The sequence below is a fragment of the Brachypodium distachyon genome, chromosome 2 (assembly GCF_000005505.3).
Source record: "Brachypodium distachyon strain Bd21 chromosome 2, Brachypodium_distachyon_v3.0, whole genome shotgun sequence".
Lineage (NCBI taxonomy): Eukaryota > Viridiplantae > Streptophyta > Magnoliopsida > Poales > Poaceae > Brachypodium > Brachypodium distachyon.
Genome location: NC_016132.3, coordinates 42147064 through 42263434, shown reverse-complemented (window position 1 = coordinate 42263434; position 116371 = coordinate 42147064). Strand labels below are relative to the sequence as shown.

At 46.0% G+C, this 116371-nt stretch overlaps 8 protein-coding genes, 1 long non-coding RNA gene and 1 other non-coding gene across 13 annotated transcripts; 3 read left to right on the top strand and 7 right to left on the bottom strand.

Moving 5' to 3' along the window:
* Positions 1-4248: 4248 nt before the first annotated feature.
* On the bottom strand, positions 4249-5472 carry LOC100842740. The gene has a single exon (XM_003566767.1). It carries the CDS (start codon positions 5470-5472, stop codon positions 4249-4251), a length of 1224 nt encoding a protein of 407 aa, XP_003566815.1.
* A 14870-nt stretch (positions 5473-20342) lies between these two features.
* Positions 20343-21479, bottom strand: LOC100842125. Its single transcript, XM_003566766.1, has one exon. The coding sequence runs from the start codon at positions 21477-21479 to the stop codon at positions 20343-20345; it is 1137 nt and encodes a 378-aa protein (XP_003566814.1).
* A 5249-nt stretch (positions 21480-26728) lies between these two features.
* Positions 26729-27917, bottom strand: LOC100841522. Its single transcript, XM_003566765.3, has one exon. The coding sequence runs from the start codon at positions 27915-27917 to the stop codon at positions 26982-26984; it is 936 nt and encodes a 311-aa protein (XP_003566813.1). The 3' UTR covers positions 26729-26981.
* A 6653-nt stretch (positions 27918-34570) lies between these two features.
* LOC100825413 (myosin-17) lies at positions 34571-55604 on the top strand. The gene is made up of 57 exons (XM_024458842.1): positions 34571-34986; positions 36986-37114; positions 37596-37739; positions 37951-38096; positions 38195-38351; positions 38448-38506; positions 38619-38778; positions 38887-39036; positions 39153-39289; positions 39390-39536; positions 39640-39741; positions 39827-39884; positions 39970-40071; positions 40590-40624; positions 40758-40884; positions 40973-41143; positions 42150-42281; positions 42349-42458; positions 42579-42639; positions 43240-43417; positions 43668-43873; positions 44054-44173; positions 44260-44358; positions 44450-44671; positions 45443-45582; positions 45740-45854; positions 45948-46001; positions 46093-46173; positions 46352-46522; positions 46782-46934; positions 47027-47233; positions 47322-47462; positions 47545-47615; positions 47695-47794; positions 47859-47915; positions 48005-48061; positions 48155-48235; positions 48357-48439; positions 48528-48648; positions 50642-50915; positions 51035-51276; positions 51385-51504; positions 51603-51824; positions 51983-52122; positions 52215-52332; positions 52408-52485; positions 52570-52626; positions 52753-52914; positions 53059-53202; positions 53278-53502; positions 53756-53893; positions 53987-54057; positions 54390-54489; positions 54558-54671; positions 54773-54853; positions 54952-55046; positions 55131-55604. Exons 1-57 carry the CDS (start codon positions 34984-34986, stop codon positions 55240-55242), a joined length of 7080 nt encoding a protein of 2359 aa, XP_024314610.1. The 5' UTR covers positions 34571-34983; the 3' UTR covers positions 55243-55604.
* On the top strand, positions 43475-43564 carry MIR5201 (microRNA MIR5201). The gene has a single exon (NR_126952.1). It is a non-coding gene; the product is annotated as a microRNA MIR5201 (primary transcript).
* Positions 55605-59503: 3899 nt separating the features above from the next.
* On the bottom strand, positions 59504-62448 carry LOC100841216 (pollen-specific leucine-rich repeat extensin-like protein 1). The gene has a single exon (XM_003566764.4). It carries the CDS (start codon positions 62020-62022, stop codon positions 59920-59922), a length of 2103 nt encoding a protein of 700 aa, XP_003566812.1. The 5' UTR covers positions 62023-62448; the 3' UTR covers positions 59504-59919.
* A 3919-nt stretch (positions 62449-66367) lies between these two features.
* On the bottom strand, positions 66368-84408 carry LOC100840613 (eukaryotic translation initiation factor 5B). Of its 3 annotated transcripts, none has more exons than XM_014898975.2 (7): positions 82660-84408; positions 82455-82562; positions 82269-82372; positions 82100-82190; positions 81833-81943; positions 81685-81750; positions 66368-66701 (listed from the first exon to the last, which is right to left on the bottom strand). In XM_014898975.2, exons 1-7 carry the CDS (start codon positions 84280-84282, stop codon positions 66582-66584), a joined length of 2223 nt encoding a protein of 740 aa, XP_014754461.1. In that variant the 5' UTR covers positions 84283-84408; the 3' UTR covers positions 66368-66581. The 3 variants fall into 3 exon arrangements, with proteins under 3 accessions (XP_014754461.1, XP_010231952.2, XP_024315381.1); XM_010233650.3 differs by lacking the exon at positions 66368-66701 and adding an exon at positions 74393-74671; XM_024459613.1 differs by lacking the exon at positions 66368-66701 and adding an exon at positions 80179-80707.
* On the top strand, positions 84342-85169 carry LOC112270934. Its single transcript, XR_002963595.1, has 2 exons — positions 84342-84477; positions 84579-85169. It is a non-coding gene; the product is annotated as an uncharacterized LOC112270934 (long non-coding RNA).
* Positions 85170-85575: 406 nt separating this feature from the next.
* On the bottom strand, positions 85576-88993 carry LOC100824078 (UBP1-associated proteins 1C). 2 transcript variants are annotated; one of them, XM_024459614.1, is made up of 7 exons: positions 88744-88766; positions 88539-88635; positions 88402-88447; positions 87064-87191; positions 86188-86626; positions 85976-86089; positions 85576-85852 (listed from the first exon to the last, which is right to left on the bottom strand). In XM_024459614.1, exons 1-7 carry the CDS (start codon positions 88757-88759, stop codon positions 85781-85783), a joined length of 912 nt encoding a protein of 303 aa, XP_024315382.1. In that variant the 5' UTR covers positions 88760-88766; the 3' UTR covers positions 85576-85780. The 2 variants fall into 2 exon arrangements, with proteins under 2 accessions (XP_024315382.1, XP_003569264.1); XM_003569216.4 differs by lacking the exon at positions 88402-88447 and having other exon boundaries at positions 88561-88635; positions 88744-88993.
* Positions 88994-96037: 7044 nt separating this feature from the next.
* LOC100823766 (probable protein phosphatase 2C 6) lies at positions 96038-102198 on the bottom strand. Its single transcript, XM_010233649.3, has 4 exons — positions 101087-102198; positions 100575-100946; positions 100360-100465; positions 96038-96763 (listed from the first exon to the last, which is right to left on the bottom strand). The coding sequence occupies exons 1-4, from the start codon at positions 101708-101710 to the stop codon at positions 96423-96425; spliced, it is 1443 nt and encodes a 480-aa protein (XP_010231951.1). The 5' UTR covers positions 101711-102198; the 3' UTR covers positions 96038-96422.
* Positions 102199-116371: the final 14173 nt, after the last annotated feature.

Sequence of the window (116371 nt, the reverse complement as noted above, 5' to 3'; positions counted from 1 at the left end):
CATTGATGAGGACATCCCTAACTTTTTATTATCTATGCCTAGTGATGATATTGCTGTTCAAGATAAACCCAATGATCTACGCATTGGACCAATTACATGAGCACGTGCCAAGTTATTAGAACAACAGGTGAACTCACTCCTAGCTGCACCTAATGTTTATCTTGATGAGAATTTTATATTGCCTAAGTCTTTGCATCTTTGTGTGATCAGGTTTGAAGCTGAGACAAGCATAGTGCGTGGAAGAGAGAAGGCCGAGTGCGAGGATCATCAAGTGCTGATATCCAACATCAAGATATGCACGAGGGAGGAGATAGAGCCAGGCGCACCACAAATGAAGATGGATGATGCAAGTTAGAAAAACAACTTGTGTGCAAGGGGCAGCCAACGACAAGAATGATATGGCCAGGTTGCACCACAAGTTGAGTACGGATATGAGGCGCACCAGGACAACCTACGACGATTCTGACACGTCTAAGGAGCGTACGGACCTGCGAGTCCTTGTTTGCCGCAAAATCCTAATAAGGATTGGTTGTATCAGTTTGAGTCGAACCATGTTTGGGTTCAAGTCGACGTAGGGTTGCTGGCCACCTCTCACATATATATAAAAGGGGTGCGCCTAGGGTTAGGGTTAGACCACGTTTTAGTTATTTTCAAAACTCTGTTGAATTGCCAGAAGCATTCATCTGAAATCCTATACACCATATTCGTTTCGATATGGTGTTTTATCTACTGAAATTTCGAGCGTTATCTGTCGTTCCGCTGGGAATTGGGAGATTGTGAAACCGCTTGTGGTCGGCGGACTACTTCACAAGTGTGTGGTATTGCGAATTTCCATGGGTTGCAAGTTTGTTGCATCGGCGACGGGTGAACAGCCGGAAGATTTGTAGAATCATACAAGTTATCCACGTTGCTCTCTGCGAAGATCGGGACGTCCCTTATCACACATTCATCAGGTCTCTGCAAAACAAAAAAATCAATATGATGTATCATCATTTTTTAGTATCGGCTTGGTGACCCACCGGTGTTCTTAGCTACCTGACATATGCGGTTCTATCTTCTCATAGCACATACTCCCTCCGTCCCATATTAAGTGACTCAGATTTAACTAAATATGAATGTATCTATGACTAAAAAGCGTTTAGATACATGTAATAGAAAGTCACTTAATATGAGACGGAGGGAGTACTTAGCACCGGTTTCGACCAACATTGCTCATGCTCTTATCCCCGAGACAAATTGCACGCACTTATCAATTGAAATCTACTCCCTCCGATCATAAATTGTTGTCGAAATATTACATATTGGTAGACACTTTTTAAAAATATAGCTACATCCATATTTAGTCTAATTTGAGTCAAGAATCTAGGATCAGAGTGTGTTTGGTGGGTTGCATGGTACTTGGCTTGCAGTCGAGGTTGTTGTCTTTGCACCTCTCATCCTTGTAACCCTCCCGTTCTGTCTCCCGTCTATCGCTTGAGGTGGTCTGGCGGTCTGGCCTAACCAACGAACAAAGTGGATGCAGCTAAAATATGGTAGGTCTAGATACAACGCGTTTGCATAAATCTCACTTCATAATAAAGGGAGTAGTGTTTCCGTCGTCTGTCATCATCTGTTGTACTTTGGGCCATCGTTTCGTCCGTCGTACCTTTGCTGGGCTTCGGCCTTTTCTGGCCCAGGCCGTCAACCCCCTTCTCGTACCTAAGGTTTCCAGTTCGACCCTGTTTCGTCAATTCAATTCTTTCTAGAACACTCGCCTCCCTTCGCCCGCAGCCCCGACACCTCCCTACCAAGTGTCGCCCCCGCACCCCACGCACATGCCGCCCAGAAGCCCCGGCGGATCCCTACCTTGCCGGGGTCTCCTCGAATCCCCGCAGTCGTCGTCGCCTACTTCCGGCCTCACAACGTCATCGCCGGTCGTCAGCAGCGTGACCGGCTGCTGCTTCTGTTCCTTATGGCCGGGAGTGGTCGGCACCCGTTTACAGATCCTGCAGCCCCATAGCATCCCGGCCATCGCGCGCAGGGACGAACCCGACGCTAGCAGTCCGGGTGCGCGACCGGCGAGGCTCGAAGGTTCACGAGTCTTTGCAGAGCTGGAGTGCGTGCATCGTCCAGATGAGCAGCTCCAGTTGCCGCCGCAGCATCCAGTATGTTTTGCTGTGCAACCTTGTCTATCCTGCTTGCCACTCTTCATGCTTTCATGCCCGACCATCATAGATTGATTCCCGTGCTATTGTTTGGTTGGCAGGATCACGTCAGGGTGCTAAGGAGAATGCAGAGGACGGAGGATGCTACGTTGAGGAGGCATGATTGATGTCAGCCACAAAAGCTAATGGTCAACAGGAGAATAAGTAACTAACAATCTGTTGTGGTAAAAAATATTGGGGGATCGAGAAGTTCAGGAGTGCATTATAATCCACATCCATATTGAAAACAAGGCCGGTATGTTTACAATTTTAAGATGGTGCTAGAGCATTATTCTTCTTTCCCAATACAATTTGCATTGGCAAGTCTCCATGCAGAACAGCTAGAGAAAGAGCTGACAAAGTGGCACAACCAGCTAGAAGCGACAACAAAGTTAGACGCGGACGACACCTCCTTTTTATGTCCACCGATTTTTTTAAGTGAAGTTGAACCACTCCAGACCCAGAATATAATTTTGCATTTTCAGATTTTCTGCATTGAAAGTTATTATCCTTTTTCAGATTTTCAGGTTTGTGGAACACTTACATAAATTATAAGAATTTGTACGGATTTATCATTTGACAATTCCCTCCTAAAAATAATAATATCGTTCGGCAATTTGATTGGGGGCAATTAAAATTTTGCGGGGAGAAAAGACGACGAGTTGTTGACCTTTTACTGTATGCAATAAGATAATGACCATGGTACCATGTTTAGTTTTGGTGGCGAGGTGGTTAGATCAGCCTAACTCTAAATCTTAACTCTATTCTCAATGTTCATCATTATATCGAACCATTGCATTTAGTATACCCTGTTGCACGGGTACACTGACTACATGCATAAAAAGTCAAATTTTGAGTTATCAAAATTCATTTTGATTGAATGTCAAATTGTGTGTTTTTTTTCAATATACGTGAATTTTTCTTTTTTTGCGGTTACAAAAACGTGAATTTTTGCATGTATTATGTTTAATGTCAAAGTGAAATGATTTTAGAGAACGTGACAACGCACGGGCACTCTACTAGTGCGACATACAATTTTAAATGAGGTAAGCACTATCATAAATTTACAAACAAAGGATCAAAAGTGAAATTCACTAGTACTCCCTCTGATCCTAAATTCTTAACTCAAATTTTCCCAAATATGAACGTAGCTATTCTTAAAAAGCGTCTAGATACATGTAATATTTCGACAACAATTTAGCATCGGAGAGAGTAGTATATTTTTATTCAAAGGGCATCCTGATTTGTTTTATTTCGTATGAAAAACGGCATGCCTGACAGGAGCACCAAAAAGCACAAAAGAGCTCGTGGAAGCATGCACAGCACCAATGTCTTGAGTAGTGATTTTGAGTTCAGATACCTACTCGTACCGACAACATTTTTTTTTAAACGGAGTACCAATAACATTACACCGCGCATCAAAATTCTAAACCAAGAAATACAGCGACAGAACTGTCATTTCCTAACAGCAGGCAGTATGAAATCTAACAATAGATAAGAGTACCAGAAAAAAAATGAATGGATTTTTCCAGTTGCAACCAAAATCTGCAATGCATACTGGTGCTACTGAAGCACGACAGCATCATCATATTTGTATACTACTCCCTCCGATTCTAAATTGTTGTCGAAATATGACATGTATCTAGATGTTTTTTTAAGAATAGATACATTCATATTTGGACAAATTTGAGTCAAGAATTTAGAATTATAGGGAGTACTATACTAAGTAAACTGGTAACAACTCAAGATCAAGGAGCCAAATGGCACATCAATTATCTGGCAGCCAGTACTACAAGATGCATTAGGAAGTCCTCAATTGCAGGACCTGAGCTGAAAGTGTCTTGGGTATATGTAGGAGATCGTATATCCCGCTATGCCCTGCTAGTGCTACCATCTCATGACATCAATGCAATTAACATTGGCAAATACAATGTCAGCACCACTAATCAAGTTCGAGGAAGAAACAACGGCACAGCACAGTACGTACACAGCATGCATGCAATGGATGCAAAGTATCATTAAGCTTGAAGAGTAAGCACAATCACCAGCCGGCCGCATGGTCGTGTCAAAGGAACCACCAAATGGGTGGAGCGTTGTCCGACCTCGCCGGGCGACGATCCAGCGGAGGCCAGGGCTGCCAGGGCTCGAATAAGCTGTCGATGCCCACGGAGTACTTGCCCATATCGGTGAAGGAGTAGTACCTCCTGTCCACCGTCTTCTCGAGTATGAAGCGGTCGTCCGGGAAGTAGATGATGGAATCCTCGAACCCATCGAACTGCGCGGCCTCGAAGGATCTGGAACAGCCTCGCCCCAGGAGCAGCATCCGGCCATCCAAACTGTAGAGATTCACCCAGGCAGCACGGGGGGGCAGGCCCCTGGCCGCCGGCGGCATGATGTTGAGCAAGAAGACCCGGAAGTATTCCGTCCCGCCGTTGTCGAAGATGTACCTCACGGCCATGTACACGGAATCCCTGGACTCCACGAGGTAGTACTTCATCAAGCCATCGCCTCGCACGTAGCCCAGATCCATTTGGTAGTCATCGCGCTCATACATGTCGTAGTCGAGGCGGTTCATCTCCAACTCCCCGGACGGGGAGCACCGCGGCCAGTACACGACGACGTCCTCGCCCATGGTGATGAAATAGAAGCAGCCGCGATAGTACATGACGTCCAGCGGCTGCCGACCCCACCCGATGGGTCCGGGCGTGATCCAGCTCTGTGACCCGTGGAACCAGAACGCGGGGCACCACCTCGCGTCGACGAGGGCGATGGCGCCGACGATGTATGGCTTGGAGTCCGATGGCGGTGAGGAGAGCGCGGCGGCTCGGACGACCAAGGGGAGATTCCTGGCCGCAGAGTTGTTCGGCCGCCGAGGGATGTTGATCCCCGAAGGGAGTGGGATGCGGGCCCCGGAGTTGAGGTTGTAGAGAGCGTGCCTGTGGCTCCTGTCGAGAGAGAGGAGGAGCCAGCCTTCATCGTAGGAGCCGCAGAAGCGCGCCGTGCGGACGTCGGGCGGGAGCGGGAGGGGGTGGCTCACGCGGTCGGTGTCGCAGAAGAAGGAGGGCGCCTCGGTGCTGGGGAAGATGATCCACGGGAGCTGGAGCGGCATCGTCATCGGCGGAAGTTGCGAGGGGCGCCCTTCCCCATGCCCAAGCAGAGCGCGGCGCCAGTGCTTGTTGACGGAGGACAAGCGGACACGGTCGCGGCGGCAGGGGAGGTAGGCGGCGACGCGGAGGAGGATGTTGTCGGGGATGTCCTGCCACACCGACGGCGGCTCCGTATCCTCCATGGCGGAGACCCACGGAAGGGAGTTCGCTCGCCTCACCGTTTGGTTACGCCGACGCCGATGGGCTCTCTCTCTCTCCTCTCGTCTCGTGTTTTGAACGTTCGGAAGGATCTTGCAGTGGCGTCCCGGAAAGGATTTCGTTGTGGCTGCGCTGCGTTCAATGGAGCGCCTCAATCCCGAATCGGCCCGTGCCTTTAAGATGCAACGGCGGCGCGGCTCTGCTTCGAGAGAACACTGGGCCCAGGCTGCCGGCCAGGCGTTCGGCGAAATGGCGGCCCAAAACTTCTGCGTCCGCCTGTTTCGTAAACAAAGCATGTATGCTGCGTGCTTATATTTTACATTTTCTTTGCTGCCATCTGAGCCAGCTTCTAGGTTCCAAACAGTTGAAACTGAAAAGAAGGCAAAATTTCTCATGGGCTGCGGCGAGAAGCCCAAATGAGCTTCTGCGGGAAACTGGTCTCGACCATTTTCTCGGACTTCTCCGCGCGATCAGTTTGGGACTTGCCCCCACGGCGAACTGATTTTACGGTGAAATTGCCACCACCAAGTTTCCGACGAAAAAAACGCCCAAGCAGGAACCCCCCGTGCAGTCCACGCCTCCCAATCGCCCAGCCCTAGCAGGACGGCTCCTCTCCACTGCCGCCGCCGCTCCTCCTCCTCCTCCCCACCTCCTCTCCACCTCCGGCCGCCCCGCCTTCGTCCCCACGGTCGGCGGTCTTCCCCATCCCCCCTGCAACCAGCCCAAGCACCATCTCCCTGGGATCTGTCGTCGGCTCCCCCATCTCCCCCGCAGCCGCCACCCTTGTGGGGAACGCCGCCGCCGCCCTCGTCGCCGGCCCTTGCTGCTTCCGGTCGCCGGCGCCCACCTCATCCATCCCGGCCGACGCCCTCCCCATCTTCCCCAGACCCGACGCCCTCCCCATCTTCCCCATACTCGACGCCCTCACCATCTCCCCGCAACCGCCACCCTCACCCTCTCTCCCGGATCCGCCGCCGCCTTCCCTAACGAGGAGCTCATCGCCGGCCGGCAAGGATCTCGTCGACGACGGTCCAGTAGTCCTTCCCGCCACCTTGGCTCGTACCTCTCAGGAACCGCCGGCCGCTACTTCCCACGCCCCCACATCAGGAGCAAGTCCAGGATCCGATTTCCCATCCACAGGCACTGGCAAGTTCAATCTGGAGTTCAGATGGTTGATTCAAGTTCTATGAATATCCAAGTTCAATCTGTTGTTGTTGATCATTGATAGTTTGTGCCAAAAAATCTGATTATGGATTGAATTTTGTTCAGAGAATTGGGAATTGGAATTTTCTTGCTGTTAAATGAAATTTTTTGTTGTTGTGCCATGTTCTGAATTTCATATAGATGGATGTTATATCAATTAATATGATAATATCAATTCTTTTTGTTGTGAAACTGAGATTTTATAGTAAAAAATAATGATATTATCAGTTAATATGACACATATGAAATCAAAGGGCATTGCTGACCTTCCCTACACAAACAAGATAACAAGCTGAAATTGTAGAAGCCGAAAAGAAGGCAACAAACCAGTTTCTGAGAGCTTTCCCAAACATCAGCTTCTCTGAGAAATTTAGCTCAAGCCGGCTTCTAGAGAAGCTCCAGCCGAAAAGAAGGAGGCCTTAGTACTCCTTGGCCCCTTCCTTGATGGTGATATCTACTCCGTAGTAGTCTATCAGATTGAGCTATAGCTTATTAGCATTGGATTCTTACATCTCCAAATCACAGGTTCTTTTAGGTGATGTGGCACGGTTCTCGAGCGTAATTCTGAAATCGGATGGGTTGTTAAGCAGGAGTGCAGGACATCCGCCGTAAAATCTTTCTTGATGTCATAGCAGGATCAACTAACACTATTAGGAGCTCCTTGGATGGGCTTCCTATCACATGAATGTATTGTTGTTGTAATCCAGCTACTGTTATTTGCAACTTCATTGATCTTGAATGTGCAGAAGGAAGTAAAGAAAAATTCACCTCCCTGATGGCGCGAGGTGATTTCATTTTGCCTTTTTTGGCCTACTCTTAATTTTCAAAAAAATAGCTTTTAATTTTTTTTGACTGAAAACAATATGAGAGGCTCCTATTGTGCTATATATAACTTTAAAAGAGTTCGAATTACATATTTACATTCAGGGGCATACCCCTGCAATTATTAGAAAAGATCTACTCCGTCCGATCCTAAATTGTTGTCAAAATATTACATGTATCTAGACGTTTTTTAAGAATAGATACATCCATATTTGGGTAAATTTGAGTCAATAATTTAGGATCAGAGGGAGTATCAAAATTGAATGAAAAGGTGTTAGGGAAGGAGGCACCCTAGAGCCAAGTAAAGCTAAGTCCGATCTAAATTTAAGAAGCCAGACCTTAAAGGTAGCCCTTTCCCCCTCAAAAATTAATTTATTCCTAATCTTCCAGATATTCCAAGCTGCAACTGAGAGGATCTCAAAGAAAAGAGGGTTGTTGATTTGGCGTTTGATCTCCGATGGGGCTTCCGTACAGGTGATATTCTCTGGCCGGGAGATGTTCAAATGTTTCCAACACCTAATGCTGAATGGGCATTCCAAGAAAAGATGAACTAGTGTTTCCTCACTATTAGTGCTGCACACCATTCATCAAATCTGTTAGTAGCAATATCCAAACAGTTGACCATTCATCACTATTGGTGCTCCTCACTATTAGTGCTCCTCACTATTAGTGCTGCACATCATAGATTTTCTTTGCAGAGAAAGTAGAGCCCCAAACAGTTGACCATTCATCAAATCTGTTAGTAGCAATATCAGCCTCCATGATTACTTCATGTAATTCATGCATTTCAGCCAAAGCTTCTGGAGAGATTGGGGAATAGAATCCAGCATTGACTGAGCCAAGATTGCAATAATTTTCAATAGAAATATCTTCATCTCTAGCAAAGGAGAACAGACAGGCAAATTTAGAAGCCATGTTTACATTGGCCCAAGAGTCTTTCCAGAGTAAAACTGTACCTCCCATTCCAGGCTTGCAAGAACTGATCCCTCTAAAGATAGGAGTTAATTTCATAATAAATCTCCACCAAAAGGAACCTCTTGGAGACACAGCATGAGGCACACCCTGTTGATAATATGTTTCCCATAATAAATTCACTCAGGGAATGTCTTGTTTATTATAGAACTTAAAAAGATGCTTTAACAATAAGCCTTGGTTCTGAACTCTGAGATTGATTACACCAAGACCACCATTTTTCTTAGGGCGACAGACTTTATCTCAAGCAATTAGAGCATTGCAAGAATCACCATTGGCACTTCTTTTACTCCGAAGACACCTTCTGATTTTGTCAATTTGATCCACAATCGTAATCGGTAATTGAAGAGAGCACATTGAGTAGGTAGCTAAAGAGGAGAGAACTGAATTAACAATGGTGAGCTTACCACCATAAGCGAGCCAAGCAGTGGTACTTGACATTCTCCTCTCAACTCTATCAACCAAATGGAGGAAATCAGTAACTGACGGTTGTGTGGTTCCCAAAGGCAGCCCAAGATAAGTAAAAGGCATAGCTCCAATAGCACAACCAAAGATATCAGCCAATTCCTTTGCTCTATCAGCTTCAACAGTAATAGGAATCAAGTTGGATTTACGGAAATTAATTTTGAGCCCTTTGAAGAGGCATAGTTATGCAAAACCTCCTTCAAGTGCACCAACTGTCCCTCCTCAGCAGGCAATACAAGAATGGTGTCATCAACATACTGAATGATAGGGAATGGGCCATCTCTTGGAATTGGTAAACTCAGATTTCCAAGTTCATGTTCTTTATCGATTATAGCTTGAAGAAGATCAGCAGCAAGCACAAAAAGAAGATGTGATAAAGGATCCCCTTGTCTGACACCTCTAAGGCATTTAAAATTCTTCCCAAGAACTCCATTCAAAAGCACAGCAGATTGCTCAGAAGAAAGGATAGTCTTAATCCACATTATCCACTTTTCATCAAAACCCATATAGTAAAGCATCTTTAAGATGATATCATGCTCTATCATATCAAAAGCTTTCTCAAAATCCAATTTAAGGACTCGAATAGATCTGCCTGAAGCTTGACATTGATGCAAATACTCAAAGGACCAGGCTAAGCAATCCTGTATAGATCTGCCTTTAATAAAACCATACTGGTTAGAGTGAACAATTTGCAAGATCCATTTATGAAGCCTATCAGCCAGCCGCTTAGTTAATAGCTTTAAGCAACAATTGAGCAGAGAAATTGGTCTATAATCATTAGCAGTCAAAGGATTAAGTTTCTTAGGAATCAAAGTGATCAATGAATTATTCAAACTGAGTAAGTCAATTTTCCCATCTTGGAAGTCTTTAAAAACTCTGTAAAAATCAGTAGCAATAATATCCCAACAAGATTTCAAGAAACAGCCATTAAAACCATCAGGTCCAGGGAATTTGTCAATTGGGATTTTCCTCAAAGCATCATCTATTTCTTTCTGAGAAGGGGGGTGGGGTAGAAAGGGCCTCCAAACCCTCAACCTTTAAATTAAAAGGGCCAGATCAAAGATCATCATGTGAGTAGCTGATTCCCCCAAACGTTGTTTATAAGTAGTAAATAAAGCTTCAGCTTTTTCCTCATGTTGCTCCAGACACTGGCCATCAGGCATTTGAAGGGAAGCAATATTATTTCTTCTATGTCGTTCCGTTGCCATTCTATGGAAAAACTTTGTATTTTCATCACCAAACTTAGTCCATCTTTAGTGCATCTTTTCCTCCAATATTGATTTTGCAAAGAATGAAGTTTAATTATGTGCTTCTTCAGAATGACTCTAAAATTTCTCTCCGGCGTAGAAAGAAATCTTCGCTCTTCAATGGCATCCACATAAGTCAGAACCTTATTACAGTTGCCAATCAAAAGAGGAAAGTTTAGAAAGGGCCCAGCTCCATCTCTTCAAAGCTCTTCTAACATTCTTTAGCTTTTAATTTTTCCAACCTTTACTTTTCATTTTCTGATTCGAAGATTTTATTTTTTCAACTTTAATTTTTATCTTTTAGTTTTAAGCTGCAGAAGACATGCTTCCACAAAATAAGGTAAGGATTCTCTTTTGAAAAAACACAGAAAGAATTGTGTGCATCAGCTCAAACCTAGGAATCTGGATTCTCCTTTCTGGAAGACTGTGCTGAAAGTCAAGGAGATATACATGCAGGGAAGAAGAATGGTTGTGGGGAATGGTTGTAAGACTGACTTTTGGTATGATTGGTGGATTGGGAAAGGCCCTGTAAAGGATGTTTTGAGCTCTTTACTGTGTGCAATGATCTGGAGGTTACTGTGGATGAGATGTTTAGAAGGGACTGGCAGTTAAGCTTCAGAAGGTGTTTGGAGTTAGATCTACTCATTCAAAGAGATATGTTGGAGGGGTTTGTCAGGACATGGTCCCCTAATATTGAATGTGATAAACCAAGATGGCTATGGACGAAATCAGGCATATTCACTGTTAAAAGTCTGTATTCTCATCTGTCTACTAGGGGTCCAGATAAGTCGTTTAAGCACTTACGGAAAGAAAAGTTGCCTTTGAAAATTAATATATGGATGTGGTTGATCTGGCACAATGCAATTGCAACAAAGGATAACATGAAAAAAGAAAATGGGAAGGGGATTTCAGATGTCATTTCTGTCCAATGGATGAGACCATTGGTCATCTCTTTTTTGAATGTGTGGCGGCTGGATATGTTTGGAGGGTAATTGGCCACCTGTTAGGAGCTAGCTTGAGACCAAACTTCTTTTCTGAATACTTTAGGTTGTTGCCGGATCTAGTAAAGCTATTTACTAATGTGCAAATTGTTGGGCTAGTGGGTGTGTGCTGGGCCATTTGGAAGTGTCGTAATACCGCTTGCTTTGAACATAAATTGATCAAAGACCATGTGGAATCAATCTGCCGCACATGTGTTTTTCTAAACTATTGGGCAAGGCTACAAAAGGATGGTGACAAGGATGTTTTGCTTGCCGGAGCCTCGAAACATCAAGAGATGGGGCTGGAGCTGCGAGATGGGGCGAAGGGAAGAAAACGCCGGCTACAGATTGAGGAAGCGTGAAGCAGGTTTCAGTGACCGCCTGGAGGCGCAACGAAGATATAAGAAGAGGATGTGCTCGAACTGAGAGATCTAATATGTTTCTTTTGGGGGGGTTTGTTCCCTCTGTAATGCTCAAAAGTTGCCGTCAGCCTGGCCGGGGCGCCCGTTGTTCTGCCGTTCTTTTCATTTTGCTTTAGATTCCTTTTCGCTTTAATTTTGTTTGAACCAGCTTGGCACTGTATGAACTTATGGCTCCGTTCTGCTTTTTAATAGAGTGCGGCCGCATTTCTTGTGGGCGGATGGATAAAAAAAGTGCACGTGAATCCACAGAAGACACCTCCATCTGCCTTTTCTCGTCAAGTTGTAAAATTATCCAAATTAATGAAATTAGTGCACGTGGAGGTATTGGATCATACAGTAACTCAACATAATTTGGATGCATGGTACGTACGTATTTTCTCTTTGAATGTACTCAAAATACGGTAAGGAATGGAGTACTTGACATGGCGCTGGGGTAGATGAAGTTTGCTTGTGATGGCCTGATGGGTGGAGGCAGAGGGAAAGAAGGCCTGCAGCCGAGCAAACAAGGGCGCGTGTTTGTGTGGTGGTGCTATGCCAACATATATCATGACGGATTTAATAAAATTTATTTAAAGTTAGCGTTGTTGTTAGATTTTCTGATAAATTTGATCAAACCTGTCAAAATGAAGAAACTGCATGTATAATAATCCGATCAGTCGAGTGAGCCATGGTGACTCTCTAGCCGGCCATGCCGCCCCTGGTCATGGAATCCCTCATCCAATGGGACTTCTCGTTCGGGCTCTGTCTAGCCGCACAGGTGCGTCGTCGTTTTCACTCCTCGGTGAACAATCTCTCCGGGTCGCCGGGCTCCCCTTTTTTCTTGGTGGCTTCCCTCTCGAAGTTTTCTTTCGAGTTGGATGTGGACTCAGTGGGCTTGGCCCTTCAAAGTTGTATTGGCGGTTTTGCTGAAGCATTCAACGTTCAATCTATCAATTATCATTGTTACAAATTTATGGTCGCATCAAACCGTATTGGGCATTTCATTCATGGACAGCGTTCCTTCTCATGCCCGGATTTCACCTGCCACTTTGGAATTTTTCATGGCAAAGTTCGTGCCTCGGTTTTCACTCGGATTGGCTCTGGGCAACTGGATTGGTCTCCTGGTAAAACACGAAACAGAGTTCCCCAACTCTCCCAAACCCAGGACCTCATCAGAAAGGCTCTTCTTATCAGTATGGCCATTTCTCCCAATTTGGAGGCCCTTCAAAAATCTTGGCAGGCAAGTTCTTTAGAAATTGACAAGGAAATGGTCTCTCCAGCTGATCATCTGAGTTTAGGTTCTTTCTCGTTCCCGATCAATGCTTCGCCGCCGGCGACCATCTCGCTGGCCAATCCTTTGCGTTTTGGGGGAAGAGGATCCACTTTTGGAAATCTCAATCGACCATATCCGTGACTTCAGGGACGCGGGACTTTCCCCTTTTCAAATTCAACGCGTAATCAGCAAGTTTGACTCTTTTTGCGGAAGGTGCCTCAGTTTGGGCCATAATAAACGGGACTGCAATAATCTGACTTGTTGCCTTGTGTGTTTTCAATTGGGCCACGGAGTCCTAAAATGCAGAGCCCGCAAGGCCCAGCATCAGTCGGCCCAAAGCGACAAATCGTCTCTTCCTGGAGCAATCCCGGTTTCCAAGGAAGGCGTCTCAGCTTCCTCATCCGGCTCCTCTCACCAGGCTACTCCTTGCCCTAGGTGCCTGACATGGGGGCATGCTTATGTGGACTGCAATCGGACCCCACGCTGTCATGAGTGCTTACGTTATGGGAACTCCGTGGTTGGTTGCCGCTCTTTACACTTTGGTAAGACAACGGTTTGGAGGGAGAAAAATCTTGACATGACAATACACTGCCATCTCTCCCCCAAAACCCCTTCCTTCCAAGCTACCACCTCGAGCTCATCTCTGGCGACAATTGAAAGGGCATTTCGATCCCCAAGTGTTTCGGTGTTAATGACAACATGACTCATGGACTAACCGTGTGCTCGAGTGTTTCAGATTTGAGATCATATGGCACAAGACGGTTTGTTGCTCTCAAAAAGGAAAGAAGCGTAGCGGTGTTTAGCGGCCTTTTATTTATATTGAGTCGTAGGAACTCCGTTCTATTAAGAGGGAGTCCACATGGGAAGGTAATGGGTGAATCAACTTCACGTACACAAACTACCATATTTGCACCCACATAAAGCCTACCCGTGCGAGAGAGAGCCACTCAAAGTCTAACTGTATTGCCAGGTCTGTTTCAGGCCCGAAACTTCCGGCCTACCTCCGATAGGGCGGAACTTCCACCCAACGTCCGGCCCACCTCCGTGATGCTACTGGAATTCATTTGTGTTTGGCGGAGGTTGGACCGGAACAAGGGCGGAAGTTCCGGGATATGACCGGAACTTCCTCCCCTGGCAGACTTAGTGCATAACGGTTAGATTTCGGGACCCCCATAAATAGTCATCCCCTACCTCGGGATGAACTAATCCGAAGCCCAACTCTCTCCACACCATTTCTAAAACTTCAAAGTGCTATATCTCCCTCCATAGAGCTCCCCCCTTGTTGATTCTTTGAGGATTGGAGGAGGAGATCTAGATCTAGGGTTTCACCAAAGCAAAAAATTGATTCCCTTGTTTCCTTCGTGGATTTTGTTACTCTTGGGATTTTAGGTTCTCTAGCCAGAAGGTGTCTCTTCAAGGCCTCCAATCTGGTGAGGAGGTGCTTGAGAATTCGGGAAGGAGCCTCCAATTAAGTTGTGGAGTTGTGCACTTCTCCTTGTTTGTAAGGGTTCGGCGTTCGCGCTCAAGGAAGCCACTAGTGGAACTCACCTCACCTTTGTGGTGTTGTGAGAGCTCATCCCACCTTTGTGGTGTGGTGAGTTGGAGAATAGAGTGAGCCTTTGTGGCACCTCTACCTTTGTGGTAGAGCACTCCTCCAAACAAAAACGTACACCGACCCCAATAGGTGGAACTCCGGTGAAATCTTCGTCTCCCCGTGTGGTATCATTCTTGCCCCTTTACTTACTCGCAAAGCTTAATTGTTTATCTTGTGCTTCGGCTATCAAGCAAGTTTCAATTGATTATCTATTGCTTGTGCTCGTGCTTCAGCTATTGCATCATACTAGGGGTGTTCATCATTTAGACGTTTTAGTGAACCCATGTATTGATGCTTGTATCCTTAAAAGTGAAAAGAAAAAGTAAAATTTGTTAGTCGCCTATTCATCCCCCCCCTCTAGTCGACCATACCGATCTTTCAACAACGGCGAACTTCCCCACCAACCCGCTCCCGTTCGTTCCGTAAGGTTTCGCCATCAACCATGGCCCGGTAAACCGCGTTGTGCGGGTGGAACTAGCCCTGGGAGGATCCCCACCTCTAGACCACAGCAGCTACGCCATCGCCGAGACGAACATCCAGGTTCTTGAGCACCAGCGCGACCAACTTCGCCGAGCCACCAAGACTGCTCTTCAAGCTAATGGTTTTGAGGTGTGTGAGGTCTTTGATAGTCCGTTGGGTCTTGGTATGTTCAAGTTTGGTAACGTGTTCCAGAAGGATGATGCTAGTGGTCATGAATGGCCTGTTGATAATAGTCCCATCCGGATTAATTTTGTGAACCACGATGCGGCTAGAAATATGCGTGAACCTGTTCTTGGTAGAGACACCTTGATACTCATGCTTGCTTTTCCGCTTGATTACCAAACCAACTTCTGGGTTGACAAATCTGTTTCTTCGTTTGGTAAGATGTTACTGTGGTCAAATCAGCAAGGAAACATCTCTAATGTCCTGGCTAAAGTTTGGATTAAGAATATGAGGAATGTGCCTAGGAGAATAGTCATGACACAAATGGGGGGAAGAAGAAAATCTTGGACTGTACCTGTGTACATCTTAAGATCGGATGACTGGAACATGCAAGTTCATGAAGGAATTTCTGAAAATCCTGAAGATCCTCCACCACCAAATGGTGAACCCCACCCTTGGAATGGCCCATATGTCACTGCCCTCCAGAGATTTCGCCATAGAGCCCAGCTTTGGCTTCAGCAGCATGGGCTAGGACACATGGGAGGAGGAAATGGCAATGGTGCTGGGGCTGTCAATGCTAGAGCTGCCCAACAAGGCATGCCAGTCCATGGACAAGTGAACTTTCAGGCCTGGCTTCAAGAAATGGGCCTTCAAGTCTCTGATGGGGTGGTGCCTGAGAATAACATCACTGATAGCCCCGTCTCAGCTTGGAATGACATGTTGAGTGACTCCAGCTCTGACTCTTCAGACATGTTTATTCAGGCAGATGGTCCTATTGAAACTTTGGAGATGGTCCCCTTTGAGCAGGTGGCTCAATCTACCAGTGCTCAGGAGGCCTTCCAGGTAGCTTTTAGTGTTTTCAAAGCATGGTTCACGCCTGATCCTTTCTAGGGATCCAAGCTTCTCAGATTTGTTCCCAATATTCCCCTTGATTGTGTTCAGTTTATCACTCAGCTGACTGTTGACCTTCGGATGATAGTGATGTTCAGAAATGTGGCCCGGAATCTTGCTCTTGATGGCAGTCCAACTTCCTCCATCTTCAGCTTGCAAGCCCCTTCCTCTGTGGTCATTACTGAGATTGAAAATGATGATCATGTTCCTTCTGTCCCTGTTACTCCCAGGAAAAGAGGTCGGCCTTGCAAGGCAAGCATCAACTTGGACCTTGCCTGTCTGCGTCGAAGCCCATGTGCAAACAAGTTTGATGGCTTTAAAGCCCATGTCCAGGGAGCTGCTAGGGTACGTGCCTCTCACACCAAGCCTCGGCAGGATTTCCAAGCCCTGCCGCCCCCCACTCCAGTTGATGTGCTTCAGAACATTGCTGTCAATCTCTGTGGAGTGCCAGCAGAGGAAGTGACCGTGGACAAGCTGGAGGCTGAAGGTTTGGCTGGACCTAGCACCTCGGCGGAGACTTGAAGACACCGCCTCTCCAGTGTCTCTGTCTCGTTTATCAACAATTCTTTTGCCTGTTTATTTTCATGTTTAAGACTTGGAATATTTTGAACTGGAATATCCGTGGACTTAATTCGGATCCTAAATGCTCGTCATTGCGTACTCATATTGATGCAAGTAACTGTGCTATCGTGTGTTTACAGGAAACTAAGTGCATTTCTTTCGATCATTCTCTCATTCGGTCTTTTTGCCCAAAGAGGCTAGATAAGTTTGATTTTATCCCTTCTGATGGGGCTTCGGGGGGCTTGATCACCATATGGAATAGCAGCTTTTTCTCGAGGAAAATCATCTTTGAGGAGATTTTTGGACTTGTTATTCTTTTCACTTCAACACAGTGTGGAACTTCCTTTTACTTGGCTAATATCTATGGGCCGTGTCAAGGAGATGACCGGATAAATTTTGTGGCCTGGTTATATGGCTTGGACATCCCTCGCAATAGCCTTTGGATGCTCGTAGGGGACTTCAACTTCATTCGCTCACCAAAAAACAGAAACTGCACTGGAGGGGACGCTAATGATATGCTTTTATTCAATGACATTATCCGTGCGCAGCTTCTTACTGAAATCCCAATCAAAGGTAGATCCTTCACATGAAGTAATATGCATGCATCACCTTTGTTAGAGCACCTGGATTGGATCTTCACTTCCGTTGACTGGATCTCCTCGTTCCCAAATACCTCGGCCATTCCACTCGCCAAACCAGTATCTGACCACACACCGATTTTGATACAAATTCAGTCACACATCCCTAAGAGTACCATTTTTTGATTTGAATTTTTTTGGCCATCACATCCAGGGTTTATGGAAGTGGTTATGGCCTGCTGGAGCATCCACGTCCCGAACCGCGACACCGCGTCAGTAGTGGTTGCAAAACTGAAGAATGTCCGTAAAGGTCTGAAGAAATAGAGCAAATCGTTGTCCAAACTATCGCTGCTCATCCACAACTGCAACAAAGCGATCTTCCTTATGGATGAACTGGAGGACAAAAGACCTCTTACCAGGCCGGAAAGCAATTTTCGGAGCGTCATCAAGTTGCAGCTGATAAGACTAACCTCCTATCGACAAACTTTCTGGCGCAAAAGATGCACAATCAGATGGACCTAGTTGGGTGATGAAAACACCAAGTACTTCCATGCGGTGGCCACTGAACGCTTCCGACAGAATAACATTGCTCAAACAAAGCTCTCGGATGGCACTGTGGCTGTCTCCCACGCTGAAAAAGAAGCTGCTTTCTTCCAAGTTTTTAAGAGCCGTCTTGGAGAAACTTGCCAGCCCACCATGCTCTTTGATCTTGAAAATCTTATTCATAAAGCCGATAACCTGCAGGCCCTATCTGAACCTGTGACTAGGGAGGAAATTGACATGATCGTCTGCTCTCTTCCAGTAGATAAAGTTCCTGGTCCGGATGGTTTTAACGGTCTGTTTTTTAAGCTGTGTTGGCACATCATTAAAGAAGATATCTATGCCCTCTGTGAAGACTTCTTTGCCGGAAAGATTGGGCTCAAAGCACTTAATGATTCTTTCATCACCCTGATATCGAAGAAGCTTGATCCTGAAAAAACTAATGATTTTAGGCCCATATCACTTCTTAACAGTTGCCTCAAGCTAATAACTAAAATTCTTGCAAATCATCTGCAAAAGCGTGTATTGGGACTTCTTCATCAGAACCAGTATGGCTTCCTCAAGAGCAGATCAATTCAGGATTGTCTAGCCTGGGCGTTTGAATACATATATCAATGCCAATCCTCTGGCAAAGAGCTCCTCATTCTGAAACTTGACTTCGACAAAGCCTGTGACACCATCGAGCACTCGGTTATCCTTGAGATTTTACGGCATAAAGGTTTCGATGCCAAGTGGTGTGCATGGATCAAGGAAATCTTCTCGTCTAGAAAGTCTGCAGTTCTTCTCAATGGAGTGCCTGGGCGCCAATTCTTATGCAGACGAGGCGTGCAGCAAGGTGACCCTTTGTCGCCCCTGCTGTTTGTTCTTGCGGCCGACCTTCTTCAAGCTATTGTTAACAATGCTCATCAGAGCGGTCACCTAGACCTGCCAATTCCTGCAGCAGGAACTCCCGATTATCCCATCATTCAATGTGCGGACGACACAATTCTTATCGTGCCTGCATGTGACCTGGAGCTCATGCACCTTAAGTACATACTCAATGAGTTTGCGACCTCCACTGGTCTGAAGGTGAACTTCCACAAGTCCCAGCTCATCCCTCTTAACGTGTCAGCAGCAAAGACAGGGCGTCTGGCCTCAATCCTTGGATGTGTTATTGGTTCCATGCCATTCATCTATCTTGGACTTCCTCTTGGCACCACTAAGCCATCTGTCACCGATTTCCTTCCCCTTGTCGATAGAATCGAACGGTGTATGTCCAACACTTCAGCCATGCTTTCCTATGGTGGCAGAGTAACTATCCTGAACACAGTAATCTCCTCACTGGCCACATACTCTATGTGCTCGCTTGAAATCCCCTCTAAGATCATAGAGCACATCAACAAGGCTAGAAGACACCTCCTATGGAGTAAGCAAACTGATTTAGGCGAGAAGTGCCAGTCTCTGGCTGCATGGGAACTTGTTTGTAGGCTGAAGAACAAGGGTGGTCTTGGGGTCCTGAATTTAAAAATCCAGAACAAAGCCCTCCTTATTAAGCACCTTGATAGATTCTACAACAAGAAAAATTTGCCCTGGGTTCATCTACTCTGGAACACACATTATAGACATGCAATTCCCCATGCGACCCCCCCTTGCGGCTCTTTTTGGTGGAAGGATATTTTTAAGCTCAGCCCCATATTCAGAGGCATGGCGAACTGTGAGATTAGAACTGGTAATACCTGCTTACTGTGGAAAGACAAATGGAACGACAGAATTCTTGGGGAAGAGTTCCCAAGGGTGTTCTCCTTCTCCATTCAAGACGACATCTCGGTTCAGGATTTCTTCGCTCATCTGCCGGCAGCGCCATCCTTGCAAGCGCCCCTTTCGCCACAAGTTTTCTAGGAATTCCAAGCCCTCAGCCGCGATTGTGCGCATGTTACACTGTGGGAGGATGAGCCAGACATCTTGTGTTATCCATGGAACACGGATTTCTCAGCAGGCAGATTCTACAAACACTACTTCGATCTACTGCCGGATCATCCTGTCTTGAAAAAGTTCTGGAAATCAAAGTGCACAATGAAGCACAAAGTCTTTGTCTAGTTGTTAGCGGTCGATCATCTCAACACTCGAAACATGTTCCGGCGCAGGCAGTATACTATTAACTCGAGCTGGGATTGTGTGCTCTGCCCGGATGGCAAAGAGGAAACTCTTGATCATCTCTTTTTCGACTGTCTTTTCAGCCGACACTGCTGGACCTCCCTTGGCATTGCTTGGGACATGAATCTGCCATTGTTTGATCGGCTACGCCAGGTTTCCACATCGTGGCGTGGAGGCCTTTTCTGGGAAACTTTCATCTTGGCAGCCTGGTCCCTCTGGCAGACGCGCAATGCCAAAATTTTCGAGAACAAAGCGCCTGCCTTAGGACACTGGAAGGCCAGGCTCAAAACTGATCTTGCCCTACTAGCGTTCAGGTCACAGAAGGAAGAATTCAAATCTAAATTAGCTATCATCCTTGCTGCCCTGTAATCTAAATAATCTCAGCTCTTGGTTCCTTTGTTTCTTTTTCTTCCTTCTCCCTTGTTTCTTTTTCTTCCTTCTCCCTACTTGTACGTATGTAACTTTTTTTTGTGGCTTTAATATAATACAGAAGGAGCCTCTCCTGCTGTTTGACCCCGGTCAAAAATTTGATCAAACCTAGAGTAGTTTGACTTAGGACAAAACTAGTACGGAGGTAGCACTATCGAAATCAAGCCATATGCTATAATTCAGTTTCTCTGTCCACCAAAACTCCGTGGCATTTTCATTCTGTCCCAATTCGTACGAGCACATCATGGCGCCAAAGGTATGGTCACCATCTTTCACCGTGGCATCTACACATCCAGACTTGGGCACAAAGGCGAATTCGCCACCTCGTTCAACCAGGTTGACATGTATTGTCTCAGGCCATTCGTAGAGCCTCGGCAGGAAGACTTTGTTGTGCATCCACTTGACGTCCGTCTTCTTGATCATCGTGGCGAGGGTGCCAGTGAAGAGGGTTCTTCCCTCTAGGCTCTCCACCTTGTCCCACTCCATGGTCTGCTCATTGAGCTTGACGACATGGACAGGCGTCCCGTGACGGCCTACGAGGATGGCCATGAGCTCGCCTTGGTCAGAGTCGAGCAGATAGCTGTTTTCAAAATCGAGCCCCGCCCCGAAGCTCATGGGGCTGTCGAGGATTTCAAATCCCTTGTCGTGGCAGCGCTCGTCGTACACCGCCAACCTCCCATCTTCTCCCAATACGTAGAGCAAGCCCCGGTGGAAGACCGGGTTGCGCACCGGCGAAGCGAAAAACCCTCTGTAGCTGTCGGTGTCCCAGAACTCCCGGTGCCCCCACTTGCCGTCACCGTGTTGGATGCAGCGGGTGATTTCCAGCATGCCCAACGTGTTCTTGAGGCCCAACACCTTGCGGCGGTCACGGACAACGAAGTGGAAGCGTCTGACAAAGAACCGCGGCAGCTTGTGGATGTGGCCGGTGTGGAGCTGGGCGTCCATTATGAGGTGGTCCACGCAGACGGTCAGGCGGTGGCCGGTGGAGCAGCAGATCTTGGCGCCCGGCGCGTCGAGCGTGCAGTCGATCTCGAAGTTCTTGTGGAAGTAGGGGCTGTAGAACCTGAGGTTGGTGGTTCCGACGTGGGCGGTGTTGAGCAGCACCGGGGTGACCCACGCCCTGTAGAAGGGGGGCACGGCGGAGCGCCAGGCCCTACACGTCGACGCGAAGCTCGGGTGGCTCGACCACCGGAGCCGCCTCAGGATCTCGTCCAAAAGGTCCTCCGGGAGGGAAGACCAATCCCGTTGTTCCGCCTCCATCGTTCCTGGTCAACGTGCTGGCTGCATGCAGCTTCTTATGCAGCGCTGCTTGCTTTGGACTCGATCGGTCCTGGTCGTGGTGTTGGATTCGGATTCGATCGACCGTGTCTCCGCCGGAATCTGATCGAAGCACGACATATACATGGACTCGTACGTCGTTATATAATAAGCCAGCAACCGCCCAGGCAAACACGTCCAGCTATATACTGTAGAGATCTCTATACCGTATGTACGCAGCAGAATACATTTAAATTTTGACAAACTTGAGACATCTTTTGATGGACGGAAGGAGTATATCATTTTCATCTTTTCTTCTTTTCATATACAGAGTCTTACGGAGATAAACAAAAACCAAGGTGCGGCTCCACTGGCGGACCCTAAATTTTCACCGCTGTTAATGTTTGATTACAATTATTGTGAGCCCGGGGAGTAAAATGAAGATGACGAGGAGGACGAGGAAGAAGATGCGACCGAGGAAGAAAATGACGACGACACATTGTTCTTATACAGTATATCCAGGAGACAGTTACAAAGCAGCACTCTACTAAATGATTTAAAAGACCACTTCTACTGGGTAACACCACAAGGCTGGCTACTCATGCTGCACCGTGGCTCACGCCAGACCTTCCTGTGGGATCTATACACCCAACAGAGAATTAGCCTACCCTCCGACCAAGATAATTTCCTTGCCAAGAGCATGACCAGGTGCTTGCTATCACACAAGCCCGGCACGACCACTGACTCAACAAGCCGCAGCTGTGTCGTCGTGCTCGTAGTAGATCTCAATGCCACTGTGCTCTGGGTACTGCCGCCCTGGAGGAGATCGGTGGTTTGAGCACAAGTACCAGTCCACCATGCTTGCCGAAGATCATCATGATAATGTCATCATAAATATGAGGTTTCTAACAGCTGTGGGGGACAAGTTCTGCTCATGTTTGATAGGTATTCCCGGCTTTGTGGACTATGTGGTGACGCTTGAGTTCTCGCCTTATCCGACAGTTAGAAGAACTCTGGCCGTTGAAAGAAAGTCGAGTTATTTCTATGACTACGTGGGACATCGCCTGTTGGAATCATGTGGGGAGTTGTTCATCGTGCGGTTCTACCACCCATGTCGACAAGACAAGGTTGTGCATATTGATGTTCATAGGCTGGACATGGCGGAGAGAGCTTGGGTCAAAGTGGAAACGCTCGGTGGTAGAGTGTTCTTCCTCGATTCGGCCTACTCTGGAGCATCTCTTAGTGCAGAAGAAGCTGGTCTAAAAGGAAACTGCATTTATTTCCTGAGGTGCGATGACAAGGGATTGTACGTTTACGACATGGAACGAGGAACTACTGCTATACACAATCCAGGGTTGGACCTACTAGATGATGTGACGCCTGTGATTGTAATGCCTCTGTCTTGTATCTTAATTACGGGGCATAGCTCCTGTTAACAATCCCCAGTCCTTTTTTTTTTCGGAGAGCAATCTTCGGTATACCTTCAATTGTTAATCCACTTGGCACCCAATTTATTTGTGCTCTCCCAAGTATACTATCTATTTTACAATACCTCGGAATTAAGTTGGGCCGTGCATTTCTAGATCCAAGGACTCAAATTAGTTGATACTCTCTAATAGTCCATGCTCTGATGGAGTATTTTGAAGTAATGCCAAAAATAATCCAACTAACAGAGAAATAATCGATAAAGAAGACGATTTTCGTCTCCACCCAGTGCGGCACTAATTTCTACTTGGCAAACATTTACGGTCCATGCCAAGGGATTGAGAGGGAGAACTTTGTGGCTTGACTTACAGTTTGGACATTCAACCCAATAGCGTTTGAATTCTCTTAGGCGATTTCAATTTTATTTCGCTCGTCTGAAGATAGAAGCATGCCAGGTTGTGATTTAAATGATATGTTTTTTTCTGACCGAAAACTGTAGGAGAGGTTCCGACAGTATATGATTTAAATGATATGTTACTACTTAATGACATCATTCGATCACTCTTTGCTTTCTGAAATTCCCATTAAAGGTAGATCTTTTACATGGAGTAACATGGAATCTACTCCTCTGTTGGAACATCTTGACCGGGGTTTACATCCGTGGACCGGGTCTCTAAATTTCCAAACACCGCCCGCAGTTCCACTTGCTAAACCCGATTCGGATCGTACTCCTGTGCATGTTCAAATCCAATCTCATATCCCTAAGAGCCCAACTTTCCGTTATGAGAATTTTTGGTCAGCGTATCCTGGCTTCCTCCAAGTGGTCAGCTGCTCTCTGGTCAACCCCGGTCTGTGCTTATTCTTTGGCTGCTTAAGCATCGGAGCAAATCTCTCTCCAAGCCCTCTGTTTTGATTGCAAACTGTAACCGCGTCATACTGGGCATCGATGATATTGAAGACTAAAGAATTCTCACCACCCAGAAAGAAACTTCAGAAACATCATCAAATCGCACCTAATTCGACTCAACTCTTACAGTCAGAAGTTCTGGCAAAAAAGATGCACTATAAGATGGACCCAACTCGGCGATGCTAACACCAAATATTTTCATGATGTGGCTCCTGAACGGTACCAAAAAAATAGCATTGCGCAGATCACTGGAGAAGATGGATCAATTCTAATTGATCATGCTTCAAAAGAAGCGGCATTTTACCAGGCTTTCAAGGAAAGACTTGGTCAGTCTTGCCACCCAATCATGAGTTTTGATTTTTCCTCGCTCATACATAATTAAAGTCCTGGGTCTTCAGGCTCTGTCTGCGCCGGTGTCTCAAGAAGAAATTGATATTGTGATTAGATTCCTGCCCATTGATAAAGCACCTGAGCCTAATGGTTTTAATGGGCTATTCTTCAAAACTTGCTGGCATATCATCAAGGAAGACATTTGCACGCTCTGCAATGATGACCTGCAAGCTCTCGATGATTCTTTCATCACTCTTGTCCCAAAAAAACTTAACCCCGAAACGGCCAATGATTTTAGGCCCATATCTCCTCTTAACAGCTGCCTCAAACTTGGGACCAGATTTTGGCAAATCGTCTGCAAAGCTGGATTTTCAAGCTGATTCATGAAAATCAATATGGTTTCCTAAAAGGGTGATTCATTCAAGACTGTCTCGCGTGGGCTTTTGAATATGTCCACCAATTAATGTCAAGCGTCGGGTAGGGAACTTATCATTCTCAAGCTAGATTTTGAAAAAGCTAGGTGTACAGTGTTACTATTCTTGTACTGGTTCTGAATTTATCTCTATGCACGAGGCTGAATCCCTCGTGCCATTAATAATTCACATTTCAAGTATTCATTATTTTAACCATCCTCGGCAATTCCATTTGTGATTCTTCTGAATGCCCTATAAGAGTACTCCGTAAAGAATGGAATTGTCAGCACAATCAAAATCAGTGCAGCTGTGCATGTGCGTTAATTTTTTTATTGTGATATTGCAGGTGCATGATGCGCTGATATATCAGGGCTCTCATTGCTGTTAAAACACCGAAGAATTACATGGAAGATTTATTTATCTCTCATTCCATTCCTATTTACAGTTCAATCTTTTGTAAGTTGTAACACTGACATTTCTTCTTGAAATATCTTCTGCTACGTGCTGGTGAGCAGAGTTATCTCATTTTCTCTCATGTATCAAAGTAGCATAGTACATCCAGCTCATGGTGCTCGAGAATTGCTGCTGTTGAGCTTCTGTAGTCCTCTATCCTGTCCAGCTTGATGGATCTGAAAACACTATATTGAACCCTATTTCCACTTTTTGTGTCAATCAGGATTCATGGCGTTTGTGATCCCAGGCCTAAGTATCTTTTTAATCAAAGAAACAAATCATACATTCGGAAAAAAGACTTGAAATTGTGTTCGGGTTAACGGGTCAGGTCGGGTTTGCGTCTGACGTGGCAACTTACAGTGGGCCCACATGTAAGGAAAACTGTCAAAACGGTTTAAACATTAGTTTTGTTTAAGTTGAAACAATTACCCTCAAGATGTGTGGTTTTGCGAGCAAATTACAAAAAAGTATGGTTCCGTGAGAAGTCTGCCCCAAGAACCGTGGTTTCTTGAAATTTACTCTATGGAATGAGATGTTCCAAAATATAAGTTAACCCAGCATTTCTTTTGTTCATCAATTATAGCAGGAGATGTGTCACGTGGAATACCATATCAACTAATCTTAGCCAGGCACTGTTAGCGAGACAAGCTTGGCGTCTGATCCAGTTCCCAGAGAGCTTGTGCGCCCGTGTGCTTAAGGCAAAGTATTACCCTAATGGGAACTTGGTCGACACCGTTTTCACAGGCAATCCTTTGTCCTCCTGGACGGCGATCGCCTTTGGTCTGGAACTGCTGAAGTCGGGCATTGTGTGGAGACTGGAGAGTGGGCAATGGTAGGAACATTCGCATTTGGCGGGACAATTGACTTCCCCGCTACTATGCCCTAAAACCAATTGCTAATCCGAGGAGAAGTAGGCCGGTTGAGGTGGGTGGCTGACTTGCTTGATGAGAATGTTGCTTGGCGGCAGGACCTTGTACGCCAGATCTTTCTGCCGGCGGACTGTGAGTCCATTTTGCGCATTCAGGCGTCGCCTAGAGCTGAGCCGGATTTTCTCGTGTGGCAGACGGAAAAGCTTGGTGTTTTCTTTGTTAGATCTGCGTACAAGTTGGGAGTTGACCTTTCACACCTGGACTCCAATCGGCAAGTGTTCCCAGCTGGATGGTGCTGACCCATGTTGGGACAAAGTTTGGAAGTGCCTTGCTCCGCCAAAGGTCAAAGTTTTCGCCTGGAAAGCTTCTTATGATGGCTTAGCCACCGAAGAGAACAAACGTCGTCGTGGTATGAATGTCACTGGTATCTGCAATATTTTGTGGGCAGGAGATCGAGGATGTGGTGCATGCACTGATGCTCTGTCCACTTGCCAAACGACTGTGGGACGAAATGAGGACGGTCTGAAAACTCCCGACCGAAGAGGATCTTTGCCAGCCGCGTTCTTGCAGGCTGCGCGCATGCCTGGACAGACTCGAGAAAGATGCTTGCTCTTTCTTCCTCAATTTGTAAAACATGAGATAGTCAATTATCTCATTATCTGTATATTTAAAATCTACTTTCACATGCCTCCTGAAAAGAAAATTTGAACTATAAAAATGGTGGAGTCAGCAGTCACAGGATATAAGCCCCTTCAAAGAGGTGAACATATATAAAATTCTGCTCAAATGTACAGAAGATAGGCAAATCTGGCCTGATTTTCTATTTTGTAGAAACTATTTTACATGAATTTTCTCCACACCTACTTGAGTTTACAACATAAGAATTTTCTCCCCTTCACAGAAACTATTTTAGAAAAGGACAAAAAGAATCAAAGAACATAAGAATGTTACCCCTATTTTAATTGATTCTATGTTTACAACACCTACATGACAAAATCTCAGCACATCCTCAAGATTGACAAGTAGCATGCCACAGAAGCAACCAAGAAAACCGCCATATTTGTCCTTGAAGATAGCAAGAAATAAGTTGAATGTACAAAGCTAAGAGTCATATGATAATAGTATGACTTGCTTGCATCTCAACATGCTCTTGATCTGCTATAGCAAAGGTATCAGCAACCGGAAAGTACACCAGAATCACAATACCAACCGTGGCAGCAAGCATTAATATCATGAAGGAGATAAACACGAGAGATTCATGTGCTATTTCACCTGGCCATGGAACAATAGAAAGCCCAAGAAGTATAACCCGAGGAAGCAGTATTGTTGTGGCAAATATTAGCATATATATTCTCTGTCGAAGCCCTTTGTTGATCACCAAAGATAACATCTGATTTCCAACAGATATCATATAAATTGTTAAGGTGATATAAAATGCCCCAAGAAATATACTGCTCAGCAATGGGTATGTGCATGCGATATTTCCATTGCGGACTGCCGAGGCCGAAAACCAGTAGTTTGCGAGCTTCGATGTCTGGTCATTATTTGAAGCAACATGAGGACCGATGAATACCACACAAGCTTCCCAAACAAGGGAAGGAATACAAATAAGAAACATGGCACGAATAGTCTTTTGATTCCATTTCTGATTTAATGTACCAAGCTCTTGCTTTTGCAAAGCTGCATTGAGAAGAAAAGCAAGTAACAAGAACAAGCCTGGCTCTGCGAACCCCAAATTTGAGATGATATAGAATTTGCATATATTCTCTTGCCATGACAAATTAGAAGTGAATCTTCCCTCTCCATTCACAAAAGTGAGCCGAAGTACCTCTCCAATACCCCACCAAAATGCAACCAATATTAATGTTATCCGTGTCAGCCACGGTCCGTTGAAGTAGCTAAGCCGTTGATAACCACTCCTCTTGATCCACAACTGAAAATATGTCGATCGGCTCAGGCAAATCAGGCCCAAAATGGAAACTATAGAGAGAAGACCAATGGTCACCACACCAATGATATTGGTGAAAAATGTGACCAAGTGCATTACATTAAGCGTAACAACTCAAGGCCTCCACGCATTCTCACTTTATTATGAACTCAGACACAGTTCTCACATACTAAAGAGCAAGACAAAGTCGCAAGACAGAAACCTGCAAGAAGAAGAGCAGCAAGAAATATGATCAATAAATAGGATACATGCATAGATAGTCACCAACAGTTCAATATTTAAAAATAATAATGGACGAAAATTTTGACTTATAGTTTAATTTGCTTATATTTATTGGGTTTCATTCTCCAAACTTTGGACATGTTCAAAGTTACTTGCTCTATTCTCTTCTTTCCTATGTACTTTATATCCTTGTTGGAATTGCATAACAAAATCTATGGAAGTTTCCTCTACATTGACTTAGATTAGTTTACTCCCTAATTTAATTATGAGTATAGTTCTCTCGAAATTTACCTACTGCATCGTTCTGATTAGGATCACACACTGTCTAACTATTATAACTCCATCAGGGTGGAGTAGTATATGACATATACTTCCACACACAAATTTCCCCAAAAACAAATAGATGGACACACAGAAAATTCAGAAAATTAATTTACAACCCACCAAAACAATATCAAAATACTACAAAGTCACGAAAGGTGAAGAAACAAAATTCATAGCTGATCCATATAGGAGTGAGATGGAAAAAAGATGCCCATACCTCACAAATAAAGTTGTAGATGGGATTGAGACAGTAGGGGACTTAGAACGGGAACGGCAAGGACAACATGAGGCGTGAGAGGCGAGAGGCGTGGGGATGATGAGCATGCACTATTTAACTAATTGTCTCCTTGTGCCTGCATGTTGTTCTACTTCCTTTTGCATATTGATTTCAACAAGTTTGTTAATCATCGACAAGAAACGATCATGCACTACAGCTGTCTGTTTGCTTGGCATGAACAAACCACAAACAGTTTTTTCTTAAGACAAAAGAAAAGTGTAGTGAAGACAAATCATGCCAACAAGCTTCTGTGTTCTGGCTGCTACAGCATTTTTCTTATGGTTCTCAATTCCTTGAGATGTCGTGTTGATAGAATTCACATTAATACTGCGTGTTTCGAAAAGTAAATCTGAAGCTAATGTTGTCTTGATAGAATTAGAAACTAAATCTGAAGCTAATGTTATGTTGATGGAATTTATCGAATCCCCAAACTAGAATAGATATTCATTGTTATCCATAATTAGCTTGGGTATGATGAAAGTGTATAACAGTAATTCCGGGATGCTCTTGAATATTGGGTTGGTGTACCGGACAATTGTAACATAAATGATGAAAGTGTATAACAGTAATTCCCATATGCCTAATATTGCAATGTTTGTAACTGTCCTAATGTCATTTATATTAGTTGTTTACATATATCATTCTCAGGAGGTTAAGCATTTTAAAGCATTAGCAACCATTCTTTTGGACCTTTTGGTTGTTTACTTGCGAAATGATCTCCTGTCTAACTGTCTTTGTGTCACTATGAATTATTATGTGTTAATATTACTATTCTTCTACTTGCATAACACGGGAAGTTGTTGCTAATTGTACTTCTATCCTGATTAAAACAGCACATATCTATTTAATTCCTGATAATTAGCTTATTTTCCTGTGTAGCCTAAAAAACAGTTCAAGTGTAATATGTGTAGAACAACCCTCTCTTGATTCCAGAAAATGTTGTTTCTGACTTTTCATAGTGCAGTTTTCAGGATCAATCTTGATTTTTTTAAAAAAATTGGAATGATTTTATTCTGTTGTTTGCTCTCCAATTATGTCGGCCACGGGGACAACGTGGCTGTTAAGGTGGCACGGGCACGTAGGATCTCCTTGATGCGGTGCAAGCCGGTCACCAACATGGGGCCATACTACGTCACCGCCAAGTGCCCCGCTCCGCGGGAGCTCTGCCTCAACCGGTGCCTCAGGATCACTGATATGGGGGTCCAGCTCCTCGCCCTCAGTTGCAAGGAAATCAGGAATCTGCATCTCTCCTCTACGATGGTGAGCCATACATGTTTCTTATTGATATCCGATATTTCCCTTTCGTTTCACTCCGTTCTATTTCTTTTATATAGAAAGAATCCTGTTCGATTTCTTATCATAATTCTATTAAGCAATTTGCAAGACCCTTGGTAGATGCAGATGATTCTGTTATTCATGAAAAGACAAAAAAATTCCAATAATATGTGTACAAAAATTGAGTTTTCAGTTCAGATTGAGTGACTATAATATCACATGTGGCTACTAAGACTACACTGTTTACAGAATAAATTCCATGGAATCTAGAAAGGCACTAGATTTGGAAGCCCCTGCTCTCAGATTTTAATTCCAGCGTCTTTTTAATACAGATTGATAAATATATGCAATAGGCATTGCTTGGATGCCCATACAGATTGATAAATCTTTAATTTTTTGTGTAACTCTTATCTTTTACCGAAGCCGTATTATTTTTTGGTTTGCAACCGAAGGTTACCGAAGCCGTATTATTTTTAGAGATTGATAAATCTCTAAACAATGTTTTTATCTGTTAGTCTAATTACTCGATACCGCAGGACCAAACTGTCCCGCGTACGCTAAGATTTTTTTTTCTTTTTGAGGAACCGCTAAGAAAATATTGGAGGCTTGGTGAAGCTTAAGGTCGCTTATTTTTAAATGTCAAAGGTCACGGCAGGGAAGATGAATAATCTTTGCAGACGAACCAGTGATATACTTTCTCAGTAAGTGACATTTTATTACATGTATCTAGATACTTTTTGAGTATAGATGCACCCTTTTGGGTATAGATACACCCATATTTGGGTAAATTTGAGTCACTTAATATGGTACGGAGTATTCGTCGGTGTGTATTCTCCTACTTACATCGCACGGATTCCACCATTATAGCATACAGTTTTCAAAGAGGACAGTAATCACTTGAGTTTTGGGTCGTGCCAGTTTTTAAAAAAAAATTTGGCTCGTGCCAGTTAAAAACAAAAACAAAAGGTTTTGGCTCGTGCCCGCAAAGCTGGTGTGCTGAGTCCGACCTGCCAGCCTGGAATTAGCGAACCTGACCTCGAAAGCATGTCCTGGTCGGTCACTCGGTCGGTCTTCGCCACACCATGTGCCACACGATCCGCGGAGGGGTAATCCGGTCATCAGGAGAAACCAACACAAGCACGCAGCCGCAACGGCAGCCGCTGAGCTGGTGACCGAAAGGGTGCCGTCCTCATGCGGGCAAGTGACTGAAATACATTTAGCACTCGCTGCTTTTTTCGAAGCTGATCATAAAATTTCAACTTTAGTCCCTTTGCTTTGGCTGCTGACCTTTGGATGTCAATCTGACAGCTTCGTAGATGGGACCATATAGAGCCGTCCTATCTCTAAACCAACGGGAGTTATATTGTTTATTGCTTTATTTTATCTTCCTTTAAGAGTGATCTTCTTGTAGAAATATTTTTTAACTAGAGTCTAAACGAATCGAACTCAAAGACGCTGGTGAATTCTAAAAGCCTGTTTGGGAGGGTTTCACTCCACCTAAACTTCACTTCACCTCTAAACTCCATTCCACCTCAGTTTCACTTCACCTGATAAATGTGTTTGGCACACAAACCAGTTCCAACTACCATTTCCCTTGTTTGCTGGTATTTTTTTTCCGTTTCTTTCCATTATGGATCAATACCACACGAGATTACTTCACCTGTTGGTATACGATCATCGCAAGTATTTACAAATTGATGAACGTGGCCGATTAACACATCTGCTAATCGATTGATACAAACTGATGAACGTGACCGATTAACTCACAGCTGTTGATAGATTGATGCATTTACTTCTTTTGTGTTTCGCGTGTCGTATACATACATCAAACACACAACTTGCTTGCTTTAGAAAATTAACACACAACCCGCGATCCGTCAGAGGAGGTGGCGACGGCTTGGCGGCGGTGCAGTCCGGAGGAGCAGCGGCGAACCCCCGTGGTAGCGGAGAATCCTGTTAGTAGCCGCGGCGGATCGCGGGAGATCGAGGGAAGCGCAGCGGGCGAGCCGGCGGATCGCGGGAGATCGAGGGAATCCCGGCGGGCGAGTCGGCGGATCGCGGGGGGACAGCGGACTCGCCGGATATGGCGCGCGTGGGCTCGCCTAGGGTAGAGATGTGCCGCCATGGCCCATGGGGACTTCGGGGTCAAGGAATAGGAGCAGTCACAAGGCTGAGGTTTGGGGATAACGGTTCGAGCTCATAATGGCATTGGTGGGTAAATTATCTCAACTTTAGGTGAAGTGGAGCAGGTGAAGCATCTCTTTTTTAACTCCACTAAAATGAACTAGAGAGATATACCGCTCCACTTCACCTAATACGTGGAGTTTAGAGCGTTTGGGGCAACTTCACCTCCTTCACTGGTGAAGCTATGAAGTGGAGCTGTACCAAACAGGCCGAGACATGAAACGCGAAGGCAAATTCATCATTTTGCTGATCGTGTGATCACAAATAGGGTTGCAACCGCTGAAATCTAGGCCCTAAATGTATAAAAATCTCTACCCCTTTCGTCCAACAAAAGATGTCTCAAGTTTGTCAAAATTTGGATGTATCTAGACATGACTTAGTGTATAGATGCATTCAAATTTAGTCAAAGTTGAGACATCCTTTGTTGGACGGAGGAGTATTTTTTTTTAACCATTGCAGTAGTACTATCAGGTTTCAAAGTATTTTATCTTGCTAAAAAGTAAACCTTGATATCTTGATACTAACACACTCTTCCTTCCCTGATTATCAGGTGCTCCTTCTTGCACTAAATTATTATGGCCGTCTATTTGCTAATCCTTCAATTTCAATTAGATGGATGCATCGGTGTTTGTTAGGGCAATATTTGTTTCCAGGCAGTGTGCGGCAACTGATCTACGACGGTATAGCACAACAGACATGAATTTAGACATGTTCAGTCCCTCACGATCAAGGTAACACCCTACTCATGTGTTTGGTGGATGTATTGATCTTGCCTTAAGATGCTAGAGCGATACAAGAGAGCTGATCTCTCGTGGTCGCTTTGATCTTTGTCTACAAGTAAGTTGTGTTCTAAAGGTTGCTGTCGAAAAAAAAAGTTGTGTTCTAAAGGTTAGAACCTCTAAGATTTAAAGTAGTTCTCCTCCCGGGTTTTTTCCCTCACACGGCTTATATAGTGCAGTCGGGTTAAGGTTACAAGTCCCTACTCGGTTACAGGGAAAGATTGGATGCCCCCAAAATATCGGTGAGCTTCCTTGGTTCCAACTCCAAGTTGGTGTGGAACCCCCCCCCCCCCCCCTAGTGGAGGTCTGATCCCTCTGCAGTGTTCGCCTATTCTTTGTGTGTTCGGTCAGTTTGGACCTACTCGAGTCCCATGAAAGCGAACAAAGAGCATACACCGAAAGTGTTTTGAAGAGATAAACATGGACGATACCCACGGGAATCTTGTCGGGAGGCAAATAGACCTAACAAATTTGGGACAGAGAGCAGACAGAAATTAACGCCCTGTAGAAGAGATAAAGGGAGTTTCTATTAGCTGAACCGTGCCTCTGTTCTAGCATTTGCTAACATGAAATCTTCAACTAAATCTTAATAAGCCAACTAATACTTTCTATGTCTAGGAAACCGTAGAAAAATAGAATGACAGTCGAATGGTAAGACAGAACAATAAAATTATGGTACTTCATCTTCTCGGAAATATTTATCTTTAAGAATTCGTGTTCGTTTTTAACTTTTTAATGTTGGCTACTAGTTTAGAAAGAAATATCAATATTGCCATCGTCAAATTGATACAAATAAATCTACCATAAAATATTTTTCTTGATGCATAATAACTTCTGTTTAAAGAATCATATTTTTAATAAAAAGTTTGATGGCCAAAAGGATCACACCGCTAAACGTGTCAATGAGACAACTAACATTAATGTGTGAGGGAGCATGTGCTGGCTTCCAGGAAATACTGAGAACAAGTGAAGTTTTTCTCTTAGAACATCTCCAATACTTGTAAGATAGGTGTTGGTAAAATTTTCGTGTTTGAGATTTTGATGATGTGGCTACTATTGAATGAAGAAAGAGAGAGAGCGCGCAATGTTGTATATTGATTAACACACAACTCATGCACAAGCTCCAAAGTAAATGAAAGAGCAAATACTTATATTCTCTACTGTTTAGTTAACATACGGGTACATTGGAGTTCTTGTATGATATGCTGATGACATGATCATTTTAACGTATAAGGTATAACACACAAACTATTGACGATGCCCTTAATGTCTAATCCTCGAGTAACTGATGTCTAAGTGTGTAAATCATTCAATAGTTGAACCGTCTTAACAACGATAAAAAAATACAAAGACGTAGTGTGCGTCTATCCTATTAAAAGAAATTCTCGTGGAAAATTATTACTCCTACTAAAGTAATTGAATTTAAAATAACATAAACATATTTTCCAACTAACCGGTACATCCAAGACAATTAGGGCCCTGCAACCCGTCCGGAAAAGATAAAAATATAATATGAATCTTGGTTTTAAAAAGATCTTTCAGCTGAGTACAATTTTCCACTTCACTTAAACTGTGGAGGACTAAAGTGCAAATATTGCAAGGTCGTCCAAGAAAATTAAGTAAGCCTCAGGCCCTTGAAATAAAAGGTCAACTATTTAATTGCCTTTAGCCGTCCGGAGACAGCGCATTTCAGGACCAAGAGCAGAATTCCTCGATTGTTTCAAACGGAAGAAAACTAAAACTGCTCGTAATTACCATTTCTGCCCTTCCCCCTCCCTCCCCAACTCGCCGTAGTTCGTAGCGACGCAGGAAGCCGCCGCGCCGTCATCGCCGAGGCCCGAGGGCGAAGCCGCCACGAGGTCAAAGCAATCACGAAGCAAACTGCGCGAATCGCACAGGAGAGAAGGGAAACGGGCGGTAGAAGGCGAGAAGTTGTAGGCTGTTGCAACCAGCTAGCACAGGGTAGGTGACGAAGCGGGGAGGAGGCTTAGCGGAGCCAGTCCAATTGGCCGGCGTGACGGCTGCCGATCTCTCCGGCGGCGGGATCCTCTACGGGAGCTGAGGGATTCGTCGCCCCCTCCGATCCGAGTCTGATCTGCCCATGGTACTGTTCCGGATCGTATGTTTGTTTTAGCCTTTTGCTTTCCTAATTACTCCGTACTTGTTTGGGTGCTTGCTGTGTGCTTCGCTTCAAGTGGCTGCGAATCGGATCATACTTCGCTGGGATTTGAGGTTTTGAATTGGTCCCAAATATTTGGTTGAGATGGAAGAGTTATCCAGGAGTGGGCACCCGAAGCCATAAATTTACCAGCCTACGGTTTTTGTTATATGACGCGCCCTTGTTCACAGTAGGTTAGGTAAAAGTATTGAGCTTGCGTTGCCGCCATTTTTAGTCTTTGCTAACTTGCTTAGTGAGCCACTTCCAAACTAGCTTGTCCTCGTGCAAATCTGCGATCGCGGCCATGCTTGGATGGTAAATTATTTGTACTGCAATCAATTTGGGGGCATTGGTATTGTTAGTTCACTTCGTAGCAAAAGATTTATCTTATATTTTACCTCGTATGGCACTTCGGGCTATACTGTTTTCATAAAACGGGTGACCAAGTTTTAATTGATAGCAAACATCAAACTAAAGTTGTTGACCGGGGACCCTTACATTTTGAAGTGTCTCAAGCAACTGGTATGGTTTCAATTCTTTTACAATCGTAATAGCTGTGATATCAACATATAATTAATATACATAGTTATAACCTGGCCCCAACAAAATAAGTGATGTAGAACCTTCTCGTTTTCTCTCATTCTGTGGGGGTAATTATTTATTACTCCCTCTGTTCCTAATTGTAAGACGTTTTAGTAGGCTAATTTGACCTACCAAAACGTCTTACAATTAGGAACAGAGGGAGTACAAGAGAACTTTTTATGATGAAGTTTCACTGAGTTGTTCTTGAGCTTCTTTGGTTGGGAATAGTTCTGTTCTTATGGTTTTCAGACGTGACATGCATGGTCATCTGCTATTTTTTTGCTTAACTTGTGATACCTTTCCATTGAAGTATGGATATATTGCCCACCTTCCGTAGAGCTATGCTTTTGGTTGAAATGTTTGATGCATGTAACTCAATATTGTATTAGCACCAAGAAGTTCTGAGCTCGAGATCCGGCTGGCATAATTTTATGAAAAAAACAGTATCCCAGTTTGAGTTCACGTCAATGATCTGGAGGAGCCTAGACGTGTAGGAAAAAATAATTATAGCAACTTCAAATGATATCAGAAGTTTGGATGAACCTAGACGTGAGGGAGAGTGTTTAAGTATGACTATATTGCTCGTTCTCCCCTAACAGTTTAGGCTTTTGGGTGAACTGGTTGGTGTACGAACTTGATGCTCTCTATCCTACATGAACATTGCTTCCAAATAGTAATTGTTAGCTAAAATCATATCCTCCTGAGTAGCGAGGAGCCGAGGAGTATAACATATTTGTAAGGCCTGACTGCTTGATGCTTGGTGCAGTCGGCAACAGTTCAGTATATGATTTTTTTTTATCGATAGTCTCACTAAAGATGTATGGCAATTCAACAAGATGTGTTACAACTCACTGACATGAGTGCGGAGGGGAGAGCATATCATCCATTAAATCTGAGGTTACTCATGGTTCTGAGAAGATATCCAGTGCTCCCACCCCTTAGGGTGCTACCGTGCTCCCAACGCACGGTAGCACTCCTAAAAAGTTTTCAATTTTTTTGAAATAAATTGATTAGGTTCACAAGATATGTGTCTACCATGTCACAAAGTTTCAAATCCAGATGTGAGTAGGTCGCAAAAAGACAAAAACACAAAAGACAAAATTTCTGACACTATTATGTTTGCATTTGTCTTTTTTGTTTCTCTCTGTATATAATGAATTTGGAGTTGAAACTTTGTGACATGGTAGACACATATCTTATGAACCCACTCAATTTATTTTGAAATTTTAAAAAACTTTTTAGGGGTGCTATCGTGCGTTGGGAGCACGGTAGCACCCTAAGGGGTGGGAGCACTAGATATCTTCTCTCATGGTTCTGATATGTCTTAACATCTCTTTGATTATTGCATTGTTTCTTTGTGCAGGGTACTCCAGCTAACATCATTGTTGGTTCTCATGTTTGGGTGGAGGACTCAACTCTAGCTTGGATAGATGGCGAGGTTGTCAGCATAAAAAACAATGAAGTTCACGTGCAGACATCAAATGGGAAAAAGGTACGGTTTCAATTCTTATGCATTCTTCAGCTCGTTATATTGTTATGAACGCTAGTTCAAATTAGTTAGACGTTGTTTTGTTAGTATATTCTTAATCTCCTTGAATCTTACTCCCTCCGTTCCATAATATAAGGCGCCCATGCATTTCGAGGTACAACTTTGACCATCAATTAGACTAACAAAATGTGAATTATGTGTTATAAAAATTATACCACTAGATTCATATCCAAAAGAAGTTTCCGACGGTATAATTTTTATAATGCATAATTCACATTTTGTTGGTCTAATTGATGGTCAAAGCAAAATCTTGAAATGCGTGCATGCTATTATGGAACGGAGGGAGTATTACACTGCTCTTTTTGAATCTAGAAAAGTAACTTGACTTTGCTGTTCACTATTTTCAACATGACTGGACTAGGCTTTAGGTTTATATTTTTGACGGAAAACGGATTATGAATTTCGTCATGATGCTTTTGCACAGGTTACTACAGACAGATCAAAAGTTTTTCCCAAGGATATGGAAGCTCCGCCAGGAGGAGTGGATGATATGACAAGATTATCATACTTACATGAGCCTGGTGTTCTACAGAATCTTGCTACACGTTATGAACTGAATGAAATATATGTGAGCTTCCATCTTTTGTACTCCCTCCGTCCAATAAAGGATGTCTCAAGTTTGTCAAAATTTGGATGCATCTAGACATGACTTAGTGTATAGATGCATTCAAATTTAGTCAAAGTTGAGACCTCCTTTGTTGGATGGAGGGAGTATCTAAAGTCTTATGTTGGTTAAATTGTGTAACTTTGACATGATAACCATTCTGTTGCATTCTCAGACTTACACTGGTAGCATATTGATTGCGGTAAACCCATTTCAAAGATTGCCACATCTTTACGATACCCACATGATGGAACAATACAAGGGTGCAGATTTTGGAGAGTTGAGTCCTCACGTCTTCGCAATTGCAGACGTTGCTTACAGGTGAATTCTTGCTGTATAATATTCACATACATGAACCGTACATGGCCAATATGAATACTTACATTCCCCTGATGCAATCTATTAATGTGGAAAACCAGAGAGATGATAAATGAAGGGAAAAACAACTCTATATTGGTAAGTGGTGAAAGTGGTGCTGGCAAGACTGAAACAACAAAGATGCTTATGCGATATCTAGCACACTTAGGAGGACGATCTGGAGTAGAGGGGAGAACAGTAGAGCAACAAGTTCTAGAGGCAAGACCATAGAACCTTTCTTTTATTTGCTTATTTGTTGCTTTCAAATAGAAAACTTATGCATTGGTTGGTTGCCTTATATCAATGATATTTCAGTCAAACCCAGTTCTTGAAGCTTTTGGTAACGCAAAAACTGTGCGAAATAATAACTCGAGGTAATTGATCATTTCCTATTTTCTTTGCCTTCAATGGATTTGTTTCTTCCCACTATTGTGATACCGCCAACTGGTTGCTTGGCATCCTCATTTTTTCTAATTTATGATGAAGTCGCTTTGGCAAGTTCGTTGAGATCCAATTCGACAAGACTGGAAGGATCTCGGGAGCTGCTATCAGAACTTACTTGCTGGAAAGATCCCGTGTATGCCAAATAAATACTCCAGAAAGAAATTATCATTGCTTTTATTTTCTTTGTGCTGCACCACCCGAGGTAGGTATTCACATTGACTCACTGTTACTAGCTGACTTTGTCTTTCGGATATGGAATTTAATTTAGCCTGAGTGTCCACTGTTTACAATGGATTTCTGTAACTTGCAGGATACTCAGAGGTATAAGTTGGCTGATGCTAGATCTTTTCATTACCTCAATCAGTCAAGTTGTATTGAGGTTGAAGGAATTAATGATGCTGAAGAGTATTTAGCAACAAGAAGGGCCATGGATATAGTAGGAATCAATGAGGAAGAACAGGTTTATATTGTGCTATTCAGAAGCTAAAATCAAGACACTTATTATGGATTGGAGGGAGTAGTAGTTTGAGGAATAATGACATGCACCCCTATTTATTTTATCTATTTATTTTACAGGAAGCTATATTCAGGGTTGTAGCAGCTGTACTTCATATTGGAAACATAAATTTTGCCAAGGGAACAGAAGTAGATTCATCTGTGATTAAGGATGATAATTCCAGGTTTCACCTTAACACTGCAGCAGAGCTATTAGAGTGAGTGCATTTTCTCCTTCGATACTATGTTTTGCACTTATATTTCTATATGTTCAGTGTGACCACAAATTAAAATGCTGACTGCTAAAGTTTCTTGCAGGTGTGATTGCAATAATCTGGAAAAGGCACTGATAACACGAGTAATAGTTACCCCTGAAGAAATTATTACTAGAACACTTGATCCTGATTCCGCACTTGCTAGCAGAGATGCATTAGCGAAAACAGTATATTCCCGATTGTTTGATTGGTAATGATCCTTTTCCTTTGTCCTCTGGCAAAATACTCTGATTATATTATTATTTTTACCAGCAAATCTTGACATTCTGCGTTGTCACTGACCCTGTCCACAGGATTGTGGAAAAAATTAATGTTTCCATTGGACAGGACCCAAACTCTAAGCAATTGATTGGTGTTCTTGATATTTATGGGTTTGAGAGTTTCAAAGTTAACAGGTTAGTGTTTTCCAACTTTTATGAGCTTGATGAATACTCCAGTTATAGAATGTGCTAAAACAAGCGGTTGCCTTTCTCCGAGCAGTTTTGAACAGTTATGCATCAACTATACAAATGAAAAGCTTCAGCAACATTTCAACCAGGTACTGATTGGATTTGATCTCGATCATAGGTTTTTACTCTTAGATATTTGTGACCTTGGATTTAACATGTGATGTTCGCTCACAGCATGTGTTCAAAATGGAGCAAGAGGAATATACCAGAGAGGAGATAAACTGGAGTTACATTGAGTTTGTTGACAATCAAGATGTGCTAGACTTGATTGAGAAGGTGCATTTTTCTTCTTATTTTTCATATTATTACATGGAGCACAAGATGAAGATAGTTATGATGCAAATTTTTGGTTTCGGGTTGTTTGGTTTTCTTTTTTTTTCCTTTGCTTTCTAGAGTTTCTTTTGATTTTTCGGGTTTTCAGTTTTGAGCTATGTCTTGCCTGGTTTGTACTTTGCATCATTTGAACGCGCTTGTTAATACAAAATGACACACATTTTGACGTGTGTTTGAGAACAAGAAAGTCATGATGCAACTTCTGAAGGCAAATAGAGATGGAAAATTACCTGTAGGTTATTTATTCATAATATAACAATATATATTTTAGTCATAACAAGAGCATATTTACAAGAACAGACTACCCACTGTTCACGCTTGTAGTTCTATGGCTAGCTAGGGGACGTCTAATCAAAGTTTTAGTATTTGATAATGGAAACTAGAACGAAAACATTACTCGTTGCCAGTGTTCTTTCTATATTTATATACAATAGCAGTAACATGTGTTCCACTATTTTCAGAAAGGTGGGTTGATTGCACTTCTGGACGAAGCATGGTATGTTTTGAAACTTCCAGTTATCTTTCCAGCCCACTTCCAAGCAACATAGAGTGATTGTAGATTATTTTAACTGGTATCTGATTTCTTGTGTCTTAAGTCTTAATAATGTTTTCTTAAATTCTGTGCACAGTATGTTTCCCAGATCAACGCATGAGACATTTGCGCAGAAGCTGTATACAACTTTCAAGAATAACAAGCGATTTGTCAAACCAAAGCTTTCTCGTACAGACTTTACAGTTGTCCATTATGCTGGCGATGTAATCATTCTTCATCAAATAATAAGTATGCTCATATATAGAAGTTTAGGTACCATACTAGTTATGCAATTTTTTGTATCATCCACAGGTGACATACCAGGCTGATCATTTCTTAGACAAGAACAAAGATTATGTAGTGGCTGAACATCAGGATCTGCTGAATGCTTCTTCATGTCCTTTCGTAGCTGCTTTATTCCCTTCACTCCCTGAAGAATCTTCAAAGTCTTCAAAATTTTCCTCTATTGGGTCACGTTTTAAGGTGAGATTGTACTTATTTTATTTTCATTGCTTGATGACAAGGTTGGAGAATACATGGATAGTGCACACTAGTTAGTTCTCAGCGTTATTTCTCAGCGTTAAAATGAAATACTCATTTCTGTAGTAGTAGCCTAGAACTTGTGAAGTGCTAGTTGTACGTAGATTCTCTTCAACTTAGAAGAGCCTATGGATGCCACTGTTACTTTGTCATCGTTACAGGGTGCTCTCCATGTTATGCTCTCACTTTATTACTCCGTACATGCCTAAAACTTTGTATTAGCCTCTGACATGTCCCTACAGAATTCCTTGCAAATATATGTTCAGTTCTGTTGCCAGTTGGTGAGATTTGGCAACATTTTCATGCAAGGCGGACTCTTTGTGATTTGATATATTACTGTGAGCTAGAGCTGATAAGATCCTGGATCTGACTCGGGTCAAGTCTGATCCGATTTGGGCTGCTTGAGCCCAGGCCAGGCTGTCCTGTTAAGCCAGTTGGATTGGTAATCCGCAGGTTTGTACCATAAAAATGAAGAAAAACGTACTGAGATGGGCCATTAGAGATGTTGGCCCCAGCATTTTTCTGCCCATGCCTGGTATAAACCTGGGCGTGGGTTGTGCTTTGTTGCTCTCACGTCCTTCTTACATTTAGTATACGTGGTCACCAGTGTATGACAAAACCACTACTCATTTCCTCCCTTAATGGCAGTGTCACCAGTGTATGACAAAACCACTAATAATTTCTCCCTTCCTTACTTAGTAGCAGAAATGTTGGTTTGCATGTATTTAGTAGCGCTTATTAGAAAATTCAAAGTGTTTTGGTGACTATAGTGAGTGCCTAAGCCTTTATTAATTGTTTTTACCTCTGGTAAAGAATATATAGTTACAAGTAATTATGATTTCTCATTGTCCATTACTTCAAGTAGAGACAGTAAATATCTTGATTCTCCTTGGTCCTTATAGTGCTCTTGACTTTCTTCCTATTGACACTCTTTCTGTACAATTCTCAGCTGCAGCTTCAATCTCTGATGGAGACCTTGAGCTCTACAGAACCCCATTATATTAGATGTGTGAAGCCAAATAATCTCCTCAAGCCAGCCATTTTTGAGAACACAAATGTGATACAACAACTACGATGTGGAGTAAGAGTCTTATAATCTTTTATTATTTTTATCATTAGCATGTGTTGAACTAATACTGACTTTGCAGGGTGTTCTTGAAGCTATCAGGATAAGCTGTGCTGGGTACCCCACAAGAAAAACGTTTTATGAATTTGTTAATCGCTTTGGTGTTCTTGGTCCTGAACTTCTAGAAGGAAGGTAAGCAATCTACAATCTACATAGAAACAATCTGTCTTCTGCTTATTTATTTGGCTTTTGATTTTTTAATCTTTCAAGCTTCAATAGTATTAATTTTTATTTGTATATTCTTGTGTCCAGCAACGATGATAAGATTGCATGCCAGAAGATTCTGGAAAAAATGAAGCTGGAAAACTACCAGGTAAGACACTGAACCACTACTAGGATCCGTGCTTATTTCTTCTGACTCCTTGATATTTAATACTCCCTCCGATCCATAAAAAGTGTCGCCCATTTTGTACCGCTAGTACAAAATGGGCGACACTTTTTATGGATCGGAGGGAGTACCATTCAGATTAGGATAAGAACGTAGGAAATTTTATCATGGCATAATAATTTCGATGAACTGATATAATTGATCGTTATATGACTTAACGTTCTTAGTTCTTACGGCTTTACATATAATTCCTGAATTCAACTCTTAGAACAATACGTGAGATGTTCCCACTGAGTGGTCCTTATTTAGTATTTACTGTTTTATCTGCGCCAACATCTTCCTTGACTTCGTCTTCCAGATGTGGGTTGCAGCTCATGGATGTCGGATGAGTATCTATCAATGTTACTACTTTTTCTTCTTCTTTCCTGTCAAATGCTTTTGCTGTAAACCTGAGCTTCTATTATCGACTTGGAAATCAGTGAATTTTCTGACATAGCAAATGTTGGAAGTAGACTTGTGTCTGTGTCATGTTTAAATCCTTAATATCTTTTTCTTAGTTATTTAGTCTATTTGGTTGACTCCCAGATAGGAAAAACGAAGGTGTTTCTGAGAGCTGGACAGATGGCTGATTTGGATGCACGAAGAGCAGAAGTGTTAGGAAAAGCAGCAAGAATTATACAGAGACTAATGCGTACATATATTGCACGGAAACAGTTTGTTTTGGTTAGAAGATCAGCAACACATATACAGTCTTTTGTTAGAGGTACCTGCCCTACTGATTTCATGTTCTATAAGAGGGATTTGATCATGTGCACCACTTCACTCTGATCATTTGCCCCGTCTTGTAGCACTGACACGTGGTCCATGCCCCACATGTCAGTGATACAGGGCGAGGCAAATGATCAAAGTGCGAAGTAAAGTGGGGCATATGATCAAATCTGGCGTTCTGTAATGCACTTTCTGTACCATTCTACATATTTCATGTGATTTTCTTTTTCCCTGTTGTAACCCAGGGACCTTGGTTCGTAATATGTACGAGTGCATGAGGCGAGAGTCAGCAGCAATGAAAATACAAAAGAATGTGCGTCGTCACAAAGCACGTGAATCTTATTTGCTACTGCAAGCAGCTGCAGTCACGCTGCAGACAGGCTTAAGGGCAATGTCTGCTCGCAAAGAATTCAGATTCAGAAAGGAAACCAAAGCAGCTATCCATATCCAGGTACATCCTGTTTAACCACATTGTTATTAGTTATATTCATCATTCTCTTACTATGCATTCCATGGCTTGAGATTCATCACATTTCTGAAATGTCTTAATTCTCTGGCTTTTGGTTGTTTACCCTGACACATAGTTATAAAAGCAACCCTTCTAACAGTGTAACCTCATATTTGAACACAGGCTAGATGGCGATGCCATAGTGACTATTCACATTACAAGAATCTGCAAGGAGCAGCTCTTACTTACCAGTGTGCCTGGAGACAAAGGCTTGCAAGAAGAGAGCTCAGGAATCTCAAGATGGTAATGTCCCGGATCCTTTGCATTCTCCCAATGTTCTTTACCATGGTCCGTATTTCATTTTTGTATTATTCATGAACCATCTGCAGGCTGCGAGAGAAACAGGGGCCCTCAAAGAGGCCAAAGATAAACTTGAGAAGCGTGTTGAGGAGTTAACATGGCGCTTAGGACTGGAGAAGCGACTAAGGGTACTGTGATCTGTTCATCTGGGTCCTAATACTGATGATCCTATTTGAACGTTTGTAACTTGGGGTTTATGTTTGCTGTTCCTTTTTGCAGACTGACCTTGAGGAAGCAAAATCCCAGGAGATTGCTAAGCTGCAAGAAACATTGAATGATACACAGCTGCAAGTTGAAGAAGCAAAGGCCATGGTTCTTAAGGAAAGAGAAGCAGCTAGAAAGGCAATTGAAGAAGCACCTCCAGTAATCAAAGAGACTCCTGTATTGGTTGAAGATACTGAAAAGATTAATTCTCTCACAACTGAAGTTGAACAACTTAAGGTATGTTGGCAGCTGAATCATTTGTACACATCTTATGCAGTTATATTATTTAATCAGTACTTGGTCATAAATAATTATGCAGAGTCGGTGCATATAGAACATAACCCTATTTTTACCTTAATAGTTAAATACCCATGCATTGGTACGGATAAAAAAATTTATACAACTCATTATAGATAAATCAGATTTAGAAAATACTATTCCTCCGTTCAACAAAGGATGTCTTAACTTTGACTAAATTTGAATGCATCTATACACTAAGTCATGTCTAGATACATTCAAATTTTGACGAACTTGAGACATCTTTTGTTGGACACTTCCTAGTAATTTTATCCAACTTTAGCGGCAAACATCATCATCTCAGTATTTCATAATTGTTTGTATAGAAGGAAGTGAAAAGTATTTTACAATAGAAAGAGGTGAGAAGGTAACGGACCGCCGTCACCGATTGACCCTTTTATAGGAGTAAAGATGTTTTCATAACATGGTCATATCTTGGGGCATTTCTCATTGACAGCAATAGCAACGTACATTCATTTAACCTGACACTCTGCTTCACTCAGAAATGTTGGAAAAATTATCTCATCTTTGCTTATCATGTATGAATAAAATGTTGTTAATCACTAAAAAAATTTGAGGTCTGTCACGGTATTGAAATGCTATGAAAATAATTACAGTGGTTGAACTAAAGGATGACACTTGTTTGGAATTTGGAAACATTTGTTTGTTGTATGATCTAGTCAAACTCAGACTGGATTTTGATTTCGGCAGGCTTTGCTGCAAGCTCAAAGGCAAGCCACAGAGACTGCAAAGAAAGAACATGCTGAAGCTGAACGGAGAAATGAAGAACTGATGAAGAAATTTGAAGGCGCAGAGAAAAAGATTGAGCAACTTCAGGACACTGCCCAGAGGTAAAATCCAAATAGAACTATTATTTTGAATTGATTTTGGCTGTCTTAAATGTTTTGCTTCTTAATGATGATGCCTCTGTTTATACTCGTATTAGCAGTTTTACACTTTTTTATTCTGAAAAAATATTAAATTGTCTTGTCATGAAAATGTAAACAGGCTGGAAGAGAAAGCAACTAACATGGAGTCTGAGAACAAAGTGCTCCGTCAACAGGCTGTTGCAATTTCTCCTACTGCAAAATCATTAGCTGCATATCCTAAATCTCCTTTCCAAGTACGTCATGTACTTGCCTACATGCATTCTGTACAAATATACTCTTATCTTCATCATAGTTAAATAATATTTCAATTAACTGTACTTTGTTAGCTGAGAACTCCGGAGAACGTGAATGCTCCAAATGGGGAGGTGAAATCATCGCCAGTAAGTGGAAAGAACACTGCCATACACTTGACTTGCAAATCAAAAAGTAACTGATATGATAAATAACTTTCTTATTTAAATCTTTGTGCAGGATGTAACCCCCATCTCACTGAATTCCAAAGAGCTTGAGGCTGAGGAGAAACCTCAAAAATCACTTAACGAGAAGCAGCAGGTGTGTTATTGGTTGATTACACCTTTACTTGTTCCATCTTTCCCCCTTCAAGAAAGTTATGCACTTCTCTTGTTTGACCATGAAATTGTATCCTTTGTGTTTTTTTAGGGAGATTTCATTTTTATCATGTATGATCTTTTTTAGGTAACATTGTATACATATGAATTTTGTGCTCCAGGAAAACCAAGACTTGCTAATCAAGTGTGTATCACAAGATCTGGGATTCTCCAGTGGTAGGGCTATTGCAGCTTGTGTTATATACAGATGCCTTCTACATTGGCGATCATTTGAAGTTGAAAGAACTGGTGTTTTCGACCGTATTATTCAAACAATCGGTACTGCTATAGAGGTAAGTCATACTTCTCACTTTTTTCTGGAAGAATCATTCTTAGCGGGAGAAACACACTTTATATAATTTTTATTTTGATTTAATCATGAATGGATATCTTAGGTCTCCATGATAGACGTTGAAAAACAGCTAAAAAGTAAAATCAGCAATAACAGAGATTAAAAATTTCAAATGCTGCAATAACTTAGGTGTTTATTCTCCTCCACCATTTGTTCTGGGTGGTACTGCTGTATAATCAAGTTCAAATTCTTATCCAAAGGCCCAGGACAATAACGACAAGTTAGCATATTGGCTCTCTAATTCATCCACATTACTCCTACTACTACAACGAACACTGAAAACAACTGGAGCAGCTGGACTCACTCCTCAGAGGCGAAGGTCATCTGCTGCATCATTTGGGAGGGTTTTCTCGGTAAATAATATTTCATATCTTGTTCTTTACTATCCTCATTCTAGTTTTATAGTCAGAAAATTTCTTAATTTTGTTGCTTCTGAAATCACAAGGGAATTCGAGCTTCACCACAAAGTGCCCCGCGTGCTTTTCTTGGTAGCCGCTTGATTGGAGGACTAGGTGATCTTCGTCAAGTTGAAGCTAAGTATCCTGCTCTGCTTTTCAAGCAGCAGCTAACAGCCTTCCTTGAGAAAATCTACGGAATGATTAGAGACAATCTGAAGAAAGAGATATCTCCATTGCTTGGTCTTTGCATCCAGGTATGAATGGTTGGCACTAGAATTCCCTTTTGCTTCATAGAGAAAAGAGTAAACTTAAGGGTTTATTTTTACTGTTACTCTTTTGCAGGCACCAAGAACATCTCGCGCAAGTCTAATAAAAGGATCTCGTTCACAAGCAAATGCCTTGGCACAACAAACTTTAATCGCCCATTGGCAGAGTATTGTGAAAATATTAACAAACTACCTGAATGTTTTGAAAGCCAACTATGTATGTGATCTAAAATTGAGTTCTCACATACTACTTTTGAGTGAGAATATGCATTAACATGTATTTTATTTGATATGCACAGGTCCCTTCATTCTTAATCAGCAAGGTGTTCACTCAAATCTTTTCATTTATTAACGTTCAGTTGTTCAATAGGTAAGATTTGGCTCCTGCTCTACTGGCAGTATATTATACTTCTTCTTGTCAGGATTTTAAGTTATTCCATATCTTGTAGTCTGCTCCTCCGACGAGAGTGCTGTTCATTTAGCAATGGGGAGTATGTCAAAGCTGGATTGGCCGAGTTGGAGCAATGGTGCATTTACGCGACTGAAGAGGTAGGTGTGATTTATTTTTTCTCTTGACTTTTTATTTTCTATGCTAATTTTGTGTGATGTACAGTATGCAGGTTCTTCCTGGGAAGAATTGAAGCATATTAGGCAGGCTGTTGGATTCCTTGTAGGCTCCCTACACTGATTATAAGTTCTATTTGCAACTTCGTGAGTGAAAGTTGGATAATCTAACAGGCTATATATTTGTATTACTAGGTAATTCATCAAAAGCCAAAGAAAACGTTGAAAGAAATCACCAACGATTTGTGTCCTGTAAGTGATCTTTGAACTCAGTTAAGTTTTGCGGCTTTTGACAGTCATTAGCATATGCAGGTTATGACTCATCAAATATTCTCAAACTTCCAGGTCCTTAGCATACAACAGCTTTATCGAATTAGTACAATGTATTGGGATGACAAATATGGCACCCACACAGTTTCCTCAGAGGTATGCTTGTTATACATAATTTATTCACCAGTCTGTTCAAGTTTCATATATCACTGAGTCGTCCTATCCATGCCCCTTTACCACTGTAATTTGGTTTAATGATGAAACAAAATAAATTTAGGTCATCTCAAGTATGAGAATAATGATGACAGAAGACTCAAACAATGCAGTGAGCAGTTCTTTCCTGTTGGATGATGATTCAAGGTTATTTCCTTTCCAAGTTCAGTAACTAGTTCATCGCAGTTATTTAATGTTTCTCATCTCACATTGTCCATGATACTTGGAACCACAGCATTCCATTTTCGGTGGATGACATCTCAAAGTCAATGACAGAAATTGAGATAACGGACGTTGATATGCCACCTTTGATCCGGGAGAATTCTGGCTTTACCTTCCTACACCAAAGAAAGGACTGACCAGGTGGTCCTTTCGTTTGCAAATCTCTTCCACATTCCTTTCCCACTCAACCTGTGCATAAGTCATGTATATACTCATGCCTTTTCTTTCTACCAAGTCAAATCTAGTCTGGTCAGTGTAATTGGTAGATCTACGTGATATTTATTTTGTTAGGTCCTCGGTTTGATTTATTGGTTCTTTCTTCAATTTTGTCCCCCTTTTTTTGGGAGCTCAAAATTAGATTGCAATGCCAGGGGTCGGATGCCACTGGCCAGGATCCCGAGCTGCTATTGGAAAAGCCCGTGATCCTTTTAGCGTCTGGAAATGTTTTCCACAGCTACGAGTCGGTCATATTTGTTGCCCATTTCAATCTTCACAGTGTTGTAAATTGCAACGATCATACTTGGAAAAAAATTGACATCTGAATTTTGTGTGTACCTTGTGCTTTGATATATCATATGTTTGTTCACATCACATTCATACGCTGATGGGGGAAAGATGCGTAGGGCCTGATCAAAAGAATCTTCCAGATAAGAAAACAGACCGAGCATGCTCGGCAGAAATTGCTGCAGCGTGGCATTACTTTTCTAGGGATACTCTGACTTAAATCGAATACAAATGAAAGGATTACCTCTGATGGACGATCCACGAACATTGAAGGAGGCGGAGGTAATCATGCTTGCGTGAGGAAGGGAGATTTCCCAAACCTCCACAACCACGTCGATTTGGCTCCGTCCCCAGCCCAATTTTGGAGTCACTTGTGTCCGCGAGTTATTTCCGTTGATCTTCAATTCCGCACTGCACCTCGTCACCTATCTGGCTGCAGCCCACCCCCAACCCCTTCGGTTTTTTTTTGCCACAGTGACCCCCTTCTGAAATGAATTAACAAAAATGTCCCCTTCAAAAAGCAATGTCAAAAAATGCTGGGGAAAAGCCCAGAAGGTAACACGTGTGTCCTTCCGCCGTTTGAGCTGGCGAAACCATCTTTCTGCCAACTGTGTGACTGTCGGCGAAAATGGCTTGGCGCCAATAGAATCAGCCCGGTGCGCTGCCATGTTTCTCTACCTTCGGCTGACCCGATTAGCGGTCAGCCTCCTACCATCAAGCCACCGGGTAAATGCTCTCTGGTAGCCTGATGTGAGAATTGAGAAGATGATTTTTAGTGCGTTAAGGAAAAAAAATCACATTCGAAAAAAAAAAAAAATCACGTGATGGACATTGCCAAAGACTTGTTGCTTTTTAGCGTGTTAGAAAAAATAGTTTCTCCAGTATTCTTTGCCCAGCTTTTCAGATTATGAACGTTGCCAAAGTATTCTGCTGCTAGGTGGCGCATGTTCCGCCAATTCCGTTGGCGAAAGGCGGCGCAGTCATGCGATAGCCGCTGACAAGGCCTTTTGCCGTTTGAGTTGGTAGAAAGACTATTTCACTAAACGTGGCTCCTTCCCGGCTTTCTGGCCCATGTCTGCTTATTCCATTTGGGGGTGTCTTCCATTTTATTTATTTTTCTTTTCGCGATGGAGCTAACTCTGGTTTAGAATGTGTTTGGAAAGGCTACAGCTTCGCGGAGTTGATGGAGCGGGTCATTCATAGCTTCACTTTTTTATGAAATTGGAGTTATGATTAATTCAACAATGCACTAGTCGGAAGCGTTTTCCAGCTGGTGGATGAGATGTGAGGGCCGCTCACCTTGACGTGCGCATAATCAAACGGTTTATAGTTGAAATGCATTATTTGATCCAGCGTATCAATTTTATTAGCAGCCACTGTCGGGCCTACCGAGCATTTGCCAATTCCTCCTTACGCTTCTATTCTCTTTTTGGCTGTAAATTGTAATGCTTTGAGGTGGCATGTCCTTGTTCCTTCGTAAAGAGGAAGTCGGGGCCTCGGGGTGGCAAGGCAAGGGAAAGTAGCTTAGCTTACTAGGAGATCGAGGCTGGCAGAATGCATGCACTTGATCCGCTGCAAGATCAACGATGTGATTTCTGCTCGTGGGATCGATCGAGCATCTGATCTCACACGCTGGTAACTGGTAACCAAGCTAAGCTTTGCTTAATCCCCTGTTTAGTGATTTCCTACCTACCCGTGGAATTCTTCTTCGTCAACCTTGCATTGATCCCCGAGATCTCACACGCAAGTATAGTACGGAGTATCAATTATCTGCCTGCAAAGAAGAAGATCATGGACGGAGATCGGAGGAGGAAGTTCGCCGCGATCACCGGGCCCGCGGCGCGCGCGCAGGACAGCCCGTCACGGCGCCTGATCGCCTGGCTGCAACTCCTCTTCAGTGAGTGAGACAGATCTTGCTTGCTCTCAATTGCCGCCATCGCTGATCGACGACGATCCATCCTAGCTAAAAAAACACGAGCTCCCTCATGACCCCCCCGGATATGCTTAATTTTGCAGAGGCGTTCGTCCAGAGGTACAGCTGGTTGGCGAGGTGGGACGCGGCGGGGCGCCCCGCGTTCCTGCTCCTCCTGGCCTTCCTGGCCCAGCGGAACCTGCGCCGCTCCTACCTGTCATGGAGCAAGGCGCGGCTGCAGCTGCGGGCCGCCGCCGCCGTCACCCTACAGGCGGCGTTCCGGGCCATGGCGGCTCGCCGCGAGCTCGAGCTCCGGAGGCGGGCCAGAGCAGCTGTGTGCATCCAGGTAACTAACATCAAGCTGCCAATTGTTTGTAGTTGGCTGCGATTGTATTGGGGCTGCTGCACACTCCGCGGTTCTCCTACGGTTGAACATTTTGTCGTGTCGAAACAGGCGCGATGGCGCGCGCACAGGGCGCTGTGGAGCTATCTGGCGATGAAGAGGGCCTCCCTGACCTGCCAATGCGCTTGGAGGCAGAGCATGGCCAGGAGGCAGCTCGGCAAGCTCAGACTGGTCCTCGATCTATATCCTCATCTTCTCCTCACGCAACGCCCAATTCTTTAATGCGTCGGTTATGATGTCGTCCATCTTGTGTTTGTCGAAATGTGCAGGCCAATCTTGAGAGGGAGAGGTTTAATGAGCTCTGCAGGCTGCATGAGATGGTGGATGTGCTGCAGCAGGCGGTGGAGGACGCGGAGGTGAGGGTGATCGCCGAGCGTGAGGCGGCGTTGAAGGCGATCGCAGAAGCGCCTCCGGTGATCAAGGAGAAAGTGGTGTTGGTGGAGGACACCGAGAAGGTTAACTCATCCAAGGCCGAAGTTGAACGCCTGAAGGTCTGTCTCGCTCTCACACCAATTGGATGGCTATGGTTTCCCACCTTTTCAAGGAAAAAAAGCCTCACACCAATATATCATCCAGATATCGTACAATGTGCAATAATTCACTGACTAGTCCAGATGAATATAGAAACTAATTGCTTTCTACGCTGCAGGGTTTGCTGGGGGCAGAAATGCAGGCGACGTTTGATGCGAAGAAAGCTCTGTCTAAGGCTGAATTGAGGAACGAAAAACTGGCTAGGTTGCTTGGAGTTCAGGAGATTAAGAACAAAACGCTGCAGGACTCCCTGAAAAGGTTGCTGTTTGCAAATAACATGTTACATAATGCATGCTCCCTGTGAGTTCATGATAGATTACTCTAGTATTTTTGTGTGGGTGCTAAAACAGGATGGAGGAGAAAGCTTCTGACCTCGATGCAGAAAACAAGATGCTTCGACAGGCTGTGGCGTCAATCCCTGCTATCAAGTCACCATCTAGTGAAATCCAAAAAGAACCTGATCTTCAGGTACCTAGAAATACAGAAGGTTCTATTTATAATCATGATGATCAGTGTACTAAATTATGTTGTGCGTGTTGACAGGCATCCCCAGAGAATGGGAAAATCGCAAATGGTGCGGTGAAGCCCATGATAGTGGACAGGGAAGAGGATTTTCATCATGTATGTATAATCCTACGTTTAGGTTGATCAGTATTTTTTGTGGGATGCATTGCTAATTTGACCCAGTGGGATCTCTCTAACTAGGATAACGCTGACGAACCACCTAGCTCAAATGATGCTGATGCCGAGAAGCAGCAGCAGGTATTATTGGTTCTGAATTTTTGGATAAATTCTAACAATATCCCAATATTCCGAATTTTTTTGTGGGATGCATTGCTAATTTGACCCAGTGGCATCTTAAAACAATTAATATTCCTGGAAATCCAGGAGCTGTTGATCAAGTGTATATCTGAAGATCTTGGATTCTCAACTGGAAGGCCTGTCGCTGCGTACCTCATCTACCGTTGCCTGGTCCACTGGAGATCATTTGAAGAGGACAGGACCACAGTTTTTGACCGCCTTATTCAGAAGATAAGTGCTGCAATTGAGGTATATATGTGACTGTGGTATGCATATCTGACACCCTTTATGGTTCATAAGATGTTATTTTTCTTCGAAAAGGAAGTGTGACCCCCTGACCTCGGTATATATTGATAAGATGTGTATACATAATCTGATATTTCTTTCTGCAAGGCACGAGACAGCGATGAAACATTGGCATATTGGTTATCCAATTCATGCACACTGCTACTGCTGCTCCAAAGGACACTGAAAAACAATGGGGCAGCTGCTTTGGCTCGCCAGAGGAGACGATCATCGGCTCTCAAGTCTCCCCGGGTAATGTGAAGAAATACTCATTTTGTATTCTTAACTTGACTGATGCTATCAATTATCATGGCATTCTGAACGCAGTGCCAAGTTGAAACATTCCAGGAAAACCAAGCTCCTGGTCATCCTGAGCGTTCAGTTCCTGATGGACGGTTGGTCGGTGGACTAGCTGACATTTGCCAGGTTGAAGCCAAGTATCCAGCTCTTGCTTTCAAGCAGCAGCTCATGGCATTGCTAGAGAAGGTCTATGGTGTGATCAGGCACAACCTGAAGAAGGAACTGTCGCCTCTGCTTGGCATGTGTATTCAGGTAAGAATTGCACGCATCGTGGTTCTGACGAATATTTGGGCATAGGCTCTGCTTGGCATTCAGAACACTTATTTATTTCTATTCATGGATATATGATTAGTTAGAATTACTTTTTTTAGGTGTAACAGGAAATTTTACTACGGCTCGTAAAGTTTTTTTTTTTTCAACTAACTGAATTCCACAACCCTGCGCAGTTCAGCACAACAACCAAAAACTGAGCCTTAATGACGCATGAAATTTTAATATTCTCTAGGCACCAAGAACATTTGTTGTCAGCCCCAGAGGGTCAGGATCTCAAGGAGCAGACATGGCACAACAAGCCTCCATGGCACATTGGCAGAGCATCATCAAAATCCTGACGAATTATCTCAATGTCTTGAAATCAAATTATGTATGCACCAAAACTGTTCTACTAGATCACGGTACTAGCTACCGTTGTTCTTTCTTGCATGCCTCATTTCGAGCTCTTTGCTTGCTTTCTCAGGTGCCTCCGTTCCTAATCTGCAAGTTGTTCACCCAAGTATTTTCATTCATCAATGTGCAACTATTTAACAGGTAAATGCATGTGTATGTACCATATACTACTCCCTCCGATCCATAAAAAGTGTGGCCCACTTAGTATAAAATTTGTACTTCCTTCGTCTGACAAAAGATGTCTCAAGTTTGATTAAATTTGAATGCATCTATACACTAAGTCATGTCTAGATACATCCAAATTTTGACAAACTTGAGACATTTTTTGTTGGACGGAGGGAGTACTAACTTAGTACAAAATGAGTGACACTTTTTATGGATCGGAGGAACTACTGTTTTTTACTTACAAATCTCAAAACTAGTACCATGAACAGATGAACTCAGATGATAGTGTATTTTTGGCTTATTTGTAGTCTCCTGCTACGGCGTGAATGTTGTTCGTTCAGTAACGGGGAGTATGTTAAAGCCGGGCTGGATGAGCTAGAGCATTGGTGCCATTGGCTAACCGAAGAGGTGAGCCCCCATTATTTCAATAAAATCTTTCGGGGAGCAGTTGGTAATTGACTTTCACCTGAAAACAGTATGCAGGTTCTTCCTGGGATGAACTGAAACATATTCGACAGGCGGTCGCGCTTCTGATACTCGAAGAGAAGCACAACAAATCTCTCAAAGAGATCACCGATGAATTTTGCCCTGTAAGCCTGTGAATCTGTATCCCCAAAACTGTTTCTCAGTGATGTTCGTATGTGCTACTCAAGTTGATAACAACATTGGATGCATTCTGTGTTGCCAACAGGCACTTAGCATGCAGCAACTGTATCGGATCAGCACGATGTATTGCGACGACAAGTATGGAACCCTCGGCATCCCATCGGAGGTATGCCACACCAAGATATACAATCTTGACAAGAACTTGTAGCCTTGTAGGTTGCATCTTTCGTCAATTACAGGACTGAATGGTCCAAAAAAACGCAGGCCGTTGCGAGCATGCGGGCCAAGATGATCGAGGGCTCTACCAGTCCATCGGTGCAAGATGACATCAACTCTTTCCTGCTAGACGATGATTTCAGGTTCCCACCCTCTCCTTTTCGTGTGATGTTCCTGCGACTCATGAACCCTTTCTCCTAACCCATTGAGTGTATTTCTTGCTGCAGCATACCGTTCTCTGTCGATGACATCGCGAGGCTGATGGTGCATGTGGACATAGCAGATATGGATCTGCCGCCACTGATGCAGGAGAAGAGCGGCTCCCCGTTTGAACCCTGAATGGAAGAAACATGGCTGATCAACACGCCTTTTCCGTCTTCTTGTGATGTACATAGAGAGCATGATGATACATTCACAGTTTTGAGTTATGGGGCTTTTTTTCTTGACAGTTTTGAGTTATGGGGCTTCATTTGGGTACATATATAGAATGCTTGATGGGTCCTTTTCTCCTTTTTGGCTGGTTTAATTTTTGGAATTTTGAGTGTTTGCTTGGTTTGCGTGTGCCGCCGACTTGTACAGAAGCGAGCTGTATGTAACTACATATGTATACATAGCCATGAAGGGGGAAAAAGGTCAAAGAGGCCTTTTGGGTTTGATTTTTCACGAGATTGATGCTTGCAAGCCAAGCACACCCTTCTGCATCTGTACATGTTTCCACGTGTGCTTGTATCATGGTTTCGAAATGGTATGCTTTCCCCATCCATCACGCTCGTTTCCTAGATCCTAATCCGTGGCACCTCACAGTTGAGCATCTGTCATTTTGAGGCTGACGCCTAGGAGCCTATTAGTATTATTTCTTCCTTGTTTCTGACCGTACGTGTCAATGTGATCTGGAACCGTCCAGCTAGCGCATGGATAAGCGATCACAAAGGATGGGGAACTCGACTCGACTATACGACACATGGAGTTCCCTAATAATCATGAGAGCATGAGCAGTGACAGCGATAAAGGCAGTAGTAAATGCAGATCAAGAAACAGCGAACAATGACATACAATGCGAAATGTTTGAGGCCACAAAAAAACGACACCTGATCGTATCTCCACCAGGAACTTTGCAAGGACAGACATTAACCAAGAACTCTTTGTGTGACAGAGAGGTGATTATTTCTTTTCTTCTCTTCCGTGCGTAAGCATCATCATAATCATGGCAGAGTACAGGTTTTGGACTTTTGGTGATTAATCCAGCGTGCAACCACCACCCAAACAGAGAGGCAGTGGCAGGCAGTTAACGCTGCGTGGTGCACGTGCGGCGCTGGTCACGCCGCTGGCTGGCTGGATCAACGGCACATCAATCAGAACAGCTCTCTGGACTGATTAAAGGTGGCCTCACCTGAAACCAAAATAAAAATAAAAGTTGGCTGAAACTTGGATTGCTTTCGATCATGCGACACACAGGTGAGTGTAGCTGGGTCACGTACTCACGTGGATGCAGTGGCCACCAGCGTCCTCCGGAGCCGGGGACTAGTCAGTTAGCCGGCAAAGAGGCCGGGGGGTGGGGGTGGTTCGCCTCGTCCAATTCTCCGTCACGTGGATGTCAGGATGTGGCGGCGATCGCTCCCCCGGCCTTTGATCAGGGGCGGCAAAAGGCTCGGGAGGAAAGTTTTGGAAGACACGGACGGATGGCCGTGTGCGACACAGAGTCGGTCGTGTGAAGTGTGATGCGTTGCGTGCGACGATGGATTGATGATGGAGGGAACTGTACGTACGTAGGAGGGACCAGCTGGCCACAGTTCGATCGATCTCGACTCTCCCGGCGCGGAACCCGTGCACGCGGTTGGCGTGGCAAAACGGGCGCTCTCGATCTCCATCGGCCCCGGTTTACTAATCAACCGATCATCCATTGACCCTTTCTCCTAACACATTGCGCTTGCGTGCCAAGGGGCACCCATGTCGTCGGCGTGCACGGGAGATCGGGCCTGTGTCGTGTTTCCTGGTAACGGCGCGGTGCATCGCTAATCATGCGCGGGTTAATGGTTAATGATGGGAACCTGATGTCACGTGTGATACGCGCGATAGCTAGGGTAAATCAGTGTGGCCACGCCTGCATGATCATATTGCGAAGGAGGATCAATTATTAGGTTATTTTTTTGTCATTCATTGTGAAATTTGATTCCCCTCGATTTTTTTTTGTGAAATTTGACTTGTTTGTTTTAGAGGAGATTACATATTACTTACCATCCATAATTTCCCTGGAGACACAAATACCACTCAATTTTTTTGGCTTAAATCTACTGGTTCAACTTCGCACTGCATATAAACTAGAGTAAATTTCTAGATTTTCACAGAAGCAAAGCAATCGCTAATTGTCTCGTAAAACCACCACTCTTCAGACGAACATTCTCACAGAACAATAATCTGCTATCTTAAGCCATTTGATAGCGCTTCTCACAGCTAGAGCCCGCATGTCATATGACACTTGTTTAGGTTGGACCGCTTCCTTTACCACCTCATATCTGGACTCTACCTGTCCCGACCCTTTAAGGGTATTCAGTCAGGTCGGAAGAAAATAGAGGAAAGCTTAAACAAAACTTACCATATGATGATGATATTGGATTTTCCCCCCTTTAAACTTGTGATCATAAGAATAAAGTAGGGAATATGTTGCTGAAATTTTGTGCTTTTTGGCCAAAATTGTACTTTCTTGCAAAATATCTTGTTGGTTTCGAAAATGTGTGTTACTACTTTCATGCTGGAAATCTATTATCAAAATTATTCCAAAATGAGTATGTCGAAAGGAAAAATCAACACAAATAGCTAGGGCTAAATCATCTTTTCATTAGCACCTTGATGGTCAACTAGCATTAGTGGTGAATTTGTATGAATGCAAATTGAGTGATTGATTTGGAAGTCGGAAATATTTTAGTGTTATTTGAGCATCTATGCAAATTCTTGGTGGTGAAGGTGGAATTTTCTCTAGCTTTTAATTTTGTCCGTCGAAACTCATGGATGTGTTCCTCTAGCCGGAGCGGGTGGTCAGAGTGGTGTTTAAGCGTAGATGGCATCCTATTTTACAGATTGGCGGATCATAGAGTTTTTTTTTTACCATTGGCAATCTTTGTAATAATTTGTTCTACTTGGTGACTTTTTGGGCTATGCCTATCCTGGATGAAGTGACTGATGATTTGAAATCGTTTTCGTTGTATTGACCCATGCGACCTTGAGTCAATAAAAAAGTTCTTTTAGCAAGGGAAAAAGGTGAAACTTCTCGCGTCAAAAGAGGCATCTACTAGGGCAGCAGATGAAATTCTCAGTTTCAACCATAAAATAGTCTATGATTGGTATGCAGATTATTTCTCATACTTTGAAGTATCTGAAAAGCAAACTCGAGATATATCGGTTAACAAACCAGAAATTCAAACTGGGAAAGTGTGGTTTCCTCATCTGCAAGTTTGGGACATGAAAGTGCCTTGCACTCGATTATCTGGAGCTACTAGGCCCCCATGCATTTTGAATATGATCCAATGAAAAAGAAAAAGAGGGAGAAAGGTGGATACAATGAGGGTGTCATCTAGGAATCCATTACTGCTTATTTTAATCACGATTAGGATGAAGATACAGTACGATATACCAAACCCACTTCTTCCACCAGCACATTAATTTGCAGGCAGATCTCAATGCACATGAAAGCTACACATTTGTTTCAATTGAAAGGCACTCACTCTCTCTGATTGAGTTTATGGATGAGAAGGTGTTGTCGGAGTGGGTCTAGAGGAGGACATTCCCCTGTTAACAAACGGAGGACGGGCATCTTTATTTTGTCATCTCCCCTCCGTGAAACACGGTGGCTGCTGTTAATTCTTCTTCATCTCCGACGGCTTATTCCGCATCTCTTCGTCCTTTTCCTTTGCGCTTCCACTCCATCCATCGGCATCCGGGCGACATGCCAAGGGCGTCTCGTATATGCAGAGATGGAGGAGGACTCCTGTCCCTAATAATTTCATGTCGGGTGATGCCTGCGCCATTTCGTTGTCTGGATGGATGATGGTGCGTGCTCAACCACACGAAGACCAAATATTGTAAGCACAACTGGCCACACCTAAACAGTGCCCCAAAACCGCATCAGTCCAAGCACCCCAAATCAAATCATTAGGCTCGATCGACAGCTCACGCAACACTACAGCAACGTAGGAGCACCGAGTACGTATGTACGTACGTATCAGCAAACGGCCGGGAGTTATCCACGATACCGTACACCGGGGTGTAGTATTATTGCATTTAGTATCGTGTACTACCTCCATCCAATAAAAGATATCTCAAGTTTGTTAAAATTTGAATGTATTTAGACATGACTTAGTATACAGATGCATTAAAATTTAGTCAAAATTAAGACATTTTTTTGTTGGACGGAGGAAATAGTCCAACAAAGGATGTTTCAAGTTTGACCATTTTTTTTGTTTCAAGAATGCAACCCGGCGGGTGCATTCAAATTTGACCAAATTTGAATGCATATATACACTAAATTATGTCTAGACACATCCAAATTTTGACAAATTTGAGACATCTTTTGTTGGAGGGAGGGAGTATAAGATTCAAATTCAAATAATCAAAAGAAAAATGTAAAGCTCTATTGCTTTCTGATTTATAGACACGTTGAATTCACACCACTTCACCTAATGCAACATCTGCAATTCTGCATAGAGCTTTCTGGCCATTTTAAAACATGCACATAAAGCTCCCTATATATCACCCTGTTCAATTGGAGTAATAGTTGTCTCTCCCTCACGCAAACACTGTATTGATCCTCTCCATTAGCGATCAATAACCCAATCTTCCTGTCAACTCTGCTAACAGCCCAAAAAAATCTTAAAGAAAAGAAAACTGAAAAACCCCTTGAAAAATACGGAAATAACCCAAGACCCAAGTAAGTTTTTTTTGTTTTTTCCATTTTTTTTGATTTTTTTCTTATCTCCCTTTTTCCAAAGCGTCAATGCAACGTTTCGGAAGTCAGAAGTAAAATTAGTAGCCGACGGCGACGGCGGCCGTGGCCGCGGTGGCGGTGACCGGCGTCTCCGGCAACGACATATCGTCATCATCGTCTTCGAAGAGCGAGCCGATGACCATGAACTCCCCGTCCTCCTCCGCCACGGTCACCGTAGCGCCTTCCTGGATCTGCAACTTCTCCCTGTACGAGTTGATCTTCTCCAGCTTCAGCCCGGCGCGGAAGCGTTCGATGAAGTTGTCCGCCTTGGCGTTCACGTCCGGGCTCGCGCAGTACGACGGCGCCGGCGACGCCGTGACCGAGGGAGCCTCCTCCTCTCCTTCCGACATCGGCGGTGGAGGCGGCGGCGGGGGCATTGGGGGCGAAGGCGGCGGGAGAGGGTAGGTGTAGTAGACGACCTCGCGCCTGGGGTACAGTGGCAGCTGCTGCGCGCGTGGCGTCGGTTGTCGGTACACCGGCGCGCGTGGCGGCTGCTGCTGCGGGTGCGCGTGCGGGCGTGGGGGCCGCGTCATCACCGGAGGCGGCGGGGGCGCCGGGGGAGCTGTGCGAGACGGAGGCGTTGGTGGTTTCCTCGACCGCGTGGGAGGAGGCGGCGCGACGGAGTAGATGCGGCGGCTCTTGCTGCCCCCTTTCTTGTTCTTGAAGAGGTTGGAGAAGATGGATGACGGCGGAGGAGGAGGTGGCGGTGGCGGCGGCGGCGGGGGACGGCTGGTGCGGGTGGTGGCTTCGGGACTCGCCGATGCTTCGGACGAAGGAGACGAGTAGTGGTCGTCGGACAGATGATGGTGGTGATGATGATGCTTGCTGTGGTGGTGCCTCTCCCTCTTCATGATGATGCTCTTGCGCTTCTTCTGGTAGAACAGAGCAATGGCGGAGGCCAGTTCCTTGGCGCCGCCCACGCTGCCGCTCCTCTTCTTTTTGCTTCGTGACATTGCCCCCGGCGGCGGAGGAGGCGGTGGCGGCGGCGTTCCCGGGGGAAACATGGCAGGCGATGAGGAGGAGAACGGGTCGTTCACCTTGATCTCTTGGGTTATAATCTCCGGCTCCAGTTCTTCCACTTTCGGCAGATTCTCCATGCTGCGCCGGCGCCGCCGAGCCACTGGCGGCGGCGGTGGTTCCACGGACGCCACCTCCACCGGCGTCTCCAGTTCCGCGGCAGCGGCGTACAGATCCTCCGGGCTCCACGTCCTGCGCCTCGCGAGCGTGGGAAGAGTCTCCGTGGGATGTACTGTCCTCTCCGGTACTCCCGGCGTAGCGTAATCCAGATCCTCCGGGCTCCACCGCCTGCTCCTCGCCAGCGTGGGAAGAGTCTCCGTGGGATGCGTCCTCTCCTCCTCATCCACCACGGCCATCTTGGGGAGCCTCTCGATGCTCCGCCTCCGCCTCCTCGGCTCCTGAGCCTGTGCCTGCGATCTCCTGCTGCGCACCTCGTACGTGTCCACCGGGATCGTCTTCTCCTCCTCCGGCGGCGTCGGCCTCCTCAGCGGCGGCGGGCGGTCCGCGTCCAAGGCCGAAGTCGTCCGCTCCAGCCGCCTGGTCCTGTAGAGCTCGGCGTCGTCGTAGGACCGCCAGGCCAGCTCCGGCGACGCGAGGCCCCACACGCCGTCGCTGTCCAGCCTCAGCTCCGGGTACGAGCTCGTGCTCTTCAGCCGCCGGATCCCCGAGTAGCTCGCCGCCGACGAGTTGTTGATGCCCGCCCACACATCCTCGGTGGAGGCCTCCTCTCCGGCCTCCGCGGTCGGCTCCGGCGCCGCCACCGGCGACACCTGTCGATGGTCCTTGGCCGCCGCCGCGGCGCCGGGAGAGTCCCCATCGCCCCCGCCTCGGCCGAGAAGCCCGCAGAGGATGGCGAAGAGGACGAGGCAGAGGTTGACGACGTCCCAGCCGCTCTTGAGCGTAATCCCGCCACGCTGGAACCCGCCGCCGCCTCCTGACCCGCCCCGCCGCACCGCGGACGGGAGGAGGAGGAGCACGATCAGGGAGAAGAGGAGCACGAGGACCCACACCTTGGCGCCGCCGGCGCTGCCATTGTCGTCGGCCTCGGCGCTGGAGTACCTGTCGCTGGTGCTAGGAGCCGTGCCGGCGCTCGACCCGCCGTTCCTTGCGTGCGCGCTGTCCATCGCTGCTGTGTTTCTCTAATCTATCTCGTAGAGATGCGAAAGCTAAAAGAGCAAAAGGCCACAGAATCGACAAATTGGTTCGTCTCGAGCTTTTTGGATCTCCTTTGCTCTTTTCTCCTCTTGCTCCCCTCTCAACTCTCTCTTGTTGATGTGCTGGTCTCCTCTGTGTCTGTGTGCTTTTCTTCCTGGCTGATTGAATATATACTCTTGAGGTGAGGTTAGCTTTGGGAGATGGCCACGCTTAAGTTGTTTGTCCGCTTATATTATGTGGCACGGAATTGAAATCATTTGGTTGGAAGAAAAGCTAAGCTGCAGCAGAGCAGGGGCGCGGGGGGTTCATGAATCCATGATTGATTGATTACAGTCAGTGCATTAGCTACTCCGGCTTGGTGAGCGTCAAGGTCTTGTCAATCTGGTACTGCAGGTACCTGTAGGTACTTGTTTACGCGCTTTCGTGTGCCCAAGAAGCTTCGCTGCCTGTAGTAGTTGCTTCGCCGGGTTTAATTAGTGCTCATGCCGTGTTAATTTATGTCAAACTGACAGGCAGACCCGGGGAATGTAGGACTAGGAAATTAAAAATCGATGAATCGCAACGGCTGCAAAAGATTTTAAAATGCGACTACCGTGCGATAAAATACATTGTGATGAGGACATCCCAACTAATGATACAACCACAGCCCCTACAGCACCTACACCTCAAGTACCGGAGATACAGGGACCAATTACTAGAGCTCGTGCACGACAACTAAATTATCAGGTACTTTCGTTCCTCGGTATTTCATTTAATATTAATGAGAATATGCTGCTGCCTAAGATGGGTTCTTTTATGTGTTTTAGGAATGAAGGACCTAGCTTGGACCTCAAGGATCAGCGTTGGACAGCAAACCATGAAGGTGGCAGCAAGGTGGTGGGAGGTAGCTCAAGTGTTGATTTCAGAACATTGAAACCGCCATAAAGAGATGAGAAGAAGGCCGCATCCTCTTCATCAATGGGATTTCGGCCAAGTGGAGGATTCCCCCTCCAATGGGTATCTATGGGCCAAAGATGAGGGTTATAACCTTGTTTTATTGGGCCTAAGGCCATGTAATAGGGTCCAGCCAATTTTTAGATGTTTTCGTTGTGTTTTAGGAGGATTCCTAGGCCGTTTCGGACTCCCACAAGGGCCTGGCCGAAAACCACCTAGTTCCCCTCCTATTTATACCCCATGAGCCCCCCTATGGAGCCTGGGGTTTTGATTAGATAAAGTTTAGCCTTTGCTACTTTCGTGTAATCGCGTGTGTCGGTTAGACCACCTGTTTTACCGTCATCAAGACTCCAACTATATTGAGCATTCAGATTCGTGAACCTTCATATCTCCTATTCGCAATTTCAGATTGCTTTTCATCTTGTTCTTGCTTGTTCTTCGATTGCTTGCAGGAACAAAGACCTTCGTGGTCAGGTTGATCGTGCCCCCGCGGGATCAATAACCTTCTGGAGTTGGTGTATCGATCGCTAAGGCGCTGCCTCCTAGGTTGTAGTCGGATCGTCAACGTCACCTCCTACCAAATCGATAATTAGGTATCTCATCGAAAGATCGGGACACCCTCGAGGCTATCACATTGTCTGATCATTGAGCATTTCCCGGTCTCGCAACCTAACATGGTTGAGTTCTCTTTGGATAATTGCTACTCCCTCCAATCCATGGAAAAAATTGCGGGTTAATTCGAGAGTGTGGCACGAGTGTTGAGCATCGCAGGGTTTATTTTGTAAGTACCAGTTATTATAGTTTCCCAAAGCTAAATTTGTTTTCTAGACATGTAAGTGATCATACTAGGTAATTGTCGATCTGTGGTGGTAGGATTGTTGGGAATGTAGGTTTGTTTGCGCGAGGAAATGCATGGGCATGATGGTTGTTGTTAGGTGAATGAAAGCAAGCAATGTGTGCGCTAGCTGTTTGCAACAAGCTCGTAACGCCCTAGCGTGCTTTCTTCCGGAAATGCTCCCGAAATGAACTTCTCATGGAGCAAAGCCAGCAAGAGGGGTGCCCTCAAAGGCAAACAGAGCCGTTCCCGTAACCGCAACGGACAAACAGTTCATACTGGCACGGAGACCAGGAATTCAGGATGCGCATTCTCCTTGCACCGAGCGATCTAGCTTAGCTGGATGCATGCAACGACTCCAGTTCCGCGGCTTGAGCTAAGGTCCCGTTACACGTAAACGCGCGATTGCTGTTAGGAGATCACGGATCGTAGGAAACAACCCAACAACAACGTCCAGACGTACTCCAGTCCATATGCTCTACGCACGGCTCAGCTCTTCCTGCTTCTTTTGGTCATCATCGGCAAGCAATCGGCTTACAGCGGAGCAAACAGTGGAGGCCGGGCCCCTTTCTTGGCTCGTCATCATGTATTCACGCTACGACCAAACAGCTGTTGCACGCCCATGCAACATATACAAGTCCATGGAGGACTACCTTCGTAACGTACCTTCCCCGGGCGTCCTGATATCCGGCTGAGTGTCTCCACAAATTTCTCCTGGAAACCCGATCTACACTTCATTCCGTTTGCGTGAGGTGATCCATTGTATATACACTGCCCAAGCAATCAAGATTGTTCACAAGCAGCCAAATCTTCCTATTCCTATCTATGGCTATAATAAATGTTACCGTGACAAACATCCCTTCAGTTCATTTATTGTGTGTTTCAGGCGTTAACTTCATTGTGTGACATTGATACCGCGAATAGAATTAGTAGTGATTAGTATGAAGTACTAGCATCAGCTAATCAATACTCACTCTCTGCAAAAAGCAAAAAAGGTGTGATGGAACAGTCGTACTGTTCCATGCTAAAATCCCTGGGTTTCCTGCGGGTACCAAGGCAGCTAAAGTTCAGACAAAGAAACAGCCGAGCCGAAGCAGGCGTGATGCAGAAAAAAAAAGCGGTGATTTGGACGCTAGCTATGCATGGTCATAGAAGAGAGATCGAGAAAGAAAGAGGAGAAGAACGAAAGCAAAGTACCTTCCTTCTCCAAATTAAGTAGGTATGGGCACCCAACACAGGCCGGGCGGCGTACACGTACTTGTGTACGGTGTACTTACAAATTGGAGAAAACAACATAGAGGAATGGCACGGGCGTCCTTGAAAAAGGGGAGGAGAAAGCGTACGAGTGCGATTCCCAGCTCACATGCACATGCTAGGAGTATAGCCTAATCCACGAGAGAATCAATCATCAAGCAACCATAAGGGAGAAAGAGAGTGTGAGCGATAGAAGAGAGTCCACGCTGTGAAAGAAAAGGGCAAGGGTGCCGGTGTTGCTTCTGCAGAGATGCAGCAGACATGTTCTCTTTCCATCTCACAATCATCAGACCAAAATTGTCCTTCTGACTTGATATTTTCTCGAACAGTTCAAGTTTGTATCGATCGGCCGGGCATCTGTCTGTACCACGTCTCTTCTTATCTTAATTCTCCCTGTTTGTTTATTTTTATTTTTGGGGTGTTGTGGGACCGGTGGTGATGATAAGAAAGGTGGATAGGTGAATTTGGGCGGTGCGAGGTAGGGCACCCTGGTCTTAATCCCGGTTGTTGTCATCAGGGATCATTGGTCCACCAGGGGTGAGATGAGATGAGATGGTGCTGCACCAACAGCTTTGACATGCTTGTTCCACGGTACCTCTAAAGGCTGTCGGATTAGGTAGGACCTCTGCCTTGATGTGTATGCTCACTCCCCCTCACTCCCGGCGACCCGGCCTCGGGTTAGCTTCAAAATTGCTGCGAATTCATGTCAAAGTCTAGCTGCTTGCCGGTTGATCCGGCACGTACATATGGGTACGGGCCGTTCATTGTGCGGTTAAGTTTTTGGTTGTAGCCGGTTCGTCTGATCATTGTTGTTCCTAGCTACTTGTACTACATGATACAGCATACAGGTAGTAGTATCTGGTAGGCTGCACCTTGACGAGGTCAATCGAAAGAGTGGATTAAGACCAGGGTCCCTACCTCCCACCGTCCAAACTCTCCTGCCAGGGTTTCTTCTTCCCCTTTTCTGTTCCAGAAAAACAGGGGGACCTGCTTCAGCCTGAAAGAGGTTGGTGCGCACTTTCCAGGAGCCTTGCCTTTCAGTGCAAATGATTGGTCCACAGTATTGTATGCACAAGACTACATACATACTGTAAGGCTACTGGACCGGTAATTGACCGTGTATTGTATACACATACTACTGTGTTTAGCTAGCAACGTTAGTAGCGTAAATGGCGTCGTCGGGCCAGTCCGCGTTCGTTGAGCGCTGCCGCGTGCGGAACCGCGCCGGCCCGTACGTCCATTTTCTTCTTCTTCCTCCTCCTTTTTTTTTTGATAAAAGGGGAACTCCCCCAGCTTCATTAATAAAGCCATAGATTAGTTCTACAAATAGTCCTGGCAAGAGCCAGAAAAAGGAAAAGGAAATACAAACGTCGCAGAAATATCGGAAGTCTACCGACAGAAAGCAACAGAAATGGCACAGTCAGGAAACAATTTGAACACTAAGAAAAGTCATCTTCATTCCAGAGCAGGTAAATTTAGCTTCCCAGCATCACGGAACGACAACAGTTATGTAGGTGCTTCAATCCTTCGTCCTAACGATGTCCAACCCGAACGATTGAAGATCTCTCCTGCCACTCGTCGCAGGAGCCTAGCTCCTTGCTGCAACGTCCTTCCCACGTTTGGTTTCTGCAATTCACACCAGAAATCAATCCAATAACAGATGTGATATATTAGTCCAACAGGATCATAAGGTAGAACAGAGTCAAAACATGCTTCGTTCCTGGTTTTTCACAAAGTCCAAAGGATTGAAGCCATGAAGATTCTGGCCACAACCACATCACAACCCCTGGAACTGTTTGAACCAGCCCCCCCACTTCTGCCAGCGAAGAGGGAGCAGTGTTGAGATCAAAAGCCACCTGAAACACACCCCACACAAATCTTGATAAAGGGCAGCCAAAAAACAAGTGATCAATGGATTCATCACCAACGCAGAACATGCAATGGTGATCACCTGACCACCCCCTCTTCAGCAGATTATCCTTTGTGAGAATTCTCATCCAAAGAACCAACCACAAGAAAATCTTGATCTTAGAAGGAAGTTTCATTTTTCATAAAACTTTGTAGATTTTCTCAGGCTTCTTAGTTTGGAGGGAATTATAAAGGATTTGACAGAGAAACCCTTCCCTCCTCCCATCCAAGTGACAGAATCATTAGCCTCAATAAGAACACAGTTCTTAATGATATCCAACAACTCCTGCCATTGAACAGCCAAATCGCCCCAAAGACATCTTCTAAAACCGAGACATTTTCCACCAGTAGAAACCACAGCATGCACAATAACATGTTGGCTAGACGTCAGCTTATATAATCTTGGGAAACTCTCAGCCAAAGGAACCAAATTAACCTAGGCATCCTTCCAAAACCTAGTACTCTTGCCAGATCCAACAACCCTGGTACAATGACTGTAAAAAATATTTTTTACAGCCATCAGCCCAGACCAAAATTGTGAAGTGCCCTTAGCTTGAGTGGCCTGAGAGAGAGTTTGCTTTTGAAGATATTTTTTCCTCAGAATATCTTGCCACTCCCCCTCAGAGTTTTCAAGTTTCCAGAGCCACTTGCACAATAGACTAGTATTCATCAACTCCAAATCCAAAACCCCAAAACCCCCAAGATCTTTGAGGATACACACCGCCGACCAATTCACCAAGTGACACTTCCTAGAACCCTGATCTTCCTGCCAAAGAAGTCAAGATCTAAAGTAATCCAACCTCTTGCAAACCCCTCTAGGAATTCTATAAAAGGAAAGCATGTAAAATGGAATTGATGACAAGCAGGAATTGAGCAGAGTAGCCCTTCCTCCAATGGAGAGAAGTTTACCCTGCCACCCCCCTAGTCTTTTTTCCATCTTATCTTCCAAGAATTTCCAATGTTTGTTTGCCAATCTAGTCTTATCAATAGGGATACCTAAATACTTAATGGGCAATACACCCAGCTGACAAGTGAAAATCTCACTATACATTTCAGCATTATCATTGCACCCCCCAAGATAGAACACTTCGCTCTCCAGGAAATTGATTTTTAATCCTGAGAGTTGTTCAAAAAGGCAGAGAATGAATTTTAAGTTTCTTGCATTTTCATCCCCTTCCTCAAGTAGGAAAACTGTGTCATCTGCATATTGTAAGATAGCAATACCACCTTCCCACAGATGAGGTGTAATCCCCTTAATCAGACCTTTCTCCTGAGCACTCCTAATCATCACACTTAAAGCATCAACTGCTAGATTGAAAAGGAGAGGAGAAAGGGGGTCACCTTGTCTGACCCCCCTATGGGTATTAAAATAAGGACCAAGACAGTCATTAAGTTTTATATTTACTTTACCACTGGTAATAATACTAAAAATCCAATCATTCCACTTATTATCAAAGCCTTTCTTTAACATAACGTTATAAAGAAAGGCCCAATTGATATTGTCGTATGTTTTTTCAAAGTCAACTTTGAAAAGCACACTAGACAGCTTCTTCTTATGCACTTCATGCAAAACTTCATGCATGATAAGAATACCCTCCATGATAAATCTGTTTTTCATCAAAGCAGTTTGTGTTTTATCAACAATTTTTTCAGCCACTTCAGTCAGCCTGAAATAAGCCCCCTTAGTGAGAATTTTCAAACTAACATTCATTAGGCAGATTGGACGAAAACGTTGAATCCTGTCAGCATCCTCCCCTTTAGGGAGGAGAGTAATGGTTCCAAAGTTTAGTCGACCAAAATCCAAGACCCCTTTAGAAAAGTCATCAAAGGGTCTTTTCAAAGAACATTTGATGACATCCCCAAAAAACTGATAAAATTCTCTAGGGAACCCATCAGGGCCTGGAACTTTGTTGTGCCCCAAAGAGAAAACAATGGCTTTGATCTCTTCAAAAGAGAAATCTCTAATCAAGGATTTATTTTCTGTGTCAGACAGAGAATAAGGAAACTCAAACTCAGCCCTAATCCTAGTCCCGTCAGAAGGACCAAAGAGGCTTTTATAATATTCAGTTGCATGATCTAATAAGGGTGTGTCCCCAGTTATCAGATCATCATCTTTAAAAAGTAGAAAAATCTTGTTCTTCCTCCTCCTTCCACTAGCCTTATTCATGAAATACTTGGTGTTGCTGTCCCCTAGTTTTAGATCATTGCTTTTAGCCCTCTGAAACCATTTGATTGCATCTTCCTTAGCAAGCAGGTTATAGTGTTGTTTCAGTTCTATCTGTAGATTTCTAGCTTCTACAGATAAACCAACAGTCTCAGCTTGTTTGTCGAGTATGTCCAAATTATCAACCAATTGAGCCTTAATACGTTTGGCAAGTCCATCTATGTTTCTACTCCAACCTCTTAAACTTTTCCTTAAGTTAGCCAGTCTCCAATTCCATTCTTCAATTGAGCTTCTGTTGCCAGCAGGCATAGCCCAAATCTCAGCAACAATCCCATCAAGCTCCTCCCTCAACAACCACCAAAGTTCAAATTTGAAATTAGGTGATCTAGGACAATCCCCCCAGTGTCAATGACCAATGGTGCATGGTCAGATTTTTCTCTAGGTAGTGCAGTCAATTGCACTAGAGGGAAAAGATCAAGCCAACTGGTAAACACTAAAACTCTATCCAATTTAGCAAAAGTAGGCATCTCATGATCATTGCTCTAAGTAAAGTTTCTGTTTACAAGGGGCAGATCAACAAGGATATATGTTTCAATTATTGCATTGAACAAAAAATTTCATTTGGTGCATGGAGTCTCAGGTGTTTTCTCATCAGCTCTTCTGATAAGATTAAAATCCCCAGCAAAACATGTAGGGTGTTTGCTGTTAGAACACACCTGAGCTAGTTTCCTCAAGAAAGCTTCTTTACCTGAACTTTGTGCATCTCCATACACACACACAAAATTCCAGACAGCCCCATCCACCTTCTGTTTAAGTTCTGCCTGGAGGCAGTACATCCCCGCTTCTACCTTAATAAGTTCTAAATCAGCATCTCTAACCCCAACCAACATACCACCAGATCTACCTTCAGAGGGCATGTACTGCCAACTAAAAACTTGCCTAGCCCCAATCTGATCCAACCACTCATCTCTGAATTCCACCAATTGAGTTTCCTGAATGCCAATAAACTCAATTTTTTTTTATCACAGATGAGGTCACTTAAATGTCTTCTTTTATCAGAGGAACCAATTCCCCTGCAATTCCACACAAGGCCCCTCATTGCTTCCTTCTCCTCCTAACCTTGACTCTAGGTTTGACACTAGTGAGATCAGGAGGTTTGGATTTTTTATGTTTCCTAGTGGGTGAAACATAAGACAGATGGACTTCATCACACCCATCCATTTCCCCTAAATCTTGGTCATCATCAGATAATAGAGAATTGAGAGCATCATCTTCACCAAGTTGGTCATCACCACTCTGACCACCCAAGCACACCCTTCAGACAGCAAGGTAGCAGCAGAAACACTGATTGCACCCATTTCCTAAATTTTAGCCATGGCAGCAGCCATAGCTCTCTCCTCCAGAACCAGCAATTGTGCAGCCATCCTTTTGTCAATCTCTTCTTGAATAATTTTATCCACTTCCACTCTAGAGAACACCTGAGTAGCACCCCCTTCAGCAGAATCCACAACCACTGGATTGTTGCTTGAACTGCCACCAGCCTCCTCACAAGATCTCGGTTTTTTTGGGTCTCTGTTGTCATCACTACTAGCAGAATCTTTCCTGACAGTACCAATGACCACTCCATCCTCATCTAGGAGACCACCCACTTCAGCAATGCTTTCCAATTCATAGTATGCATCCTAAATGAAAGGTTCAGTAGTCACTTCAGTAGAAGGAGGAATCCCAGCAGGGTCTCTTACCCCAACACGCACTCTGGCCAGATGAAACTTGCTGAGAGCTGCCATATCCACTTCCTGTACAACACCAAGAGGAGAACCAGCCTCACACAATCCCTTGTAGTGCATCAATTCATCTGGTATGCCAGTAATCTTCACCCACACAGAATGCAATTTGGCCTTGGCCAAAGAAGCAGAAGACCATTTAGAGATTGCCACAAACAGACCTGTCCCCTTCAAAGTAAAATCATCGAAGCTCTGAAGTTTATCCAGCAGATCAGCAGAAGGAAACCGAACCAGGAATCTGCTCTTATCAAGCTCCTTGACTTTCCATTCCCAATCCAGCTGTAAGGACTTGCCCAGGCCAATCTCCAAATCAGCCACAGACGCCACCCCCCTCTTAATGTGAACAATAGCCATCACAGTAGAGTTAGACTTGGGGCCAATCCTCCTAGTATTCTGAGCGAAGAAGCAGCCCAACTGTTTTGCAGCAAAACCCACTAATTGAATGGTAGGCTTAGGTTGAGCAGGCCACACACATTTCTCAGTAACATGAGTATTCTTCAGACAAATCTCACATAACATCTTCTCCTTGCAGTTTTGTGCAGTATGCGCTGAACTGTTGCACTTCTGACAGAAAATTACCTTCCCCGCCGTGGGGGATTTCCCCTGTCGCGGCGCCCCTGTGGTGTTGCTGGAGGATCCACCCTGGGCTTAAGACGAAGCTGCCGAGGTCGCGGGCACGCTGGTTGCCCCGCTGGCAGGCGCCCCGTTCCCATTCCCCCCCCCCCGTCGGATTGAGCGCAGGGAAGTTGTTCCGACACACCACGGCCGGAGTTGGTGTATCCTCCAATGTTGGGGTTGTTCCCGGAGTTGCCGGAGTTGTTGAAGTGGCCGCCTCCGTAGCCTCGCCCCCGACCTCCTTGCCAGGGACGACTGCCACCGCCGCCCGAGAAGCCGTTCCCCGACATCGCCTCACCGTCTCCCCACACCCTCTCAGTCGCCTCCCCGCCGCCCCAATTCCACAGGTGGGAAAGGATGGAATCTAGGGTTGGCCCCGTGGAGGGGATTGGAATGCACGGTAAAAGGGACGGTGTCGAGGGAGCACACGTGTCACGCATCAACGAAGCAACCTCCGACACTTGGGACCCGCCATTGTTTGAGCAAAACTGTCCCGCCATGAATTCCCTTTCTCCAATAGTTGACGGAGATTCGCCCCCCAGTTTGATCCGCAGCCCGAACTCTCCGCCGATCCGTAATGACCTTCGCGACCGACAAAGCTTCGCCAAAGGTCGTCCTCCCTGGAGAACGATGATCCTGTGCCGCAGAGCCTAGATTGATCCACTCTGGCCATGGCAGAGGACACGCCCCCTCCACCACCAGGGGACGACCAAGCTTCGATCTCCGTGATGCAGATCCGAAGGCGGAAGGCTTAGGGTTAGCATGAAGCGACTCCCATCGCGTGAAGGAGAGGAAACGAGTGGGAGGGATCGCCTCGGGGTGAGCCGCCGCGGGGAGAACCTCCGCGGGAGCGTCGTCCTGGTCGTCCTCGTCGGAGAGACACCAGAAACGCCCTCCCGGTGGTGGGATCGCCGCCACGGGATCTAGACTCGCCCTCATTCCCTCCCTTCTGAGATGGTCCTCTTGCAACAAGTACAAGGTACTAACCTCCTCCCCTCATCTCTTCTTCCTCCTCCTACTCCTTAATTCACGTTCTCACCTCTCTCGCATTTAGTGCGTGTCTAATGCGTGCACACGCATGCTGTGTTTAGCAATCTGACGACCGATCACTAATCTCTTCAGTACCTGTGTTCCATCTTTTTTTACAGCAACATGTGTTCCATCTTACCGTGCCTGATTTTCCAATTTGGATTCAAAACAAGATTGACATATGCCGCCGAGGCTGGCTTTGGAAGGTGACCTGACTGTTTGCTTCGCTGGGCTGACGTGTGCAAGCCCAAGAACTTTATTTTTTATGAAAAGACAGCAGCGCTGTTTTTCTATTGATTAAAGGCCAAGAGAAATACAAGAGGACTACATGGCGAGGCAAAAAGAACAACCAAAAGAGAAAGAAACAACAAATACAAGCATGTACAGAAATACAGTAACTATGTCATAAGTACCCAGTCTAGGATGAACGAGAATGAGCTTCTGAAGACACTAGTTTAAAATGTGCTTGTTAGAACATTTCCAGCCGCGGCCCCAATGGCTCCCCAAACCTAATTTGGGGGCGCCTGTATCCAAAATCAGACCAACCCAGGCCCCCATTTTCAAAATTGCGCCGGCACGGCGCAATCAATTAGCCAGCGCACCCATGCCGAACCAATCCACGGGGAGGCGAGCGGGGGCGCCAGCAAAGAGTTTTATTGCTGCGGCCAGCCCTAACAGACGCCATTTATCGCCCTCACCGGCTTCGTCTCGCCTTCCCAAGTGAGTTATGGCGGTCGCTTGGTCAAACTGCCGTCCTATCATGTCGGCTTCCACGCGACGCGTCCCCGGACATTCGCAACGCTGTTTCTCGCCGCGTTCACACCCTCAGCGGGTTAGCTTACGCGTCCATAAAAGGCAGCGCTGGCCCGGTGAGCTCGCCATTCTTCTCCTCGCAATCCTCCTCCTTGCTTTTCTTCTCCTTGCCTCCTTCCAAAACCATGGCCAACGGAAACCCATGGGCGAACCGTCGGTGGCTGCGCATCGACGAGGCCGAGGCCTTGGCGCGGGCCGGCTACGCCGCACTGCCGCCTGCCCCACGGTGCCGGAGTGAGACCGCCACACCTCCACCGCCTGGACGCCGTTCTTCGCGGTGAGTCCACGACCTTCCGCACTCGGTACAACATCGAGGGTCGGTGCCTAGCCGCGCCTCGACGCCGGGGCGCCTCCTCCAGTGTCGGCCGGCCACCACCGCTACCTGGGCGGTGGCTCTTCATCATCCTCCTCCTCGGCGGCACGCACCCCGCCGCTCCAACTCATCAAGGATGAGCCGGACTCCTCCTCCCGGGCGCAGCGGGTTGCATCGCTACCGTGCGGCCACCTCCGGTTAGTCCGGCCGAAGCCAGAGGTGGAATGGGCGCCTCCGGCCGAGTACAAGCACCTCGCGCTTGAGTACCGGCGCGAGGAAGACCATGAGGAGTTCCCGGGACTTCGCGACGCCAGCGTGCTAGCCAGGAGGAGGCGGAGCAGCGCCGCCGCCTCGGCTACATCGCCTCGGAGGCCGAAGTCCAGGCGTGGCTCGACGTGGAGGCGGCGAAGATGAAGGAGGCGGCGACGAAGGTGAAGCCGGAGTCCGACGTCATTGTCCTCGGCGACGTCGATGATGACTTTAACTTCGACGACGACGACAGCAGCGTCAGTTCCTGGATCGATCGCCTAGACGACTAGGGTTTTAATTTTATTTTATTTTTAATTTTGTAAATTATCGCAAATTTCAATGAAACGTCGCCAGACATAGTGAAATGTCCTCCAGACTTCAGTTATTTCTGTTTTAGCCGTGGCATCTGCTGGCCACCTACTTCACCTTTGTTAGATTGTAATGAGAATGAAACTGTCTCTTTATTTGATGATGGTATGCCCAATATATAGGCTTACAAAAGGTAGTGTCTTCTTCGGAGGATGCGATCATCGGCCGCTCCGTCCAGGAAGAGACGCGCACTTGCAAGGCGTGCAAGCCCGACGGTTTGCTCACAGGCAACCGTTCGGTGCTAATTACAAGGGATGATTAACTTAATTAATAAAATCTTAACACTCCGCCTAATCATGTCTTGTCCTTGCTCGTTGTTCATCGTCTTGAATAGAGTTCTCCTCCAAAAACCCTGTGGGAAAATATTATGAGAATGGTGTATGATATGTTGCTAAAACTTCTTCAAACCCAGTGGGAAAATAAGGAGAAAATGCTGCAACATAGTATAATGGTTATTGTCTCCATGATAACCCATACGAGAAAAACCTTTGAAGGAAAAACTCATAGTTCGGTTTAGAGAACAATAAAATGTCGTGTATACATCCTTTAAAAACTTCGGTGGGAAAAAATGGGAGGTACGACATTTGTACTTGTGTTGATATTGCCTCATTAAAAACCTTTGATGAGAACCAAGAGAGTAAACTCATAAAGGGAAAAAGAGTGTAATATGATGTTTGAATAAGTTATATTTCAGGAAGGTACTCCCCCTGACCCATGCAAGTCTCGAAGTCGTCTCATACCAATTCCAAAAACATATTTCTCAAATGTTGAACTTGGTAGAGATTTCGTGAATAGATCAGCGAGATTATCGCATGATTTGACTTGCAAAATGTTTATTTCCCCACTCTGCTGAAGTTCATGAGGATAAAACAATTTGGGGGCAATATGCTTAGTGATGTTGCTCTTAATATAACCTGTTTGCATTTGTGCAAGACAAGCTGCATTTTCTTCATAGATAATGGTTGCTGATCCAATGGGACCAATACCACATGACTGTTGTATGTGGTTTATCATTTTGCGTAGCCATGCGCATTCGCATGATGTCTCATATGGGGATATGATTTCAGAACGATTAGTGGATGTAGCCACTAGGGTCTGTTTGGAAGACTTTCATGAGATAGCGGTTCCACCATGAAGGAACACGAAGCTTGTTTGTGATCTGGCGTTGTGAGGGTCTGACAAGTATCCGCATCAGCATATCCAATCATATTAGAGTCCAGATTTCTCTGAAATTGGAAGAATAAACCAAGATCTTTGGTTCCTTGGAGATATCAAAAGATATTCTTGACTCCCGTACAATGATGTTTGGTGGGAGCAGCGCTATGTCTAGCAAGTAGATTCACTGCAAATGCGATATCAGGCCTGGTGCAGTTCGCAAGATACATGAGCGCTCCAATGGCGCTGAGATATGGAACCTCGGGTCCCAACGACCTCTCTTCTCCATCTTCCCTTGGTCTAAATGGATCTTTCTCTACGTCTAGAGATCGAACGACCATGGGAGTTTTAGATGGGTATGATTTGTCCATATTAAATTTCTCTAATATTTTCTAGATGTAAGCGGCCTGGTGAACCAAAATACCTGAGGAAAGGTGCTCAAGTTGAAGACCCAAGCAAAATTTGGTTTTACCCAAATCCTTCATCTCAAATTTCATTTTAGGTGATTGCGTCCTTCATCAATATCGTGTGAGTTGCCGATAATGTTGATATCATCGACTGTCGTACCAGTGGCCCACGAGGTCCCACTGATACGGGACGCGTGGGTCGCCAGTAACGAAGCTGTCGTCGCACGGGGCTCTGACACCGGGGATGCGCGGGCACCCCCTTTTAGGTTCGGCAGTGGACTACGGGGATCGCTCCGGCGATCGCCGGCGGGGCTAATGCGAGGCGTAAGAATGCAACAAGAACGCATGCACACACTTTTTATCTAGGTTCGGGCCACCTTGCGGTGTAAAACCCTACGTCCTGCTTGTCTGAGCTTGTATTACTGTAAAATCAGCTGTTTTACAGGTTGCCCGGGGGAGCCCCCGGGTGGTCTGTTTTTGGCTAAGTGTTCTTTGCTATTTTGGGCTACTGCCAGTGTTGTACTATGAGTTGGCTCAGCAATCGAACCAACGGACCAACTAAGAAAAATCCAATCCTTTGACCGTTGGCGGGCATCCTCCTTTTATAGCCAAGGAGATACCACAGGTGCCACGGCGCATGGTTTACAAGTGGCGAGCAAGGAGCTTGGGCAACTCCTCCTAGGTGCGCTGGCATGCATGCATGAGCGCCAACCTAGCGGCTAGGGGTTTAGGGCCTAAAAAATAGGACTAGACAACCACTGTTCGCCTGACAGGACGGGTAACGCCCCTCCTATCGGCTCATTAAATGCGCCGTGCGCTTCATTCCTTGCCCTGGCGAAACTGCACACTGGGCGCCTGGCATGCGCCCACGTGGCCCCGCTGCTCTGCTCGCTCGGCCCCACCCTCACGACGGGAACCTGCGCCCGAGAACACCTCCTCCCGGAAAGTGCCTTCCCGGGAGGTGCCCAGGCGGGATTATTCCCCGAAGCCCCGCTAGCCCTGCCGGGCTGGTAGCTTGCCGGGCAGCCTGCACGTTGCTGCCCGGGGTGAGATCTTCTCGGGAACTCAGCGATGCGACCCACGCGTCGTGAGCGGTGGTACCCCGGGTGCCACTGGTGCGACAGTAGCCCCAGGCGTGGGCCGGCAACACCTGTTCCTGGACGAACTTTTCCCGGGTCGGTTGCCGGGCTACGCCCCAACCGACGCGTGGGTCTCGACTCGCCTCGGGCCCGCGTTTCTTCGCCGTCCCACATACCCTGCCGTTACCGACGGAGTAGTGGGTGCGAGATTTCCGCTGTAACCTCCCCCTTAAACAAGGAAGTTAAGGCCATTCTTCCCATTATCCTTTTGATTAGCAATTATCCCAGCGCACCCGTAGGGTGTGGAACCGGCCGTTACCAAACGGCGGGGTGTTATAAAAGTTTTACTGCTGCGTTGAGGGGAAAACACTTAACCCCCCAGCCTTCGTCTTCCAACTTTTTCGCATCTTGCGCCCAAAAGCTTTGCTAGCCTCCGCCCTCGCTCCTCATGGCGCCCCCCACCACAAGGAAGGGGAAGGAAGGGAAGGCCCCGAAGAAACCGGCGGCTAGCAAGAGCGAGGCGGCCGCCAAGGCCGCCGCCGACAAAGACCAGAAGAAGCGGGCGATGAGGGCCACGCTCGCCTTCTACCGGCCCGGTTACAACGGCGAGGCACTGGCCAAGATTCGGCACGCCGTCGCCTCATGGTTCAACGAGCACGGGGAGACCCTGATCTTCCCCGTAGGCGCCGACCACCAGGAAAACGACTTCCGGGTGTTCGGGCGCTTCATCCTCACCGGGTTGGTGCCGCCCTTCTCCCTGTTCCTCCATGCGCTCATGGAGTCATACCAGTTGCGGGTGGCGCAGCTCCACCCCACGTCTCTCTACCTCCTCTCCACCTTCCAGTTCCTCTACGAAGCATTCATCGGGGTAATGCCGTCGGTGGCACTGTTCCGGCATTACTTCTACCCCCGGATCGATAACGCGAACGTGATGTCGTCGAGGGTGGTGTTCCGCGCCCGCGACCGGATGAAGTCCGAGTTCATCATCCGGTCGGAAAAGAAGATCGAGAAGGAATGGCGGGACGACTGGTGCTGGGTCCGGGTGCAAGACCCCGAGGAGTTCATCCTCTCGCCCACTGAGCTGCCGCAACCCAACAGTGGCTGGCGGGACCGGTACCACCGCGACGCCGATCTCCTCCCCATCGTGGAGAAGATCAAGGCCTTGCGGCTGGCGGGGCTCACCGACGTCGACGTGGCGCGAACCTTCATCAGCCGGCCAGTCACGCCGCTCCCACTGTGCTCCCGTCCCGCGTGGATGTACACGGGGCCCGGAGATAGGACACGCCTCCACCGCGAAGGCGTGGACCGGGATTCCCTCCACGTGTGGAGGACAGCGACGACGCGCCCCTGATCGTGCGAAGATCAGGGGCGCACGCAGCGACCGCGGCTACCTCCACGGTGGCTACGACGGCTACCAGCTCCGCGTCGGCGGCCGTCTTGGGGACGCAGGGCGTCCGCCGGCATCTCAGCGACGACCACCCCTGCAGTGGTTGCCGCGGTCACGACGGAGACCACCCCTGCAGCGACCACCATCGACCCGGCGACGGCTACGTCCGCAGCAGCTGCCAGGGCCGCGGCGGCAGCCACACCGGCGATGGCCCCCGACGTCGCAGCGGCCCCGTCATCGGTTCCCGCGGTGCCCTGGGCCGCGGCAACCCCACGGGCACCCACGGCTCCGCCCGCTAAAGGGGTCTTCCGGGGCTTCGCGCTGCGGCGCAACCCCCTGAAGGCCGATTCGTCGGCAAGCGCCGACAAGAGGGGAAGGGTCGACTCCCCACCTGCCGCGCCGAGCAAGATGGCGCGCGCTGCCGACCCGGCCGGGACAGGGTCCAACGGCGCCGCCATCGCACCTGTCGGCGACCCAGCCCCAACGGAGGCGGCACCGGCAAGAGGTACAGCTCCTTCCTGCCTCCTTTCCTGCATTTTCATTTGTCAGCTACTCATGTAACCGTACCTTCTCTTCCCGTAGGCGACCCTCCGCCCGCAGCAAGCCTCCTGGAGACCCCTGCCAGGACGGAGGAGGAGGGGAAGGCTCCCCCCGCAAGCCCAACGGCCCTGCAAGGTAACGATCCTGAGCCCCCTTGTCCGCCTCCAAGCAACTTCTTTAGCTTCCCACTTCTCACATTTCTCCCTGCTGCAGGCCCAAGCGCACCCGCACCGGAAGCGGGTGCTATTGTGGTTGACCTTGACTCCAACGTCGAGGTTATAGGGACGGCGGAGGGGCCAGAAGCAGCCCCCACGCCAAGCCCTGCTGCGCCGGCCGCAGCAGCAGCGGCGACTACCGCCGCCCCGGGACGGTGTCCGGCGACGTGCGCGCGGCCGTAGGCGCCGCCGGCGTGGGTTCTTTTGCTGCCCAACAGGGGGCGGCCCGTGCCGGGGGCGCGGCAACCTCACCAGCCCCGCAGTCCCCGGGCGCGGGTCAGGGGCAGGTTGCCAAGGAGGAGCGACAGGACGCTCCGCCGCAAGCGGACGACCCCCCGCCCAGCTATACAGTAGCGGCGGGGGCTTCGTCGACGTCGGCCGCTTCCTTCGACACCGACCTCGGCACCCTTGCCAGGGTGGCTTGGAATCCCATCACCTGGGAACCGAGCGTCTTCGATCGAGGGCACCGGCTCCTTGACGCCGTCAAGGACCAGCAACTGGCCTTCGTCACCTCCTTCAACAAGGTGAGGGAGCACCACGCGATCGCCAAGAGCCAGCTTGGCGAGCTGCGGCAAGCCGTGGAGAAGGAGCAGCAGGAACTCTCCCGGCTACGGGAGGAGACACGCCTCGCCAGGGAGGAGGCGCGCCTTGCTCGGGAAGCTTTGGAGAATGTCGACACACCGGTCGTCCCGGAAGAAGAGCTCTATCGGCGACTGAAGGCTCAGCGCGCCGAGCTCCAGGGGGCTCTGGACTCGCTTGTGGCGGCTCAAGCGGAAGCCAAGAAGGAGCACGTCGAGGTGCTCGCTACAGCCCAGGCTCGGATCGACGAGAAGAGCGATCTGATCACCAACTATCTCGGTGAGATCCAGGGCTTGCGCGTCAAGCTAGAGGTGCAGGTCAAGGCCACGGAAAGCGCGGTGGACGAGGCGGCCCGGCATGAGATCCAGCTCAACGCCGCCAAGGACAGAGCGGCCCGGCTCGAGACCGAGCTGGCCACTGTCCGGGAGAAGCTCGCCAAGGCCGGCGAGGACAACGCGGCCCAAGCCGCGGAGCTCGCGTCGCTGGCGAGCCGCCTCCGGAAGGCCAAGAAGGCCACGCTCAACGCCCGGCTCCACCACGGCACGTTGATTGGTCAACGGCAGCTGGAGACCGAGAAGCTGCTTCACATCGCCCAGGCGCTGCGCGATCTGCTGCCCAGGTTCGAGCTGCAGGCCGCGGAGGTGGACGGCACGGACGTCTCAACGCTGATCCCGTTCTTCTCCGACCTGGTGGGGAAGTTCGGGGCGCTCGACGTCTAGATCGCCAAGTTTGGCGCCAACGAGGTTGCCAACTGTGTCCGGGAGGTTGCCGGGACGATTCTTCTGAGGGTACACCTCTGGGACCCGGAGTTTCCCTTCGAGACGCTTCTGGACGCCTGGTCGGACAGCGAGGATGAGCCCACCCACACTCAGGCGGTGAGTGGGTTTGTCGATGAGGTGGTCGAGCGGATGCAGCGGAAGCCGGACCCCGAGCCGTCCCCGGAGCCCCCGGCGGAAGACGCCGGCCCCTAGTCGCCGCAGCCTCTTGCTGTTTCCTTGCTTTGTTTTCGTTCCTGCAAGCATGGCGCTTGGCGCCGTTTGAACAATTACAATTTCATTAGTTCGTGTAATCGTTCGCTACTTAGTTAATCAAACTCTTTAGTTCTGCTTAATGCTCGTCCCTCGTTCCCGGGGCTGCCTCGCGGAGTGGATCCCTTCGCCCTTGTGTGCTGTGCTTTGTGTTGCTGGGGACTCGCGCACCTCACCCTTGACCAGACCAGGGATCCGGGACGGACCCGCAGTGCCGACCTGGGGTCAAGCAACAGCGGCGAGCCACTCCACTTGCGGGGTAACTACTCCAAGCCATGCCCTCCCGGGACGGACCCGGAAGCCGCACGGGGAGCGCACTCTCCCTGCAAGCGTCCTTCTAACACCCCGGCTACACGCAGGTTCCGGGGCCACACTTAGCGAGGCAGCGTTCAGTTACGTTCAGTTCCTAAAGAGTTTACCGTTCAGGTTCAAGCACTTAGTTTTTCGTTCGGTCTCGTGCTCGACACGCTTGCCGGAGGTGTGCGCCTGGCACGTCTCCCTTGAGAGAGCCTGCTGGAGGGATGCGGTAGGGACACCGTGGCAGGATCGCCGCCGGCGAATAGCGCCGACGACGATGCTACCACTGTGCCTCCACAACAACCCTCGCTTTTGGAAAAGCCCTTGCTTTCGGAGCAACCCATTCCGAGGGGTGCAGCAGGGACGTCGTGACTTCCTCGCCACCACCGGCAAACGCGGGTGGCGAAGACATCACGGCGTCCCCGCAGCAGCCCTCGGTACTTGAGGAAAATCTGCCTGAGGGACGCAGCAAGGACGCTGTGGTGGGTCGGAGCAAACGGCGGACGCCGGCACAGGCGCCATCACAACGTCCTCGCGACGACCCTCGCCTCTGAAACTCACCGACTACAACTGTGATTCATTACTGGGTTTTTTAAATCCTTGGGACGACAAAAAGTGATTCTGGTGCATCAAAATCAAGCAGGAGTTAACGAAGCATCAAAGTCACTACATACAAACCTTAATTCGAAGCTCTCTCATTGGATGAGGTGTCAACAAAGCTCTGATATGAGTCTCGATAGGCCCCTATAATGGATAAAAGCACGTGGTGAGGCAACTGAAAGACAGTTCACAAAGAAAAATAAGACAGGGGCCAAATAACTCATGCCTGCATGCCAGATATAACTATTTTATCTCCTTCATGGAGAACACCATTGGCCAAAACAACATCAATTGTAGTACCATGACCTTCAGTGAGCTTAACATCCAGAACAGTACACTGAAAACGAGAACATAAACAGATGTAGCCATTTAACTACAATGATAAATGGAACTACATAGTTAAATAAATATATAGGAGCAAAAGGGGTAGAAATGCGCAACAAAGGAGGTGTTGGCTCGAATCTGACAATGAATAATAGCTCTAGTTGCATACCTCAACTTTCTCACAAAATGTTAGGCGTTCTTTCATCTTCTTTTGTGCCCACTGTACTGATAATAGCAGGAGATCTGGAATGCCTTCACCACTGGAGAAGGCATTGTCAGGAAAAATAATCCAGGGTAAACACTACTGAATAGTGAAAGATATCAGGAAGAGGTTATACCTTATTGCACAGGTAGGTACAATGTTCTTAAATGTATCGTCCACCTTTTTGCTTTGGTAGTACAAAACAGTGTTGATGCCTTGTATCTTGAACTGTGTTACAATCTGCATGATGAAGTTATAGGAAGATCAATTTGTCTCATTAGAAAATTCACATAAATACCATGTAGGATGTTAAGCTACAGACATCAGTTAGCCTTGCATCAAACTCCCTCTTCACATCTTCAGTTTGCTGTTTAAGAGCCTTCTTAATTGGAGCGTTTGGACAATTTTTCCAACTAAAGAGTCGATCGACCTTCAGAGAGCAGCAAAAGAAAAGGATAAAAATCATAAACATTAAGCAAGTTCAGAGCCATAAGAGCAATTTCGTGCATGTGAATACAATGCTTAACCTTATTTAATGCGACAATTAAGTCTATCCTGTGTTTCTTCAAAAGTTTCAAGGACTCGATCGTTTGTGATTGTATCCCATGCATAATGTCAACTACCAAGATCGCAATATCACACAAACTTGAGCCTCTGGAACGCAAGTTAGAGAATGACTCATGCCCAGGAGTATCGATAACAAGTAATCCTGGAACATGAAGAGCAGCATCAGCTTTTAACTCCTTGGTTGCCTCTCTAATTTTTTCCACAGGAAAGTAGGTAGCACCGATCTGTTGGGTGATACCCCCAGCTTCTCCTCCCTGTACGTCAGTGCCCCGAATACAATCCAACAGTTTGGTCTTTCCAGTCTCAACATGACCAAGAATGCAGCAGATTGGAGAGCAGAGGACCATATCCTTCTTATCTGTGTCCACTTTAGCAGGATCACTCTTCAGAGTAGAACCTCTAATGTCCTCGCCATTTTTGTCAGCATTGTCCCCATCTTCCGTTTCACTACTCTTCAAGCCTGCATCCAGACAAACAACCTTTTGTATAACAGGCTCTATCGCCACTTTCTTCTCTGCCTTGGCTTCTCCCTCAAAGTCAATAGTATCAGTCAAATTCACATCGTAATCATCATCCTCACTGAAGAACTTGTCATCCCATTGAATGTCATCTTCCTCATCATCTTGATTTACATTTATCAATTTACCCCCTTCAATCTCTTGATCAAGCTTGAGTGTCTCTTCAGCCTTCATAATGTTAGATTGTTCTTCCTTGATAACCTCATTAAGCTCCTGCTCATGATCACCACAATCATCTGAGGTCTTGCCAGGCTTTAGTCTCTTTTTCTTGGAATCATATATGGGTCTTTTGTTTCTGTCAGGGGCACCACCACCGCCAATAGGAATCCCTCTCTGCCCAAGGAGTTGTCGCCTCGTGGCCTCAAGCCTCTTAGCCTCCTCCTTCTGCTTCCTGGTCATGGCCTTCCCATTCAGCATCTTCCTCGACTGTTTCTCTTTAACCCTCCCCGTCTTCTGTTTCTTCGCCTCCTCCGCCATCCTCTCCACCTCCTGTCGCCGCAGTCGCTCCTCATCCGCCTTCCTCTTCCTCTGCTCCTCCTCGTGTTGCCGTCGCTCCTCCGCCTCTTTCCTCCTAGCAAGCGCCTCCAGCATCTCTTGCACGTGCTTTGGGGGCTTCTTCACGTCGGCCTTCGCGGCCGCCTTCCTCTCCTTCTCCTTCTTCCGCTTCCTCCTCTTAGCAGCCGCTGACTCGGTGGCCACCTCGCCATCCATTTCGTCGGCGTCACCATCCTCCACGGCGCGAGCTGCATCCGTAGCCGCGGGCTCGGAAGCGGGAAAAAAGGGTGTGGATGTGGTGCCCGCTGGAGCCGCCGTGGCCACGAGGGTGGCGCACGCAGAGGCTTGGTCGATCTCGGCGAGAATCTCGTCCAAGTCCTCTTCATCCGGCGCAACCCTACCGCCCGTCTCGCTCCCTCCAGATTTCCTCCCAGTGAAATGCTCCGTCCGGGCGGCGGCGGCAGGAGCCTCCGCACTCCCATCCGCCACCTCCTCGGCGCCGTCGCGGCGACCGTCATGTTTGGGCGGCGGCTCGTCTCCACCGATGGCGGCGATCGTCGGGCTGCCCATCGCCTGGGAGATCAGGAAACGATAGGGAAATTTGGGGGAGGGTTTGATTGGGGTTTTCGGAAGAAAGGACGTCGCGGAAGAAATTGGGGATGCGCGGGGCGGGAGAAAACAGAAAACCCAGCGTGCTAAAGAAGGAACCACGGTGGTTTTCTCTTGTCTTCTTGCACGAACGGTGGTTTATACCAGGAAAAAAGGGTAATTGGACAGATAACCCTCAGGTTTACTTTTTTTTAGGGAAAACCCTCAGGTTTACTGAAGCTACAACGCTAACCATGTTTACACCGCGGCGTGGTCAGGAAGGCTCGAAAGGATGAGTAACTAAAATTGTACAGCTGCATTATCTTTCGGCAGATGCTCCAGTACATCGCAAATCATTAGTGTGATTGTTTCTACTAGATCTGTTCTAAATTATAAGATGTCTCCTTTTAGACTACCAAAACATCTTATAATTTGAAACAGAGATAGTATTAAAACATCTTGCACGAACATGCTCGCCTCAAGATCTCTGAATCCCCCCGTCGTCTCCACCCAGGATAGCTGCTTTTGTTGGATCGTGTCTGTCGTCGATCCTGAGCCCGATGACACCTCTGGAGTTTGGCAGCTCATCTCCCCAGCCGTCACCGCTGAAAAAGAAAAAGAAGGCTGCCCCTGCACTTCAGTCCCTCGTGTTGCCCTGTGTGGCTCGCTGAACCATGGTGCTAGGTGTAGAAACTTTATATTCTGTGTTGTCAGGATTGCTGTTTAAAACTGCACTGTGTAAAGAATTCGTTGTGCCAGGTTTCAATGAAAGTTGGGACCGGGACTTTTGTCCTGATCATCTAAAAAAAGTACTCTCTCTCTGTTCCATAATTGTTGTCTCGAATTTTAAAAATAGATGTATCTATTTCTAAAATGCGTCTAGATACATGTAATATTTCGACAAGAATTATGAAACGGAATAAGTATTAAACAAAAAAGCACTCCTGTCACTTGAAAGAAAAATGTTTGCATCGCACTCCATGAGGCGAATATTCCATGGACAATGAAAACAGGTTACAATGAAAACAGGTTACTGCGTTATATACTTGCATTTGATGTACATAGGAAATATGTTTGTTACCGTACTTATATATTTCTCAGCAAATTCTTTTGCATCAGGTATCTGTCACGCCAGATTTCGTTTAGTGGTCACCTATGCACCAAATACAATCTACTCATTATCTGGATAACTAAAAATCTCAGATGGACCACATTAATATTATTTGGGAGATGTCTTCGCAGTTTCCAAATATTCTTGCTGCTTTGATGGTAGTATGGTACCCAACATGGCAGTTTGCATTGCATGATTGCACATAGTTGACAATCAGGAAATGAGGGAACAGGGAGGTACCAAATTAGCATCACTGCTAAATAAATCAAAATACAAAATTCTGTTATCTTCAACAGTTCTCTCTGTATCTCTCAGATGATACAGGCAATCAAAAATGATAACTCACAATATAATACTCAGACAATCAGACTATGATTCCTCATTCACACACACCATTCTAACATTCTTGCCATCAACAGAAAACCTGGAGCTTGAAGCTATCTGCATCGACAACAGGTCAGTCAGTTTACCGTTTTTCATCACTGAGCAAGTGTCGAAAATTGGAAAAAGGGAAAGAACAGGTATTACACTACAATTGTTTTTTCCTTCTTTCAAGATGATTACCTTATCCAGCAACACATGAAGTAGCTGATCCTTATCTTCCGTCAGACCACATTCCAAAAGTTGCTTAATAACTTGCTTTTGCAGCTTCTTTAATTTCATAACTCCATCCGGATTCTAGAAAAGAAAATATACCTTAACTATGAACACCAGGTAGTTTCAAGGGCAATCAAAAATTAGACAAAAGCAACACATCATATATAGAGAGAACATACCGTCTTTAGTATCTTAGTAATAATTTTCTTCCACTTGATTTTCTCCTTTTTAGCATTGACTAGTTCATCTGCATTACTCTTACTCTTTGTCTTGACTTCTGGCTCTCCCTTTTCAGATTGGATCACCTCTCCGGTCAAGGTTGGTAAGTTTTGTCGTTTTGCATTATCTTGCTCATCCGAGGCCGTGTCATCAATTCTCTTTCTTTTCACAGCATCTTTGTCCACATCTCTTTCGCTGTCAGCACCCTTGCCACCATTTACTTGTGTTTGTGTAGATTCCACCGTTGGTGCTCCACCAGCTTCCTTATCATTTGGAGTTTGTTCAGCTTCATTTTCTTGCTTCTGAGAAGCATGGTAGGCTTTTGCTTTTGCCCTATGTTTCTTGCCATCAGCATGCCCCAAGAGAGTTTGCTTGCTAGTGGTAGTTGTATTGCATAGGCTGCCATATAAACCCATGATAAGATACTACATATTAGTGAAAACTGAGACTGCTTCAGCTGAAATGGCCTGACTTCATAACAAAATGAGGGATTATCAATCTAAACAACAATGACATGATTGTTCTGTAAATCTGAAGTTTTATTTCCAAAAAAATCCTCAAAAATAGGGCTATCATGAAAGGAGCTTGCTATTACAATTAATCAACACAAAATAAAGCATAAGATTTGCAGCTTGGAGAGCTCACAAACTTTCTCCATTGCCCATTTTTTCAGAATGTATCTGTATAGAGGTACTAGATTACCTATGTTCTAATCAAACTGTTTCTAAACGGTCACAGTACAGACAGTTCAGAGCTACTATCACAGAGAAGGGTTTCTACTACAGAGCAATCTACAAATGTCATTGTACATATGCTAAGGGATCACATTCACATACCTGCAGAACCAAGGGGGGCGTATTGATAGCCCAACACTGGTATCAACATCAGCATTTGGCTTTGGCTTGTCCGGTTTGCCCTGTGAATTGTTGGATGGCTTATTCTGCCCCTTAGGACCGTACTTCTCCTGAAAGGATAATGTAACAGAGAAATGACTCCAACATCAACAGCAAACAAGTAGATTGGTCCAACATATCAACAACTTTACATGATGCAGAACTCCCTCAACTCCATTATAATGATTTAATATAGGCTATATTTTCAATAGCTTAGAAGCACCTCATGGAGGCCACTTAAGTGGTCCAGCCTTCAAGCACTGTAAGTTATCCTTTAGCAGTAGATAATGATAATTCCGCGAGTGTGGAACACGCTCTAGATTGGAGCAAAACATTGTGAAACTGACAACGTGTTCAGCATGTTTTGACTACATAAAATGCTCACGAGAAACAACTATCTGGCATCATGAAATGCAAAAATGGATTAAACCCCCAGATGTCTCCTCCTTTTTTGGTCTGAGACTGCCAGCCTGGATAACTGATGGGACAGGTGCAGTGTAGCAACCAAGGCACCACAGACGCAAGAGAGGCATCAGCTCTCTCTGTTGCCACATGGCACATGTCCATCAGTCATCCAGGTTGACCAAAAATGGGAGGGTGTATTTGAAATTCCAAGGTCCAATCCACTGCCTGACACCACGTATTTGTTGTGCGTGAGCATATGTACAGTCAGATATGTTTGAACGCACTGCTATGTCACAATCTGGTGTGCATGCCATGGACACACATCATTATTTCCTACTGCTACAAGAGCATCTCCAACAATACACCTTAGCTGTTACTACAGGCCTGCCTCCCACTAGGAACAATCTTATGGTCTAGTGGAGAAACCGTTGTTACAAAAAAAAAAACTTCATCTTATAGGCTCCATCCTCTAACACTAACACAAACATCACTCTTTTTGGTTTTAGCAAGAACCTATCGGAGAGCATGTTAGTAATTCATGAATTGGGTATTGTCTTTACAAAAAAATAATCAACTTGCCATTTTGGTAACAAGCTGTTGGAACAATGAGGTGCCTCCATGCTTGGCACTATTTTATGAAATGGTTTGTGGACTGCTGAAGCTTAGCACAATTTTGTGCAGCGGGTGACCTCAGCCTCTAAGGTGGATCCCACAAATGAACTGCTTGTGCTTTTGAACAAACCACAAGAATACTGATCTATGCTAAACCAAGCATTTAGTGAATTGAAATCTGAAATATTAACATGGGATGATCCATCAATACTGCAATACACACTTAGAAACCTAATCAAAATGTAATAAAAGGTCACCTAATACCTCCCCCACCACACACCGACAATCCCAATCCAATCCAATCCAACCACTGCAAAGTTCACAAGTTACCACGAACGTTACGGCCAAACATGCCCCTCTTCATTCGAATCGCATAACAGAACGTGTAAATTTCACACCACGGAGAGAAGCAGGGGAGCTTACAGCCTCGGATATGCATTGGGTGTGCGCCTGCACGGTGTCCTGACTGAAGACGGCGCCGCAGTCGATGCACGAAAGCTGCACAAAACCAAACCAACCATTGGCGAGTCACGATCCCAAGAAGGAGACCAAATCAACGCGGCGTGCGAGGGAGAGGTCGGAGTTGGGAGACAGCACGTCACCTACCTTGTAGGCGGAGCATGAGCGGAAGTGGCCGGCGAGCTTGGGCTTCTTCAGGTTCTCGCCGCAGTCCTCGCACTGGAACCAAACCATTGCGGCGTTCCGTAGGCTTCCGGGATGAGTCGCGGAGCCGTAGCGGCAAGGGTAGTGTGCCCTCTAGGGTTTTTGGCTTCGAGAGACGACGAGGAGAAGGGCGAAACAGCCGGGTGCTTTTTCTCCTTCTGTGGAGTTGGAGGCTTCGAGCTTCTGGACGACTGGCCCAAGGGCCCATCTACTGCTGTCTTGGGCCAAGGCTTTCACGACCTCGTCCAATTCTTGCCTGGCCCGCCCCGGCGCTCACCTCTATCGGTCCTCTTGGATCTGAGAAGATAATTTGAAGGATTGGTACGAAGGAAGGAGAAAGAGTAAAATGCATGTGAGGTTCTAATTCGAAACTGCACATTTCAGTTTAAATTTTTTTATAAGTGATTCATTTCAGGTTCTATAGTGGTTTTGGCGTGTGCGACTACGTGGCTCTTCCGATGCACTCGTCAGTTGCCAAGGCAGACGGCCTTTTGCAAATAACCCTGCCTCCTTATGCTTCCTACTGCCTTCTCCCCCGCGAGCCCACCGCCGGGATCCATCCTCTGGCCGGCCGTGCCCTGGCAGCAAGCCGCCGGAGATGGGCTCCGACGAGCGGCGAGCCACGGCGGCGCCTCGCTGGGATAGCACTCCAGGCACCGAAGGAGTCACCTTCGAAATCCCGCACGCCCCGGAGCTCCCGGCATCGCGCTCGCCTCCGACCGCCGCGACCTCGCCGTCGCTGGACGCCTCCCGCGACGGATCGACTTTGCCGCTGCTGCCAATCATCTCCTCGTGCCGGCGCGCACCCTCAGGACCTCTCGGCGCGCCTCGCCGTGCCTTCGGGCGCTGGATCGGCCGTCGTCTTCCTCGACTCGGCCGCTTCGGGCGGAGCGCGGAGGCACGCGGGGAGCGGCGGCGGAGGCCCGCGCGGCGGAACGCGGAGGCGTGCAGCAGAGGGGAGGCACGCGGCAGCGCGGAGGGGCGAGGGAAGCAGCGCGGTGGCCCGCAGGGCGGAGTGGCGGCGTCAGCTGAGGCCCGTGCGCGGAGCGGCGGCGCGCAGCACGCGGCAGCACGGAGGTCTGAGGGCATCAGCAGCAGCCCATGGAGTGCAGCGGAGATGCAGAGGCAGCAGTGCGGTGGCCCGCAGGGTGGAGCGGCGCCACGCGCCCGCCCTGCTCCTCCTCCTCCTTCCATGCCTAATCCTTCTTCTTCTTCCCAGTGAATCAATCTAGCCGAGGTGTTGCTACTTGGTTCCAATTTCTTGTGGAATTTTGCCGTTTCTTGCTTGTTCGCCGGCGGCTTCTTTTTTACTGCGCCAGGTGCTCTGCCGTTCTTGAGGAGGTCCATGACATACCTGGTCCGCTTATTAGCTGATGGCCTCGTCATGGCGGTGCGGTTGGGGGCAGCAGGCAAGGAAGATGACGGCGGCGAAGGATGGATCCCGGCAGTGGCGGTTTCTTCGTCGTCGCTCTCATTGCCGTCGGGTCGTCTCTAAGGAGTCAGGAGAGCAGAGAAAGAGAGGTTGGGGTGACGGGGGAAAGAAGAGGAGAATGGAGGGGCTTATTTGCAAAAGGCAGTCCGCGTGGCACCTGCCGAGTGGGCCCAAGAGCCACGTAAGCAGGCGGCACGTGCTTAAAGCCAGTATAGGATATGTAATGAATCACTTATGAAACTTTTAGGATCAAAATGTGCAGTTTCAAAGTAGTAGGACTAACTTGAAACATTTGCGAAAGAATTAGAACCTCTAATGTATTTTACTCAAGAAGAAAAGAAAAAAAAGGAGACGCCAAGGAAGAAGCTCTGCTTCGATACCGATTCAATTTCCTTGTTCTACTATGATCCCGATTACAACAGTCCGGTTCCCTTTAAGTACTAACACCCAGCATATGCCAGCAGGCACGGCTACACACCCACCACACGCCACCTAACCAGTCGAATACGCCTAACAACTTTACGCCTTCTATGCTTTGCCCTTCCTGTCAACGAAGGCGGTTTTCTTCCCGTGCGCTTTCCCCTTGCCCTTGGCTTACGTGACAATCTCCCCCTCTTGTGAACCGGCCTGTCCCCAGGCCGGTGCCGCAGGAAACTGAAGACGAAGGAGATGCTCATCTTACCAGGTTGCCAGATGAGGTAGGAGGCCGCGCCATTGGATGTGGACGAACGGGCGCAGCACAGCACCCTTGCGGACATGCTTGCGTGACAGAACCAATTCGGGAACGGAAAGAGACTGCAGGAGATTCAGATCAGGTGGTAATTCATGGCTCACCTCGGTGGCAGGGCGAACAACCTTCTTCAGCTGGGACACATGAACAACAGGATGGATCTTCGCATGCGCCGGCAAGTCCAGCTTATAAGCCACCGAGCCCACACGCTGGAGCACTTTGTATGGTCCGTAGTAACGGAAAGCAAGTTTCTGATGAGGACGAGACGCCACCGAACTCTGAATGTAAGGTTGCAGCTTCAGAAAGACCATGTCACCAATCTCAAACGAGCGTTCCACACGATGTTTGTCAGCTTGGTGCTTCATACGCTGTTGCGCGCGAAGGAGATGATGTTGCAGCAGGTTGCGCATGACATCACGTTCCTGAAGCCAGGAGGCCAGGTCCGGAGCACTACAATCGGTAGGCTGGGTAATGCCAAACTCCGGAGGCAGATGACCATACAGAGCTTGAAAGGGAGTGATACCAAAAGAAGCATGCACCGACGTATTATACCAATACTCAGCCAAGTGAAGCCAATGGAACCACGTACCAGGGCAAGCATGGACAGTGCAGCACAAATAAGCTTCCAGGCACTAGTTGACTTGCTCGGTCTGCCCGTCGGTTTGAGGGTGATACAAGGAGCTCATGCGCAACTCAGTCTTCGCCAAACGAAACAACTCTTGTCACAAGGTACTGGGGAAGATGCGATCACGGTCAGAAACGATCGCTTGGGGCAGACCATGCAATTTGAAAACATGTGTCATGTATGCCTTGGCGACTGTTAAGGCCGTGAAAGGATGTTGCAGAGCAATGAAGGGGCTATGCTTCGTGAATTTGTCCACAACAACCAAAATGGTGTCGTGGTTAGCAGAACGCGGCAGGCCTTCAATGAAATCCAGAGTCACCACTGCCCATGCCTGCTCAGGAATTGGAAGGGGATTCAGAAGACCCGCAGGAGGCACATGTTCAGTTTTGGCTTGCTGACAGGCAGTGCATTCGTGCATAAACTGGCGCACCAACTCCTTCAAACCTTTCCAGGCGAAGAGACGGCGGACACGATGGTACGTGGCATGAAAGCCCGAGTGACCACCCACAGCACTGTCATGGAGAGCCTTGATCAATTGCCACTGTGTCTCACGGGAGGGACCAATCCAGATACGGCCATGGAAACGAATCAACCCATCACGGAGTTCATAAGCAGGTAGAGTAGTATCGCCAGCCGTCAAGCGCGTCAACAATTGTTGTATGCCCGCGTCATCATGATAACTAGCCACAATAGCTTCCAGCCAAGCAGGACGACAAACCGAAATGGATTGAAGTTCATCAGGTTCAATATGAGCTCGTCGAGACAGAGCATCGGCTGCTCGATTGGTAATGCCTTGTTTGTACTGGATGCGGAACTGAAGGCCCGACAATTTGGTGAAAGCCCGTTGCTGAATGGGAGTATTGAGACGCTGATCTTGAAGATGCAACAAACTCTTTTGACTGTGCGAATCGTGAACTCGACATGCTGAAGATAGGGGCGCCAATGATCAACAGCTAGAAGAAGTGCCAAACACTCTTTCTCGTATGCAGACAGGCCCAAATTGCGAGGACACAAAGCTTTGCTCAAGTAGGCGACGGGATGGCCATTTTGCATCAACACGGCGCCAATCCCAGTAGCACTAGCGTCAGTCTCGACAACGAAACATTGCTGGAAGTCGGGCAAGGCAAGTACTGGAGCTTCCACTAAAGCTTGTTTCAAGGTTCGAAAGGCTTGGTCAGTAGCACTTGTCTAGAGGAAAATAGTACCCTTTTTCAAAAGATTTGTCAGTGGCCTGCTGAGAACACCAAAGTTACGAACAAACTTGCGGTAATAACCAGCTAATCCCAGAAATCGTCGGACCTCCTTGACACAGGAAGGAGAACCACTGAGCCCCAGCCAGTTCGTCCAACAGCCCGAATCCACCAAAATAAGCACTTCCTAATCCTCAATTAGACCAACTAGGCGGAATGTAGTGGGTGTGGTGGCACCAGACATGGCCAACTTAGAAATGGACATGAGCGAGTCGTCGTCCGAGTCCTCATACAGTGGCTCACCAGCTGGTGCTGCATCCGCCTGCAGCAACTCAAGGAGTTCCTCCACCACATGAAGCTGAACAGTAGGAGCACATTGATGGCCATGGACGTAGCGTTCGCCACATTTGAAGCAGAGGCCACGAGCTCGACAGGATGCACGGAGAGCACCAATACGGTCCTCGCTGCGACCGGCATCCGGAGCGCGTCGCTCTGCCGCGCGCGCTCCCTCCACACCTCGACGATCCTCCGCCGCAGGTGGAGGCCCCATCAACATGGGTCGGGCCGGTGAAGCAGGAATCGCCACTAAGGGCCGTTGTTGATGTTGTGGCCGGGCTGGTGCAGGTTCCTGGCGGCGATAATCCCGACGCGGCTGCGCCTCCAGTAGCTCCTCCTGCAGGACAGCGAGGGAATACGCAGAATCCAAATCCTTGGGTCGATGTAAAACAACGCCAGATTTAACTTCTACTTTAAGACCTTCTAAGAACTGAGTAGTGAAAAACAGGGTATCGATAGCAGGATTGTGGGCTAAAATTTGATGCATAAGAGGCTCAAACTGGTGCAAATACTCAGTGACAGTGCCGTGTTGCCTAAGAACATTGAACTGACGCAAGAGAGTTTGGTATTGCTCACGCCCAAATTTCTCAGCTAAGACTTCACATAATTGTACTAGTTATATTGGACGCCTAAGGACTCTTGAATCTGAAGCCAACGTGCTGCGTTGTCAGTGAAGTGCAGAGTCGCAATGCGAACCCACATCTCAGGTTGAATACCAAACACATCAAAGTATTTCTCACAACGAGTGCGCCAATACAGAGGATTCTCGCCATCAAACGCAGGGAAATCCATCTTAGGAAGCAACCAACGGCGTGGTGCTCGGCCCTCACCCTCATCGCCCAACTCAGTATGCAGAGAGAGAGGTTAGGGTTGGAGGTCGCACCTGTGACCGGAGGCGGCAGTCCAGGCCTCGTCAGGACCGGCTGCGAACCCCCGATGGTGACAATCTGGCGGTGGCCGTGAGGCCCGTGGTGCTCGTCGTCCGCGCACGAGGAAGATCCCGCGGGGTCGGTCACCACCTTGCTCCCCTCCGCCGCGCTCGGGGACGGGGCGGTCGGTGTGCTCAACTTGTCGACAAGAACACGAAGGTGTTCGACTTGGCCTTGAAGGTCGAGGATGACAGGCTTCCAGGTCTCCATGGACGCCTGAAGGGCATCAATCTTCGCGTCGGTGGACGCGCGGTTGTCGTTCACCGCAGTGACGAGCGCGGCGATCTGCTCCTCCATCGACATCAGCTTCTGCGCCTGCTTCGTGTAGCCTCCGTGTTCTCCGACCTCCTCTCTGACAAGGACAAACGGGGCTCTCGTCTACGTTTTTTTTCTGGAACAATTGAAAAGTTCGCAGGAAACGCCAAAAGGACGAGTAAACCTTCCTTCCCGTTATCGTGTGGCTTGTCTCCCTTGACATGCCCTTGATTGTGCAGCGCCAGACATGGCACAATGTTCCTACTTGTTTAGCCGGTGTAGCCTCCGAAGGAACAGGCAATGTGGACCCAAATTCCAAATGTTGTGTTTTTTGTGCACTCCTTTATTCGAGAAATGGTGATCATGCGAAGCAACTGCTCAGAATATAGTACTTCTATGTACTCCTTCTGATCCTAAATTGTTATCAAAATATTACATGTATGTAGATGTTTTTTACGAATAAATATATCCATATTTGGAAAAGTTTGAATCAAGAATTTAAGATTATGGAATAATTTTTAGTGAGATGGATACAGAAGATAACATTCATGGGTTCGCACTGCAACTAGTCACGTATGAAATGGACGAATGGAAAATTTTAGCAACACTTGTCCCATAGGATCTCTAGCAACACTTCTCCCACAGGGGAAAATTTCTGTGCACTATTATTCATATTGTCATATTTTTATTTATTTTTTGCAGTATTTAATTAAAAATATATTATTTTATTTCTTAAAAAACTAGACTTGTTCAACTGGATTCGACCGGAAAAATCCGAACCAAAAGCCTCGCCGGTTTGGTTTTCAAAACTAGGCCCCGATGTGATGATTTTGCATGAAATATTGGAAATGGTAGTCACCTAAAAGGCTGAAACAGTGAGGCCACAATATGAATACCCTTTTGGAATTGAAAAAACACAATTATAGCGTCATGACATGGTTGAATTCAACATGACTAGAAAAACATGAATTGATAATAGCAAGTTTGTTACTTGACATCGCAGGAAATTCTATGGAGATCAAATGCATATCATAGTTATCGTAACCTCGGGTTAGGATCGTGTGTAGGAATGTTATTAATAGAAAGTTTGAAGATTCCATTAATTTGAAACAATTACCTGTGGACTGGAACTCGACAAATTGCTCTGAAATTTTTTCAATCCAAAGAGGCCAGTAATCATACCTAGATTTCTGTGTTTTACACAGTGAAGTTTTGGCTCCCGGGATCTAAGGATACTTTTATTTAGGAAAACAAATATCATATTTCTAAGTCTCAAAAAATTCTCACTTGTTTTCCAGTGTAAACATTGATGAGAATTATATACTCATTGGTAGATTGATGAGAAGTACCTACAAATTTTCATGAAGAAATGGAGTACCTTATTTGGCTATCTGTATAAAAATACAGAATTTATAAATCTCGAAATAGTAAAATGTAGATCTGAATCATACAATGTACAGGTCGCAAATTAACGTATTTCTTCACCAAAATTTGTAGATTGTATAGTATGTTTAAACTGGAAAAAAATCAGAGTTATTCAAAACTTATAAATATGATTTCTTCTTTTTGCAAAATAAAGAAATCCCTGGATCCCGGGAGCCAAAAGCCATTTTCTCCCAAACCCCACATACACTGACTTCACCCCGACTGCATCAGGCGTCAAAGGGGCACTCTTCATCCAAGATTGGGCCTAATCCGTGCGTGAACAATCCAACAATCGCAATAGGACCTCCGAGGCACTATCAGATATGGCACTTGGATTTCATACTGAGGGCAGTACAGAATACTTTATACCACTTGTTTCTTTTGTACCCTACAGGCTCAAATATACATTTCCAGATACATGATGGCCCAGCTTAACAAAAAGAATAAGGGGCGACAAGGAAGAAGAACAGAAAATGGATCATCCCGGCCGTCAGGAAACATAAACCCAGACGCGGAATTTCATAATCTGTCAGGAAACATACAGCCCTTTGGCAGCCCAAATGGTGAAAAGTAAAGAAAAGAACAAACTGGGCTAAGTAATGTACTAAGGAGACGGTCTACACTGGTTGAATTTGGATTCTCCAAATCTATATAGGTTCCTAGAAATGTTGTCATAAAGGTTGTACGTCAAGCAGTTGGTTTAAGTTTTGTTCTTGAACTTTCTCTGTGCCTTGAGGTCAACCACAATAACCGAGATGTTGTCCTTGCTCCCCTTCTGGAGAGCAAGCTTCGACAAGCATTCAGCAGCCGCTTGAGCGGCTGGATCCGAGTCGTCACCGCTTCGTTGTGCCGATGACGAATTTACGCCATTCTTTTTATGCCATAAAAGTATCCGCTTGCGGGCAACATCACAAACCTCTTCATTCGACATAACGTCCCAGAGGCCATCACTTGCAAGAATAAGGCACTCATCATCCTTCGCTCGGGGAACAATTGTGACCTCTGGGACAGGAATAATCCATGGCTTCAGATATCTGTCACCTGTAACATGTATAAAAGATGAGCCTATGATATGTTTTTGTAAAGGAATTAGGCAACAAAAGTAGGGAATCAACTGTAAAAAGCAGATCCCACAGTGACCAGTCAATAAACAAAATGCATCGACTGCAAGAGCTAACTGCCAAAGAAAGGTTAAGAGTACATGTGCAATCGTTCATGTGATTTGTAAACTGAGTGTCTGAGTCTCAGGTCCAGAATCATGCCTATTTAACAAAAGCCAGGACTAGTTAACACAGGCTGGGCAGCCGCTATACACATTTAGCATTACAAATACTGAAGTACACCAATAGTAAATGAACAAGCAGAACACCAAATATACATCAAAATGAGGTAGAAAGATATGCCGTTTTAGAAGTACGCTAATCATGGGCATAAATTGCAGCTATATGCAGTTAGCATTTACAAGGACACCAAAAGTTTACCAGCCAGCAGTAGAAGTGCAGAACTGATAAAAAATTACAGAACAACATGTTGTCATACTATATAGTGATAATAACTCCATTATGGATGCCATGCGAATACATGTTCACATGAAGAGAGTTTGACCTACGGTCATTAGAGAACACCTTACAAGTACACCAAAAGTTTACTAGCGTGCAGCAGAAGTGCTGATGAAGAATTACTGAACTACAAGTTTCCATGCTATATAGTGGTAATAACTCTACCATGGCTGCCATGCAAATACATGTTTACATGAAGAGAGTTTGACCTATGGTCATTAGAGAAATAGTATGTGACATTCCTCTTATCTAAGAGTGACATCACAGTTGTAACGTTGTGTATGAATCTTCTTGCATCTGGGCTTAAATAGAACTTGCGGGCATCTGTTTCTCTTCCTGCTTAAACTTAGTCTAGTTAAAATCCACAAGCATTCTTATGGCCTGCGACTAAACCTTTAAATGCCCATATCAGACACCTAAAGGAAGCTTCGGCGTAACTAGAAATATAATGCATAGACACATAGGGGATCAATTTGAGTTTTGGAGCTGGCATTACCAGAATAAATCAAAACAAGGAATTGATTCAAAGTAGTTGTACAGTTTCCAAAATGTCAAGAATTAGAACTTCCACGCAGAATCGAGGGTCTATGTAGGCAAAAGTTTTGCAAGATAAGTGGGCAAATGACGTATGCCCAGTCAGTTACCAGATACTATTACAGATGAACAATAGGGTACTCAGTATTTTAGGGTATGTTTGGTTTAGCCCCAACTAGCCCTACCAAATATTTGGCATGACCAAAGCAAGGGCATGACCAAAATATCGTTGAGTTGTAGTTGTTTGGTTTGTGGCCAAAGTATAACCAACTTTTTTGGCAAATAAGTTCAGCCACCGTTTGGTTTGTTGCTAACTTACTTGTTCAAATCACATTCTGTTGCAAACTACCTCCGTTCTGTAAAAGGTTGGCACGGTTTTGAACTAGCTCTAGTTCAAATCCATGCCAACCTTTATGGGTTCTGTAAAGGTTGGCACGGTTTTGAACTAGCTTTAGTTCAAATCCATGCCAACCTTTATGGAACGGAGGGAGTACAATTAATTTCACTTGCAAAAGATCAAAACGTATACTTAAGGAAGATAAGAGAACACGTGTTCATATGTATATAGAACATCGTAGCATGTACCAAGTAGATAAGAAATTTCAGGAATTATATAATCACGTCATTGAAGTTTGGACACCAACTCAGTCTTGTGAGAAGAGAAGATAAAGGTGAAAGAGAAAACAGCAGCTGACAGCAGGAGCAGATCTGGCTGGCCAAATCCTGGGCGAAGGATTCCTGCGCCCCATGGCTCGCCCTTGTATGGGCGAGAAAAGCACAGGCGTGCATTGGTGGGGCTGGGCTGGCCAATTTTTTGGTGCCCATCCGATCAGCAGCCAAATGTTGTGGGCATGCCAATTTTTTGGTCAGGCCAGCTTTTGCTCAGAACCAAACAGGCCCTTAGCACAAGTACTTTATAAATGTACTACCTGTGCAGTTACGAACTACATTTATATCATTATGTGAAACCAACTAAAAGGTGTCTAGTACGGCAATACCATGTTTACTGTGTCATGCAATAAAGAAGAAAAACAACACTTTACATGAAGAATCATTATCTAAAAAGAGTATTTTGGTAGATAACCACAATTCAAGCTATCTTTATGTCTATAAAGATACCAATCCAGGACTATTAAATTTTGTTCGCAATTTTTGTTTGCCAGCACAAAGACCATAAGAAATGTCCTTATCTACCTTTTTAAAGTTCAGAAATTCAATTCCACCCAAGGTATGACCCCCAATTCAGCCTGAGAATATGGCAAGATATTGATTTGATATAAAACATGCGGGTATTTGGCCGGAGTCAGGAAAGTCGTAGACAAAAGGCTCATTGCCTGGCTTATATTGAAGAAGAAAAAAGAAATTGCTGGTGTTAGCAGCTTACAATTCCGGCTGCATAAAGGCAGAAAGTCATGAAAATCATAGTGAAGGAATTGCACTATCCTGAACTAAGAACATAACATGTGAACAATAGGATATGATACATCGGCCGAAAGGGCATGCTCAGAATGAGACTTGGAACAAAAGAAAAAGAACTATCATAACCACCTTTGAGCAGACAGCTAATAGTCTGAGCATAGATTCAGAACATCCATCGAACTTAGGCACTTCGCCTTCGGTACAGCAAATTTAGGCCCCTAATACATAAAGTGCTCACTCGACCAAGTTAAAACTTAAAATAGCAAGTATGTTCTGTACAAAGGGTCAAGACTCTCCATGGCTGTCCATGATATCAGAACTTCATGGGAACGTACTTCAAAATATTTAACCGGACGAAAAGCCACATGCCATATTAGGATATGAAAGTTCTTTGTGATTTTCTTTGGATGCTACAATAGTAGACAGAAAATATGGATAGTGGAGATGGAGCCAAATAAGTGGAGCGAGAATAAGAACCTTTCAAGCAATCAAGCATAAGCAATTTTCTGTGTTGGGACTTTACAACAAGGATGCCTCTTTAATGTCAAGGAATTATGGCTATCTTTATGGGATATTTATCCACAACCGCATAGTAGATTACAATAAATGACGCAACCCTATAGAGTCTAACCAGACTTCTGCTGAATTTTCAAGATACTATGAAAATCATGTAGTACTTGGAAGATAGATATATGAAGACAGGTTAAAGTTCTTGCAGAAAAAGTCACAAAGTGCATAAAACAGACCAACATAATTGTTCCGACCTACTTCAAAATTAATTTCCACTTCATTGGTAGTTAACCCAAAAACTTGAATATTTGTTAGCTGGAGAAATCACTTTTCCTGAACCAGTTCTTACTGAGTTATCCATTCAGTCAGGCAAGCAAGCCGCACTAAGGTAGATGCATGCCCGAAGCTAAATCTATTGGTCTGTACATACTACACAGGGGCGGAGCCAGGGAGAGGGGGCCACTATTTGCTATTCGGTAAACAACTATATCTGAGTTGCACTGCCTGTACAGAAACATCCACAATTCCATTTCATGCCAACCCTAATCCAAGGTGGCTTTCAACCTTTCATTATGTCAGTAAAATAGATGTTCCAAAAAGGACTAGCGAGCGTACCAATTGATCGTGACATGGCAAGAACACCGAAAACTCGATAGCCATTCCATTGTATGACCTTGCCGCCCTCCGCCTCAATCCTTGCATACTCATCCTCCCTGTTAGGCTGAAACACAAAGAACAAGCAATGCAGTCAACATCTAACTAACATGTCAACCAAAAGTTCAAGGCAAACAATGAAAGGAACAGAGGCATCGCAAGGCATGAGAGCTTACTTTATGGTCCACTGACAATGGCACGGGTTGCTTGCCACGGCAGAGCACTGCCCTTGAGTCTCCACAATTGGCGACAATGATGTGTGAGGAGCAGATGACAGCAACCACCGCCGTCGAACCAACAGTCTCAGGTGCTACAGGATCTGCCACAGCGGCAGCAGCGATGCCGCTTGTGCCCACGCCCCCCCCTGCTCCCCTACCCGTCTTACCCGCGATCTCATCATCCACCCTAGAGAAGCAATCCACAAAAGCCTTTTCCCATTGCTTCTTGAACTCCACAGCTCCCAAGTTAGCACCAGACACGGATCCCTCGATCCTATTCAGCTCCTCCACCAGCGCTGCGTGAAGTCGATCCCTACAGTAATCTGCTACCTGCACAGGCGTGAAGGATGATTTAAAACCTAAATAAGTTACAGTTATACCTGTCACAAACTGTTTGATGTGCATACAGTTTCCCCGTTTTCACTTGGGAAACCAAACCCATTTGATACTGTAATCAACGGTGGGGTTACCTGCGCACCGCCGTGGCCATCATATACTCCGAAAAAGTGTGCGGGGAGGCGGAACGAGATGGGATCGAGGCCATCGACAATGGTGTTGCCTGTGAGCATCCAGAGCGGCAAGCCAAAGAACCGGGGTACGGAGACGACCGCGTCCTCCATCTCCGGCCGGCGGCCGCAAATTGAAGTGAACCCCCAGAGCGGAACACATTCCACGGCGAAGACGCTCTTCGCCCCGGCGGCGACTCTGGCCTCCGCCTCGACCGTGGCTGCAGACGCCGCCGAGTCCTCGAACACTACAGCACCCCCCTCCACCCCCGCCCCGAAAAACCCCAGCCCCACCCCTTCGAAGTCTGCGCTGGCGACGCTGCTGCAGTCGCTGGTCACCGAGCACGGGCTCCCCACTGCCGAGGCCTCCCCCTCTTCCCCTCCTGCTGGCAGCCCTTCGTCCTCCATCGCCGACGTGGTCCTGACCGGCGGCACTGACAAGGTCACCGGCACCCCCTCCATGGCCCCCACCACCACGGCCGCAATCGGGTCGGCGGCCGCGGCCGCGATCAGCGTGAGCCCCGCCGTCGCGGGGCTAAACACCGGCGCAGGCGCCGCGGCGAGCGCAGCCACAGCCACGTCCTCCATCCCTGCCTCCCCTTCCGCTGCCGCCACAACCGCCGCTGCCTCTAGGATCGCCGCCGCCGGCGGCCGCCTCACCTCCCCAGCACCCCATAGCTTCCGGTCCCTTTATAACTCTCTCCGCATCCTCGTGTGCTCGCCCGCCGTCGCCGGCGCCTCATGTGCCTCCAGATCTGCGCCGATCCAGCTCGAATCCCAACAAGGGCTGTACCAGCAGCGCTCCACTAAAACAAACAAGGCAAAGGCAAGGTCGGCGCGGATCTCCAAATCTCTGAACCAGAACTCACGGGCCGGTGCCCTGGCGAATAAGGAAGCTGGTGGTGTGGCACCAACGCCGGGAGCAACTCACACGGGCGAGAAGAGAAAGAGGGAGAAATTCAGAAACACAACCGAGTAGTAGTACTCAGCAGCGGCAGAAGCAGCAGTTTAGAACTAGAAACTAGAGTAACCAGTAAAAAAAGCACGAAGGGCGAAGCCGTGAAGGTGAAGGCGATGAGAAGAAGGGGGAAAGTTACGTCCACTTCTGCGTGCGCGCCCGTGTGGGGGGACAGGTGTCGATGGAGCAGTGGGATGGGACACGCGGATCGCCGGATCGGCTGCGCCGGCATCGAGCAGCGGGCAGCATGGGACTCCAAGGGGACGCGTGTCGAGTCCCGGCACGGGGCGCGTGGGCTTGGTACAGACGGTGGGGACGGGAGAAGCTGTGTCATTGGACTTCAGTGTAAACTGATAGTACTTCTCGGACCAACATTAATAGATAGATTGCTGCTGGCCGTAAACATTGTCACGTTAGCATGTATAATAAGTTGATTATAAGAAACATTACTTTATTAATAGCAGACCCACATTACAGTCTCACACAAGGTGTTTAGGAGCATGTGTTGCAACTGACTATTAGTTAACATCACCTTTCTCTTTTCTCTCCTCTCCTCTTTCCTCGAGCATCAAAATAATATTTTAATTCTTTTAGCCCACTATTATATTATTATTGCTCTCACAGTCCAGACCTACATGTGGTGTGCCGCGGTGGTGCTCTGCCGTGCTGGCGCTGTACGGTTGGGTCTGGGTCTTCAGGGAGCTTCTCGCGGCCGGCCGGCCAGCCATCAATAATGTCTACTACGGCTCTAGCTTGTCGCACTTGGCCTGCCGCTGGCGCGTCGGACTCACACATGTGTCCCCTGATGGATGCTGTCATGTGTGGCGTGGGAACTGCAGGATTAGGCACGGTCTTATCAAAGTTATATACGCAGATATTATTATCTTCCAGTCCCTCGCGCTTGCGACACGAATACTTCGTTGCACAGAGAAAGCGGAAACTGTTTTCTGTTGGGCCAGGAGACGTGTTTTTGCGTGAAGGACGCGAACATCTTTTTGGAAAGGTCTCTGTCCTCTGTAAAGAGAGTAGTACTAGCGAAAGAAATCGGGGAAAATGGCATTGCCTCCCGCTGTTTGTTTTGTGCCGCCACGTAGTGGTGGACGCAGCTGGCTGGCGACGTGACGGACGGGCGGGCAGCAGCGCGACACGAGCCCTGCCTGCTGGCTGCTGCTTTGCTTCGCTTGCCCCCACACGCCCACAGTACAGTAAAAACCTGAAGAGCGCGCGGGCAAGAAGAAACGGTCAAACGGGGTACAGAATATACGGGGTATTTTACTGCGCGGTTCGACGAGGAAATGCCCACGTCCCATGCCATGCCATTATTGATAACCTGATGTGGGCTCCATGCCATTATTGGGTGATCCGGGCCGTCCGCTGCGCCTATGACGAGGTATCGTCCGTCGGAGCATGAGCTCGGGAGGGTGCGGGTCATGGGGGCCTCGGAGCGCGGTGGGGGCTACAGGCCCCACGATGGGGGCGATCCGTTTCATGGTATGCCGAACACGTGGCCCAGAAACACACACGTCGCTGTCCGAGAGGCACAGAAAACAAGCTACCCGTACGCAATAAATGCCGCTTTCAGTTCTAGCGCAAGGCTTCTCGATCAGCTCTCTCCGGTGAACCACCTGATATGTTTTCTTTTTCCTTTTTCAGTTCAAGCGGAGGCTGCGGATCCACCTGCCGCACCTCATATTATTTTTACTTTCAGTAACAATACGATCAAACCCATTTTAACTAGGGTTGATTGGCCGTGCCATTGTAATTTCCACCGATTGGAGATATACATTACAAAAACTTGACTTGAAAAAAATGTCATTCTAACTTTTTTATACTTCTATTCATGTCATTTTGTCCAATACCAGCACGTATACTGTCTAAATACATATAGACATAGCTCTATCTGGACAGTTTTTTTCCCATCACAAGTCAAACAGTTACATTTCTCTTATTTCCCAAGCGCTCCTCATATCCCGTCCCTAATGGTGGACTCATATTACTTTTTTTTATTTTCTATAATTTTTATAGATTTTTCTAAGAAAATTGAATTTAGGATCAAATTTGAATTTTTTTTGAACCTTTATGGCGCCTGGAAGACTCGAACGTACTGCTGAACCTTGTAAATAGGGGTATTATGATAAATACTGGTGTACACGCTGAAATACATGTATTTTATGAACACTTATTGTTCTTAAGGGGACATAATGGCATTGATAGAGGTATAAGAAAGTTAGAGTGGCATTTCTCCAAATCAAGTTTTTTAATGGCATATCCTCCAATTGGTGGATTAGAGAATGGCATAGATTCAATTAACCCTTTTAATTATTACTTTCGATCCATACAGTATTAATTGTTAAATATTTCATGTATCTAAACGCGACATAGATATGGATAAATTTGAGACAATTAATATGGATTGAATGGAGTAACTCACGTGATAACTAAAAAGATTCCGGTGCAGCAGACCCCCACTGTTTTGGAGTTAGAATAGCCTACGAGTACAAAACATAAGAAAAATGCAAACATGCTATGGTTTTTTTCTTTCTAATTAGGCCTTTAGAACAGAGGAAATCAAAACATTGAATAGACAAAAATACTAAAATGGAATAGGAACGCAGTTCAAAACCATGGTATTAAAAAAACACATGAAATTATCCGTTTGGAACATAGGAAAATGAAAATAGGAGAAAAATTGACATACCTTTTAAATCCAGTTGATAAAATCACCGTGATACTCTTTCCTTTTAAAAATATAAGGCAACATTTTAGAACTTTGACTACAATTTTAACTTATATGTCTATAAAGTTAGTAAAAAAATATGACATACAAGTATTTTTATTTTTGCATACAATGGTATTACTCTCTCTGTCTCACATGCTCAACTCATATACTTTCTCGTATATTAGTGGTCAGAATATTAGAGTGTTGATTGCACATAATTATATGTCTCGTAAATTAGAAAAAGTAAAGTCTATTTTAAACTCAGTATTTCTAGAGGTCGGCCACATAAGAGCCTAACTTCAAATTTGCTAAAGTTAGCACCATATACTCTTTAATCCCGGTCTGTAGCGGATAAAACAAGGATTCCCAAACAGGTATTGCTCACATGGCATCGAGTGGGTCCACTGGCATATGGGACCTGCATGTCAGTGGCACAAACATATTCTTCTTCCCTCCTTCTCTTCTTCCCAAAATCCTCACCGCCCGACACCATTCTCGCCGCCGGCAACTTCGTCCCGAACACCGACGTGCGTTACATAGGGACCAGCCACGCTCTTGGATGTACACAGCGCAACCACGAGATGAGGCCGAGAAGGTGAGCCCGGGTCGTAGTGCCGGCCGGTCTCCTGCGGGCGCCGCACAGCGGCCTCGCGCGGCGCCAAGGCTTGCCGGCCCTCCGCCCGCCGGCCATGGGCGACTCGTCCGGCACCCGCAGCGTCACCGCCCCTTTCCGGCCCCTTCTTCCTGCTCGCGGCCGAGAAGGACGTCGCCGCCGCCGCGGCGGACGCCGCTGCGTCCCCCTGCCGTGCCCACCGTCGGAAGGGCAGGACCAGCAGAAGGGCAATGGCTGGAGCACAACGAGGATCCGGCGCAGCGGCAGCAGGGGCAGCAGCGCACTGATCCACCTTGCTACGTCCGCCGCTTGCATGCTCCCGACCATCCTCGCAACCGTCGGCTGTGGACACCGCGTTAAAAATGGACCTCCAGCAGACCGCAAGGAGAGGGAGAGAGAGAGAGAAAAGAATCAAATCCAAAATAAGAACAATGCGTTGGCGTCGTTCGAATTTAATTATGCCGCCCTTCTTCAGCCGGCAGGTAACTAGGAACCAGATGCTGCACAACGTACGATGGTTGTACTTCTACTATCTTGCAAGGATTTCCACTAAAGTGGGTGGCGCGAGCTAGGCATCAAGCGGAGGAAGAAGAGTGAGAGATTTGGGGAAAAAGAGGAGTGAGGAAGATGTTTGTGGCACTGACTTGCGGGGCCCCCATGTCAGTGTGACCCACTCGATGCCATGTGAGCAATCCCTGTTTTATCATATACAGGCCAGGATTAGAGAGCACAGGGTGCTAACTTCATGGATTTTGAGTTTAGGGTTTGATGTGACCGACCTCTACAAAGACCGGGTTCAAAATATACTTTACTCTATTGGAAATGAGGCAATACTTGATTGAGTGGTTGTTCTCTTTTGTCACGTCCTCAATAAATTTCTCTCGCGCGCGTCGGTACTCAATACTACTTATTCTTTCTTTCAATTATGCGAGCTAAATCATCTTCCTTGACTTCTCCCAAAAAAAATTTGAATTCTTTTTTAGCGTTTGTCACCTGCATAGAGGATGGATATCTTTGCTGGTTGTAGGTTATGCTTATTCCTCTATGTACGTGCTATGACGTATCGTTTTCTCGATGCACGTGCGAGTGAAAATAAGCTGTGAGTGGATATTTCAATTCCTCTAGAATTTCCATGAAACCAAAAGAAGTGAGTTCCTACCCTGAAAAGTTCTCATGCCTATTCCAAAATGGCTCAAATATTTGGATTCCATAGCGACGATGAATCCTATGTTTTTCCTACGAAAATTCTGCAAAAGGGGCCTTAGATGTTTCACCATTACATCTACCCTCCAAATAATCCTTCTGGTTGTTTTTAACACAAGTAGTGTTTGGTACCATTAGCAAAGAATTGAAAAATGTTGTCTGGTCGAGAATGAAACCATGGAGTTTTGGCATGTCACTCTATTAGTTCTCAATGATTATACCGACCAGCAGATAGTTATTTTTCTGAAAAAACAATGGTACCAAGTCACAAAATTAGGGTTGTAAGCGGTGCCCACTTCATGTCCGTTTACTGCCGTTTATCTTTCGCGCTATGAAAAGAGTCGGAACAGAGCAACGTGAACAGCTCATGGAACGTGGGATACGGGCTTGGCGGGCCAAAATGACGCCTTTTTACATCCCTGCACAAAATAAAGTTGAGTTGCAATTTTACTTTTGCATCTGTGTGCGTCAATGGATGCAAAGGCCGAAGGATTTTCTTCCTTTTAAAAAATGTCAAAAAATAACTTGATTTTGTGATACTTGTAGCCTAAGAACGTCCACGGTCTTTGAAAATACTGAGTATACATCTGTGTAGTTCCTAGAAGCAAAAGCAGTCTCCAAGCATTGTAGCTCCTTGCCTCAAAAAACATCAGAGTATGTAGTTGAGATCAACAGACAATGAACTATTTGGAATGTTCGGGCAAAAAATATTCACGTTTCATGAATCAGGACTAAAAAAACTACGTGGGCTCCATAATTTCACGTCAACGCACAGCTAAGAAAATTGTTAGAATAAGTACATACGTATGCACTATCCCCTTCCCAAAAGGATCGACTCTATTGACATTTCCATATCTTTCTCTATTTACAAACTGTAACACGAGTGCAGACCATAGTGTTTTGTGCATCTGATGTGCGACATCGAATCGTCATGGAAACTGAGGACACTCTGGCTCTGTGGCTCTGTGCATAGGCCGAAAGATTTGGGCCTTGCTGGCTCTGTATTCTACCATGGGCTCTGATGCAACTCGGGTCTCCTAGACAGCTAGTAGACGCGCCGCTACTAGGGCTTGGATTTGAGCCATTCGTGGTGAACCGCTGCACGGCCACGCCTTGAGGGCCCATTCGGATCTACCATTCCCGGCAGGGATCAATGAGGAATAGATCAAATTTAGTTCAATTTCTCCCCAATCCACTCCCTTATCGTCCGGGAATGGTGCAACCGAATTAGGCCTGAGGGGGGTTTAACAGACAGAGTACCTTGAACCCTAGCTGCCAGGGGCTCGGCGGAACGTTTTTCTGCCTGTTCCCCTCATCTCCGACCTCTGATTCGGCATCGGATGACGAGGAACCATAGATCAACATCTGACTGCAGTTTGTTTACTTTCTTTGTGACGTTTTGTGTCCTCGCGACGGCGTATTGGTGGAGGAGGCGGCGGCGTATGGAATAATAGTCTTCCGGCTCCATTCTTTTCCTGGCGTAGTCAACATGATCTACTCCATGGAGCTAGTAGATCTCGCGGTTTGTTTTTTTCGTTATTTTGGCCTTCTTTCTAGTCGGTTCGGCGACTAATCAGCAGATCGACAACCTGCCTTGCAAGGGGTATGTCCCCGACCATAGTGCGTTCAACGATATTAGGTTCTCATCAGTTGCGCAGCTATTCAAAACCTATAAAATTAGTCCAGCTTGTGCAGCTTTGGTCTTCTGCAATTTCATTACCGAAGACATGAAGAGTTTTCAAGATACGGATGACGGATCAAGAGTTGTTTACCTCAAAAAATCTTGATGTAACTTTTAGTTTCATTAGAGTTTTTTGTTGTTGGTTTTCGTTACAATTTCGATCACTTGTACTTTGTTTATTGAATCAATAAAGCCAGATGTTTCTCAAAAAAAAAACTGCTCCTTGAGGATGAAAGCATGAAGCACAAGATGGATCTGAACAAACCAGCCTTGCCCCTTCCAAGCCGCCAAAAGATGCACATCCTAGCCATGCTCACCAGTCACCGCGAGTTCTAGGCAGCTACGGATCCCATTACACCGTAATCAGAGAGGTGCTCCTTTTTCAGACAGCGTCCAAGTAGCCGGGGATCACTTTGTAGATGCAGCAGACTTCTTTTCTGGGATCGCCCAACAAGTGATTAGTCCTACACATACGACTTTTATGCCAGGGCGTCATATTTTAGAAGGGGTGGTTGTGCTTCGTCATGAGACTATCCATGAGCTTCATCACAAGAAGCAGGAAGGTGTATTGTTTAAAATCGACTTTGAGAAGGCGTATGACAAGGTGAAATGGCCGTTTCTTCGGCAGGCGCTTCGCATGAAGGGCTTTGATCCTATTTGGGGTAATTGGATATCTAGTTTTGTTCAGGGTGGAAGTGTGGAGGTTAAAGTTAATGATGACATCGGTCCTTTTTTGCAAACACGGAAAGGCTTACGTCAGGGCGATCCGTTATCACCCCTCTTGTTTAATATCATTATTGACATGTTAGCTATCCTCATTGCTCAGGCAAAGGAGGATGGCCAAGTTGGAGGCCTTATTCCACATTTAGTTGAGGGAGGGGTCTCTATCCTTCAGTATGCAGATGATACGATTCTCTTTATGGAACACGACTTAGCGAAAGCCGTTAACATGAAGTTAGTTCTATGTATGTTTGAACAACTCTCGGGTCTTAAAATTAATTTTCACAAGAGCGAGATTTTCTGCGTTCGTAAGGCTAAGGATGAGGAATCTAGTTACAAGCATATTTTGGGTGTGAATTGGGATCGTTACCAATCCATTACTTGCGGATTCCGGTTCATCATCGGAAACTACTTAATAAAGAATGGAAGTCGGTGGAGGATCGTTTTGAAAAAAAGTTGGGGTGGTGGAAGGGTAAACTTCTCTCCTACGATTATCGTCTTACCCTTATTAATTTGGTTCTTACGAGTATGCCTATGTTCATGTTATCATTTCTTGAGATACTTGTCGGGGTTCGCAAGAGATTGGATTTCTACAGATCCCTCTTTTTCTGGCAGTCTAATGAGCATCGTCGCAAATTTAGATTGACCAAGTGGAATATTATCTGTCGTCCCAAGGATCGGGGTGGTTTGGGAATAGAATTATTGGATATTAAGAATAGGTGTTTGCTGAGCAAATGGCTCTTCAAGATCCTCAACTGTTAGGCCTTCGAATTCGCCTTTTTGGAAAGGGCTCATGAAAGTTAAAGATGATATTTTTTGGCCGACGTATGTTCGTTCTTGGGGACGGATCTAGAATTCGTTTCTTTAAGGATACTTGGCTTGGTTCTTCGCCTCTTTCTAATCAGTATCCGTCGTTGTTTTGGATTGCGACATAAAAAAGTTTCTGTTGCTACAATCTTTGCGTTAGTTGTTGCTACAATCTTTGCGTCAGTTCCACTAAATATTCATTTTAGACGGAATCTGGTTGGCAACAATTGGGTGCGATGGTTGCACTTAGTTCAACGCTTGATGTTGGTTCAATTTACTGGTGAGCCGGATATATAGATTTGTGCGGAGTCTTTCATCCTCGTCTATTTTTACAGTAAAATCTATGTATCCGGATTTTATGGATGGAAATACGGTCTTTCAGCGAAAATACATTTGGAAGCATAAAATTCCCTCAAATGTGAAGATTTTTATGTGGTTCCTTGACCGTAAGGTTATTCTAACCAAAGAGAATCTAGCTAAATGAAATTGGTAGGGGAGTTTAAAATGTTGTTTCTGCGATTCGGATGAGACTACACAACATCTCTTCATCTCTTGTACTTTAGCTCGTATTGTGTGGCCCATTATTTTTATTGTCTTTAATCTATCTGCACCGAGTTCGACTATTAATATGTTTGGTAATTGCCTTAATGGTTTGACAAAAAAAAATCTAAAGCTCATGTTCGGATGCGAGTTTCGGCTTTCTGTTGGGCGATTTGAAACTGTAGAAATGATGTTGTTTTTAACAGAGCCAGATTTGCTCATTTTTTGCAGGTTATCCTCCAGGCAACCCATTGGATTCGACTATGGGCATACCTGCTTCCTGCGTCGCAGCAGGATCTTTTGGATACTGGATGCAACCGTCTGGTGATGGTCGCACAGGATTTCTTCAGCTGGGTTGATTGGCGGTGTGCTAGACGACTAGACGCATATGATTGCTATGTTGAACCTTTTCTGCTGGCTTATTTTGTATCCATGATCTCTGATCAGTGATTTGGACGAGATTTGATTACTTTGAAATAAAATAGCTGTGTGCATCGATTCATGCAGAGCCCAGGTCTCCTCCCATTTTCGAAAAAAAAACAGGCTTCTTTTCTCCTCCTCCAATGGCAAAGCCGTGCTCGTTCGGCCAATCGATCCAGGTATCAGATCAGATGACCAGCGGGGCAATCGAAAAGAGAGATCTGCTAGCCGAAGGACATGGGCACGGCAGCACTGTACTGTAGACTACTTACCCGTTGGTATGCATAAAATATGGAGGTAGCTTCTAACGTAATGGCTACAGACTTTAGTAGCACCCTTTTGGTCCTGTGTTCGACTCCTATTGGGAGCGAATTATAGGCCGGAGGGTTAAAATAAATTCTCTCGTTTGTCCCACACCAAAGCACAGGTCTAAGGTCTGTTTTGATCTCATGTGTCGGCTATGTATGTGTTAGAAGGTCTTGTTCTTTCGAATGACACCGAGGTCCCCCCCTTGTAGGCCTAGTTTTTAAAATAAACTAGACTACTTATTGTATACTCTAATATAAATTTGATCATAGAAAACCATATTGCATATAAGTGCCATTTGATAGTAACAAGCTAAATGCACATGCCGTGCGTTGCTACGAAAATAAAAATATATATTACATGTATGAGTTATTAAATATTCATGTGATCATGTTTTCTAATTTTGTGTTAAATAAGAATTCTCAAAGTATATATTTTAAGAAATAGTTATCCCAAAAGTATACATCAAACCAATTAAAAGATTATGATACATAAGTGTAGTATAAATGGGTGTGGCAATCAAGTGACGATCATCTAACAAGCTACCGAATAGTCTTGGTAGAGTGAGTTGATGACTACCAACTCAGATTTTTATAAGTGTATAAATATAAAGATAAGGATTTTATCCAGACTTCGAAGGCAAACGCACATTTGCATAAGGAAGTGATGAGCTTTTATACGATATAAAAGGCTTAGATGTGACGAATCATCGGTACAAACTGGAGTCTCCATTTACTAATCTCCGGTCGGACTAAAAATTGGCTAAATCACGTTTGAAAACATTCAGCCATAGGCATTAGATCTCAAAAACGGACTAGGTGAAACGTGGCACCTCTAGTCACTAAAACATATTTTATGGAAACCCTCAGCATGATTAAGTGATGAGAGGTTACCCCTTTCATTCGATCCGTTTACTTAAGAAATGACTACAATTTCGAAGTTTTAAGTTTTCACTCAATAGAGATTTTCACCCGATAAGTTCATTTGTTTTTATATGAAAAATTTCATGCTTTTAGAAGAGAAACAAACAAAGACATGCATTAATAGTTCTGCAGTTTTTTTTACTAGACTAGCTGAAATGTCCGTGCGTTGCAACGGAACAATAAAATAAATGATGCATTCAAAAACATGCATCAAAACCTCTCTTTGCTCTTCTTTAACGATCACCAAATATCCCCTTTTTTTCTTGTATGATTCGGAGTTGTTGCCCGACTTTGGTAACGATCCCGCTGGCGATGGATTCCCTCATGGAGTTCCAGTCCAATTCGGTGCAGGAAACGGGCTAGCCGGCTTACTAGGTGTAATATACGTGCAATCTTGGGGGGCCCACAATTTTTTTTGGGAAGTTTGACAGACGACGGTGAAGGGAACGGTCCCTACTCAGATTCGGAGTTGTTGCCCGACTCTCGTAACGATCCCGCTGGTGATGGATTCCCTCACGGAGTTCCAGTCCAGTTCGGTTATACATGCAATCTTGGGGGGCCCACAATTTTTTTGGAAAGTTTGACAGATGACGGTGAAGGGAACGGTCCGTACTCAGATTCCCTCGCGGAGTTCCAGTCCAATTCGGTGCAGGAAACGGGCCAGCCGGCTTTATAGGCCTAATATACATGCAATTTTGGGGGCACATTTTTTAAATTTTTTTAACAAACGACGATGAAATGAACAGTCCGTATTTTTTAGATAGATACAGATTAGAAGCATGTGTGGGGGGTGCGGGGGCGGGGGGAGGCGGTGCGCAGAGGCCCCGCCTGACGAATCTACCGAACCTTAATCGCTGATTTTAGGTAGCTGTTAAGCAAGTCGCCCCCCTAATTTGGCCCAGCAATAAGAAGAAAATCAAAGAGCCCATAAAGTCTAATTGGGCCACGTGTAAAGCAGGCTCGAATCATTAGGCCGGCAGATCTGTTTGAATTGCATCGCTACTCACGAAGCCACTTTAAGTACGGCACCCACGTATCGATTTCTTCTTCGTCTTCGTGCGCTGCTGGCTCGCAGTAACGCGAGGTGGCTCCCCGACGTCTGCTGCCGGTAAAATTTCTAATTTTGCCCACGGATGTTCTTTCACAGGCGCATGGAGCAACTGACTCACTATTATTCTTTCATCTTGTAATTTTTTTAATTTAAATCGATGTCCTAGAAACTATAAAAATAGAAATCAAACTACAGATCTAAGGGCTAAAAAATCAATTAGAAAAAAATGGTAGTCTGTATTGTGTAGGCAATCATGTACCCCTAGTAACAGGAGAAAAATTATGGTTCTAGTCCCCCCTGTCCCAATCTCTGGCTCCGTCCATCCGTGACGATTTGATTGTCCCGTCGAGTGAGACGATATGCGACCCGTTATAGACGGATGAATCTACGTACACTTACTATCCCGTTCCGGTTTTTAAAACACATAAGTAATCATAGATCATGAGTATGAGATAGTATTTCATATATGCTAAAATTAAAATGTACTCCTATTTATTATTCTTTTCGTTTCTAAATACTTTTCGCTGTTTAGTACAAGTCGAAGAAACTACTAGAAAGTTGTAGCCCCAAGGTAGACAGTGTTCACGTTCGTAAGAAGTTTTTGTGGAGTACTATCGATCGACACCTGCAGCCGAAAGAGTTATGAGGACGCAAGTCACGTCCACGGGATAGATCATGGGCAGATCGTCAGCCTTCCCCCCTGAAACCTGGTTCCTGCCAGTAAAGCTGGACACTAATGGCACCAAATCTTCTCCATGCAAGAGGACAGGGGCGGCACAAGTATCCAAGCAACCAGGTGATGTGCCGGCCGGTCGGTCAGCAAAAACGGTGGGCTGCAGGTGGCACCTCACATGGAGGGGCATGGCGATGCTTGCTACAATAGTCAGCACCGGATCTCTGACGGACGCAGCACAAGTTGTGCTTTGACCAAGGCGGATTCGTGCTTTTGTTATTCCTGACAACGACGGCGACCGCCGGTTCCAACAATTCTTCCTTAACAACAGAGGTGCAAATTTTTTGACTCTCAGTTAACGGTTGACCCACCTTAGTTCAACCAAACGAATTGAAATTTTAAAGTGACACAATTTTTTGGAAAACTGGTTCATTTGTTTGAAGTAAGTAGAGTCAAAGGTAAATTTGCAGCTCTACTTAACAAGCAGTCAAGCATTTATTTACTCTTCGAGGATTTCAGTTAAGGAGATCTTCCTTTGGCACTGCAGAAGCGACCCGCGTGACTGGTATCAGTACGCAGGAGAAGAAAAGACCGCCAAAGCTGGCACGGGCTGCCAGCAAGGCCCACCAACCATTATTTGCCGGGAGAAAGAATGGCGGAGAGTGGACTGACCAACATTTCCTCACCGGGTGAACGGTGGCTCTTCGAGTAGTTGTAGACAAGAAGAATGCAGAACGGAAATGCAAGACGGTGCAATCCTACAAGTTCGGCGCTCTAGATTTTCTTGCCCAATAGAGATTGTATTCAATGTTTACAGTAATTCGGACCGTAACATAGAAAGGGCCAGGATCAGGGAGCCCAATGTACTGCACATCGCATCAGGCACCATATCGCTCAACGACGACATGTTTCGGTAGCAGATGAATCCAGCATGACTAGCTTAATACGGAGTACTCCCTCCGTCCCAAAATAAGGGACGGCACGGCGCCGCCACTCCCGTCGCCAACTCCGCTCACGCACCCGACCGAGGACGCCGCTGCACCCGCACCTCCGGCCACGGAAGCCCCGCCTCCGGCCGCCGACCTCGCACCGCCGGCCAACGACGAAGACGACGCCGTCGAAGTACTCAATGAAGTTCACCCGGAGGCACGACGACTCCTCCGAAAATTCGCGGCCGCCATGGCCGCGAACCGCGCCGGCCCGGCCGCCGACGGATGGTCCCCGGCGACCATGGGCTTCTCCTCCATCAACGAGGGGGAGCCCACCTCCCTCTAGCCGCCAGCGAGAAACGGGCGTGCGTGCGACAGAAGGCGGATGACCACGAGCGGCGGCGGCAACGGGAATGAGGCGACGGCGGCGGCGGTTGGGGCTGGGTTGAAACCCTAACCCCCCACCCCCTTTATACCCCCTGCCCGCGCCTCCCGACCTAGGCCGGCCGAAAGGCCGCCGAGGCCCAGGCCCACGCCTCGGTTCCCCACTGCGCGCGCCCCCCCACTGGCAAATGCCATTTTGCAGCAAAGCCCAAAGTTTTCAGCTATTTGCGATTTGGTCCTTGTATCTATTTAATAGTAGTATTTTACATACCTATAGGTTCCTGCACTTATATTTATTTAGATTCTAGTGGGTTTTAGGATATATTCCTATTAAAAGACATATTCCTATGTAAATGTCAATGTAAATATTGTCGTGTTCAATGTGTTTGTATGATATACATCCCCTATTACATGTGATATTTACACCTTGCAATTGAGATATTTATTTCTTGCATATTTGAGAGTTTTGCTTCAACGATTAAGTCCCAAAAAAAGGCATAAAAAATGCCCAAATTAGACTTAATCCAAGAAAAATCTCCATTAGGGATAAGCAAAAATTATCACCATGTGACTACCTCAATTTAATATATGCAAAACACAAGGTACTAGACTTTCAATAACGGTAAAATGCTACATGGCATTGAATGTTCCGTGGGAACATACACCTTATTGAAAGCAGCGAATTATTTCGCATAGTGCCGAGAGGTCTACATTGTGTCCAAATACACACAATGACTAACTTCAACGTGCTCTTCCAATATTAAATTAGAAAAATAACACAACGTGCTACAGTCTTTCAATAATGGTAAAATGCTACATGGCGTTGAATGTTCCGTGGAAACATACACCTTATTGAAAGCAGCGAATTTTTCGCGTAGAGCTAAGAGATCTACACCAATAATTGGTGATTATCTTCAAAGTGTTATTTGAGGTCTACACTATATGAATTTAACATCGATTAAATCTCATGCATTTTTCTTGCAATTTAATTACAACAATGACCACAATATTTTGGCTTTACCTACTAGTAATTGATAAAATCCATGGTTTTTTAACCCCATGTAGGACAAAATGACCGGGAAAGAGTTTGAGGAACTCGCCCCGACGGTCGAAACTATCCAACTTGGGCAATGGACGTAAAAGTGAGCCTTGAGTCACGCGGTCTTTCAGCGACCATACAACCTCCTCAAAAGGGATAACCGCCCATCGCAGATTTATACAAATATAAGCCTTATATACTATAAGGAACCACATCCATGCTGATCTCAAATTAGAGTATCTCATGAAAGAAGATCCATACACACTATGGCTTGCCCTTCAAA

What these genes read in the sequence shown, in the direction of transcription:
- LOC100842125 (XM_003566766.1), bottom strand. Translation starts at nt 21,479, where the DNA reads ATGGAGGCGGAACAACGGGATTGGTCTTCCCTCCCGGAGGACCTTTTG.
- LOC100841522 (XM_003566765.3), bottom strand. Translation starts at nt 27,917, where the DNA reads ATGCACTTGGTCACATTTTTCACCAATATCATTGGTGTGGTGACCATT.
- LOC100842740 (XM_003566767.1), bottom strand. Translation starts at nt 5,472, where the DNA reads ATGGAGGATACGGAGCCGCCGTCGGTGTGGCAGGACATCCCCGACAAC.
- LOC100840613 (XM_024459613.1), bottom strand. Translation starts at nt 84,282, where the DNA reads ATGGGCAGCCCGACGATCGCCGCCATCGGTGGAGACGAGCCGCCGCCC. An exon ending in TTGATGCAAGGCTAACTGAT is followed by an intron (nt 82,373 to 82,454) that starts GTCTGTAGCTTA and finishes TTCATCATGCAG; the next exon opens with ATTGTAACACAGTTCAAGAT. An exon ending in CATTTTGTGAGAAAGTTGAG is followed by an intron (nt 81,944 to 82,099) that starts GTATGCAACTAG and finishes TCTCGTTTTCAG; the next exon opens with TGTACTGTTCTGGATGTTAA.
- LOC100825413 (XM_024458842.1), top strand. An exon ending in GACTGGAGAAGCGACTAAGG is followed by an intron (nt 44,359 to 44,449) that starts GTACTGTGATCT and finishes TCCTTTTTGCAG; the next exon opens with ACTGACCTTGAGGAAGCAAA. An exon ending in AAAAAGAACCTGATCTTCAG is followed by an intron (nt 52,333 to 52,407) that starts GTACCTAGAAAT and finishes GCGTGTTGACAG; the next exon opens with GCATCCCCAGAGAATGGGAA.
- LOC100823766 (XM_010233649.3), bottom strand. Translation starts at nt 101,710, where the DNA reads ATGGAGGACGTGGCTGTGGCTGCGCTCGCCGCGGCGCCTGCGCCGGTG. An exon ending in CATTGTCAGTGGACCATAAA is followed by an intron (nt 100,466 to 100,574) that starts GTAAGCTCTCAT and finishes TTTGTGTTTCAG; the next exon opens with CCTAACAGGGAGGATGAGTA. An exon ending in TGCCATGTCACGATCAATTG is followed by an intron (nt 96,764 to 100,359) that starts GTACGCTCGCTA and finishes TACATGTTACAG; the next exon opens with GTGACAGATATCTGAAGCCA.
- LOC100824078 (XM_003569216.4), bottom strand. Translation starts at nt 88,830, where the DNA reads ATGGTTTGGTTCCAGTGCGAGGACTGCGGCGAGAACCTGAAGAAGCCC. An exon ending in GCTCATGCTCCGCCTACAAG is followed by an intron (nt 88,636 to 88,743) that starts GTAGGTGACGTG and finishes GGTTTTGTGCAG; the next exon opens with CTTTCGTGCATCGACTGCGG. An exon ending in CGCCCCCCTTGGTTCTGCAG is followed by an intron (nt 86,627 to 87,063) that starts GTATGTGAATGT and finishes TTTATATGGCAG; the next exon opens with CCTATGCAATACAACTACCA.
- LOC100841216 (XM_003566764.4), bottom strand. Translation starts at nt 62,022, where the DNA reads ATGGACAGCGCGCACGCAAGGAACGGCGGGTCGAGCGCCGGCACGGCT.